General features: G+C 38.2%; 9 protein-coding genes and 2 long non-coding RNA genes across 17 annotated transcripts in view; 5 read left to right on the forward strand and 6 right to left on the reverse strand.

Annotated features, from left to right (window-relative positions):
- Positions 1 to 7,151, reverse strand: part of LOC147538667 (uncharacterized) — a 7,720-nt gene extending 569 nt beyond the window's left edge. The window contains exons 1-3 of one of the 2 annotated variants that reach the window (XR_015225768.1): positions 6,422 to 7,151; positions 4,152 to 4,260; positions 1 to 246 (exon numbers count right to left, since the gene is read on the reverse strand). The exon at positions 1 to 246 is cut by the window's left edge and continues 569 nt beyond it. This is a non-coding gene — a long non-coding RNA (uncharacterized LOC147538667). Of the gene's footprint in view, positions 247 to 4,147; positions 4,261 to 6,421 lie in introns of both variants that reach the window. The other variant, XR_015225769.1, reaches the window with a different exon arrangement.
- A 22,411-nt stretch (positions 7,152 to 29,562) lies between these two features.
- LOC147538668 (protein POLLENLESS 3-LIKE 2-like) lies at positions 29,563 to 32,051 on the forward strand. Its single transcript, XM_086644246.1, has 4 exons — positions 29,563 to 29,982; positions 30,097 to 30,309; positions 30,419 to 30,574; positions 30,988 to 32,051. The coding sequence occupies exons 1-4, from the start codon at positions 29,815 to 29,817 to the stop codon at positions 31,885 to 31,887; spliced, it is 1,437 nt and encodes a 478-aa protein (XP_086500372.1). The 5' UTR covers positions 29,563 to 29,814; the 3' UTR covers positions 31,888 to 32,051.
- Positions 32,052 to 47,840: 15,789 nt separating this feature from the next.
- Positions 47,841 to 48,663, forward strand: LOC147538669 (uncharacterized). Its single transcript, XR_015224913.1, has 2 exons — positions 47,841 to 48,027; positions 48,099 to 48,663. It is a non-coding gene; the product is annotated as an uncharacterized LOC147538669 (long non-coding RNA).
- Positions 48,664 to 51,405: 2,742 nt separating this feature from the next.
- On the reverse strand, positions 51,406 to 52,020 carry LOC147538670 (protein FAR1-RELATED SEQUENCE 5-like). Its single transcript, XM_086642989.1, has one exon. It carries the CDS (start codon positions 52,018 to 52,020, stop codon positions 51,406 to 51,408), a length of 615 nt encoding a protein of 204 aa, XP_086499115.1.
- A 3,441-nt stretch (positions 52,021 to 55,461) lies between these two features.
- Positions 55,462 to 59,175, forward strand: LOC147538671 (pyridoxal-phosphate-dependent serine hydroxymethyltransferase, putative (DUF632)). Its single transcript, XM_086643683.1, has 4 exons — positions 55,462 to 56,776; positions 56,882 to 57,072; positions 57,250 to 57,473; positions 58,104 to 59,175. Exons 1-4 carry the CDS (start codon positions 56,047 to 56,049, stop codon positions 58,906 to 58,908), a joined length of 1,950 nt encoding a protein of 649 aa, XP_086499809.1. The 5' UTR covers positions 55,462 to 56,046; the 3' UTR covers positions 58,909 to 59,175.
- A 344-nt stretch (positions 59,176 to 59,519) lies between these two features.
- On the reverse strand, positions 59,520 to 65,187 carry LOC147538672 (synaptotagmin-2-like). 2 transcript variants are annotated; one of them, XM_086643685.1, is made up of 12 exons: positions 64,789 to 65,187; positions 64,100 to 64,198; positions 63,910 to 63,960; positions 63,683 to 63,806; positions 62,937 to 63,055; positions 62,714 to 62,815; positions 62,478 to 62,552; positions 62,181 to 62,257; positions 61,849 to 62,095; positions 61,415 to 61,765; positions 60,947 to 61,078; positions 59,520 to 59,852 (listed from the first exon to the last, which is right to left on the reverse strand). In XM_086643685.1, the coding sequence occupies exons 1-12, from the start codon at positions 64,789 to 64,791 to the stop codon at positions 59,721 to 59,723; spliced, it is 1,512 nt and encodes a 503-aa protein (XP_086499811.1). In that variant the 5' UTR covers positions 64,792 to 65,187; the 3' UTR covers positions 59,520 to 59,720. The 2 variants fall into 2 exon arrangements, with proteins under 2 accessions (XP_086499811.1, XP_086499810.1); XM_086643684.1 differs by lacking the exon at positions 64,789 to 65,187 and adding an exon at positions 64,348 to 64,729.
- A 758-nt stretch (positions 65,188 to 65,945) lies between these two features.
- Positions 65,946 to 66,602, forward strand: LOC147538673 (uncharacterized). Its single transcript, XM_086640003.1, has one exon. The coding sequence runs from the start codon at positions 65,946 to 65,948 to the stop codon at positions 66,600 to 66,602; it is 657 nt and encodes a 218-aa protein (XP_086496129.1).
- Positions 66,603 to 72,689: 6,087 nt separating this feature from the next.
- On the reverse strand, positions 72,690 to 82,371 carry LOC147538674 (synaptotagmin-2-like). Of its 4 annotated transcripts, none has more exons than XM_086641453.1 (13): positions 81,487 to 82,371; positions 81,212 to 81,389; positions 80,956 to 81,054; positions 80,830 to 80,852; positions 80,620 to 80,743; positions 79,895 to 80,013; positions 79,663 to 79,764; positions 79,254 to 79,328; positions 74,749 to 74,825; positions 74,413 to 74,659; positions 73,979 to 74,329; positions 73,383 to 73,514; positions 72,690 to 73,010 (listed from the first exon to the last, which is right to left on the reverse strand). In XM_086641453.1, the coding sequence occupies exons 4-13, from the start codon at positions 80,848 to 80,850 to the stop codon at positions 72,879 to 72,881; spliced, it is 1,380 nt and encodes a 459-aa protein (XP_086497579.1). In that variant the 5' UTR covers positions 80,851 to 80,852; positions 80,956 to 81,054; positions 81,212 to 81,389; positions 81,487 to 82,371; the 3' UTR covers positions 72,690 to 72,878. The 4 variants fall into 4 exon arrangements, with proteins under 4 accessions (XP_086497579.1, XP_086497575.1, XP_086497577.1 ...); XM_086641449.1 differs by having other exon boundaries at positions 80,830 to 80,880; XM_086641451.1 differs by having other exon boundaries at positions 80,932 to 81,054.
- A 3,146-nt stretch (positions 82,372 to 85,517) lies between these two features.
- LOC147538675 (beta-galactosidase 11-like) lies at positions 85,518 to 90,563 on the reverse strand. The gene is made up of 18 exons (XM_086643682.1): positions 90,168 to 90,563; positions 89,947 to 90,042; positions 89,711 to 89,823; positions 89,551 to 89,617; positions 89,353 to 89,445; positions 89,118 to 89,261; positions 88,894 to 88,988; positions 88,651 to 88,756; positions 88,471 to 88,555; positions 88,261 to 88,382; positions 87,896 to 88,063; positions 87,602 to 87,783; positions 87,400 to 87,509; positions 87,132 to 87,241; positions 86,934 to 87,041; positions 86,741 to 86,845; positions 86,146 to 86,637; positions 85,518 to 85,787 (listed from the first exon to the last, which is right to left on the reverse strand). The coding sequence occupies exons 1-18, from the start codon at positions 90,348 to 90,350 to the stop codon at positions 85,647 to 85,649; spliced, it is 2,520 nt and encodes an 839-aa protein (XP_086499808.1). The 5' UTR covers positions 90,351 to 90,563; the 3' UTR covers positions 85,518 to 85,646.
- A 44,824-nt stretch (positions 90,564 to 135,387) lies between these two features.
- LOC147538676 (rac-like GTP-binding protein 5) lies at positions 135,388 to 138,942 on the forward strand. Its single transcript, XM_086643686.1, has 8 exons — positions 135,388 to 135,647; positions 135,910 to 136,078; positions 136,511 to 136,598; positions 136,727 to 136,836; positions 136,962 to 137,025; positions 137,960 to 138,024; positions 138,380 to 138,445; positions 138,548 to 138,942. The coding sequence occupies exons 2-8, from the start codon at positions 135,980 to 135,982 to the stop codon at positions 138,647 to 138,649; spliced, it is 594 nt and encodes a 197-aa protein (XP_086499812.1). The 5' UTR covers positions 135,388 to 135,647; positions 135,910 to 135,979; the 3' UTR covers positions 138,650 to 138,942.
- Positions 138,943 to 141,317: 2,375 nt separating this feature from the next.
- The window catches only part of LOC147538677 (vacuolar protein sorting-associated protein 35B-like), a 12,064-nt gene continuing 9,864 nt past the window's right edge, over positions 141,318 to 143,517 (reverse strand). For both annotated transcript variants that reach the window (XM_086643687.1, XM_086643688.1), the window contains exons 17-22: positions 143,446 to 143,514; positions 143,284 to 143,364; positions 143,029 to 143,136; positions 142,845 to 142,948; positions 142,073 to 142,186; positions 141,318 to 141,971 (exon numbers count right to left, since the gene is read on the reverse strand). In XM_086643687.1, coding sequence (XP_086499813.1) covers positions 141,761 to 141,971; positions 142,073 to 142,186; positions 142,845 to 142,948; positions 143,029 to 143,136; positions 143,284 to 143,364; positions 143,446 to 143,514 — 687 coding nt within the window. In that variant the 3' untranslated portion in view covers positions 141,318 to 141,760. The remainder of the gene's footprint in view (positions 141,972 to 142,072; positions 142,187 to 142,844; positions 142,949 to 143,028; positions 143,137 to 143,283; positions 143,365 to 143,445; positions 143,515 to 143,517) is intronic.

Consider the following 143,517-nt stretch of genomic DNA (forward strand, 5'->3'; position numbering starts at 1 on the left):
GCATTCACATTCTTCCAGATTTTGTCCTCTAACTGTATCTGATAATGCCATTATAAAGTTTGTTTTATCATCATGAATAATACAACTTATACTTGCTATTTCTGTTAGTAAAGTGAAAGAAGCGTCAATGTTGATCTTGAGATAGGGTGCTTCTGGAGGGGTCCATTTTGTTTGGTTCTTCTTTTTGTCTTCTATAGTAACTGCTTTCAGAGTTTTAGTTGGGGTAGCTTTGATCTTGATAATTATCTGCATAGGAGTTTTCTAAGTACGTCTTGAAGCCAGTTAATTCTTTGGGTTATTTCCCAAATGGCCCCCAACTTTGTGACCAGCTTCCTGCCTAGCCCCCTCTACTTTAACAAATATTTCCATATGACCCCTTTTTCCGTTATCCTTAACTTTCTGTTACTCTCACTCCTCCATCTCATTTCCTCTCTCTGCCAAGTCACCTAACACGCGACATCATCATCTTCTCCAGCATGGGTCGCCGGCCGGCCAAATTTTCGGCCGGCGACCTTCAAACTTGAAAAAAAAACCTCTTCTTCTTTCTCTCTCTCTCTCTCTCTCTTGATTTCTCTCTCTCTTCCCCTCTCTCTCACTCTCTCTCTATCTAAAAAAAAAATATTTGATTTCATCTCTCCTCTCTCTCTAACATCCAGTGAAGGGGGTTTCCCTTCGCCGGAGGTCGGGCTGACATTCAAGATCTGTCGGAACAGACCTTCAAGGTCTACCCGACCTCCGGCGAAGGGAAACCCCCTTCGCTAGAGTTTAGAGAGAGATGAAATCAAATTTAAAAAAAAAAAATTAGAGAGAGAGAGAAGATAGGGGAAGAGAGAGATGAAGAAGAAGAGAGAGAAGTCAGGAGAGAGAAAGGAAGAAAAATAGAAATTTTTTTTTTTAAGTTTGCAGGTCACCGACCGGAAATTTGGCTGGCCGGCGACCTATGCCGGAGAAGATGATGATGTGGCATGTTTGATGATGTGGCAGAGAGAAGAAATGAGATGGAGGAGTGAGAGTAACGAAAAGTTAAAGATAACGAAAAAAGGGGGCCATATGGGAATATTTGCTAAAGAAGGGGGCTAGGCAGGAAGCTGGTCACAAAGTTGGGGGCCATTTGAGAAATAACCCTAACTCTTTATTTAAGAGAATAAAAGATATTACTAAAATATATTTAGATACAAAATGAGAAGACCTCCACCCCAAAATACGATGATATGCAATAATATCTGTCTTAAGTCCTTCGAAAATGAGCTAGAATTAATTTCAACAGCCCAAGGGTATAAACCTCCTAAATAATCAACAATTTTAACTATTTTCATGGTTTGTTTACAAAATTATGGATACTGAAATTGGCCAACCTAACTATATCCTCTGATTTTAGGGATATCGTAACTGATTTTGGTCGATTTACACTAATACTTTTCTATTTTGATTTAATTTACATGAATAAGTTATTATACCAACCGTCGGATGTGATATATGTCAAACTCCCAAAATAATTAGACGACCAAACTTATCCCTCATGTAACCGACTGAGTTGTTTTAATATATAGGATTAGGTCATACTACTTTACACGTACCTTACACCATTACTACCTAACAATGAAATTAAACACATCTACCCAGTTGTGGAACATATCAATATGTATGTGGTGATGAGGTACGGGATCATAATTATAAAATCCAAGATTTATGGGATAATAGGAAATTAGGCCAAAACCTGAATAGTATTGTAAAAAAAAAATACTGATTTCGTAACAGTACAATTTATCCCTGAAATGAAAGTCTCGGTTAGCTCTCAATAATTTTGTAAATTTCTGAGCAAATTTATTTTTGCTAAAAAATTATTTTGCAAAAATGTTTTGCATTTCTTCTTTTTGATTTGACAAACACGTTGACTGGCACTAATTTTGGCTAAAACATTTTTTGATTTGTCTTGTGAAGAAAGAAATAGCTTCCACATTTTTTTGTTATGTTTTCTGTTTAAAGTGTCTTGAATATGGGTTGATATTGAACCCGGTTTACAACCCGCCAACCCGCTTACAAGGCAATGGTAATTGCCTAACGAGACAAAAGGTCTCGGTGCGGAATTTTAGACCTGTTAGCGAAGCTGATTACTGAGACAGGGCTGGTATGCGAAGCAGGGGTCTGAGGCAGAGCTGATCTTCGAGACAGAGCTAAAATGCGGAGCTGGACTTTTGTCAGTTATTAGTGTTAGCGTATCCATGTGTATTTTGGATTTAGAAATAGAGCCGGTGAGGCGGTGAGATTAGAGTTTACTGGCTATATAAACTAAAATCCTAGGAGATATCTGTGTCTAATTCTTACGAATTTCTTGTGTAACTTGTTTGCTTATCGTAGTGAAAATCATCGCGTCGTTGTTCTTTAATTTGTGTTTTGTGTGATTGTTCTTTATTTCCTATTGCTTTTCTTGGATTATTTGATTTCGGTCATAGCAAACCTCGTTTGTCATAACACTTTCAACATAAACATTTAGACTAATGCATTTTTTAATTTGTCTATTGAACAAAGTTAAAATGTTATGCATATTATCCTTTGTATTTGACAAACCTATAAACGGAAAAAAATATTTTGGCTAATGTATTATATATGTTGTTAAGAACATAATTATATATATGTCGTAAACATTTTATAACAAGTCCGGGCAATTATATATGTCGCCAACATTTTATAACAAATCATAACACTATTGTATATATTGTCAACAATTTATAACAACACAATTATATATGTTGTCAACAGTTTATAACAACATATTTATATATGTTATCAACATAAAAGGGTAAAAAAAGGATTATGAAAAAATAGGACTGTCTTGTTAACAATATAATTATGTATGGTGACACATCTAAAAAAATGTCAAAAAATGGTGTTTTCAACTTAATTTTCTTGGGTGGATTTTTTCCAATTTGGACGCAGATTTTGAATTTTTCATGATTCTTTCTATGACGTTATGTGTCATTCATTCTCTAAACATAGTGAAAATAGTCTCTACAATTTTAAAATAACTGGTTAGGCCACTAGGAATGGAATTACCAAAAGAACCATAACAAAACAAAAAATAAACGTTTATATCGCGAATCCAGATGCTTCCAATTTTCACTGGTTTTGTTCTTAAAGTGTTTTGTTTTATTTTTACTGTTATTTTTATTTTATCTTTTAACTCGAGTGTTGTTTAGTCATTTCCTTGTTGCTTCTGAATGTTTTTATTTAACCGAAATGTCGTTCCTATTTAGTTGTAAAGTGTTTTTTTCGTTTTTATTGTTATTTTTTTCGATTTTTGTTTTTAGAAAACTTTTATCATCATTTTGTTGTTTTTTATTCCGACTAGGTGTCCACCGCGCCTTACGGGCGCGGTACATCTCTTTTGGCTAACGCTTTAGTTTGATGCGTGTATGTCGGAGCTTATGCCTAAACGTGAATGTCACGCAATATCCAATTATAAACCATCCAACATTATACAGAGACCTGTAACATGTCTTTGTGTGATTCTAAATGCTTTATAAAGAGGGAAACAATTGGCTAAAATACTTTAAGATCCCGTTTGAGATTGTTTATTTTTCTTTGCATCGTTCTCCGAAAAGAAAATCTTTTTTTTATGAAAAAAATGTAAATGTTACACATGTGAAAAGAAAACATAATCTAACATTTTTATGTACAAAACCAAAGTTTTTCTGTTATGAGAAAAATTTAAACGTCACCCATGTGACTGAACAAAAATTTTTGGTCCAAACTATCATTTGTGGTTAGTTTAACTTAAACTGACATTTAACTATATTATTTTGGCACAAATAACTATATTATATACCCCAACAACCCTTGGTTGGAGTGGTAAGAGGTATAATCTTCCACCTAGAGGTCAAGGGTTAGAGGCACACGCTGAACAATTCAAAAAAAAATAACCATATTATATTCCAATAAATTAGGTAAAATTATTTTGGATGAAAAAACCAAACAACCACTTTTTAAAATTTATTATGGTTGGTTGTGAAGGTCACGGTTTTGAATTTAGGTCATACTATCAACAATGACCGACTTTACCTATACAAATGTATAAAACTTATTAAGTATCATGTGTTTAGGTAAAGGACAGGACTTGTGGAGTTACCCTATATCCAAAAGGCCTTACCTACCTTGTGATTGATTGCCCTCACATGTATACTTCATTAACCTTATCCTCAAATTCGGATAATGAGGGTAAAGGGGTTTGAAAGGATGGTTCCTCTAACTTCTTTTGATAACCTTCAACAAAAAAAAAAAACTTCTTTTGATATCGATATTTAAGGGAAACATTAAACAAGGACACATATGAATACCATATTTACTTAAGAAACACCACATTGTCTAGGTCAATTATGACTCGCAAATATCATCAAAAAAAAAATTATGACTCGCCAAAAAAAAAAAAGTGTAAATTGCATAAATATATATATGCCCTATAATACAATAAAACTTAGTCATTTTCTTTGGCCAAGTAATAAAATTATCTTCAACAAAACAAAAAGGTAATAAAAATTGTAATCATACTACTATTTATTTGGAAGATATTATTTAACCGCACCATACTTTTTTACTTGGCGCGCGGGAATCGCGTGGGAATGGAATGTGATTCCTGGGAATCACAATCCTAATATTGTTTGGCTCGCGGGAATGCAGTGGGAATCCTATTCCCGGGGGAATAGAATTCCCTCAAAATGGAGTAATAGCAAACCCAGGGAGGGGGGTGGGTTTGTGATTCCCATTCCCGGGAATGCTTTGTTTTAATATTTATAGACCAAATTATCCTTAATAAAATATTAGAATGACTATTATTAAAATCGTCCTCCACACAATATCACAACTAAAAAAATTAAAAACCTTAGCCACCACCATAGCAATACTTTCTCTCGCTCAAATGTAACTTTTTCTCCCTCTCTAGTTTTTTCTCTCTTCTCTTTTTCTTTTTTCATTACAATCGATTTCATAATGTTTAAAAAGAAAAAAATTTAGCAATGACCTTTATTTATTTTAAATAATTTTTTTTTAAATGGTCAGCGTCCCTCGAACCTTTGACCTCCGAAGTGGAAGATTATACCTTTTACGACTCCAACCAAAGGTTGTTGGCATTTTAGATACTATTTAATTGGTGTGTCATGTTACTATTTCATATCTGCAATTTTGAATAAATAATATTGATTAAAGTACATAATAAAATTGACGTTTTATTTATGTAGTTTAAGGATATAATAGGAATTTTACAAAAAATTATATTCCGATTCCTACACGAACCAAACACCAAGTTAGGAATCTATCAGGAATCGAATTCCTATTCCTGGCCAAACCAAACATCAAACTGAATAATCTGATTCCCGGGAATCGTGTTACGGGAATGTGATTCCCGGGAATCACATTCCATTCCCGTCCGACAAACATGGCCTAACTTTATTTGTATCAGAATGGGACAAAGAAAAATCGTTATTTTAAAGAACAATCATTATTTTAAAGGTTTGGTGCACTTTTACCATTTTTATTTTCACATAATAACATTTAGCGATTTGTTTCTAGTATGTTGTTTCCTGAGATTTTAAGAAGTTGACACGGTGCACTCAGAGTTGATGAATCAGTTACCAAACATCCACTGGAAATGGTAGGAAATTAATACCAACATTGAAAATATATCATTTGAAAGTCACGTATAGGATCTTTTGGAAGTCGCATATACGGAAAAAATTACTTTTTTGTATATTGATATCTTGAGAAGGGTAGTTTAAAAGGGCCCTCCCATTTTTGTTAAAAGACTCCTTGTGAATTCGGTACGAGCCTACCGAATTCATAAGAGACCATTCAGTACGAACCTACCGAATTGACTCCAGTAACCTATTTTTGAAATTTCGGTGAACTCGTACCTAATTGTGAATTCGGTGGACTCGCAACGAATTCACAAGATGGGCCCTTTTAACAAGAATGGAAGACCCCTGTAAAACTGTTGGGAAAAACGGGTCGAGTCGACGCAGCGGAAATATAAGTTTTCCCTCTTTGTGTTAGTTACGAGGATAATATAGAAGAATAGTAGGAGCAATAAACAAATAACTGAAAGTAAATAAGACAACGATTTTTAACGTGAAAAAATCCTTCAATACGAGAAGTAAAAACCACGGGACTCGTAGTCCAACCAAATCAACTATAATAAGCAAAGTAGTTACAGACTACGTCCACCCGAGACTCAGACTCCAAAAAGGGATCAATCTCAAACACGGAGAAACCCTCACAAGAAAGAACAAAAACAGCCCAGAAATTTGCAGTCCAAAACGACTCTCAATTCACTAGGATTCCGGCCACCAATCCACGATCAGACCGTACAAATATTAGATGAATAAGTCAAGAATATTTCTGCTAAATTTCAGTTCAATCGGAGAGAACTCACCGTCGGATTTTCCGAACAACGAAGACTGTGCGTGTTGAAAAAGTTATTCCCCGCTCTTCGGCAACCTCCTTCTCTCTCCTCTTCTCTTGTGCATTTCTAATTGTGTTCTCAAATTCTAATTAAGATTAAGGACTCGAATTTGTTTCTTAAACCAAACCCAATTAGATTTTCCCATTAGGAGCAAAACCCAACAAAAACTCCCCTCTTGAAAATGTTAACAACCAATAGAACTTTGAAAAAACAATTCTTTTACTCCTACTACATTTTTTGTTGTGGAACCCCCACTTCCATCCTCATTTTTTCTTCATTTCTTTCTCTCATTATCATAATCCCATGATGAAATATGAAACTCAACACAAACTCCAAGTTCTGGAAAGAGCTCCATTAAGCTCTAAGGGGAGCTATACTCGAGGAGCTTCAGTGAGTTCCCTACAGCTCTTGTTAGCCAAAAAAAAGGTTATTTGGAGGTTTTACACCTTAAAGTTGCTCTCCAAATACAATAATATGTTTTTCTTACAAGAAGAAACTTCCTTTTAGGTTTGTTAGAAAAGTTGATGTTTGAAAGTGATAAACAAGACTTGTTGAATGGGTCACGCCTCTACAAAAGTGGATCTACATTTTAATATCAGTGATTAGGTAGGGGGTAGGACATAGTTTGATTGATTTTTAAATTTTCTTTTATGCTTTCAAGCCATAAGTGAGTTGAGAATCATTAAAGCTATTTAGTTGTGAATTAGAACATAAGGTACAATAGTGCTATTTGGAGTATGGGACCGACCTGGAAACCAACCAAATGATGGCCATAAGTTTTTTGTTTCCTAAAATATCTGAGAAACACAAAGATACAAGCATTCATTTTTGGATATATAAATACAAGTTAAGGGATATTAGTATATTACATTTTTATATCTTTTTTTGATAGGAATATTACATTCTTATATCGGTCAAAACTTAAAAGTCCATCAATGGTCGGGACTACGAATTGCTTCGTGTGACGATTAGCTGATCAATCTTTACAATTCTAGTGATGCCTCGAAAACTAATAATAGGCCTTGCTAATGGGTCAATAGAGTTGGGCTCTCTTCATAGATGCCATTGCCAATTTGATTTTATAGATCCTACTTCTACAATTGGTAAGTCACCGGGTTATTCAAATAAGTCGTGTTTTCCGTGGTTTTCCCATGTTACAACTTCCGTACCAATTCGATCGATCCGGAATGGATCGGTAGGCTAAAAGGCCCAAATAACCAACATGGAAAGAAAATTTTAGTTTTTTTTTTTTTGAGAAATCGACTACGATCTACGTTAGTCGTTACACGACATTGATACATCATTAAGATGTGATGAGCATGATAACCACCTAAGTTAAACCAATAATTAAAGAGGCCTAACGCCCGACAACATCTACTTTATTTAGTGCCTATATTACATGAGATAAATCTTGGTGATAAACTGCTTCAACCGAAATTCGATCCCAAGACCTCATGGGCGAAACAAAATTTTAGTTGCCTTCATTATAGATGCCAAACGGTGCTCTTATGGGTTAACAGACCCAAGCCCAACTAACCAACATGGAGATAAGAATGAGAAATGTTATATACACTCACCATTTGTACCCAATACCCTCACGATTATTCACTCACATTTAAACACATTTTTATCCTAACACAGTCACTTTTCCTATACACTCACATGTTGGTTCTTGAACAACTTTCTTCGATACAATAAAATTAGTTATATACTCAAACGAACAGAAAGATGAAATTGATGTGTAGTGTAACATAAAGCATCAGTACAATCGTACAGATAAATAATATAGAGGAACTTGCAAAGAGAATTTTGATAAGTTCCCGTTTGTGAGATGAACCGTTGCTATACTCAAATTGTCGAAAAGATGAAATGGAGGTGGTGGTGGTGGTGGTGGTGAAAGGAGAAAAATAGTGGTATTGGTGGTTGCCGAAGTTGGTGGTTGGCAGGGACGGAACTAGAACTTTTCTTAGGAGGGGGTCGAATCATTCTAGTCATAAACTAGTTTGAAAATTTTATGAAGCACTTTCATTCAAAATTACATATAAAAATAACAAGTAAGTCATAAAGATTAAACATAAATAAAAAATAACATGAGACTACTACGCGTAATAGTTTTTTCCTCTTTAATGTATCAAAATGGAACCCGTCGCTCCTTAAAATCTCTAAAATCATCTATGATGGATTTTGTGCTAAACTTCTGAGAAATTTCTTTTTCTATGTACAAAATCAAAGAATCTGAGAGAAAATTATCATCCATTTTGTCGCGTAGGCTTGTTTTAATTATGCGCATAGATGAAAAGATCGTTCAACTGTTGTAGTAGAAACACGAAGAGTTAACACAAGCTCAACTAGTCGACAAAGAAAGGGATACCTTATTGCTATTCTAGTTTTTTCCAACCATAGACACGAACCTGAGATCGTCTTCAAATTTTTGAAGTCTGGACATTGAACTACATAATATTCATAATGTTGTAGTTGTATTGTCAAATGCATCTTCTCATGATCTAAGAAATCTCGTGGATAAAACTTATCTACCATATTACAAATATCATCAATCCTATAAGAATTGCAAACTTCACGAGGAACCAATGATGAGCTAAGAACAAGAAGTTCTACTGAGTTGTCACTAAATCGACTATTTAACTCGTACCAATGAAAATCTATTGCAACATAAAAAATATCTAGCCTGTAAAATTGTTCATTTGATAAATTTCCTTGTTGATAGTGAGCTTTAGCCTTCCTTCTAACATATCGAGTATTCATATCTGGAAGATCTATATTTCGCGCCTCACAAAAAGAATTTACCTTTGCAAGTAGAACATCCCATCCGACATCTCCCAAATTTTAGATAAATACTTTGGTAGAAGAAACAAGTTTCATAGCATTCACACTATCTTGAGATTGGCATTGCAAAGATTGACAAAGTAAATCAGTGATCTCCATAACTTCTTTCATTAGATGCAATATAAAGACAACTTCTAACGTCGACATACTTTCATACGCTACCTCTATTGGGTATTGGTGGTGTCTACTAATGTCGTTAGCGGAATATCAGACATCACATGTCTAACATTAGTATCCCAGGATCACATGCATAAACTAATAATCAACTAAGAGTTAGAGATTACCTTAATCGCTAATTTTCCCTCGAACCTTTCCAATCGTTTTGAGAAGACCAAGAGCTCCAATTGTCGTTCCTCTACTTGGGACACCGAATGGTCTACTTCGATCAGTGTCTAAAAGAAGACTTCGATCTCTTTTAGCATCCTTAGCAATACTGCTTCTGCTGCCTCTTGGATCTTTACTCCTTTTAGTCAAGTTTGTAATTCCCTTGAGCTCCCACTGAGCCGCTCATCTGGTCTTACATACCTAATAAAGGAATTCTATAATACTTGTTTAACTTTGTTTACAAGGATACTAGAACCGGAATTCATAATTCCGCTCCTTTTGTCTTCTAGGTGATAAGGGTAGTTTCCTCTTAAATGGTCTAGCCATTATTTGGAAACATTCACAGTAATGAGGTACATTCTTGATCATGAACTCGGCAACTACTTGCCTTTTCATTGATCAAATGTTTGTCTCACTTGACTGACCCTTTGCCCCTTTTGAATCTCAAGGACTCTTTCTTAGATTCCTTTTACCAAATCTAAAGAACCTTTCTTAGATTTGATATTCCAGTGTGTTCTGCTCAGTTGTTCGTAACAATCTGAGTGACTCATCTAAGGTATTATCTATCTTTGTTCAATCGACATCGAACTGGGTGATAGATGAATTCTGTTATCTTCTCTTAGGATGACTTTCAGATTGCCTTGGAGGTTTCGTACCTCTCCATTTATGACTTTTGTAGGAACTTCTTCCTCAGTTTGTCTTAATGGTCGTGCTAGCATCCATTACTCTTCCAAAGAGAATGTTCTACGATTGCTTGCAAAAGGCTTTTGACCTTCTTCGGTATGAGTCAACATTGCGTATTCTAGTATGCTTTCCTTTTGAATCTGAGAACTAATCTCGGATTCCTTCTTCCATTTCTAAGAAGTTGATCAACCTCTCCCTTAGGTGTGATTCAATGTTGAACTCATTTCCTTGTGTCATCTTCATTCTACGTGAAAGAATTGCAAAGTTTTAAAGTTATCGTTTTTGGAAAAATTCAGTTTTTCCCACATTATTCAATATAAAATTGTCCCCGATTGAATAACGTGATTCCAAGATCCCAGTTTTTCGGAGTAAAGCGGACTAGGGCCTTGCCCTTGACTCCGTCGTTCCAGGTTGGGAACTACTTCACTAATCATACCCTTATGACTCTCAGTTGATAAATTTCAATAATGAATGACTAATCTATCCTTTTGCCTCGAGTATCCAAAACTCTTTTTTGTTGATCTCGTTGAGTGGAACCATTTAGACGTGTAGACCTCTGCCATAGGCCTACCCGCATTGTCCCGAGGTAGAGATGGCACTCTGCGGCGGCAGGCCCACCATCACGAACAAGGGCGCAACGAGTGTCTTAATCTGGATAGTCACTTTACTCAAAATTACTTTTAGGGACTTTTACGTTAGTCTGGCATGTGTTATAGTGAACTACTTAGCCTAACTAACAATCACGACATAAAGCGTAAATAAGTAAGTAAATACGCGCGAAAAAGTAAATCAAGCAGACATGGATCCTAGTATGGCCTTCTTGTTTCATCTTTGGCTCGCCTCAGATCGCCATCTTTGAACCTCCATTGATTTCTCCCACTCGCCTTTAGATCTCATCCTCGAGCTTCTTCAATGGACTCATAAACCCTAAACTCTAAGACTCTAACGATTCGTAGATCGTATAAACGTGAAATTAAAATTAATTACAAATTTGCACCCATCCGTGCTTAAACCAGAATAAAAGAAACAATTTCTATGGTCATACTAGTTTCCCGCATTCACATCACACGCATTCATATAATATTTAAAGGTTAAGAATTATATATGCATGATACTCCGGTAGATATTCTTGTTGACATCACATGTCACATTACGGACCTTAAGTCTAAATTCAAAAAATTCGACTAATGGTGCGTTCCGGTTTCAACTTTTATGATTTCTAAAATCAATTTTAAGAAAAACTCCGTTTTGGGCTTTTGAAGCCCGGGTCAATTTCGGAAAAAATTGGTTTGATTCTTAATGATTTCCAAAATCAATTTTTTTAAAAAACCTGTTTCAGGTATTGGGTGGGTCCGGAACTATTCCGGTAAAATTTGGGTGGAATCAGGAGAGAATTTTGATTTTCGTCTGAAAAGCTCCTACTCGGGTCAAGACCCGTAAAATTTCGGTCTGTGGACCTAGGTCAAACTCAGAAAGGCCCGGGACATTCCTTGGTCAAGGCCCAAGACTCTAAGGTCAAGGCCCAACAAGGTGGTCCAGGCCAAAGAGCCCTAGGAAGTGCATAGGTCCGACCCATGCACGTTCCGCCCCTATGGTCAAGTGCTCGGGCCGTGCCTAGCACGGTCTGGCCGAGACTAGGTGCGTCTTGGCCTGGGCCAGACGCTTTCTTGCTCTCGGTCTGGGCCAGACGCTTCCTTGCTCTCGGCCTAGGCATAGGACACCTCCTAGCACTAGGCCAGGACGTCAGCCTAGGCCCAGACGCGTCCTAGACATGTCTGGCCTAAGGCCACGCCTTAGGGTGTGTTTCGGACCAAGTCCGAGACCCCTAGGCCGTCCCAGACGCATTCAGATGCATCTGGCCAGAGCACCCCAGACGCATCCTCATGGGTCTGGAGGAAGCTTCTGGACGAAGTCCGAGACACCATCGGATTGCCTGGGGCGCGTCCCAGACGCGCCCCTAGCAGTCGCGGACGCTACCGACTCGGATATGCAAATCCGAGTCGGTCTAGGTCAACAGACCGAGACGCGTCTGTGTTTGCTCTGGCCGAGACGCGTCTGCGATTGCTCTGGCCGAGACGCGTTTGCTCTGGCAGAGACGCGTCTGCCTTTGCTCTGGCGGAGACGCGTCTCCAGAACGCGTCCGACCAGCATCACCCGTGCAGCCCACTTTTAGAAACTTCCAATTTTTTTCTTTTTTTTTTTTTGCTTCCCAAGCAATTTTCCAACTTTTAAAAACTACCAAAATCCCAAGCTTTTGAATATCATCCAATTGATCAAAGTCAATGAAATCAAAGTTTTGAAAATACTTTTCAATACCAAAATTGAATCTTTTGAAACACTTTCAATCATCAATCTTTGATAATCAATTTGAAAACTATTAAATCACATTCACAACAATCAAATTGAATGTCTAAAACACTTTTAGACAAAACTATCAAGCTAATCAATCATGAATTAGTCCGAAACTTAGCAAAAATTGGTTAATTGCAAGAGTCTCTGACGCCACTGTTGGGTATTAGTGGTGTCTGCTAATGTCGTTAGCGGAATCTCAGACATCACATGTCTAACATTAGTATCCCAGGATCACATGCATAAATTAATAATCAACTAAGAGTTAGAGATTACCTTAATCGCTAGTTTTCCCTCGAATCTTTCCAATCGCTTTGAGAAGACCAAGAGCTCCAATTGTAGCTATTCTACTTGGGACACCGAATGGTCTACTTAATCTCCCACCTTGTAAGATAGCTATAACTCCAATGGTGGTTTGATAATAAAAAGAACTTCTTTATTTGACTAGTTGATAGCTTTTGTGAATTAACTCACTTTCTCCTCTCTACTTGATGTTGTAGAGTAAGAAAGCTCTTAGAGAAATTTCACACCTTATTCACTGCCCTAAGGGTCATTATATAGAACCCTAATAAGAGTCCCACTCAAATTTGGTTTCCTAAAAGACCCTTTTGAATAAGATTAAGGAAGTAGTCGAAAATAGAAACTAGTTTCTATTTTCTCAATTGCTTGATGAGGGGAGGTCCAAACCAGGCCAAAATTGGCAGATCTAACCTTCCCTTTTAGGGGAACCGACATTCCAATTTTCAGCCCAATCCGAGCCCAAAATGTCTCTTTTTGGCTCTAGGCCCAAAACCCCTCTTTTGGGCCTTTTGTGCTATCTTTGCCCAAACTTGTTTTAGGCTTATGAGACATATTTATGGGACTCTCCCATGATTATATATCTCACTCCCACTAGCCATATCATACGATTAAATAGCCATTGTGTAACCCGTTGTAGGATCCGGTCGAAGTTAGCCGCGAATTACTTCGTAATTCGACGATCGTAGTTGGTTTCTAGCTAAACACTACGACCCCTAAATCAACCGGACTTGATGATCTTCTTCATCAATTGTCCTATCCGAAAAATTGCTCGCATTGCATCTTTGGTCGAAGGACATCTCCTTCAACCTCCGCTTTAGATTTTTCAGAAAAAGTATTTCCATCCTCTATAATACACAATAGAACCAGACATGTTGCATTAAACATTTTTATCAAGCTAGAAATTGACTTCAAATGTGAACCCCACCTAGTATCTCCACTCTGTTGCACTAAACATTTTTATCTAGCTAGAAACGGACTTCAAATGTGAACTCCACTTGTATTTCCACTCTGTTGTAAAGTACAAATTTGGTTTAATCCTGTTCCCGTCTCAAGCTCATTAATAGAGATCAAATGTTCAATTTCAGTAACTTGAGCATTTTTCAGTTCATCACTACGTTTGCAAGAAGCACTAACAATATTAACAATAGAAGATAATTTTGTAAAAAATTGTTCAACTGGTATAGCTTATTTCGAAGATGTAACTAATGTTAATTGCAAGCGATGCGCTAACAATGAACATAATAAGCAATGGGAAATCTTTCAAAATTAAACTTGTAACCCATTCCACTCACCTCACATATTACTTGGACCAGTCATAGGCTTGGCCTCGAATGTTTTGGATATCAAGATTATGATGTGATAATACCGAATATATTTCTTTTTTCAATGGCAATGCCTCAATATTAGATACATGAACAAGCCCAAAAAAAAAGTCTCTACTACAAAACCATCTTTATTTCACAAATCTTAAAACTATAGCAAGTTGCCATTTTTTTGACTCACCACGGGACTCATCAACCATAATACAAAATTTTGCTTCTCCAATTTCATCTTGAACAGCTCGCTTAACTTTAGTTGCGAAAACGTGTAAAGTCTCTTTTTGGATCAATGGTGAGATGCAATAAGCATTTTTCTAAGCTTTATCTAACATAACTTCTGAGACTTTATCATTATATTCAGCTAATAACTCTACCATTTGAAGAAAATTTCCCCGATTTAGTAATCCTTGACTTTCATCGTCGCCTCTAAAAGCAAGACTTTGAAACGCTAGCCGTCGGACTGCATCAATTGATGTTTTGAGCCTTAACCGATTTTCTACAATTTGTTGAGAAATATAATTATAAGTCACTTATTGTATGTGGTGAGATTGATTCATTATGTCCTCCAAACATCGCATAGAAACTTTATCATAAGAGTGTGAATCTTTTCCGACGTGATTAAAAAATGCAGAGTTTTCTCCGTCTGTTATTTTTTTCCAGTTTTCAAAGCCATCATTAGTGAAAGCTTTTTGTCCGAAACTCCAGATGGCTTGTTAAATTGATAACATGGTAGACAAAAAGCTGCATCTTTTGAAGGAGAATATTTTAACCACAAGGGAAAAGATTTGAACCCCTAATTTTGAAAGCTACGTCGATGAGTGGCATGACCAGATATTGGGTATATTAAGAGTAGGGGTTGGTATGGACCGGTTTTAATATAGGCTCTCTAACTTCATCTTGTTGGTTAACATTTTATTCCCATATTTGGGGACGTAGCCCTAGATCACGCTTTAAAGAACCAATTTCAACCTCATTAATTTTAAGTCTTAGAGATTTCGTAGGGGTTGCATCTATAGTTGGATCTTTAGTATTAGAAGATGAAACTCCTTCTGCTCCCTCAATATTTTTTCTTTTAAAAAATTGATCGATTGTAGGAGATTTTATAGACTGTAAATTAACAAAATATCATAGGAATGCTACACATAATAGTAAAAAGTAAGAACAGTAAGTAGACTAACAAAATAAGGCTAATCTTTTTTTATGACACTTTTGGATCGTCATTAGTAATTCGATTGCTCCCGCTAGCCATTTAAAACATTATACCTACTTAAAACAATTTTTTTGACAATAGATTAATGTCTATTTACAAAAACATATACAATTATTCAGTAATTTGAAACTTACAAGAGAGAGAGAGAAAACATACAAAGAGAGGGAGATAGATAGTGAGATCCAACCAATTAGTCGTTAAAGTATTAAACTAATAATTATATAAATTGATTTGGAATTTAAGGCCGCGGAAGATTTAAAAATAGCTTTTTCTTTTGGTAAGAAGTTAGATGGAATATTTAGAAGTAATATTTTTTTGCAAAAATTTAGAAATAGATTGGAAAGTTCAATTGTGGCAGGTGAAAAATTCACGTTAATTTAGGCATGAGGTGTTTATAACATTGGGTGGTATGTTGGGTTTAGACTGGGCTGGTTAGTGGGGAGGCCCACTTAGCTTTAATGCAAGAAAATCAAAAATTTTATAAAGCAATAGGTGAAAACTATCAAGGGTCAGGGGCCCATGGTCCCCCCTGGCCCTCATATAGAAACATCCCTGGTGGTAGGAGAAGAAGAAGATGTTTTGGTTCCTTTACAATTTTGCTCCCAGAAATTTTGTCAAAATTCACAATTCCCTCTAAAAGTTTGTACTCCAGAAAAATTAGTTATTTGTCCAAAGCGCATGCAATTAGAAATTGTTATAAAATTTAGGGTTATTTCGCAAATGTCCCCATACTTTGTGACCAGCTTCCCGCGTAGCCCCCTAATTTATCAAAAGTAGGTAGATAGCCCCCTTTTGCCATCACCGTTTATGGACCGTGAAAGTCAGACTTTCATATTCCAAATTTACCCTTCTGTGTTATCACCCTATTTCAACGTGTCACTTCAAATTGGTTCGACTCATTTTCCAAAATAAACTTATTGACCTTACCAAACTTAAAACTTTCCCTCTCTAAATTTTTCTGTTTTATCTCTAAAAATTCTCTCTCTTCATCTTTATCTTTCTCTCTCTGCAAAGATATACTCAGTGTTGCAAATCAGAGCTCATGCATCTGTTGTTCTCAATCCATCTATGATCTATGTAATAAGAGGAACCAGAAGAACTAAGAAGGTAATTCCGACAATCCAAGCTGCTTTTCCGGTACTTTTTGTCAGTCTGTTGCCAACGTAAACTGCATCAGAGGCGACCCTTTTCCCTTGATAAACGATTGTTGATTCATTCAATTCTATGCTAGACTATGGTCTAGTAACAAATCTATTTTTATTTCCTCTTTGAAAATTTCATGTATAATGGCCAATAAGATTTGAGTTGTAGATTGTATAAGATTCGTAGTATGATAAAACAACCAGGTTGTACCCTATGGGCACGGGCTATACCTAGGGCTGGGAAAAAAGTCTGTAAATCCGAAACCCATCACGGCTATACTCAATCTTTTCATCTAAGGATGGGAAAATGGTCCGGAAACCCGAAACCCGACCCTAACTGCCCGGACCATTAAGGCCCACCGACCGAGAAGAGTCTGGCTCGGGTGTACCCGACCCGTTATATCGGGTGGAAGCAGTCGGGACTCGGGTACTACCCGAGTCCTGGCCCATTATACCCGCCCATTACCTATCAGCTACCCGATCGCCCGATAGGACCCGCTACCCGACCGCCCGACAAGACACGCTACCCGATCGCCTATCTCATTTACCCGATACCCATTGTTAGATTATATGATTCAACGGCTGAGATATCTTGTTTCTTCATTGGATATGCTCAGTCGTTGGATGATGAGCCATAGAAATGTCTCATCTGAATCTCTAAATTCGGATTAGTTAGTCCATTTCGAGCAGTTACTCTGATGAATGGTGTGTTTCTTTTGTCTAGGTGTCTTCTACGGAATTGAGCTCGAAAAATAGCTAAAATTGGAATAAAGACATGTTAGGGGGCATTATGGTCATTTGCTGGTCCTGGAAATCTTAACCATTGTTGGTGCTCGGATGATAAGTGGGGTCCAAAAACTTGATGGGCCTAAAAAGTTTCCTAAATAGGTCTACACCCGCAAGTGCACGGGTGTCAAGTTGTAATATTTCCGGAAAGACCGGTTCGTTCCTCAGAGACTAAGTGAAACCTATTCTAAGACTTGGAAGTAAGACGATTTTGAAAATGGTTTGGATTTTGGTGATAAAATAATAAAGAACAAAATAATAAAACAAATAATGATACAAGGAACTCAAATGGGGGGAGATGACCTAGGGTTTTTGAAATCCACCGAATAACTCACTTTTAAACACACGAAATCAACTGACTAACTCTCTCGTTTATAACTCAGAATTTCGGATAATGAACTATCCTAATTCCGGGAGATGTTTTCGATAAAATCGGTTTTTAACTCATGAAATTGTAATTGTCTTATTTAAAAGATGAATTTCTAAACTACTATCTATCAATCAATAAGTATGTATCGTCAAAGGATTTAACCTAAGCACGATACATCAAACCTAAAAGCATAGATAGTGAAAAGATAATCTACTTGATAAATTAAAACAATTTAAACATTAAATCACATTAAAAGAATTAACCAAATAACTTATGTTCTAAAGATCGAATATTTGGTTTCATCATCAACCCTAGATAGAGAATTAGTTAATCATAATACGATATTGAAATAGACATAAAGAATAAAAGAGAATGGAAGAAAACTAAACTTTTTCTCGCTGATTTTCCACTGGAAGCCAAACGCACCCTTAAGGAAATTGAATTTCTCGTCTTCTCGGAAATAATTTCCCTGTGGGAAAATTATTTCCCTACTGTTTTTCTCTCTTGCTTTCTACTGTTTTCTCCTTCATTATTTCCCTACTGTTTTTCTCTCTTGCTTTCTACTGTTTTCTCCTTCTTTCTCACTCTAAAGCTTCTCTTTCTCTCTCTATAGACCAGAAATATACTCTCTCTTTCTCTCTATAACCGAACAGTAAAGAAAGGAGACAAAGAAGATATGAAATTTTTAATTGAATTTGATAAACTTGATTCAATCTCTCTCTCTACAGTATCTCTCTCTTTCTTAACTCTTTCTATCTAATCTTCTCTCTCTCACAAAGAGAAGAATTAGAAGATGAAGAAGAATCAAATACAGAAAAGATTCAAACTCCCCCTCTCTCTCTAGCTCTCGGTTATGTCTTTAATGGCCGAGCTGGTCTTCTTCTCTCTTTCTAAACCTCTTTTTCTTTCTTAGCCGAGAGGACCCCAAAGATGAGATGATTCTGGTTATGTTTTTTTCACTGTTTTATAATACAAAGGAAGAAGAAAAACTGAACCCGAAACCCTGCTGCCATATCTCCTATGAATATCTCTTTGATCTCTGTAGAAATTTCTATATAGAGAGAGAAGAAATCAGAGAGATATTGCTTTCCCAGTCGATTCATTCTTCAATTACTCTCTTTCCTTCTTCAATTTTCTCTCACTAGAAATATGTTCATCTTTCCTTCTATTGACAAATCTCCTGATTCTTCAGTCACATAAAATCTCTTAATCTTCTCTCTGAAAAATTCTCTCCCTCCATCTCTTTAAAAACCACAGCCATATGAGTAACAAATAGAGATGATATTTTCATAATCCCAAAATCACTTCTTCCCTTAATCACTCTCAAGAATCTTCAATTTTTCTAATCTCTTTACTGTCAAATCTTTCAATGATTCAATCTCTCCTATCTTCTTTGTAGATTTTTTTGAATCTTGTATTTCCATCTCTGCTCCTGATTTTATTTTCATTTCTCTCTCTGGATATCTATTCATTGTAATCCTTCCATTCCATATTCAGCCAAATCTCATCTTCATCCTTCTAAAAATATTCAACACTCTTTCCTTTTCATGCTTTCTCTCTCTATTCTACTTAATAGAGACGTGAAAAAGGGAAAGATTAAAATAATTGGTCCCCATAAATCTTGGCAACAACCAGTCAACGATTTTTGGCTATCATAAGGGATAATAGGGTGCATCTAGGTGTATCATAACAAAGTGCAACATGCCTCCTGGATGATGCCATATGCTTCTTCAATAACCAGCATCGTTGGATCTAGTGTTGTCCACTAAATATAGGCCCGAAACAACGTGCGCTTGACACAAGACATCACGTTCAAATTAATGCCCAAACGCCGTCCCGCTATCCCACCAATATACCGAAAGGTACATCCCACGTTGGATTAATACCACATGTCTTCCATCTAATATTTCGCCAACTGTCTTTGACCCGATATTTGACCTGCTCTAGTTTTATCCTCCGGACTCCGATTCGACTCCCGTTTTCTCCTACGAACTCGTCATGGACCCCACTTATCATCCGAGCACCAACAATGGTTAAGATTTCCAGGACCAGCAAATGACCATAATGCCCCCTAACATGTCTTTATTCCAATTTTAGCTATTTTTCGAGCTCAATTCCGTAGAAGACACCTAGACAAAAGAAACACACCATTCATCAGAGTAACTGCTCGAAATGGACTAACTAATCCGAATTTAGAGATTCAGATGAGACATTTCTATGGCTCATCAAACATCCCCAAACTTAGATTTTGCTAGTCCTCGAGCAAAAGAGAAAATTAAACTAAACCCATTTCACCACTTTCGTAGGGAACCACGATTGCACTTAGCCCGTGCAACAAGCCGTTAAACCTCTAGGTTACCCTAGAGGACGAGTTTTGTCTCGTGAGGGTTTGCAGTGAATATACCCACAAAATTCAAAAATTTCAAAAATGCAGAAGGGTCTAAATATGATATGGACTAAAAATGTTTATCCGGTAAGTTTTCGAAAGTTAATAGAAATGAAATCCAAGTCAACCATACCATACCAAAGCCAAAAATCCCTTCACTAGTAATCTAAATCCGAAGTGCACGTGACCAGCCAATATGAATATCATTTCGGTTTAGAACAGACAAGACTTTGATTACCCTCTCAATACATTTCGCCTCGACTACTGCCTCATGGTCATACACTCAAAAATTTAAGTCACTCAGAAATGGTTCACTCAATGTGCGAGTATGAGTATGAAGGAAAACTCAACACATTACAAAAGACAGACTAAATTTTTCGTAAACGACTGATCTCATAGGAAGGAAACAACCACTAATACGGAATGGGGAAGCTAACCAACTCTTCTCACCTGATCAACTATCTAACAATGCTTCCTAGAGGTCGATAGACACTAATGATGATGTGAATAAAACTCCTGAGAACTCGACGTCTTCAAATCTTCAAGAACTACTTCAAGGGATAAACAAAAACAACTAAACAAACACTTTCTCTTTTTTTTTCTCCTTTTCTATTTCTCTTCTTTTCTTTTTTTTTTCTTTTTTTTTTTTTTTTTTTTTTTTTTTTAGAGACTCTGGTAATCATAATACAAATAGGACTTTCTTCACATTATTCTATCCTTGGGTAAAATTCTCTTCATTTTGCTTCATGCCTTATTCTCAGGGTTCTAACAAATGGATTTCTATCTTCCTCTAGTTGACACTGTTTTCAAGTTTCCAGACTACAAGAGAAAGGTTTACTTCCTGATGACATCCCTAGTGGTTGTAAAATTTGAACTCAAGGGATCAACTGAGCTCTAATGAATGTTGCGAGGTTGAGTAGCTCTTCACTCTACTCGGAGTTAACGCAGAAGAGGTCACTCAAAACAAAAAGAAAGGCTCAGAATCTCACATAGGTTAAGTCTCCACTAATGATTGATTAAGTTCTCTCAGAAAAGTCAACTCTTCACCTATCTAACACTCACATGGCTAGTGCACATACAACTCCAAGACTCGAAATTCGTGGAAAAACCTTTAGCAAAAGCATAGTACAACCAACTAGACTCTATAACCATTAACAAACAAAAACAACTAGACTCACTTTTTCAATCTAAAAATTTGAAATTTTGAACCCTTTTGAATTTTTGAAATAAGGACTAAAAATTCAATCCCCTATCCCCAAACTTAAACCGAACATTGTCCTCAATGTTCTGAAGACAATGCAAAAATAACAGGATGAAGGGAGAGATATTACCCGATTCAGCGTCCTCTGCATGGGTTGCCTCCCAGAAAGCGCTAAGTTTAACGTCTTCAGCCAGACGAAACAGATGATTCGAAAAATGGAAAAGATTATACCTACTGGATTACAGAAGCGTAGCTAACTGTAAACCAATAATCGATACATCTGTGGGTCGACCCAAAACACAAAGTTTTCAGTGAACGATAGTCTCACATTTTTGTAAATTACTGATAGTGCATGTGAGACTATCAAAAAAGAAAGGCAATTCCCAAACTTAGACGACATTAAGGTCGTTAAGTTTGTTACTACACCCGAAATAGTATAGACCTGGTAAAAAGGGTCTATGTAGAAATGAAAAAGTGGGTGAGGAACTGCAAAAACGTCTAGACTTACTCTCGAGGGACCATATGCATTAACATCTAGAGGACTCTCAGGGTCAGATGAACTTATACTCTTTTGGTCTGTCATAGACCACCCTATTGGTTTCCCCATAAATGGAGACGACTCTAGGTTAGACTGACTGGAACCCTCTTCCGAGGATGGTTGAGGTGCCTCTAAAGGTGACAGTATAATTGGCTCTGAGATTATGAGGAGTTCCGCTTTAGCTTCCCACTTTGCAGTATCTAGTAATGGGGTTGAATCCAATAAAGCATTCACCTCGTTGATACTGCTCTCCTCGTCAAAATCTAAGCTAAAATGGGCCAACAATGCTTCCAACGGGTCAACTGCTAGAGTTTTTGGTAACAAGGGAACCATTTTTTTTTTTAATTTTTTTTTTTTTTTTTTTCAAAACCGAGGAATCACTACGAAGATCATATAGGAAAACAAGCATAAAAGTACCCACTTACAATGGATTCGTGGGTGATCAAGAAATTACCTCCCGTTCAAGACGGGCGATGACCTTTGAGGACGACCTGAGCCACTCTTCCCTCGAGTGTCCGAACCCGAGGCTTCGTTTGATTTTTCGGTTACAATTTAAAAGCCCTCTAATTTAGGGTCAAAACTTTAATCCAAAAAATAAAATTAAGAAAGTCTAAAGTCTCTCCCTCACAAAAAAAAAATAATAAAAAAAATAAAACTGTAAATTTCTTCTTTTTGACTCCTCCTCCTTGTTTGCGCCTTCTCTTTTGCTCCTTAATGCCCTACACACCAAAAATAGAGAAGCAAGTCAAAGTGGCCAAAAATAAAAACTTACCAAAAATAAAAACTTTCAAAGATTAGAACAAATTTAGAACATAGTCCCCGGCAGCGGCGCCAAAAACTTGATGGGCCTAAAAAGTTTCCTAAATAGGTCTACACCCGCAAGTGCACGGGTGTCAAGTTGTAATATTTCCGGAAAGACCGGTTCGTTCCTCAGAGACTAAGTGAAACCTATTCTAAGACTTGGAAGTAAGACGATTTTGAAAATGGTTTGGATTTTGGTGATAAAATAATAAAGAACAAAATAATAAAACAAATAATGATACAAGGAACTCAAATGGGGGGAGATGACCTAGGGTTTTTGAAATCCACCGAATAACTCACTTTTAAACACACGAAATCAACTGACTAACTCTCTCGTTTATAACTCAGAATTTCGGATAATGAACTATCCTAATTCCGGGAGATGTTTTCGATAAAATCGGTTTTTAACTCATGAAATTGTAATTGTCTTATTTAAAAGATGAATTTCTAAACTACTATCTATCAATCAATAAGTATGTATCGTCAAAGGATTTAACCTAAGCACGATACATCAAACCTAAAAGCATAGATAGTGAAAAGATAATCTACTTGATAAATTAAAACAATTTAAACATTAAATCACATTAAAAGAATTAACCAAATAACTTATGTTCTAAAGATCGAATATTTGGTTTCATCATCAACCCTAGATAGAGAATTAGTTAATCATAATACGATATTGAAATAGACATAAAGAATAAAAGAGAATGGAAGAAAACTAAACTTTTTCTCGCTGATTTTCCACTGGAAGCCAAACGCACCCTTAAGGAAATTGAATTTCTCGTCTTCTCGGAAATAATTTCCCTGTGGGAAAATTATTTCCCTACTGTTTTTCTCTCTTGCTTTCTACTGTTTTCTCCTTCATTATTTCCCTACTGTTTTTCTCTCTTGCTTTCTACTGTTTTCTCCTTCTTTCTCACTCTAAAGCTTCTCTTTCTCTCTCTATAGACCAGAAATATACTCTCTCTTTCTCTCTATAACCGAACAGTAAAGAAAGGAGACAAAGAAGATATGAAATTTTTAATTGAATTTGATAAACTTGATTCAATCTCTCTCTCTACAGTATCTCTCTCTTTCTTAACTCTTTCTATCTAATCTTCTCTCTCTCACAAAGAGAAGAATTAGAAGATGAAGAAGAATCAAATACAGAAAAGATTCAAACTCCCCCTCTCTCTCTAGCTCTCGGTTATGTCTTTAATGGCCGAGCTGGTCTTCTTCTCTCTTTCTAAACCTCTTTTTCTTTCTTAGCCGAGAGGACCCCAAAGATGAGATGATTCTGGTTATGTTTTTTTCACTGTTTTATAATACAAAGGAAGAAGAAAAACTGAACCCGAAACCCTGCTGCCATATCTCCTATGAATATCTCTTTGATCTCTGTAGAAATTTCTATATAGAGAGAGAAGAAATCAGAGAGATATTGCTTTCCCAGTCGATTCATTCTTCAATTACTCTCTTTCCTTCTTCAATTTTCTCTCACTAGAAATATGTTCATCTTTCCTTCTATTGACAAATCTCCTGATTCTTCAGTCACATAAAATCTCTTAATCTTCTCTCTGAAAAATTCTCTCCCTCCATCTCTTTAAAAACCACAGCCATATGAGTAACAAATAGAGATGATATTTTCATAATCCCAAAATCACTTCTTCCCTTAATCACTCTCAAGAATCTTCAATTTTTCTAATCTCTTTACTGTCAAATCTTTCAATGATTCAATCTCTCCTATCTTCTTTGTAGATTTTTTTGAATCTTGTATTTCCATCTCTGCTCCTGATTTTATTTTCATTTCTCTCTCTGGATATCTATTCATTGTAATCCTTCCATTCCATATTCAGCCAAATCTCATCTTCATCCTTCTAAAAATATTCAACACTCTTTCCTTTTCATGCTTTCTCTCTCTATTCTACTTAATAGAGACGTGAAAAAGGGAAAGATTAAAATAATTGGTCCCCATAAATCTTGGCAACAACCAGTCAACGATTTTTGGCTATCATAAGGGATAATAGGGTGCATCTAGGTGTATCATAACAAAGTGCAACATGCCTCCTGGATGATGCCATATGCTTCTTCAATAACCAGCATCGTTGGATCTAGTGTTGTCCACTAAATATAGGCCCGAAACAACGTGCGCTTGACACAAGACATCACGTTCAAATTAATGCCCAAACGCCGTCCCGCTATCCCACCAATATACCGAAAGGTACATCCCACGTTGGATTAATACCACATGTCTTCCATCTAATATTTCGCCAACTGTCTTTGACCCGATATTTGACCTGCTCTAGTTTTATCCTCCGGACTCCGATTCGACTCCCGTTTTCTCCTACGAACTCGTCATGGACCCCACTTATCATCCGAGCACCAACAATGGTTAAGATTTCCAGGACCAGCAAATGACCATAATGCCCCCTAACATGTCTTTATTCCAATTTTAGCTATTTTTCGAGCTCAATTCCGTAGAAGACACCTAGACAAAAGAAACACACCATTCATCAGAGTAACTGCTCGAAATGGACTAACTAATCCGAATTTAGAGATTCAGATGAGACATTTCTATGGCTCATCATTGGATTAGAAGGGGCGTTAGATTAAAACCCTAGGACGCCCCTTCTTCACCCATAAATGTCCCCCCAAACCCAACTATCTCTCTTTACAAACCCTAGGCTCCACGGCTCCACCTCCATCTTCCACCTTAGTTCCACCACACCACCACCGCACCTTCTCTAATCTCTACTCTTAGTTCTCTGAATCTCTCTCTCTCTCTCTCTTATTACTGGACCAGTCTCGTAATCTCCATCTCTCTTATTACCTAAAGAGTTGACCGTCCACCGTGCCTTCTCTGAAGTTCGAAATGGTTAGTAACCCTAACCGAAACTTTACATCTCCCTGTGACCCTCTTATACTCTTATATTATCTATGAATCTCTTATCTCTGAAATGGTTAAAGATCCTAAAGATGAATGTTCGGCCGATACGCCGATGATCTACAGATCACATGGGGCGTTTTGAAGCTTTAGAACTTCACCTTAGGATCTAATTTTTATTTTTTATGTTAAATGATGTAAATAAAGGACGTATCATGTATGGAATCTCTGAAACAGATTCTATCTTAAGGATATGTTTGATCAAACAGATCTCAACTGTTGTGTCTGTACCGTTGGATCTGTTTGATCAAACAGATCATGTCTGTTTCAGAGATGGAATCATATTCGATGCAATATTTTTCTTTTTTGATGTTGTTATATGATGTTGATAAAAATCAGAGTTGTAAAACATCCCTGAAACATATCCTATTTGAAGGATCTGTTTGATCAAACAGATCTCAACCGTTGAATCTGTTTGATCAAATAGATCATGTGTGTTTCTGAGATGTTATCGAATGTGATGTATTTTTTTCTTGTTTGATGATGTTATATGATGATGTAAATGAGAGATGTAAAACATCTATGAAACATATCCTATTTGAAGGATCTGTTTGGTCAAACATATCTCAACTGTTTGTTCTGTTTGATCAAACAGATCATGTCTGTTTCAGAGATGTTATATCATATGTGAAGTTTGTTTCTTTTTTGATGATGTTATATGATGATGAAAATCAGAGATGTAAAACATCTCTGAAGCAGATCCTATTTGAAAGATCTGTTTGATCAAGCGGATCTCAACCGTTAGATTATTTGTCCTTGAGGGTTGAATTATTTCATGTTCGATGTTGTTGCCATATCTTAAATCTTGTGGTTCAAGATGATTTGAAAGTCCCTCAGTTAAAGGAAATGCTTAATCGGTTGAAGTAAAACTTGGAATACATTGCTTCTTCTGAGACTCGAAATGCACAATTAATTTTGAACCCATTGCGAGTCGAAAGGATTTGCGTCAAAGAAATTGCAGTTAGATGTGAAACATCGGTGAAATTCGACATATTTTATGTTTAAAAATGCATTGCCATATCAAAGTGTGATAGCTTGTTTTTTATCTGGTCGATCTCCCCCTTTTGTGATATCCGATTGGCTACATGCTGATATGCTGTGTAAATTTTTGAAGCCTTTCTATGACGCAACTACTTTCTTTTCCGTGGTTGAATATGTCACTTCGAATTTTGTTCTTGAATATTTGGTTGATATTGGAATGATTTTTCATAATAACCGAAGTAATCCATTAATGTTTTTTTAAATTGTTTTGTCAATGGAAATTTATTAAGTATTGGGGAGTGACACGATTTTATTTGGTGTTCCATGTATTCTTGATCCTCGGATTAAGATGAAAGTTGATATGGTTTTTTCTTAGCATGAGAATTATTTTGAAAGTTCGGCTTATGCTATTAAATGTTTTTCATCTCAGTCTGCCACTATGGTTAGTAAACTTCGCAGATTGTTTGCGGAGTATACAGTCACTTTGAATGTTTCACGACCACAAACTTCTTCTACGGTTGGTTCCTCCGAGCCTTCGGAATCTTCGAATCAGGGTGCATTTTGGAGAAGTATTTAGAGGGTTCGAAAAGGTTTTCGATATGATTCCGAGCCCGGTCCTTTTGTAGATGATCTTGAAAAGTTCGACGTTTTGGGTTGGTGGAGTCAAAACGATAAAAAATACCCTGTTTTATCTCGAATTGCCCGTGATGTTCTTATTGTCCCGATTTCTGCTGTTGCTTCTGAGTTTGCCTTCTCTTTGAGAAACAGAATTTTGGGTGATTATAGAAGCAGTCTTACTCTGAAAATATCAGAGCGTTGTGTTTATCTGAAAGATTAGTGGCAACACCATTAATCTTAGTATGATGCAATATGACCCTTTGAACGACGATTTCCAGGGCCGACGCTCTCGGCAATCAATCGACTTAAGTTCGATTTCTGTAAATTTCTGTCCGGCCCGAAAGCCCGATTTCCTTACTAGACAGAGTTCCATCGAGCCTGAACCATCCGAGTTCCCACCCCTATTATCTTCTAGCTAGTGTTAAATATAACCAAAAACTGAATTAACAAGAACATAAACAAATTTTACTCAGTTTTTGGCTAACCTGCACTATTGCATTTGCTCCACGTACTCACTTGTACTATTATGTACTATCCTTTTTAAGTCCCCCCTTGCTTTAGTTTCTCTCTTACCTAAACTGATACAATCATAACCATATTTCACGGTAATTTTTCAAATCTCTTGTGTTTTGACATTGATTTCATTTGAGCCTAGTTTCAGAACGAGAGACCGAGATAAAGAGGCAGTGATAAAGAGAGGCAATGGGAGAGAGAGAGGGGGAAAAGAGGGAAGAGAGAAGGGAGAGAAGAAAGATAAACGGTGGTGGTGGAAGGAAATGAGGAAGAAAAAAAATGAGAAAAAGAAGCAAATGTTTTGTTTGATTGCCAATATGTGGACAATCAGATTTCTTATGTGGACACAACTTTTTAGGGTGTAAAAATGATCTATTAGTTTTCGCCTTCTCGGGCAATTCTCTGTTACTTTCTCTGAAATTCCCAACTTCACCGCCATCACCATGAAGATCCTGAGATTTCCATCCTCTGCACCTACACCTACTCCATCACCATCAATCATGTCTACTAAAACAACCACTTTCTTGTTTCTTTTATTTATTTATATGAAAAATTATCATATTTTGCTTATGAGTTTATTTAGGTTTGGACATTTGGATTTGTTTTCTTCCTTTTTTACTTGATTTCTAGGGTTTTAAAAGATAAAATAATCACACACATTATATACTATTGCTCAAATAATAGATTAATTTTTTAAGTGTGAGTAGTTTCTCTATCTAGAGATTATATCATAGTTTGCTCCTCCAATGATTATATTAAGTATGAAACCAAAGAAGAAGTAGAGAACAATGAATTATAAGTTACTATTCTTTCAATATTTTTTGATTCACCAAATTATAAGAATAAATAATAAAGATAATTAGGTTTTTGTGGTTGGCATGTTGATCATTCATCAAAAAATAACATTGATCGGAGAAGATGATGGTAGACTCTCGGAGAAGGTGTTGGTGTCTTATTTATGCTGGAGAGATTTATAGAAAATAAATTGTCCCCTATGAAAATTAATTAATTATATATAGGGTTTTTTTGAGCTTACCCCCTCAACACTAATTAGGGGTTGAGTCTACCCATTCAGTAATTAGTAATTGAGCTTACCCCCTTGAGTTTAGAGTTTTTGGTAAAACTACTAAGGACATGTTTGGCATGTGATAATAAATTATAATCGAATAATATACAAACAAAATCAATCTTTGCTAATCATATTACCGACTAAATTAAACAATAAAGTAAGGCGGAATAACTACTAGGAATCATATTGAAGGATAATTGCTCTTGATATTCACATTTATTTCACTTACGCCAAACACAACCTTTATTTTTTTGTCAAAAATAGTAAATCTAAGGGGGTAAGTTCAAAAAACCCTTATATTTACACAACAATTTTATCCATATAGTGAGAAATTTTGGATGTCTATATACTGCCCGGGTGTGCCACATGTACAAAGTCCTTGACAAAATTCTTGACTTAATGACTCATTTTCACTAAAAGACAAAAGTTGATCAAGGTTTGACTTTGATCGGGACCGTTCATTTAACATTTTGTCAAGATTCCTGTCAAAGATCTTTTGTACATTTAGCATTTCCCTATACTGCCACCTTTGTCTTCTTTTAAAATTTTGCACCCTAAAATTTTCTTGTTTACACGTATCTAGTGAAATGTGTTATGTGTGGAGTTGAACCCAAGACCGTGAGAGAAAGAAGGGCCAAAAGGGCTGAAAACCCATGGGCTCGTTTACCATATATAACTACAAGGTCATCGAAAATGATGTTCTCACTTAATAACAAAAACTTCATCATAAGAGTCCTAGACTCCCACGTTTCTAGAGAGATTCAACGGCTAGTTTTTCAATCGATTGACTCTCTAACGGTCTAGTAATTCAAATACGGTTTTAAGATCACCAAGTTTGTGAGAAAAACTAGTTCTCTCTCTCTCTCTGACTCTGTCTTTTCGCTCTTACTTCATCACAGATAGTTTAGATTCAGATCTCTCCATTAATCTTCTTTCTTAGATCTGTCCTATCTGTCGATTTTCAAAAACCCACAAAAGAAAAAACAGGGAGAGAGAGAAAAATTGAAGATGATGCAAGATCAATATAACATTGCATCTGTATTCAGACCTTCAAAATCTGCTCCTTGTTCACCATTAAAACCTACTGGAATATCTAGAACACTCTCAGAATCATTTCATGTTACCCACAAAGTACCACTAGGTGATTCTCCTTATGTAAGAGCCAAAAATGTTCAGGCAAGTTATTTTCAACTTTTCTAGTCATTAAATTAAATTAGAAATCCAATCTTCTTGATTGAATTTTAGGTTTATCTGATGGGTTGTGTCTTCTTTTGTGTTTGGTTGTAACAGTTGGTTGATAAGGATCCAGAAAGAGCAATTCCTTTGTTTTGGGCTGCCATTAATGCTGGAGATAGAGTTGATAGTGCTTTAAAAGATATGGCAATTGTTATGAAACAACAGAATAGATCAGAAGAAGCAATTGAAGCAATTAAATCGCTTCGAAATCGGTGTTCTGATCAAGCCCAAGAGTCTCTAGACAATATTCTTCTTGATCTTTACAAGGTTTCACCCAAATATGATTCCTTTTTGTGTTTATGATTATGGGTAGTTTGATTTCATGATCGAAAGTTTTCGGCTTAATTGAGTATTTATTTTGGTTCTATGGCTACAGAGATGTGGGAGATTAAATGATCAGATTGCACTTTTGAAACACAAATTATTCTTGATTCAACAAGGGGTGGCTTTTAATGGAAAGCGAACAAAAACCGCCCGATCACAAGGGAAAAAATTCCAGCTCTCTGTGGAACAAGAAGCGACACGATTACTGGTAATCTACTCAACTTTCTCATGATTTTCTACTACTGTGGTGTTTTTTTTTTAGTCTGACTCATGAGTCTGACATGTTTTAGTTAGGAACACAATAGTCATTTCAAATGGCCCAAAATTAGCCTGAGTCAGACACGCGAGTCAGATAAAACATATCTGAAACTAACTTGAGTTTTGACCATCAACATTATGGAAGATGCTAGAGAGTCTAAATTTTTTGGGCATTTTAATGCCCAGCTGATGTGGAATCACTAAAAGACAAGGTTTTTTCAAAGTTTGACTACGGTGGGGACCGCTTTTATTTCTAAATGAGGAAATATGTCACCCTCTAAGTACCAATTTCTAAGTCACTCTATCATTTCCCCAACATTATTTGCAAGTAAAATTCTAGAACCTGTGTTTCAATTGGTTTAGGGAAACCTAGGGTGGGCATTTATGCAACAGAACAACTACATGGAAGCAGAAGACGCGTATCGACGAGCTCTTCTAATAGCGTCTGATAATAACAAAATGTGCAATTTGGGTATTTGTTTGATGAAACAAGGGAGGATTTCCGAAGCCAAAGAAACTTTAAGAAGAGTAAGACCAGCTATGGTGGATGGGCCAAGAGGAACAGATTCTCACCTCAAAGCTTTTGAAAGGGCCCAACAAATGCTTAAAGATCTTGAATCTGAAATTATGAATAAAGGAGGAGAAGATAGAGTTAAACAGACTCGGCTTTTCGATGCTTTCTTAGGTTCTTCCTCTATTTGGCAACCTCAACCTTGCAGAGAACCTACATTTTCATCCACCATTAACAAGATTAATCATACCCAAGAAGATTTTCCTGATGAAAATAGAGATTTGAACAGAATAAACAATCACATTCCACCGATTACATTTCAGAAGAGTATGATGAAGCCATTACCTGTTTCATCACTGAATTCCTTAAACATTGATGCCCCGCCGTTCTATTCGGTGAAGTTGATGAAAAGCAACCCAATTGGAGCCCAATTCAGTGATAGTTTAGCATCTCCTGGGATTAAGAGGACCAGGTCAGTCAATGCCGATTACTCAATAAGAGAAGAATTCCGTAAGCCTGACAAGGCAGACATTTCGTGGCAACCTGATAATAAAAGCAGAAAATGTTCACCGGAGAAAGAAGAGAACAGCGACTGGAGTGAGTTGCTGCCGGATACTACAGCATTTGAGGAAGCTATCATTGCTGCAGTTATTGGGCCTATAAGCAAGAGCACGAAAACACCGGATAATTGCAATGATAAGAGGCTCAGGGTCTTCGAAGATATAACTCTATCCTTGAACCCAAGAGCCTGAATAATACTTTATTCTTTTTTCGTTATGATCTTATTATGTAACTTGTTATTTCTACTTTCTAGGATGGAGATGATCTTGTTCTCCTTGGATTCATCCCTATAGAGGGAACTGAGAGTTGTAGTTTGATTCACAGGATTAATAAAAACTAATTTTTGCCTTTAAAATTTTACATGCAAAGAATATATCCATCAATACCTTGACTTTTCGGTGAACTCCGAAAAAGTAACTGAAGACAACAACAGCTGCAGCTAAAGCAAGTATCCCAATGCTCTCCGTGTAACTGAATATATGGTGTTTTTCTTTGCTTCCAACTTGGGGCCTGAATCCAATCCATTGTTCTTCTTTTCCATCTCCTGGCGATTCAGAGGGACCAAAATAATGTTATTTGCATTTGTATTAGGAGCTGAATCTAATACAGTATTCTTAGTTGCCTCGACGATGGAATCCAATTATGTATTCTCATACTGAATTCTCCTTTGAGTCGTTGACCTTGCAATCGGAGTCCAATACAGTACTTCTCTGGTTCAACCTTGCTATCTGAGTCCAATACATGGTTCGTTTTTGTCCTAGCCTTAGCATGGGAGTAAGATAAGTATATTATCCTTTCTTTGCATCTGCGTGGGGATCTGAATTCAATATATTGTTTTGTCATCTCCTCTTTTGAAAATGTGTCCACTACAATTTCCTCTTTGTATTCTTTTCTGTCTCGACTTTGGGATCTGAATCCTCTATGGCTACCTTGGCCCGGACTTCTGTCTCGAGCCCATGACAGTATTCTTTTCTATTTCACACTTGGCATCCGATCCAATACATTATTTTTCTATGCTTTGACATTGGAGTTTGACATCAATACGTGTACGGTATAGTCACTATAGTGTTCTTCTTTACCAAACCCTCACTATATGAGTATATGAGTTATAGCCCAATTCAGAGAGTTTCTTGTGTGATATTGCATAGTCTATGAAAGGAGTTGGTTGATCCTGCCGTAGACCAGCACACAACCATTCTCTAATTAAGCATAAACGACTTTTGCATGAAGTTGTAGAAGACGAACAATTAAAACTTGAATCAATTTTCACATTCAAATATGATCAATAAGTGAAAAGTTGTAGAAGACGAACAATTGCATGATGCTAAACAATCTTAATTTCTTAATAAATAAAGCCCGGAAAAACAAATAGAAGAAGGAAAGATAGTCACAACATGAAGTTCTATATAGCTAGTTTTAAGCCCTCATTTGCACTATGTTTCAGTTCTTCGTCGTTCTTGATTGAGCCATTAGGACCATGTAGTGCCCCTAGTAATATCTTGGGCTGCCTGTAGTAGGATCTCTTGATATAAAAAAAAAAAAAACCTAGACAGCATCCCCTACTTTCATTCCTCTTGCTGCCGTGACTTTGTGGATGCCCACTAGGGTGAGAAAATGGGAAGATGAGTTTCCTCCCTCCCATATTGCCTCAAACCCCATATTAATCCTTTTAACCCTACCACTACTACTTTACTTCCCTTCATTCCTCTTCTTTTTTTTAACAACAAGTGTTAGAGATAGAGATTTTGATTCTAGAGAGAGAAAACTAGGGCAAAGTGAAGGAGAAGAAGAAGGGCTTGGAGCTTGGTGATTATCTTCTTTGTTGTTCTTGGTGTGTGGCTTACATTTCTTTGGTTAAGGTAGATTTCTACTCCTCTAGGGCTTGAATAGCCATTTTTATAGAAAACTTAGACAAATTAGATAACACCACAAACCCTAGATTTTAGTATTACTTGAACATAGATTAGGGTTCTTGACATGAATATATATGCTAGAAGTAGTAGATCTATATTTGTACAAACTCATTTCTTGCTCACTTTGAATCTCATCTATGTGTTAGATTTTGAGGATATTTGCTATAATGACATACTTGATGAACCATACAACCTTCATTTACATTTTCATGCTAGATTCATGTATTACAATGATATTTAGGGCTAAACCTCTCTATTTGCCATGATTTTAGTATATAGCTCCTATAATTATATGTCTCTCACTATTGGACAACACTCTTTATATAGATACATGAACATGCCCTAGAACTCAACATGATATGAGAATTTTAGGCTATTATCATCATTGATTCATTACTTGCAAAATTACAAATATAGAACTCGTATGTCGTAATATGCTATCGAATATGATTTTGATTTATGTATGTGGTGGTGTGATGCTATTATATGTGTGTGATATGATGGAGTTGGTGGAGAGTTGTGAGAGTTTTGTGGTTGGTTCGACCCTCTCTACCGGATGTGATATTGGTATGGAGCGTATGGGGTCGGCGCTAACACAATGGATGACCTTGTGGGCCACACTCTCATACAACGTGGATACCAACTTGTCATATTGCTTTTGGTTGTTTATTATAAATGGTGTGATATTATGTATGTGTGACGTGATGGAGTTGGTGAAGGGTTGTAAGAGTATTGTGGTTGGTTCGACCCTCTCTACCGGATGTGATATAGGTATGGAGCGTATGGGGTCGGCGCTAACACAATGGATAACCTTGTGGGCCACACTCTTACATAAGGTGGACACCAACTCGTCATGTCGCTCTTGTTGTTTGTTACATATGTGGTACATTTTATTTCTAATGGTCACAACTCGGATACTATGCGTGGACATCTTTACATCATAAGTGGTTGTCTATTTGTTTTGGTAGCTCTTGAAACTGTCTATTGAGGCTTTAGAGGTTTCGAAATCTACTTGTTGGGGTCTGACCCAACCTTTTATTTTTCAGGACAAGGAAATCGGGAAGTGCCACCTGCTTGAGTCATAGTTAGCCTTGGAGGAGTTTCTTTAGTGGTTTTCGGTCTTTCTTTAGGTAGTTATTTGGAGTTGTATCTCCTAAACACTTGGTGTTATTTATGTTTTATCTTGTCCGACATTTGTGTCGATGATTTAGAGACATCCTATGAGTTTTGAGAAACTTGGTAAAATTTTATTAGATGATTTATCGTTACTTTTTGAGCTTCATGTTCGATACTATTTGTCTCCTTGATGAGTATATCGTATATGTTTACTGTTCTGCGGAGAAATGCTTTAAGTTTAGGTTTTCATGGCGGCCGACGTGGAAATCTGGATTTGGGGTGTTACAGACCACCTATTTGTTTTAGCATCATAAGTTCCTGCGCCATGCCATCTATAAAAAACGTATAAATATGATCATGTTACATGAGTACATGACGAAACGTTTACATGAGCGACCCGGGTTCAAACCCTCATGCCCACTATGCCTTTTTCAAACCTACCTAACTACATTATGAAAAAATAAAGATAAAGTGAAAAAGTGTATAAAAGGAGAGATTCAGCCAAGCGGAGCATGATGGGTTTACGGTTCTTACGTTTAAAAGAGAAATTGCGAATTACGGTTTCCAGAGTTACCAGAGAAGAAGTTTGTACAGTTATACAGATGAATTGAGGGGAGAAAAACAATTGTATAAATTGTATTGAAGTAAAGATGCTACAGAGAAAACCCTAGTTTCAGTCACGAATTTAACAAGGCAATTATGATTACACGTAAAAAGTAAATGGATATGGGTTTTGCATCTCTAAGAGATTAGACTTGTGATGGACACAACAAACCCTAATGGAAGCTTTTAAAGTGGCTTCGGAGTGAGAGATACATACTAAGAGCATCTCCAATGGGACACTCTAACAAACACTCTAAAAGTCCTAGTTGTCAAGGGCCAATAGAGATTCTCTTTCCAAAATGTCAATATAGAGACACTTTAATTTTTGTTGGTCTCCAATGGAGATCTCTAAAGTGTCTATACTTAATACACATGTCCTTCTTCAATTCAATTGATAAAAAGTAGTTGAAAAGCAAGAATTTTTATTGGTTGAAATTTAAAAGTAACACTTAGAGTGTCTCAAGTAGACACTCTCATTTTAGAGTTTCTCTCTCTAGACACTCTACAATAAATGTGTCCACCTCATATTAGAGTGTCTAATAAAGTGTTCCATTGGAGATGATTTTTTAACAAAAACTCCAAAAAGTCTATGTGGCACTCTAAGTGTTAGAGATTGAGTGTCCCATTGGAGATGCTCTAACCAACCAGTCCTAGTATAAGATAAACTTTTGTCATTTTCAACAACACATTTACCCAGAAAACTGCGGGAGTTCTTCCCAAAATCTGGGGATTTCCCGCTAGAAAAGACGAACTTCTTGTTCCTCGGAATGGGATTGAGTATTGGTGCGTTTATAAGCACACCCAAAACTTGGTCGATGCCATTTTTTCTAGGCACTCAATACTTTCTTCTCTTTTTTCCATTGGCACTCCTTCAATTTTCCTTCCTTTTCTTCTTCTTTCATTTTCATTTTGATTTTCTTTTCAAATTCTTCATCGACACTATTAGATTTCTTCGTGTTCATTTGACTGGTATCATCTATAGTTCCTTAATTGAATAAAGAGACGAAAGATAACCTTTCAAGGATCTCCATTTCTTATTAGAAACCGATTTCAAAAATCCTATCTTTTTTCTAATAATTTATATTTTGATCTAGTTTTTGAAGTGACAAATCAATAAAAAGTGTTTATCATCGATTTAAGGTTGATTTTTAGTGATTTGTAAATAGGAATTGATTCCTTCAAGTCCGAAAAATTCGAGTGGTCTCACACCCGAACTAGCCTTAGACGCTCAGACTGGAGAGTTCGCAACTTAGACAGTCTGAACTCTGACACCCTCGGACTGAACAGTTTGATACCCTCGGGTCGAACACTCTCAACCTTGCTCGAGGCCTTAGACTGCCCAGTTAGAGAGCCAAAGCCAGACCTCAGATTTGTCTGAGGCCGAGAATATATACTTTCTCGGACTCACCAAGTCCAAGAAAAGTGTGTCGATAGATGTGTTTAGTCAAACTGGTTTGACTGGAGTCAATTTCTTATGAGGTGCGCTAAGATCATTTCTCAGGGCGCGTATAGAAGCACCCTTGAATCAAGGTATCAAATTTAGCAAGTTTGTGTGTGTCAGTCGGTAAATCGAAGTCCTTTCAAATATTTGGAAATTAGAAAGAAAAAGGAACATTGACCACATTTATTTATCAATATGAGGACTACACTTGTACAACGATAATCATTTGGGTGTTGCCCCCAATGGCTTATTTACCATCCAATGCTCGTACACGAGGAGTGTGTCAATTACCTGATTCCAAAACGAAATACCTTCTCTCAATTTGACTGAGAAGATATCATCAAAAATGACCTATTCACTTTCAAATTTGAAACCTGTCCCACCAACTTCTTACCAAGTCTGAAGAGCAAGGCGGGAACTTCATAACTTTCATCTCTCCTTCGATTTCATATAAGTTTACCGACGAAACCCTAGAATTTGTTCTCCTCTTGAAGCTTCCATGAGGGCAAATTCGATGGGCCTTTTAGGTAGCTTTGTTCATAGTTCATGTCCATCCTTATTTCTCTCTCTAGGTCATTCGGTTAAGCTTGTTTTTCCTTCCATTCATATTATTGGTCGGTCCTTCAACACCCTAAGTTCGACGACGACTGATGACATTTGTGTGATATGTAAGTAACCTTAAACCTGCTGATGTCGAAAACTGGTTTTCTGTTAATCAGTCAAGAAATAGGGACTTGATGCATGACATCGTCCGTTATAATAGAATATTATGTTACATAGATCGAGATTCCTTCCTCCTGCTCCTTGCTCCCCGCTCCTCTGTCCTAGATCCTCGCTCCTAGCTCATTGCTCTTGAGATTTCTGAGGGGAAAACCTGCAAAGGGTTCGAAAACCGGTGCGACGCTCAAGACAGTCAGATTGCTCTTTACAGTAAAAGGTTGAATACTGATTGAAGCTTTTGGGGGCGAGTTGTGATAACCTAGTGGAGGTGATTGTAAGTCATCTTGTCTTGTGGAAGACGATTGGGGGCTCTTTTTACAGGTTGAATTAGACCGACTGTGATTAGACGGTTTAGATGAGGCGGTTGTGATTCACCTTTTGGGAAAATTTCTCACTGTTCGTGGTTAGGGTTTTCCTTATAGTTTATCTCGTATCTTGGATAAATAGAAGTTCCTCAGTTCAAGGATACTTCGTGGATATCCTGCCGAGATGATAGATCTTCTAGGAGATGTTTCCTCATTTCAGACTCTTGGAGTCCAAGCTTGCTTAAACAGTTCAGACTTTAACCGACTGAGATCTTTTGGGGAGATTTCGGGATTGGGTCGGTAAGCTTGCGGCACTCTTCTGCCTCCCCAGTTTAGGTCGTGAGGCATCGGTCTAGCTTATGTGGACTCCCCTCATTCCTTTGGAGATTCCGAGGCTGATTTGATCGTGTTGTAGGCGAAATAGGGCTGATACCTCCTAGTTTTGGGCGTAGGTAGCGGAGCGCTGCACGTTCAACAGTCCTGCTGCCTTAAGTCGGGTTGACCCGTTGGACTTCTGGTCTATTCTTCACTTCTTGACGTTAGTCAACGTCTGGATATTTTGTGCATCATCAAAACCGAACTCAATAATTTGTTTACTTACTCTATTTGAATGAGATTGACACACGAAATTAAGTACTTTAAGTCTATAGATTAAGGGTTATGTTCATATTGATCTGTGAACATAATACTAGCATGTTCCTCTCTGAGTCTATAGATTAAGTGTTTCACTCATTTTATGTAAAAAATGTCTGACTTTGGTTCCGCCAAACGTCGCGTCGTAAAAGGAGGTTATAAAAGCGTATACTGGGAAAGACATGATAGACATGAAGCTGAGTGGGAGCACAAGAATGGAATGTGTCATCCTAATTACATTAGGAAAAAGTGTCTCAAGGTCGCTTGATGAGTAGCAACTAAAAATGCGTGGACGTGTTCAAATGGATTAAAAGTTAATCATTTGTCTTTGACAGTTGTACTCGGTATCAAGAAAATCTGAAAGATGTGACGTATCAGATGGGATACAAATTGACACGGGAATCAATCATTGCATTTGTTTTAAGTACAAGTGGGAGGTTGAAAGAGATGTCCTTCGATCAAAGATGTAACGCGAGCAATTTGTCAGATGGGATAATTGATGAAGAAGATCATCAAGTCCGGACGATTTAGGGGTCGTAATGTTTAGCGATAAACCAACTACGACCGTCGAATTACGAAGTAATTCGCGGCTAACTTCGACCGGATCCTACATCGGATTACACAAAAGAATGTCTATTTGATCGGATGATATGACTAGTGGGATGAGACATAATCATGGCAGAGCCCCATAAACATGTCTCATAGGCCTAAAAGAAGTTTAGGCAAAGATAGCACAAAAGACCCGAAAGAAGGGATTATGGGTCGGGGATTAAAAGTGAAGATTTAGGGTCCGGATTGGGGCAGACCTCGGCTAGCCGGTTCCCCTAATGGGGCCGGTCAGATCCACCCAGTTGGGCTTGATTTGGACGGCTACAACTAAGGAAACACGGAAAAGGGAAACTAGTTTCTATTTTCGACTATTTCCTTAATCTTATTCAAAAGGGACTTTTAGGAAACCTTATTAGGGTTGGAATCTAACTAGGATTCGATATAATGTCTCTTAGGGTCTTGAATAAGGTGTGGAATTTCTCAAGAAGCTTTTTTACTTTACAACATCAAGTAGAGAAAGAAAGAGATATAGTTTCCAAGCTATCTAACTAGTCATAAAGAAGGAGTTCTTCTAATCAAACCACCGTTGGAGTTCTAGCTAGCTACAAGGTGGGAGATCAAATTGATCATTCAGGTGTCTTGAGTAGAGGAGCAACACTTGGATCTTTTGGTCTGCACATTCGATTGGAAAGGTTCGAGGGAAATTTAGCGATTAAGGTAATCCTCAATTTTTAGTTAATTATTAGCTTATGCATGATGATCTTGGGACCTACTAGACATGAGATATCTGAGATTCCGCTTAGAACACTAGAAGACACCACAACCCAATAGTGGCATCAGAGCCTTTTGGACATAGCTAATTTTTGCTAAGTTTCGGACTAATCCATGATTGATTAGATGGATAGTTATGTATAAAAGTGCTTTAGTCTTCAATTTGATGATTTTGATGTGATTTAAAAGTTTTCAAATTGATTTTCAAAGTTGATGATTGAAAACAGTTTCAAAAATATTCGATTTATTTCGGTATTGAAAAGTGTTTTCAAAAGAATTGTTCTTCATTGATTTTTAGAAATCGTTTGAACCAAGTTTTTGGTTTTTTTTAGAAGTTTTAAAATTAGTGGGACAGCAGCTTTGAAGCAAAAGAAAAAAATAAATTACAAGTTGCAAGGACATGCAACTTTAGAAGTTGCTAAAAACTGGCTGGGACGCGTCTAGGACGCGTCCGGGCCAGTCGCGTTCCTAGTCTGGAACGTGCAAACGCGGTTCCAGGCCGCATCTGGGACAAGACCAGGTCAACTGAGACCGTCTCGGACCAAGTCCGAGACGGCAGGTTCGCGTCCAGAAACAACCAACAGACGCGTCTAGGATGCGTTTGGGTGCTTCTGGTAATCCGAGACGCGCCGGGGATGCTATAGGCATCTCGGTCTAGTGCGGAGATGGCCTAACAGCTTCGGCCAAGGGCCAGACGCATCTAAGATGCGCATGAGACGACCTAGGGACTCTCGGACTTGGTCCAAGACATCCCAAAGGCTCGGCCTTAGGTCAGACGCGACTGGGCCAGATGCTAATGTCTTGTCCTAGGACCAGAACGCACCCTATGCCTAGGCCGAGATCGAGATGCGTCTAGACGCGTCTAGTCTCGGCCAGACCGTGCTGGGCACGACCCAAAGCTCTCGCCCTTCAGTCGAATCGAGCACGGGCCAGACCTATGCACCACCTAAGCCTTATTTGGGTCGGACCACCTTGTTGGCCTTGACCTTAGGGTCTTGGGCCTTGACCTACGGTTGTCCCGGGTTATTCCAAATATGACTTAGGTTTGTGGCCCGAAGTTTTACGGGTCTTGACCCGAGTGGGAGTTTTTCTGACGAAAGTCTAACTTTTCTCCCGATCCCACACAAATATTACCGAAACTGTTTTGGGCCACCCGAAGGCCCGAAACTGTTTTGGGCCACTCGAAGGCCCGAAACGGGTTTTTCTTAAAATTGATTTTGGAAATCATTAAGAGTCAAACCGTATTTTTCCGAAATTGACCCGGGCTTTTCAAAAGCCCAAACGGAGTTTTTTCTTGAACTTGATTATAGAAATCATAAAAGATAAAACCGAACGCACCATTAGTCGAATTCTTTGAATGTAGACTTAAGGTCCGTAATGTGGCATAGAGATGTCGACAAAAGTATCTCCCGAATAATCATGCATATATAATTGTTAGCCTTAAATATTATATGAATGCATGTAATGTGAATGCGAAAACTAGTATGGTCATAGAAAGTTATTTCTTTCATTCTTGTTTTAAGCACGGGTGGGTGCAATTTGTAGTCATTTTAATTTCAAGTTTATACGATCTACGTATCGTTTCCCTTCTTGTAATTAGAGTTTAGGGGCTATGAGTCCATTAAAGAAGCTCAAGGATGGGATCCTAATTCGAGTGAGAGAAATCAATGGAGGTTCAAAGATAGCGATCTTGGTGAACCAAAAAACAAAACAAGAAGAAGTCCTAAGAAGATTAGATCTTCAAGCTCCTGATCCCCAAGCTTCTGATCTCTAAGCTCTTGTTCGTCGGTTCCCAAGGGGGGAAAACCTGCAAAGGGTTCGAAAACAGCTCCGACGTGGGGGGCAAGTTATGAGAACTCAGAGTTAACTGTGATCTTCTAGGGTTTAAAGATCGTGTCTGTTAAGGACGATGTGGGGGCCCTTTTATAGGCTTAAGAAGTGGCGGTGATTGCCGTAGAGGAAAGTTTTCCCTTTATGTTCATCTCGGATCTAGGATTGATGAAAGTTCCTAAGTTCAAGGATCTTTCATATATATCCTGCCGATGTGATAGATCTTCTAGGAGAATTTTCCTTCCTTAGACGCGTAAAGTCCAAACTTGCTTGAACACTTCGAGATCCGTAACCGACTGAAATCTCTGTAGATATTTCGGGATTAAGTCGGTAGGTTGCTAGTGCACTTCTGCCTTCCTAGTTCTGGTCGTAAGGCATCGACCGAACGTACGTGGATCCCCCTCATTCCTTTAGAGACCCTAGGGCTGATCCGTACATGTCGAGGGCGTCATAGGGCTGGTTTCCTCTAGCCGACCTCACAGTTAGGGGAATATGTGACTGATCGTCGAGGATTCAGCTGTCTTGTACCTTAAGCCAAATTGACCTAGTGGACTTTAGGTCTGATCTTGATTCTTCAAATGTTAGTCAACGTATAGACATTTTATGCATCATCCACTTTTACTCCTTAGTTACTCTACTTTCAACTAAGGAGTGGCGAAACTCGTGATGATGCACAAACTGCCCAGACATTGACTGACGTCAATACGTCAAGAATATACCCGAAATCCAACAGGTCAACCCGGCTTAAGGCAGCAGGACTGTTGGGCCTTCAAGGCTCCGCCACCTACGTCCAGAATTGGAGGTCGGTCAGGATCAACTAAGGAGGTTCCAGGCCTGTTTCGTCTACAACACAGTCAGATCAGCAAGGTCGATGTGTTACGCCCTAAACAGGGAAGGCAGAAGCGCGTCGCGCTTACCAACTTAATCTCGATATCTTTCTAAAGATCTCAGACGGTTAAAGATCTTAAGTGTTAAAGTAAGCTTGGACTTCAAGAGTCTTGTTATTCCAATTGGGGTTTAATGTGGTCAATAACGAGTAATCCAAAAAAAGTAGTAAGAAATAAGGAACAATCAAGAACAGAACACAGAGATTTACGTGGTTCGGTTGGTGAGACCGACTCCACGGCGACAACGGCGCGATGATTTCCACTATGATAAGCAAACAAGTTACACAAGAGATTCGTGAGTTTAAGACTACTGATATCTCCTTAGGATTTTAGTTTATATAGCCACTAAAACCCTAATCCCACCGCCTCACTGACTTTTTCTCTAAATCCGAATTACACATGGATACGCTAACACTAATAACTGACATAAGCCTAGCTTCGCATTCCAGCTCTGTCTCGGAGATCAACTTTGCCTCAGAGCCCTGCTTCGCATACCAGCATTATCTCAGCAATAAGCTCCGCTAACGGGTCCAAAATTCGAAGCCGAGGTAAGCGGGTTGGCGAGTAAAAAACCGTGTTTGATACCAATCCATATTCAAGACACTTTCAACAATTCTCCACCTTGACTTGAATATGCTCCTCTTGACTTAAATCTGCCACCATCATAGCTCAGCGCCTCTGAGCCGTCGTCGTTCCTGGTCTGCTAGGGCTCAACATCTGGAAATCCCAATCAAGTCCTAGCAATGCTTAAACTTGAAAGTTGTACTTGCCTTGGTCATCATATCCGCTGGATTATCTGCCGTAGAAACCTTCTTCATCGTGATCATCCCTTCTTCAATCACGTCCTTGATAAAGTGATACCTGACATCAATATGTTTAGTTCTCCCGTGATACATTTGATTTTTGGTCAAATGAATAGCACTCATCTTTGTGTTTAATTCTCTCTATATTTGTCAAATCCAAGAATACTCGGTGGATTTCATCCAAATGGTCTTTCAACGATTCCCCTTCTAACATCTGTAAACTAAATAATTTTTTCTTTAGATACAAATGATTAGTTAGAGATTTCATCATATACCTTGTCTCCGGCTTACTCCATAGCCCATCGACTGTAGTTTCCGTCGCTCCTTCCCGCAAGACCTCATTGCTCAAACAAAGTAGAATTTGACCATGAGCTCTTTTCATGAGTTCTTCCTTCTCTGTTTCTGATAATGATTCCGCGAGTGCAACCTTCCCATTCAACGTCTTCAGCAGACCTTGTTGAACTAATACTGCTCGCGTTTTAATCTTCCAAAAAGTTAAAATCGTTATTTCCATCGAACTCTCTATCTCGTATTTTGCCATCACAGAAACCTCAAAACCTTAGCTCTGATACCAGTTTGTTATGCCAATTGGGATTTAATGTCATCAATAACGAGTAATCTAAGAAAAGCAGTAAGAAATCAACCCATATTCAAGAACTTTCAACAAGTCACCTTTCATGAGATTTCGTCATATACCTTGTAAGCGGGTTGGCGGGGCGTAAACCGGGTTTGATATCAACCCATATTCAAGACACTTTCAACAAGTCTAGAAGGAGGAAACATCTCTTAGAAGATATATCACCTCGGCAGGATATCTACGAAGTATCTTGACATAGGAACTTCTATTTATCTTAGATACGAGATAAACCAAAATGGAAACCCTAACTACGGACAGTAGGAAACTTCCCTACACGGTGGATCACAACCGCCTTACCTACACCGTCTATCACAGTCGGTTTGATTCAACCTATAAAATGGCCCCCATCGTCTTCCACAAGACACGATCACTTTCACCGAGTAATCACAACTTGCCCCCAAAAGGTTCAATCAATAATCAATCTTTTACTGCAAAGAGCAATCTGACTGTCTTGAGTGTCAGAGCTGTTTCCGAATCCTTTGCAAGTTTTCCTCCAGGTTTCTAAGGAGCAGGAGCGGGAAGAAGGAATCTTAATCAACCTGACGGAATATCCTTTTCATAACGGGCGTTGTCATGCATCAAGTCCCTATTTCTTGACTAATTAACGGAAAACCATTTTTGACATCAGTAGAAGCGAACGAGGGATGAATATGTCGGAAGAAACTGTAGATGCCATAAGAAAATGATGAAGATTCCTGCTTTGGAAAATTAGTCGACTCTGACGAGTTTTCCAACAAGGGATGAGAGAAATATGGGACAAAAAACATGACAAGTATTATTTTAGTCCTTATTGATTGTCAAGTTCATACACGTAACAAAAACATCCCTTAGAAGAATTTTCAGTACAAGATTGAAAAAGTCCAAATGCTATAGCTAGGATTTTTTGAGTTTCTTTTACAAGAAACTCTCCAATGCCTACTAAATATGAGTATTAAGATGTCTTAGAAGAAACTCAATATTTGAGATTTCTCTTGAGGATCTCAATTGCCCACTCAATATTAAAGCAAAACTATCCATGTAGAAATGATACTTAAGTAGGGTTATTCGTCCAGAATAGATCTTCAAAGTTCATAAGAACTTTGAAGTTTTTGTTATTTGTTAAGACCTTATTTTTGGAACTTCGAAATTCTGTGTTAATCGTTAAGAACTTTATTTACAAAATTTAAAGTTTAGTATTGGTTCGATCATTTTTGTAAGAACTTCGAAGTTCACTGTTATTGGTTTACACTGTGTGTTTAGAAGTTTGAAATTCTGTGTTGTTCGCTTTTTTATGAAAAATTAAGAACTTTTAACTCAAAAGACGACCCCAAAACTTTTGAAGACAAATTTATTCACAAATTGGTCAATTTCAAAGTTCCATCTAATTAGGTGGATCTTGGAATTTCTAAATACCAATAGCGTTAGTAAAAAGTATGGTTAATTCTGTTTTGACCCCCAATTTGTGACAATTCGCTGCATTGGCCGCTCTAAGTGGCCGGCAGTTTGTTTTGGCCCACAGTGACAAAAAAATATTTCAATTTTTTGATAAAATATTGTTATTGGGCCAAAATAAAATTAATTCCCAAACAAATACACAAAATTTTGAGTTTTCGATTTCAAAACCTGCTAGAATTATACTTCAAATTTGCTAAACTTAATATTATCTCACAAACCATTAAGTCTACATGTACGTGATTAATTCGACATAGTTTATCAACATTCGAGGAAGATAAAAAAATGATAAACGATTGAATCCCATCGTCCATCATGCCCTATCATATACTTTTACGTATATAATATATAAAAAGTAATAATAAATGGTTTGGTTGGGTTGTTCGCCAAAAAAATATATGGATCAAACTAAACCCTCGGTTTTGATCTTTTAGTATCCGAAACAATCCGGATAACCATTGGATAGGTCCCCAAATCGCACAAATCTGTTTGGATCGGATTGATTTGGTCGGTTCAGATACTAAATGTAAACCCCTATTTTGGGTGCTTGCAACTAGTTTGCAGTGCTTTGCAATGAGTTTGCACTGCTTTGGAGTAACTGTACCGACTAACATTTTGTTCAGCTACCACAAAATAGTTAGAAGTTCAAATTACTTTTGTATGTATAGAATTGTTAAAATAATGAAAATAAGTAACTCAAAAAGTAAAATCATACCTTAAAACAATAGAAGATTTTGCTTCCATTATTATTTATCAGTAAAAATTTAAACTTTCTCTCTCTGGAATTTTATTAAAAGTTAGTTGAAAGCTTAAATATTCAACTTCAAACAACTAATAAAGATATTCAAACACCTAAACCTAAAATAAATGGATGGTTTGATAGCAAAAAATCGACGCAGTCTTGAATCTTCCTTCATTATCTGAACTATAGTTGGAAGGAGAACTCAAAACTCAAAGTTTCAACCTTAGTTTTTCTGAAATTTTGGATTCAAGAAGGGATATTTTTAGTATTGGAAAAATGAGTGCTTTTAAAATTGTGTTTCAAGTGCATTTCTAAATTTTTTATCGTGCCTATAAGCACAAAATGTTAACAACAATGATACAACTCCCGGCTGATTTTCTGGCCGAAACCCGGCTGATTTTCTGGCCGAAACCCGGCCGGGTGAGTTGGCAAGCCAACCGGGCGTTGTACCATGAGCTGGACGTTGATTTTCTTAAGTTATTGGATGAATTTAAAAGTAGTCCCTAATATTAGATATAATTACAGTTGAGGACGCTTATTAAAGTGAAAGAAAATCAGATTTTCTAGAAAGCAAGAAGCTACCTTTACCCATCTTCACGAAGAAAAACAACCCCAAACCGAGTTAGGGTTTCCTGGCCTGACCAAAACAAATCTGAAGCTTTGAATCAACCGAAAATCACCATCATAGGTAAGTTTATTTGATTTCTTTATTTTTATTTTTATCTCTACTCTACCTCTCTCTCTCTGTCTAACTCTCATCCTCTCTCCCTCTCTACAAGTTTGAAGGGGACTTCCATTTTCTCCAAGTAAGTTCTTCAATCTTTCTAGGTTTCTCTTGAGTTTTTTCAGTTTTGTTTGAGTCATATAGTGCATTTTGGTCTTACTCGAGTTATCAAGACTTCAGTCATAGAGTTTTAGGTTTTTGTTTTGATTCTTTGTGAATTTTTGTGTGATTTTTATTTGTGGTATTTTCTTGTTCTATTGGTTTATTTTCTTTAGATTGTTCTTATATCTTCTAGCAATATTTTGGGTTCGATTTTTAAGATTTCTGGGTATCTTTTAATTCGTGGATTCATATTAGGGGTTTCTTAAGATATTAGGGTTTCATGATTGTATCCAGATCTCCTTAGTTGTATTTCTTGATATACATATTATTTGATCATTTGATGATTTTGGATTTAGGGTTTTGGTAGTTGGGAATGAGTTTGATTCTAGTCACTTCAAAATGAAATTCATGGACTGTAATTGTCTTTGTGCTTAGTCACGTATTGGGGAAGTGCAAGATTGATTGATTTAGAGATATATGCTATTGAGTTCATAAATTTTGGAGCTTTGAATGGTACACATGATTTTGAAGGGTAAAAGTTATTAGGGTTAATTATATGATAATTGATAAATGAATGCGATTTTGCATTTGTATAGATTAATGTTTACTATCAAGTTTGTAGTTTGAAATCCAAAGAGAGTTCTTAGGGCATTTGTATATGGTTTATGAATTGCTTAAAGGTTTTTACTCAACCTTCCCATCATTTGTTGAATACAAAACGTTGAAATTGTTAGCTAGTTAACGAAATTGATATGAAGGTTATTAGCATATGTAGATATTTTATGATACTGTGTTGAAATTGTATTTAAATAGTTCAGTTTTGGTCAAATTTGTCTAAAATAATGGACTGTAATTTTCTTATGTGATAAAATTAGTCGAATTTTCCCTAATTACTTTGAAATAGGTTTCATATATGTTCTAAATCATGCCTAAAAAGTTCTGTTTTGGTCAAATTTGTCTAAAATGAAGGTTATCTATTTTTGACAAATAAAAAATCAATGATAATGGATTCCGTACAAGAAAGAAAACATATATTGTGTGCTTGCTCGAGTGGTTTTCTTAAAGTGTTGCTTTCCAGAACTGAGCGCAATCCTAATCGATGGTTTACAAAGTGTCCACAAGCGGTATAGTTTTTTTTTTACTATATTTTATATACACTATTTGAAGTATATAGTTACAATAATTCTTTGTGTAGAGAGGATTTCATGACAAGGGATGTGGATTTTGGTGTTGGTTGGATGAACTTCGCTTATGTCCATGTGGGGATGGTCCTGCCAAGCTCATCACGTCAAAATCTGAAGGTCGAAGGTTCTATGTTGCCCAAAGTCATTTTATAATGGAAAGCGTCGATGTGGATTTCACATTTTTGAAGAAGACATCCATGATTGTGATGACATACCGGAGGCGTCTACCAAAGAAGACATCGAAATAAGTCGTATTGCTGAAAAGTTTATGTCTCTGGAGTTGGAATCTCGTATAGCTATGGAGCGCTACCAACAATGTGAAGAGTTAAATAAAGAACTTATAAAAAGCGCAGAGTTGAAGTTGAAAGCCATCAAAAAGATGTAATCATCGTCATATACTATGTATGTAATTTATTTTGGGTCATTGTTGTTGTGTGGTTTATTTTGATCTTATGGCACAACTTGTAATCATGTATTGTGTATGGTTTATTTTCATGTAATGCCAGATAATTATGTACTCTATCATTGTAATTTAAGCATAAAACAATGTCTTAACTTGTAACAGTGTCTTAACTTTATTTTCATGTGGTTTATTTTGATCTTAGAGCACAACTTGTAACAGTGTCTTAACTTTATCTTCAGTATCAATGAATTAACACCAAGAAAGCATAAAACAGATGCGAACTTCATTATAATTTAAGTAGAAGACTACATTTTCTAGTTTAATCAACATAACTCAGTTGACATAAAAGAGGAAAAGAAAATATATGTTTCTCCAAGATTTGGTATAAAACATAGTAGAAAAAGTGAAGTTCAAAAGGTTCAGAACTCTGGTCAAAATCAAGATTCACTCCATAAACAAATGAAGTCTGAAGGTGAATGCTGAATACATCCAAGCATTACAAAATTAGAAGTTACTGCTAGCACTTCAAATTCAAAATTAGAAGTTACTGCTGCATTACAAGCATTACAAAATCAAATTCCTCGGCTGAAAAATCAAATTAGGTTTAAACGCATTCTTCTTAGTCCTTCCATCGAAAACGCAATCTTCTTATTCGTCAACTGAAAAATCAAATTCATCGTCGGGCTCGTCGATCAATTGAAAATGTGTCATTCCATAACCAGATTGTCGAACTCCCACATTTGCTGAAAACAGGCCATTTGAACCACTTGCAAATTGAGGACGATACACTCCCAGCAATAAATCCATGTGAGACTGCACCAAGCGAACATATTAAGATTTCTAAACTAAAGTAAACTTAAACAAACTTGGATTTTTTTAACTAAATAAGAAGAAAAGAGGTAAGTTAAACAAATTACCTTCCTAGGTTCCGGTGTAGAAAATATAGTTTGACTACGACGAGTCAAACTCTCTTGTGTACTCAACCCGGACTCACATGAAGGCATCTTAAAAGTTGGAATCTATAAAATAAACACAAACATGCTAAGAATTTTAACTAAATAAGATGAAAAGAGGTAAGTTAACAAATTATCATCATAGGTTCCGGCGTTGAATATACTTGGGGAAAACTCTCTTGTGTCTTCACCTCGGGCTCACATGAAGTAACCTTAGAAGATGAAACCTATAAATTAAACTCAAACATGCTAAGAATTTTAACTAAATAAGATGAAAAGATGTAAGTTAACAAATTACCATCATAGGTTCCGGCGTTGAATATACTTGGGGCAAACTCTCTTGTGTCTTCACCTCAGGCTCACATGAAGTCGTCTTAGAACTTGAAACCTATAAAATAAACACAAACATAATAGGATTTAATATAATAGACAATGTAAGAAAAATATGAAACATTAATAGAGGTAAGTTAGACAAACACGACTTACTTTTCTCTTTTTGTATGGTTTCTTTTCAAATCTAGTCTCTCTTGGACGACCCTTCGACTTAACTAACACAGGATCATGGATATCTTCACGTGCATTATCCTCACAGTCGACTGTATAACCCGTTTGTCGACTTGTCCCTGAACTAATTCTCTTGACTTCTTTTGAGTTCATCTTCAACTTATATTTCGACATCCATTCTTTTAAATGATTAATGCTTCTCTCGTCCAAAGATGACTCATCTGCTATTTCGGTAAATAACAAACATAACTCATCATAACGTTTCTGCTCTGGTGTTGTATCCCACCCGCCATAGTTTACATTAACCCATGTATGAGATCTTTTCACATCCTTCCTCCATCTCCTTAGAATGTATTTCTCTGGTATGACCCTCACATCATTTCTACACAACACCATCAGTGAATGTCGGCATAAAATGCCCTTAGACTCAAACAAAAGACAATTACATTTAATCTCACACTCAGTAGGCTGAAACAACACCATATATCTAGCCTTACTAAATTCCTCTTTCTCTGAAATTAAATACTCATACTATGCGCCATATTCTCTAACATCCACATAGTCACAAGCAAGTTTTCCAGACAGTTCGGAGTGAAAATCTTGAAACTTAGCTAGTGGGTAAATGTCCCTCATCTGTTTTTCTATTTTGAAAGGAGTCACACAAGGCAAGACAAAATTATAAGACCTAAAGTCTTCTCTTGCCTCTTTCTCAACTTTATCCTTTATAGCGACGTTGTATTGTTCAACAAAAACCTTTAATGAGGTTTTCGCGTTAGCATATCCATCAAAAAACGCATTCATACTCTCACTTCGTTGGGTACTAGACATTCCCGCCCAGAAGTAAGGTTTCACAAATATTGGAAACCATCGTTTTCTCTCTCTATACATATCATCCAACCATCAATTATCCCATAAACTATAATGACCTATCATATATTTCCACTTAGACTCGAACTCTTCGATGCTAACTGTATCATAAATAATATCATGTAGCGTAGTATTTATCTTCTTGTATTCTTTGTAGCTACTTAGTTTCTGAGGTATCTTCTTCATTATATGTCAAAGACACCATCGGTGTCTTGTGTTAGGAAAAACTTCCTCAATAGCACACAACATAGCTTGATCTTGATCTGTAATAATATCATCAGGCGCCTTACCATCCATACAATCAAGCCAAGTCTTAAACAACCAACTAAATGTCTCTGTATCTTCATTAGACAAAAAACCACAACCCAAAAGAATAGATTGCCCATGATGGTTAATCCCAACAAAAGGAGCAAACAGAAGACCATATCTATTTGTTAGGTAGGTTGTATTGAATGTTACAACATCGCCAAATTCTTTGTATGCCTCTCTACTCCTCCTATCTGCCCAAAAGACATTACGTAAGCAACCCTCATCGTCTAAATCCATATTAAAAACAAAACCATTGCTCTTCTTTTGCATAGTCAAAAAGTATCATTGAATAACTGCAGCATCTCCTTCCCCAAGACGAATTGCTCTTTTCTTTTGTATATAGTTTCTGCAATCTCTTTCATTAAATGGGACATTCTCATGTCCACCAGCTGCTACAACATGTTGCTTATAGTTTCGGATCACTTTAATTCCTGCCATATCACTAATTTCATGTTGTCTTGCCACACGTGCATTAATCTTTCGATAACATCTGCAGTGGCGAGCTTTTCCGGGGCTAAGAATATGATTGTGCTCTAAAAGAACACTAGTAATTTCGTACTTCCCACTTTCATTCAACTTCCCACAAATTTTGGCTTGACACCCAGTTTTACTAGTAGGTTGTGGTTGAATAGGATTGCTACTTGCTGATTTAGCTCGCCCATTTTTCCCACAAGTCAGTGTAATGTATCGGACTACTCCTCTCCCTTTTTTTGATGAACGTTTGCTTATTGAGAACCCTTCTTTTCTAGCATAAGAAAGACATACTTCATACATTTCATCAATGGTTTGGAACTCCAAACCAACACTTGGTACAATTACTTCTTTATGTTTGTCACTTTCTTTCTCGAACATTAGCTCAAAATCATCCATATGTTCACTTTCTGAAGATTGCGACATCTGTGCAAAAGATATTCTACTAATTTGGATCACATAAAAGACATTTAGGGTTCAATTACGGCAAAATCAATCATATTTGTTCTTAATAGACATAAGTATTTCTACACAAAAGAAACTAATTTTATAGGGAATCTCTTTGTCTCACCAAGTTCACCTCGGATAAGGATTCCAAAACAAAACAAACAAAACCTAGCTCTCTAATTGACATACCAAACACAATAATCAGGTCAATAAATTAACTAAAATTACACATACGAAAATGAATATCCTCACTGTCTAACAAGTTGTCCACCACATTTGTTCCCTATAAAAAAAAAAAAAAAAACAGAACTAAAGGTCCATGAGAACTCAAACAGAGATAGAAACAAGACACCGTATGATTATGTACAAGGAAACTACATAAGTTTGAAACTTGCTAGTTAAGATTTGGTGATCCTAACTCCTACATATTGATTCGTTTGAACTAAAAATTTAAGTGGACATTATGTATGATAATTTGATTTTTCTATTATTCACCACAAACAAAAATCACACAAAAATTCACAAAAAATCAAAACAAAAACCTAAAACTCCATGACTGAAGTCTTGATAATTCGATTAGAACCTAGAGAGATTGAAGAACTTACTTGGAGACATGGGTGGAGCTAGGATTTAAAATTATCCCGGACTAGCCAAAAAATAATTAGAAAGACAAAATTTCATTTCTAATGTAAATAAAGTGACAAGTAGTAGTTTGAGAAGCATTTTTTGTCGAATATGTAAAATTTCGTAATAATTCAAACATAAAGAACATAAGAAAAATTAAACTTAACAATTTAAAGTTCATGTGATCATTGCTAGTTTTGGGACAAAGAAATAACTAAAATACAATTTTGATGGGACCTGACAAATGGAGGAAAATTTGTATTAGCACAAAACAAGGGTTAAAAAAGTATTAGATCCATAAGTAGGGGGTATAATTTGGGACTAAAAGTACAAATTTATATGATATGAAGGTAAATGTGGATTTAATTTAACAAATGGAAATAAAAAGTTGGAATGTGGGACAGTGGATTCAAACTCAGGTCGAGTGCGTGGGAGGAAGGGCACATAACCACCCAGGCTATTTCATCTATTGTGCATAGATTTCTCTTGGGATCAAAATATTACTCCCTGACTGCAGCCAGGGGTAGCCTCCCCTGGCTCCGCCCTTGCTTGGAGAAAATGGAAGAACTTACTTGGAGAAAATGAAAGTCCCCTTCAAACTTGTAGAGAGGGAGAGAGGATGAGAGTTAGACAGAGAGAGAGAAAGAGAGGTAGAGTAAAGATAAAAAAAAAAGAAATCAAACAAACTTACATATGATGGTGATTTTCAGTTGATTCAAAGCTTCATATTTGTTTTGGTGAGGCCAGGAAACCCTAACTGGGTTTGGGGGTTGATTTTCTTCGTGAAGACGGGTAAAGGTCGGAGCTTCTTGCTTTCTAGAAAATCTGATTGTAATAATCGTCCGGTTGGCTTGCCAACTCACCCGCCCGGGTTTTGACCCGGAAATCAGCCGGGAGTTGTATCATTGTTGAAATGTTAATTTGTCTTTTTATCAAATATATAAAAAAAAATGGGTGCTTCTAAAGGCACCGGGCCAAAAGGCTGTTAGCATCCAGAAATTTTATTGACTCGGGTCAATAGCCATTGACCCGAGTTCTCTATAAGCACCGGTTTTTAATGTGGGTGACATTCACCTTCATTTGCTTCTTCCATCTTCTTCTTCCAAAATAAAAAGAATACCAATTCATTTTTTTTTCCAAAACAAAAATCATGTGTGCTCATCTAGATAGTGTAAGTAAAAAAAAAAAAATCATTTTTTACTTATTTACTTTCTATTCCTGTTAGTAAATACACAAAATTGAAAAGAATGGGTCCACTCTTTTCTTCCTTCTTCACCAAATTTCATCCACAAAATAAACTCATTTTCTCTCCTCTTCCTTCTCATGTTCATCTTCATCCCTTCTATATCCCCTTTGTAAATGTAGAAGAAAGATAGCAAGATTCAGAAAGGTAGAGAGAGATGAGAATAAGGGTTTTTAGAGAGAGAAAGATGAAGAAAGCCTTGTGAGAAGTAGCAGAAGAGCTGGTCATGGTCGAGTTCACGAGAAAGAGTGAGGATTGGGATGTTTTTCAAGCCCTGGATCAGCTGATTCGTTTGGCCCTCTTAGGTCCTGGATCAGCTGATCCGTTTGGTCCTCCTAAGTCCCGGATCAGCTGGTCCGTTTGGTCCTCTTAAGTCCCGGATCAACTGATCCGTTTGGTCCTCTTAAGTTCCGGATTAACTGATCCGTTTGGTCCTCTCAAGGTTCGGACTGGTTCAGTCCGTCCGATAGATTTTGTTTGATTTTGTGATAAACGGATGGAGGTGTTAGGGGTGAAGTTGGCTTTGACTGGTGCCTACATAGTTGAACGGTGCTAACAGAGAAATGAGCAGTTGAGCCTGGTGCTAATAGAGCTGGATGTTAACAGCCTTTTGGCTTGGTGCCTTTAGAAGCACCCAAAAAAAATCCTACATCTATGTCATTCCGACGGTAAAAACGGTTGTTCAGGGCGCCTTTAAATTTCCGTTCGCCAAGATAATGTACACCGTTGTTCCACTAACACAGTTCCCCAGAGAAGCCAATCCCTTCCCCGTACAAATTCATTTCCCCAAAGTACCCATCTGTACTACCCAAAATAACCAAACTATCTACTGTCATAAATTCACAATTACTTCATTACCATATTAAGCTTTTACGTGGCCGTTTAACTTTTCATTTTGACCATAATACCCTACTCTTTTACCAAAACTTGATATTATCTCTTCACATTTTCATTTCCACTTTGGTTCATTAACTACTACATTTGGTTTCATTATTAACAAAATTTGTGTTAATTCTATTTTGGTCACCTAAAAATGATCAACTCACCAAAACGTCTCTCTAAAGATGAACAGTTTTTATTTGACCTCCATTTTGATCTTTTTCTAAAATCAAACTTAATTGCTGAGTGATCTTTTTCGTCGTTCAACGGTTGAAGAGAGAGACCAGAAAGAGAAAAAAAAGAAATGGAGAAGAAGATGGGCGGCTGGAGGAAGTGGTAGTAGCGGGATGAAGAAGTAAAGGAGAAAAAAGAAGGATTTTTTTTTTCATGATTATCGGCGCCCGGTGACTGTCTGACCTCCGAAGATCAGCTACCGACAAGAAGATAGTGACAAAGGATAGAGAGCGAAAGAGTTACGAAAAAAGGGGTAAAAATCGAAAAGGCAAGTCAGCAGTTAAAGTTGATTGACGGAAACTTTAAAAATGGTCATATTTACTATTTAGGGGCCATCTTGGTGAGGTGGGCATCTTTAGAGGCTAAAGTGGAATTAACCAAGATTCGTAAATAATTAATCTGTCAGGGGTATAATTGTGAGATAAATATTCAAATAAAGCAATATACCTCGCACTAAACCCAACGCTTATTGTCTACTGTAGTGCTGTACATTTCTCAAGAAATTTTTTTGTTTGTGTTCTTGTTGAAGATTATCATCTCTCTACCCTACTACCCCAAGCCCAAGTGAGAGAAGAAGAGACTAGAGAGAGAAAGAAACCCAGAGAAGATAAGCTTGAGATACAAAGAAGGCAAAGTTTCTTTTCAGTGAGGATGGAAGTACTGTTTGAATTTGAACCATTGAGTGACAAAAATGGTAACGTATAAGTAATTTAAGAGAGAGAGAGAGAGAGAGAGAAGAAAAACCCATTGGAGTTGCTCTTACCCACTGTTCTCAAAATCCAAGAGATGAAAACAAAGAAAGACAAACCTAGCATTTGATGAAGTTTTTCAGTAACAAAAGTTGCAGTTTTTGGTATCAAAGTAAGAGAGAGAAAGAGAGTTGATGGAGCTTTAAAAAAGAAGAAAGAGAAAACCCACAGTGTGAAGAAGAGGGTTATTAGATTGGGGAAGATCTTACTAAAACCACCACCACCACTTAAAAGAACAACCCAAGAATCATTTTTTGGAGGAGAGAGAAAGAAGAAATGGGTTGTTGTTATTCAAGAGTAGAGAAAGAAGAAATGGTTTCAAGATGTAAAGCTAGAAAGAGATATATGAAACAATTAGTAAAAGCAAGACAAGCCTTCTCTTCTTATCATGTTCTTTATCTTAGATCTCTTAGAGGAACTGGTTCAGCTCTTATTCAGTTTGCTACTGGTGAGACCAATCTTCATCTTCATCCCCACCATCAACACCATTACCACCACCATCACAACCACAACCACCATCTTCCTCCTCTTCCTCCTTCTCCACCACATCTACCACCTACTCCTCCTCCACCACCACCACCTCCACCTATGAGTACAAGCTCTGATAACTGGACATCAGTAACAGCTTCCCCTGCTCTTCCACCACCACCACCACCTCCACCACCACCACCACCACAAACTTCAGGTTGGGATTTCTGGGACCCATTTGTTCCTTCATCAAGGTCTGTCACTGAAGAAGAATGGGAAGCCACTACTACTACTGCTTCTGAAGTTAATACAACAACCATAGCTGCAGCTAGTGTTGCTGCTCCTCCATCTGTTATTACTAGTATTTCAAAAGATACTACAAGTGAAATGGCATTAGTTGTCTCAAGAAATACTAAAGATCTTGATGAGATTATTAAAGAGCTTGATGAGTATTTCCTAAAAGCTGCTGATACTGGTGGTCATCTTTCATCAATCTTAGGAGTATCAAGTTCTGTTTTCACTAATCCAAGATCAACAGGTTATTTATCAAACAATTTGTTTTGTGGGTTTTGATTTTCCTTCAAGTTTAGATTTGTTTCTCTATCTTGTTTGAAGAACAAATTTGGGTTCTTTTTTTTTTCAGGTAAGGTTTATAGCTATGGGAGGAATTTCAGTCCATTATTATGGACATGGGGATCAAATTCAAAATCAAGTAGTTTTGGGAGAATGGATGAAGAGATTATTGGAGGTAATATTGGTACTAATGGACTTAGCCATTCTTCCACTGTTGAAAGACTTTATGCTTGGGAGAAAAAACTATTCCAGGAAGTCAAGGTAATCATAATCTAGATTTCATCTATTATTTTACCGAACAATAAACAATCCATATCTGAAAACAAGAACCAAGGCTCTGGTCTTTTCTTACTTGATTTTGATTGTTGATTTTCGAGTTTGGGGTTTTTGTTATTTTGATCATCTGATTTATCTTGGAGATTGTTATTTGTGTCATAGGAAGCTCAGAGTATTAAGATTGAGCATGAGAAGATGGTGAACCAACTCAGGAAGCTAGAAATGAAAGGAGGCGATTATATTAAAATTGAGAAGAGTAAGAAAGAGATTGAGAAATTGGAATCAAGGATGATGGTGGCTTCTCAGGCAATGGAGACAACTTCTTCAGAGATCATTAGATTGAGGGAGTTTGAGCTATACCCTCAGCTACTTGAACTTGTCAAAGGGTTAGTTATCTTACTTCAAATCCTGTCCTTTTTTTTGCTCATACATTTGATTTCAATTTTGATTGATTATAAGTTCATACATATACTGATAATCTCTCATTGTGGATCTTGATTTGACTAGTTCACCGAATCTTCTGGTTTTCTATCTAGGTCTGTAACGATGTCTCGGCATTTTGTTTGTTCTGCTTCTTTGTTTGTCTATCGAACTAGATTACAATCTCCATAAGCACAAATCGCATATTTTATTGGCATGCATAGTTTCAAGTTTTTTCTATGTCAATTATACTTTTTCAAATCCTGCTTTCCAGTCTTGGAAACCTTACTGTACTCTCAAACTTTATCCTGTGTAATTTATAGGTATTAAGTAGAGAACGATAGTTGGTCCGTTTAGGGTTCTTCCTCTCGAACTTTAGGGCGTGTGAATTTTGCAACCACAGTAAGAATTGCCAAATGATATTCATATGTATAGTCTCTTATCATTGGCCATTTTCAAATTTGTGTATTCCTCGTCCAAAGAATGTGCAGTTCTAATATTATTATCCTTTGTGCTTTAGTAATTTCTTCTGTTTCTAAGATGGATAATTTGTACAATCCAATGGGCTCATGAAGAAACCATCTTTCCATGTGCAGTTTAATGAGCATGTGGAGAAGCATGTACGAGTGCCACCAGGTCCAAACCCACATAGTCCAGCAGCTAAAGTTCCTTAATACAATACCGTCAACTGAGCCAACATCCGAAATCCACAGACAAGCAACGCTTCAACTCGAGCTCGAAGTCCAGCAATGGCATTTAGCATTCTGTAACCTAATCAAGAGTCAGAAAGACTACATTCACTCTCTTACAGGCTGGCTCCGTCTCAGTCTCTTTCACTTTAGCAATCACCCACTATCGACAACCAAGCAGAATGCAGCTATCTACTCTCTTTGTGACCAATGGCAGCTTGAACTTGATAGAATTCCTGACAAAGTGGCGTCTGATGGGATTAACGGGCTTTTGACAGTAATCCACGCCATTGTAGTTCAACAAGCCGAAGAACAAAAACAGAAGAAGAAATCAGAAACCGTATCCAAAGTTCTCGAGAAGAACCTATCTCAGCTTCGATCGTTGGAGTGCAAATATGAGCCTTATTCTACAGTGGGAATACCCGGTTCTAGAGGAAAGGGAGACCGAGTTGCAGAGAAACGAGCAAAGGTGGAAATTTTAAGAGCAAAAGCAGACGAAGAAAAATCAAAACATGAGAAGTTGGTAAATGTGACAAGAGCAATGACACTTAACAACTTGCAAATGGGTTTCCCTAATGCTTTCGAGGCGATCACAGGTTTCTCGAGGGTTTTTATGAGTGCACTTGAATCTGTTTATAACCAAGCTAAAACTACAGACGAAGGTCATGACTTGAAGAGGATACTTGATCGAGAAGAGGTGACTCATATCTAAATCGTCTCTATTTTAATATACAACTAACAGGACTCGGTGTATAGATGTCTCCTGTTTCGTTTTTAACAGATAATCGACCAATAGAGACAAGGTGATTCCGGCTAGAACTTGACGAGTTTTATTGTGCTTTAGACTCGGTTACGAATTTGAGATGTATGGAGTATGGGAGTTTTAATTTAAAACTTGAAAAACTTGCTCTAAATATCATAGATGTGAATAATCTCTGTTTCATGTTGTTTAATGAAGTTTTGTTGAGGTTGTTTGCAAGTTATTAATGTTTGAGAGTTCATTTTCACTTATTTTTGTAGTTTCAAAACTTGTTAAAAAAAATACAGACCATAAAAATTGGAATATGTTGTATATATGTTATATCAATTACTCATATCATGTATATATAACCTTCTACTTCTTTCTTAAAGAAGCTCCGCAACTCCATTTAACCGAGCTCTACGGAGCTCTTGCTAGAAGTAGGAGAATAACTTGGGATACGTCTAAATAAGTGCTTTCAACGACCAAACCGGTACGCTTTCTGTTCAATAGTATAAAGAAATAATGATTGTGATTAGGTTCCTGTTTCACCTTTCAACAAATCAAGGAACAATAACATCGTAAAAAAATCGAATGATAATATTCATTTATGATAAAATCAAAGAACTTGAAAACACTTTCTCTAAAATGTCAAGATACATAAGATACAGAATTTTATTCAGAAAGTTCGACAAATGAGTGAAAGGACTGGTGTAGTGTTTTTTTGCTCATGTACTATTCACTTGAAATGCAAAGTGAGAAAGAGCTAGAGAGAAGTACTTTCCTCAAGAAGCCGTTCTCCATTGCAGTTCAATTTGAATCTTTCCGTTCTTGGAGTCAATGAGATGATACTTCTCGTTGGTTCGATTGTTGCTGATAACATCTGCAAGGTTGATATCAGCATAACCCAGAATTTCCTGTTTCAAATGAACAAATATAAGCTCAAGTCACTAGTAGCAGCAAGGCAACATTAAAATGTACATCTCAATTATGGTTGTCTTTTTCTCTAAGTCAGATATGAAATCCGGCTCGAGGTCTGAATCTATTTGAGTCAGATTTCAGACTGTTATTTTGTCTTGATCGTGATGCCTCGCTTATCTGAACGGTTGATTTGGGCTCATTTGAGTCAGAGGTTTCAGATGGAGACGATGGGAAAAAAGGAACACCACCCAAGTCTAAATGGAATATGACGATCACCATCATAAGGAAAAAAACTTGTTGCTTGAACTTACAGACAGATGCATGAGTGCTCTTCAGTCAATATAAGGAGCGAATTATTGAGTATTCACAATGGTCATACGAAAAAAAATGAAGTAATGATTTACTTTTGAATCACCCTAAACTGCATTACAAGTCTCCATGTGCTGTCACATAAATTTGCTTCATTTAGAATTCCATTGAAGTGTCTATTAGAAAATGCTACTATAGGTAATTTATCAGCTCCAGATGATAAACTTGGTGGTGGTTGTTCCTATGATCCAGCCAAAGTTGTCAGGAGCGAAAAGCAAGTTCCTTGCTGAGGAGTTTAAATATAGGGGACGGTCATGCCAAGGTCAGGTGGAGACGTGGGGCTGCAGATATATGGTTAGAAACCGTCTCCATATAACGTGGCTACCTGACATTGCATCATACGTATTACATATATATCGGGTGTATCAAATACACTAATAACTGACATATTTTATATATTATACTCCTTGACAAGGCATTTTTAAGAGAAATTTAATTAAATTTCGGTGTCGATGGAAATTTCGATAGACATGGAAATGGAAATATTTCGGTCATTTCGACCAAAATTTAGTTAAATTTCGGTGTCGATGGAAATTTTGATAGACATGGAAATGAAAATATTTCAGTCATTTCGACCGAAATATTTCGAAATTTAATTCCTTGGGTACAACTATACACCTTCATATGGTAACAATTAACTGCTGATCTTCCAGATACATAAAAAAGAAAAGGTAAAAGAACTATCCTCAAGAACAACTGAAAAATAATAGGAAAAGTGTACCTTGGGGTTCAGTAGCCCTAGCCCTGACGGGAGACTGACTATTTCCACATGTATTTTATCATGCGTGGGAGGTTCGTCCAACATAAAAGTGAACTCCTCTTCCCATCTCGGGTCTCTGTTTTTCCTTACATGCTGTAACAATACAATACATCATAAATTTTCAATATTACTCCGGCTTACGCAAAGAAGATAGATAAATCTTCCACACACTGGAGGTTTATGAAATAATTTTAACATCATAACATGGATTTGCTTCCTTAATATTTTGTTTCGCTGTCGGAAATTCGGGTACTAATATCAGGGACTTGAATACCGATATCCAGTATCAATGTTTGATATTGATACCTTTAACGATGTCCATGTTCCATAGATTTTAATAGTTTTAACTGTCAAATCGTTTTTTCCCTTGCAAATCTTATTATGATACCGAAGATCTCTTCGTTCCAATTTATTTTTTAGGAATCATACCTTAGTTTTTCTCTCTTCTCCTCTGAAAAGAATTCGCACATATGGGTTTGTATGGTATTTTCCTTCAACATCTTCAGCTGCATGAATTATGATAACAAGCAAACCCCCAGTGGAGGGTGTTCCTTCTGGAGCCTTTTCGACGGTGTTCGAGTCTTCTAAATCTTTTGGTATGTCTTCTTCCTTAAAAGGCTTGTACGTTACTTCAAGAACTATCTGCCCACGAGACTTCTCATTTTGAACATCGTTAAGATCCATGGTTTTTAGTATCTCGAGAATCATGACTTTCGGCTCATTAGGAGCAAGATCTTTCACGGGAATGACATTCATACCCATCTTTTCATGTTTTCCGACCTATGAACAAAGAAATAAATATCTTATAAAATATCCACTTGAAAGCGGGAAAAGAATACTGAAGTATAGATATTGAACCATACCTGTTCCCAGTCGAAAACATTAATCTCTAAAGCCTGAGTTTCTGGATCTTTAACAACCAGATTGAATTCCTCGTTCCATTCAGGGTTCAAGTTCTTGTACTTGACGGTTGTTTTCTTCGATGGAACTTTATCTTCGGTGAGCTTCAGTTTCACATAAGGATCTGATAATCCTAAAAAGTCCTTCTTTTTGAGCTTCATTGCCCGCACAACATTCACATGAAGAATTCCAACTGGCCTTCTCCGAGCTCTAAAAATTTCATGTAAAACTTCGTTAATCGTAAAACAAAAATTGGAAAGACAACGAAATTTAGAAACAAAGCAATGAAACCAACTTTGCTGCGTCCAGGATTTCCACTTGCAATGTTCTAGGCCACAGGTACAAATTTGCAACCTGAGTTTTGATAAGCTCCTGTTTACAGAAAATGACCAATGGATTAAAAATTAACCGAAATCGGCACAAACAGAATCTTAAAAAGAAGAAACAGATTTTGCCCTCCAGAGTTCACATGAACCCTATATATAGTCACATGCAAGTTAGTCTGGACCAACTTCGACAAGTTAAAAGAGAAAATTAACATTTTCTAAACAGGGTAACGATCGTAATTAGCTAAAAAGTGAATGCTGTGTACCTGAACAAATCTGTACAGACCAGGTATTGCCATAACATCCGCTCCTAGAAGCTTCAAGCCGAAGTCAATATGTGGCTGAAGTATACATAAGTTCATTTAAAAAAAATGATAGAAATACTCATAGCCACCACTCCCCATGAAGACGCACAAACTCACTTGTTCTACTTTCAAATGCAAACTAGAAAATTTCTTACTACTAAACTAAATGTATATACATATGAATGCATAGATCTCACCTTGTCCATGAGAGATACAAGAATTTTAGCGAAACACGGGAATGTTGGAACCAACGGCTTTAAAGTAATTCTTGGTGAAGCAAATATTTGCAAATCCACCACCTGGAAATCTCCATCGAACGCAGTTTCTATTATTAAACAGCATTTCAAAGTCCAGAACTATTTTCGAGAGAACCAGCAAGCGTTGGAAATAGATTACTAAAAAGCTAAGAAGATCAATAACCTGAACTGTTGCTTTCAACCCAAATGACTTAACCACAACAGCTATATTAGGATTCCCTGCCCACTTCAAGTATGGTTCCATAATCAACTCCTTCTCATCAGTTACATAGACTTTCATGCCTGACATTTGTTAACAGTATCAAAAGTCTAAGGTGCGGATTCAAAAAGTAATTAACTAATAATCTAGTATTCCTAGAACAAAATGACTAAAAGAAAACATAAGGAGGTCTATTGATGAGTATGACATAGCAGAACCAGAAAGTATAGATTCTAAGAAAAACTCTTCGATCCACAAAATATGAACAATGAGATGACACAAGGTGGACCTCCTTGTTTAAAATATGAAAAGTATAGAAATGTCTCAGACAAAATTTGAAAACTAATCTGATCTAGCCCATGATACGTCACTATGTGATCCCCGAAGAAAAACAGTCCATGGTGGATTTGACCAAATTTTGCATGTAGAAACCAATTCAAGCAAAAAACCAATATCCCTCTACATGACTCATTAATTTTTGCTAATCAGTGAAAACTTTCATTTGAACTCTTTCCGGACTTTAACCCAGACATCTAGTAAAAAGCTTGCAGGCGTAATATAGTCAAGAATTGCTCAGGACAATAAGAGCCCGTATTTGTACTATAACAATAACAAATACGAGAATAAGATCAAGCAGTTAAGAAAGGGTAGTCAGAATTAATAGTGTATGAAGAAGAATATCAGCGTGGACAATCTATAAGCCTACTAACCTTGAAAAGTAGGTGGTAAAGAGCCTAAGGTAAGTGTTTCAAATTCAACCGACTTGATTTTATATTTAGAAATTTGCTCGGCTATAATGGGCTTCGTGATGGTTTTCACCGTCTTGCAAATTGCCTAGATAAGAAGAATAAAACATTAATATACATCATAATAAAGGATAAACAAAATTTCGAGCATAATATATTTGAACATGTTATACATATTCGAATAGCAATACCTTATCCAAATAAGGCCACAAAGCTGCAATAAAAGTGTTTAGCCAATCAACCTTCAAGATTAACAATGACTGTCAGAAAGTAAAAGAAACCACCCCAAACCGTGACCTAAAATTGTAATTACATTTTCTTTTCGTATACGTAAAATATTATTTTAAGTAGAAACTATTACTGAAAAATAATAAAACATACACGATCATAATCCGGATTTTTCACCCAAAGAGGTATCTCAGGTAGTAATCGTTGCAAGGTTTTCGAGTCTTGCTCGACCAGTGGACGAATTATAGGATCCTGAAGAATCAAAATAAAAATGCATGACATGAGATAATAAAAGATGGAAAACTACAAGGACTATATAAAATCATAATCCACCCAATTATTTTGAACCAGATCAATTCAAGAACTCATTTAGATTCAGAACAAGGGAAAGAGAAACAAACCTTAACATCTGTGGGTTTGAAATAGAAAAATAGATAATACCCAATTACTAACCCAATTGAAGTCCCAAACCCAAATCCACAAAAACCCATTATAAAACTCATAATCCCCATTTCAAAACCCTAGAGAAATACAAAAATCTCTATGTGAAATCCTCAGGTTGCTCAAGCATCAAAAACCAGAAAAAACAAAAAAAAAATGAAGTAAAGCCTAAAATTTATCATCCACTTATCCTTTATCATTATTATGAAAGAGCATTTAATTATGTGACTAAAGTTCAACTCAACTTCCATTCAATAATTCAAATGTGATGATCTCAAAAAGGTTTAAAGCGTGTCTGAAACGCGTGACTTTAGAGATCTGTCGTTAGCTACTGTAATTGTTGAAGGGTTTAAACGATGATGATCAATGAATAGTGGATGTAAAGTGAACTGAATTATTACCATTAATAGACAAATCAAAACCCCACCATTGACCCATCTGTGCTTTATTTATTATCTTCTTCTCTCTCTCTCTCTTAAGGTTTTCTTATTTGATAGAAATTTGGAACTCATCATCTATGAACAAAACCTAATTCAGTTCATAAAACACAGATGGGTCAATCCATCAAATAGAAATGGGTCTTGATGAACAGCTCCTGATGATTCAAATATATCCACTGCCATGATCGGTGTTAATTCTTTCTGTTCTTTTTCTTCATTCATACTGAATCCGTGATGATGGTCCGGCAAAATCAGCATTTGATTTTGAAGGTATTAGGATCCACCAGATCCATGGCCCGGCCAAATGATAACTCGGCCACCCGAGTAGCCCGGTCACCTGGGTATATGATCCATTAGTTAGGGGTGGGAAAACGGTCCGGGAACCCGAGATCCGGCCCAATCCGCCCGGACCGTTTGCATCCGAAACTGATTGCTACCCGAGTCGGGCTTACCCGGCCCGATGGCTCGGGCTATATGGGGCGGGCCTCGGACAAGCACTCGTATCCGAGTCCCGGCCCGAAATACCCGCCCGGTACCCGTCCGCGAGGATCCGCCCGCTAGCTGCCCGACTAATACTACCAGAGCAAACACCCCTTTCATCCCCGTATCACCTAATGAAATTTATATGATTCAAAGGTGTGGGACTAAAGAATTGGAGCTACTAAAAATTTTGGCTTTTGTCAAGCCTTGTTTTGTAAAGCAAAGGAAGAGGTTGATAAAACCTCTCTTCTTGCTTCTTTACCTTTATCCCAACAATGTGGGTTTAATAGATGGAGCTTACTTAAAGTTTGTGCCTAAACAAAGCATATCTTCAAATCCAAAGGAAGAGGTTACATATAACCTTTCCCTTTGCTTCTTTTATCTCTAACTCAAAGGTGTGGGATTAAAATTTGAAGCTTCCTTGAAGTTTGTTGTGTGATTTTGGCCTTCTTGTGACCTTCACTAACTATGAGACATGGTCAATGGTGATTGACTATATCAAATGGTCTCTATGACCATGTGTTTTTTTTCTCTTAATTTTGATGTGTTTTATTTTTCAAACATAAAAAATATTTGGATAGATTTTTCTAAACAAAGTTTTGTAAGACATTATAAATACTTAATACATTTTAATAGGCATGATCAACGTGCCTACTCCGTATAAGATTAGTACTGCTTCAAGTATGAGTATTTTACCTAAGTTAAATAAGAGCTTTTCAAGTACTAGTACATATGCTTCAAGCACTGATAACATTTCAAGACTCTTACAAGAATGGATTAAATCTTCTCCAAAAGCTAGTAGTACTAATCATGAGATTAGGTCAGAGCAAAAGGCGCATGACGTCGGTGAAGATGACGGTGATGATGAGAAAATGAACCACAATGAGAATAGTTGTAGCAACAGCATTAGTAGTAACATTAGCTTTGATGAGAAAAAAGATGAAGATTTCTTAAACACAACTCCAAGCAAGAGATATCATCAAGTTCTTAACAAAGTTGAAGATGCAGAAGAGAGTTGTGATCATTTCATGTCACAAGAAGAGCTTGAATCACTCTTAACACTTGAGAACAACACAAGTAACATAGCTTGGGAGAAGACTTCCTCAGATTCAAATGGGTCTGAATTTAATCAAACTACTAATATTACTACCTCATTCAACGAAGAGACCGATTCGATCTTGGATGGGCTTGATCATGATCACCAAGAATTAATGGAATTAGTCCAGCAACCAACAACCTTTTCTTTTCTTGAGAAATGGCTCTTTGATGAAATAACAGGAGAACCATTGTTCTGAGGATCTCACTTCTTCTTGTAACTCTTCATCTCTGTTTCTCTCTTTCTATCTTAAAGAAGTACTTTAATATATGGGATCCTCTTCACAAAGTGAATGCTAGAAATCTAGGGCTTCTTCATGGATGTGTCTCAAATTAATAAAAAGATTCCTTATGTAATGGGCAAGGGTACTAACCTACCCATTTCAGTATATGATGGGTTCCTTTTTATGTTAATTAAATAATCGAAGTGACACAGAAAATGGGTATTGAATGCATACTAATATTTCGTCAAAAATAATCGAAGTGACACAGAAAATTCATTTGGTCTATCTTATAATGTTGTGGAATATGCATTCAGGAACTTAAAAGGTGATTGGAGACTTATATTTAAAGGAAGGGAAGGATGCAAAGTAATCTAAAATTTAAAAAGTATTAGTCCCACATTGTGTATTTATAATTACAAAGTGTTTGGAGTCTTTTACTTAAAGAAAGGAAAGAAAGGTTTGTTAACTAAAATTGTTAGCCCCACATCTGTTAGTTAGAATTAGAGAGGGTTGATAGTTTTTATATAAGGATGGGAGTAGGGGTGGGAATTTTGCCCATGAGCCCGAACCCGCCCACGGGCACCCGAGCCCAACAATGACCATGGACGCCCGCGCCCGTCTCGGGCACAACCCGCCCAGTCTGCCAAATTTTAGTGGGCGGGCATGGGTTAAAACCTCTACCCGCGCACCCGCCCATGCCCGCACCCACTTAACCTCACCCAATGATAACCAACCAAATTACATCAACTTTATGGGTTGATGAAGCCCCAGCTGTCTATGTTGCTAGGCTTAGTTAAGATGGTAAACAATATGCTTAAGGGAAATCACACGAACCCAATATATTGCTTTGCAATGGCCCACGAGAATTCTTAGTAGAATACTGAAGTAGTCTTTGGCTTTGAGGGGACAAAGAGTGGGGTAAGTTTATATTATATCTCATGAGAATTCTTCATTAGTTTTCAATGTGAGATTAAATTCCTAAAAGGAACAACACAAATAACGTCTAGTTTTAATCTCACATTGTCTCTTTAGAATCAGGAAAGGTGTTTCCAGATTCTATAAGAAAAAGAGGAAAAAGTGATTTTTTTTTTCAAGTCATGAGATTACCCGCTACCCGCCCGCCCATACCCGAATTACCCGAACTTCTTAATGAGCTTGGGCGGGTAATGAGCAAGGCGAATTTCAAAATTGCCCGCCCAATTAACCCGCTTACCCTAATAGCCATTGAAATTTTGTGCCCAATCCTCCCAGCCCGATGCTTCAAGTGTCCGTGGACGTCCATACCCGCCCAATTCCCACCCCTAGATGGGAGGCTTCTTAAAGATATAAGTTAAATATTTTTTCCTATAAAACACCCGAGCCCGTCCGGCCCGAGCCCGATGGAGCCCGCTCGGGCAGGCGGGCTCGGGCAGGTTACGGGCCTTCAATTTGTTGTTTTTGTCCGGCCCGATCCGCCCGCCAATTAGTCGCGGGCTAGACAATGTAGTGCCCGATCCGCCCGAGCCCGGTTATATTATGTCCGAGCCCGTCCAAACCCGCCCGATTCCCACCCCTACCATTAGTTATATAAGTTTGGTTTAGATATTGTGTATTTTTCATAGACAAACCCTGATTCACTTTTTTTTTTTTTTTTGAATAGGGTGATTGAATTATAACTAAAAGTGGGACAAAATATGTACAAGCCAAAGCGGCAAAAGCGACAAAAAAAAAAGAAGGAAAAAACAAAGAAACAACAAGCGAAAAACAAAAACAAAGAGAATTTGTTTACTCATCACCTCCATCTCTTACTCGTCTCTCTCGGTTTCTCTCTCTATTTCTCTACCTATCGGTTTCTATATCTCTCTATTCATAAGAGGTTAACACCTCTTCACATGGTATCAGAGCCATTTTTCTTAATCATGACATATCTTGATGTTTTTTTTGAAACTAATGCAACTGTTATTCCTAATCCTGCTGGCTCCTTTGGTGTACATCACTCGGTTTCTCCCACCACCGCCATTTTAATCATGCCTCTTCTCAATGGTCTTGAACAATGACAAGCTTTTCGAGCTAAGCACAAACTCGGCTTCGTTGATGGGACAATCTCTAAACCACCATCCCCAATGAGTTACACTTATGGGAGCAATGTAATGACTTAGTTTCGAGTTATCTTATCAATTCCATTGACCCGTCTCCACGATCCTCATCCTGATCGAAGCCCCCTCGATGCACTTGAAAGCTTTTCTTTGTTACGCAGCTTCCAAAATCGAATACCCTCTTGAAAATTATTTCTCGAATCAATTCTTTTTCCACCTCTCATCAGGGCTTTCTCTCTTCTGTTCTCACTACAGAAAAACCTACATCATTCACTCAAGCAATGAAATCTCCCTATTGGCGCGAAGCCATGGGCAAAGATATTTCTTCTTTGGAATCAAACAACACGTGGTCCATTGCTCCACTTCCTCCCGACAAACGCCCAATTAACTGCAAATGGGTATATAAAATCAAGTTTAAATCAGATGGACCCATTGAACAATATAAATCTCGTCTTGTTGCGAAAGGCTATATCCAAATTGAAGGTTTAGACTATAATGACATATACGTTCTAATCGCCAAGTTAGTAACTGTTCGAGTCTTACTATCCATTACAGCTATCAAAGGTTGGTCCCTCTATCAACTTGATGTAAATAACGTCTTCCTTCAAGGGGTTCATGAAGAAGTCTTTATGAAACTTCCACCCGGGTTCTCGTCTAAGGGGGAGTCCAAATCTGTTGCCTTCAAAAATCTCTACACGACCCGAAACAAGCATCCCATCAATGATTTTCCAAATTTTCTGCAGTTCTTCTAGCCAAAGGCTTCTCTCAATCTAAACCTGATTATTCACTTTCTACCTTCCACCCAGATTTTACTTACATCTCTGTTCTCGTCTATGTGGATGATATCATTATTACAGATAATAATGACTTATCAATTTCAAAACTCAAGTCTTTCCTTAATCACACTTTCTCTCTTAACGACTTAAGTCGACTTCAATGTTTTCTTGGGATTGAAGTCTCCCAATCATCTCAAGGCATTTTCCTTTGTCAACGTAAATACGTTGTGGATATAATCAAACACTTCGGTCTGACTGCATCTCGTCGGCAAATTTTCTTATGGAACAGAAGCTTCATCTCAACCCCTCTGATGTAGACCATTTACCTGACCCATCAATCTACCGTTGTTTCATCGGTCGTCTTCTTTATCTCACTGTCACCTTCTAACATCACTTATGCAATCAATAATTTGAGTAATTTATGCAAAATCCAAGTCAGACTCACTCAGATGCAGCTCATCGTGTGGTTCACTATCTGAAAGGTTTTCTTGACAAATGTATCTTTTATCTGCTAACAATTCACTCCACATCACAGGTTACTGTGACTCTGACTGGGTCGGTTTCCCGTTCACATTTCGGTCTACAACCGCTTACTTTATATTAATTGGTTTCAGCCCTTTATCTTGGAAATCTAAGAAGTAACTAAAGGTTGCCAAATCTTCTGTCGAGGCAGAATACTGTGCACTTGCCACTCTCACTTGCGAGCTCCAATGGCTTAAATATCTTCTTCTAGACTTTGATATCAATCACTGTTCCCTGATGACTGTTTATTGTGACATTCGAGCATCCCTCCACATTACCGACAACCCCGTCTTCCATGAACATACCAAACACATGGAGACTAACGACCACACCGTTCGTGAGAAGATTAAAGCCAATGTCATTGCCACACGATCCATACCAACGAAAAACCAATTAATTAACTGACATTTTCACAAAGCCTGCGGGAGCGAATCCATTTCAGAAGATATTTGGCAAGTTGGGCGTTACTTCTATTCCCGCTCCAACTTGAGGGGGAGTGTTATGATCCACCAGATCCATGGCCCGACCAAATGATACTCGCCCACCCGAGTAGCCCGGTCACCTTGGATTTATGATCCATTAGTTAAATAAGTTTGGTTTAGATACTGTATGTGATAGTCATAACATTGTTCATTTCTGTAATACCTATATATATATATATATATATCCTTGTATTTACATTTAGAAATATATAACAGAGAATTTATTTACTCATCACCTCAATCTCTTACTCGTGTCTCTCGGTTTCTATATCTCTCCATTAATAAGAAGTTAACACCTCTTCACAGATATTAACTAGTTATTGGATGGTGGGAATCTGGCTCAGGTACCATATATCAATTACCAATGGACTTAAAAATAACAATTTTCTACTAACCTTAAATATTATACTGCTAAAATAACTAGATTTGAAGATATCTAGTACTCTTGAATTATCTTCCGAAAATCTCTCTGCATCAATATTCCCCACTTCAAAGAAATTTGCGTAGAGTTTACCAACCAATTTGAATGTTGTTTTGATTGGTACTCCTTTGATATAACTTTTGTGTGAATTATGCATAGAAATCATCAAACTTTCAAATTTGATTGAACATTGAATTATGTTATAATTATTTTTCGTGTATACTTGTGACGTGGTTTCATCTTTCTTTTCACCTGAAAAATAAATGTGCAAGGATTATGAAGATGGTGATTGAAAATTACAAGCTTTAATGCAGACCGACTGATGAAATTACTAACAAATCCTAGAAAAACAATTTTAGATTCACAAAATATTTAAAATGGATTTTCATATGAAGGAAAATTAGTTAGACCGATATTAGACTCACAAAGTTTCTCATCTTGATTCGAATTAACTTTCTTAACAACTTCTTCAAGAATTACAAACCTCCCATCTTATGAACGGATAATACTAGACTCTTCCATAATCATAGTAATGCTAGTTTTTTTCTTGAATAATTGGATTAACATCACATTCCTTACAAATTTCTTTGCCTGGAATGATATCGCTAATTTCATCCACAACTAAAGACGCATCACAATTAGATATTACCTCAAAATTTGTTGCAATACTACTTGTGTTTTTTGTACCTGTTAACAAGCTGGTTGTCGGCGAACCCCTCAACACGTTCCATGTTACCGTATCCATTAACGGTTTAGTTATAGGCAAATCCCCAAACATGTTACATGTTAATGGTTGCTGCCTAAGGTTTGAATTGACATTCAGATGGTTGTTTAACATCTCACGAATCTCCTCCACGAGGTGATTCATCTGATGATTCATATGATGCTCCATTCTGTCTAGTGCTCCCATACAACATCGATACCTCGGTCTTCGTCGATTGTTGTGTTCTTAGTCCCGCCTTGTGCTATTGATCTAGGAGAAACCTTCCTCTTGATACTAATTGACATAACGAAAAACTCATAAAAGCGTTTAGATCTCTGTTGTAAGACTTACGGAATCCGAAACTCACAAGAGTGCAAAAAAAATACTTAATTTTATTGATAAAGCTGAATTCAAACTGAATGACTTAAACTATTACTGCATTCCCTTTATATAGCAATAGGGTTTCCTTAACTTAATCCGGCTCTAATTACTTCTAAATAAATAAAATATTAGAATCTTTTAAAAAGTTTCCTAAAAATATAAAAATATTAAGAAAGATAATTTTCTACTAATCATAAAAATCCTTGACTCGATGAGTCACACGTGTAAAAAAAATACTAAGATAATGTATTTTTTTTTTGTTGAAATAAAGATAATGTTGTTAACAGTTGGGATAATATTTAGTTTAACCACATCTTTATAGTTTATAAACTATAATTTTCGGATTGTGAGTGTGAAGTAGTTCTACGAAGGTATGAGTTTCTTTCTATGTCATAGGAGTGTGAAGTAGTTCGATGAACGTGTAAATTTCTTTCTATGTCGTAAACATCATCTGTAAATCTAAACAGTACAATCTTCACAAACTACCAACTTTTCTTTAGTTCTCAATATGTATAGTTTCCCAAGATCCAATTTTCTCCCCTTTTAAGTCTCCACATTTTTCTCCGGACTCCAAAATTACATCGCTATTTCTAGTCTTTGTACTTGTATCCAGCATTCTGTTTTGTACACCAAAAACAAGCATGCCTCGCATGAAAGAACTAGTGAAAGAATTAGGTTTCTGTTTCTGAAGAATTAAGAAATCGAGATGTAATCATCATTTACTTTTAAATGAAAGAATTTGAATACACTGTCTGTAAAATGTTAAACATGCAAGATAGGACTCTTTACATGGTTCCTGAATGCTATTCAGGAAGCCCTGAATATAAATTTAAGAACAAACGCAGTGTTTCGTTTTGCTCTCAATGGTGTAAAATAGAGAGGAGGAATGTCCTCAAGAGAATATTCTCCACTGCAGTTCAAGTTGAATCTTTCCATTTTTCGAGCCAATGAGATGATACTTCTGATTGATTCGTTTGTTGTTCATAACATCTATAAGGTTGATATTAACATAACCCAGAATTTCCTGATTCAAAAAAAAGTTTTATCACTAGCTGAAGGAGGCGAAAAACAAAAAAAAAACAGGTACAAATTTATCATAAATTTAAATGGAAGGACGATGATTATAACAAGGACAAAACTCAATGAATGAATAAGCGAGCACCATCTGAACCTGATATATAGAGCCGGGTATTATAGATTAACAGTGGAAATAGCAAACAAAGTGAAGTAATGATATTAATGATATATAATATATATGTATATATGTAAATTTGTCTAAAGGTCCAAACATCTAAATTTCGGTTTCACCACCCAGAAAGTTGGTAAGTCAGAAAAACAGAGCTGCAAAATATAAATTAGAGCCTTTTATCGAGTAGGGGCGTCAAAGGTGGTGTACCTTTGGGTGCAGTAGCCCTAGCCCTGATGGCAAGCTGACTACTTTCAGTTGCATGCTATCATTCTTGGGAGATTCGTCTAGCAAAAAAATGAATTTCTCTTCCCATCTCGGATTTCTGTTTCTCCTTACATGCTGTGACAATGCAATACATGACATAATAAAAACTTTGTAGTTATCCATCTTAAGCAAAGAAGATCAAGACATTTTACACATACTACATTGTCAAGGTTTTTGGTAGTAATTTTGACCTTGTAACATGGATGCTACTTTTTGGTATTTTTGTCGTGTCAAAATCTAACAAATACTAGTGTTGGATACTCAGACACCAATTTCCTGTATCATTTTGGGTTTATGAACAACTTTACTCTCTTTTTACTGAAACAACAAGATTTGAACTCTACTCTTTGCAGTGTAGTGACACACATTTTATCATCCAACTAAAGTGTGCTCACGTCTCGACAGCTTTACTTGTGTCCATGTTAGATAGGATTTAAGATATGAGTTTTTGAGGAAATCTTTTGTTTTTTCTCCGAGGAATGAATTCATTGTCATGATACACAATTTCCCCAAGTTTGAGTTTTTTTAGGAAATCATACCTTTGTTTTTCTCTCCTTGCCTCTAAAAAGAATTATCACATATGGGTTCGTGTGATGTTTTCCTTCAACATCTTCAGCTGCATGAACTATAACTACAAGCAAACCCCCAGAAGAGGGTGGTCCTTCTGTAACCTTTTCAACCTTGTTCGAGTCTTTTAAATCTTTTGGTATATCTTCTTCCTTAAACGGCTTGTATGTTACTTCAATAACTATCTGTCCACGAAATTTCTCATTTTGAACATCGTTAACATCCATGCTGTTTAGTAAATCCAGAATCATAACTTCTGGCTCATCAGGGGTGAAATGTTTCACTGGAATGACACTCATTCCGATCTTCTCATGTTTCCAGACCTGCAAAAAGTAAAAAGTCATATCCTACAACACCCATTTGAAAGCGAAAACAGAATATTAAAGAACAGATATGGAAACCATGCCTGTTTCCAGTTAAAAATGTTAATATTCAGATTCTGAGACTCGGGATCTTTAACAATCAGATAAAATTTCTCATTCCATTCAGGGTTCAAGTTCTTGTACTTGACAGTTGTTTTTTTTGATATAACTTTATCTCCAGTAAACATTAGTTTCACATAGGGATTTGGTAATCCCAAAAAATCCTTCTTTTTTAGCTTAATTGCACGGACAACCGTTACATGAAGAATTCCAACTGGACTCCTCTGGGCCCTAAATTTTTCATGTCAAACTTCGTCAATCGTAAAATAACAACTTGAAAACAAAATAATGAAATTCAGAAACAAAGCAACGAAACCAACATTGCTGGGTTGAGGATTTCCACTTCCAATGTTTTAGGCCAGATGTACATATTTGCAACCTGATTTTGGAAAAGCTCCTGTTTACAGAAATTAACCAAGAGATTAAAAATTGAGAAAAATAAATTAACAAAAATTCTTAAAAGGGAGATGTTTTGCCCTCTAGAGTCCAGATACACACTAGACATAGTCATCTCCAAGTTAATGTGGACCGAGCTCTGAACCAGTTCATATAGAATAATGTTTTTTTCTTACAATGACAGGATTATGTTAAATGGACCAAATGCAAAGAATGGTTACTGGAATGATAGCTTATTCGTCACATGAAGAACACACCCAAAACACATGATAATTTTAACTCTTATGTCACATTTGGCGCGTGAATGGAACGCAATTACCAGGAATCACGTTAGCAAATAGTGTGCCTTCCAAGCGGAATAAGATTCCCCTAAAAGGGCGAACTCCAAATCAAGGGGGGTTGGCAGGTTTGCGATTCCCTGGAACTGTTGGTTAAACAACCTACAGATGAAAGCAATATCTACCAATCATATTGCTGATTAATCCAAACAGTACCGTAAGATATTGAGATACCTATGAACCACACCACAGGATTGTTTTTCCTTATCTCGCATTTCTTCACCACTAGCCAAACATGAACTTAAGATCTTTGTATCTATGACCTAGTGACCTACACATAAATATTAGAAAATGATGGCTTCTATTGTATACATGTGCTCCTAAAAGATTCTTAAGTTTCTCTTTTCCAAATATACTAACCAGCAGCGAATAAAATTAATTCCCATATGACCTTCTCCATTGGGGATCCTCCCATGCATTTCCAGTTGAGGAAGTTATCTGTTATTTGTTCTGCAGGTACCTAGTAATAGTTTGGTAGAGTCCGAAAGTAACGCCAAGTAGCGAAAGAAAACTCGTACATTAAGAGAACAGGCCCCGCTGTTTCACTTGCTTGTCTGCAGATCGGGCATCTGTTAATTGAAGTGAAATCCATCCTTTGAAATCTATAATGCGTATGGTACTATGGTGTTTCCCTCGACAAGACTCCCAAACAAAGAAAATGATTTTAACAGCAATATTTGCCTTCCATAGATCTTTGATATCAAATGTCTCCACCTATTCTTCTCTGATACCACTGTAAAATGAGTTGACTATGAAATCCACTTCCTCCTCTAGCAACCATGTTCTTCTACCAGTTTAGTTTCCCCTTCTTGCATGTTCGTTTATCTTCGATAATTGAGCTAAAAGCCTATGTGCTTCCCAATCAAACAGAACCAGTGTACTTCCATAGTCCCATGAAAACCCCTTGTGTTCCTACTGCGTGCATCTCTCCAATTAATGCATCTTTCTTTATAAAAACCGTGCGTGATGCCTGGAAAGATGACATTACTGGTCCTACCTCGCACCATTTGTCCTCTCGGAATCTAATAGTGTCTAGTGGTGTGAGTTGTGAAGGATATATTCCCTCGGTCTGAAGGAATGGTATCCTTCCGAAGGAATGTCCTTCGACCAAGATGTCAATGCGTACGATTTGGCGAATAGGATCTTGATGACCTTACTCGGAAGATCATTTAGTCCGGTCGAATTAGGGGTCGTAATGCTTAGCTAGAAGCCGCTTACGATCGTCGGATCACTTCGGTAATCCGCTCCTAACATAGACCGGATCCTACAAGGGTTACACATAAGAGTGATGGTTTGAACGGAGAGAATTGACTAGTGGGAGATTGGAAAATAGGTGGATTGGATCCATTATCGGTAAGTCCAATTAGTTCGGAGGAGTCTGAACACAGACACACACACATCCGGGCCCGAGAGGGAGGCCCGGGAAGGCTTTAAGGGGGCCGGCCCTGTGATGGCCGACCTAAGCAAGGGGCCAACCATCTCATGGCCGATTGGAGCTTATGTGGGCCGGCCAAGGAAGCCCATAAAGGGGCTATGTTGGCCGGCCACACTAAGGTTAACCCCGAGGTTACCTGGAACGCGGTACGTTCCGGTACGTGGTACGGGTACGCGGTACGTTAGGTTGAAAGTATTCGGTACGCTGGGGTATACTTTTTCGGTACGCTTTTTCGCTACACAATTCGTTAGGGTACGTTATTTCGGTACGCTATGTCCTCGATAATTTGGAAAGTTTCCCATGAAGTTACTTTTCTTTTTGGGGAAACTTCCCAATGTTTTACAACTTCCAATAAGAGATAGAGAGAGAAAGATCTTTTATCTTTTATTCTAATTTATTGCCTAGACTTTTCTGATTGAAAGATTTTTAAACTTTTCTAGTTAGAAGATTTTTAAACATCTAATGGTAAAAAAAATCTAATCTCTTTAATCTGACTGTGAGAAAAACCTTTTACTCCATATTATAAAACTAAACCCTAAAAACTTTTCTTAAAACCTAAAGTCAGAGAAAGCATCTTCCTTCCTCGAGTGAAATTTTTTTCTTAAAAACCCTATAACCAAAGCCTAATCTCAGAGACGGCTATGAAGTCTGAAAATCGCCATCTAACTGAGAACATACAGACAATGAATCATGGCGAGACTAAAAGAAGATCTAAAACGAAAAAAAAACAGTTTTTTCTATTTTTTTTTTTAAACTACTATATTTTTTATCTTTTCCATCATCTTCTTCAATGAATCGGTTCGTTGATACCAGCGATCTGGTACGCGAACGCACCTTAAAAGGGTACGCGCGAACCAGATCGCGGTACGTCACTCATCCTAGCGAATCTGGTAACCTTGGTTAACCCTAAAAGGGTATTTTGGTAAATACCTCCTAATTAGGTCTTTATGAATCCAATTTTGGGTCAGACTCTTATAATTGGGATTTCCATATAAGGACCAAATTAGACAAACTAAAAGCGGAGCAAGACAATTCAATTGAAGGGAATTGAAATCACTTTTTCTCAGAGAGAGAGAAACAGAGTTTCTCTTAATTATCTAGTCAAGAAGAAGGAGTTCTTCATCTCAACCTTCAAGAAGGTCCTAGCTGACTCGGAGGAGGGAGTTCAAGTCATACACTCGGTGTCTCAAGGACAGGAGCTACTCTTGGAGCTCTTATCTTCCGAATACTGGTCGGGATTTAGTTCGTGGGAAAGCGATTAAGGCAATCGTCTTTACTTTCTAGTTCATTGATATGTTCGTGTATAGATCCTGGAAAAACCTAGTGTTTAGACATTAGAATGCGGACTAATGTCTGAGATCCCGCTTACAACACTATGAGACATGTTAGGTAGTAACATTATTGTAGTCTTAGAGACACATAGATAAGTATAAAACCCAACAAGTTGGGTTGTCCCGGCTTGCTCCAGCAAAGAAACGGCACGACACGGACTGTGACGTGCAGTTCCTAGAAATTCCAGGAACTAGGCCTGGCTGCACCAAACCCGGGAGAAGGTACGGGACTGGAACGGCATGCTTCTCTCCCGTCAGACGGGGCCCAACAGGTCTGACTGGCCCGTCAAAAAGAAAAGGTCGGAACCTGCTACAGTGTTGTCCTTGGTGTGGGCATGTTGTGTTTGGCACACAATGTCCACAAAGCATGCTGATGGCCCGTCACATTTTCACACCACTATGTCCTCTCTACCTGGTTTGTGTATGGCATAGTAAAGCAAGTCTTATTTCACATATACTACTCCAAAGTCCAAACTGCACTATGTCTTGGAACCCATTCTAACTCTCTTTCCCTATATTTGCCTACACTTTCCTCCACAAACTGTCTCTCGTCTTACCAAATCTCCACAACCGCTTCTCGGCCACCACTTCTCGATTAGGACTTTGTTCATCGTCCTTACTTTACGGATCCCCAGGCCTCCTTCATCCTTTGGACCGCAGATTGTGCCCCGCTTTACATTGTGCATCTTCTCTTTCTTGATGTCAATCCCCGAAGAATATCTATGATAAGCTTTTTTTATCTCCTCTACCACAACGGAATAGAGAAAAGCAAGCGATAAATGATTAAAACATGTCCGCGAGACACATTGGCACCAGTGTCCATCTTCCTGGTTCAAATAAGAAACAACTTTCCATTTGTTCCGTCTCTTTTTAATACTCTCCACAACGACTTCCTATGTGGATGGTAGACTACCCCCCCTTGCATCCAAAGATGTAGCAGAACTTCTGTCTCGATTCCATTCCCCATCCGAGAGAGGCAAGGACTATGCTCTCAGGGAAGTTTAATTTCAGCTCTATACTATCTTCAAAGGTTCACAATAATCCTCATCAGTGGGCTAATAGAACAACTTCCTGAGATCATCCATACAACGTAATTTTTCTTTCAAAGAAACTGACACCTCAAAATTTCTTAACCTTGAAGTACATAAACGACAATCAAGAAAGTAACTCTTTACCTAAGTTCACCCATATTCTCCTGCATGAACTGAAGATGTTTTCATAGAGGAAACATCAACCGACCCATTCTTCTTCATAACCAAGACAAAATAGCGCGATCGTCGTAAATAGCGAAAAGGAAAAAAAAAAAAAAAAAGAGAGATGTTTACCTGGACAAGTCTATATAGACTAGGTATTGCCATAATATCTGCCCCTAGCAGCTTCAGTCCGAAGTCAACATGTGGCTGCAAGATTAAGTTCATATATAAACAATAGAATACTCTGACCCAATACTTGCCCCATCAAGACACAAACTCAGATGTACTACTTCTTAAAAGGCCAAAACAACACTTGAACATACATTTAATACATATATATATAGGGAAATGATAGAGTGACTTAGAAATTGGTACTCAGAGGGTGACATATTTCCTCATTTAGAAACATAAGCGGTCCCCACCGTAGTCAAACTTTGAGAAAATCTTGTCTTTTAGTGATTCCACATCAGCTGGGCATTAAAATGCCCAAAAAATTGGGCACTCTAGCATCTCCCATATATATATATGCATAGTTTCTCACCTTGTCCATGAGAGATACAAAAATTTTAGGGAAGCATGGAAAAGTTGGAACCAGTGGCTTTAATGTAATTCTTAATGGAGCAAAGAACTGCAAATCCACCACCTGAAATTTCCTAGCAAAACAAGTAACCATTATTAAACAGAAAACCGAATTCAAGGAATAGAACTATTTTGGAGACATAAGTAAATCAGATTTATTCATTAGATTTCCAAACGACTCTTATTGCAAATACCTGCACAGTTCCTTTCAACCCAAATGACTTAACCACAACGGTTACATTAGGATTCCCCGCCCATTTCAAGTATGGTTCCATAATAAACTCGTTTTCATCAGTAATGTAGACTTTCATGCCTGACATTTGTTAACAGTATCAAAAGTCAAAGGAGCATTTCCACTAGTAATTAAATTATTACACGTACAAATTATAAAAAAAATAACGAAAGTTTAATTCTTCACTAGTAAAAGAGCACTAGCAATGTCCATACAAACTAAAATACCCTGTAAATGTTTGTCTATTGGAGCCGGAGTCAAGGACTAGGATTAGGCTACGAAACATAATCAATCTTCATGTATTAGTCTCTTCTTATCCAAATTGATAGTGTAAGGCTATTTCAAGTATTTATAGGTTGGATCCCACGAGGTGGGCTTCTTAGTTTAAACTTTAACATATGACCATGTTTCAGTTTGACTCATTCCTCTCTTTCTGCCCATACTTCCGACCCTCTCATAAGCAGAGATAGCGATAACTATTCCTATTAGAGGCATAGAGTAATCTTGTGGCGAAAGCTATAACTTTTTATGATACTATAGAAATAACTTCGACACCCAATGAACTAGTTGCAGACTGCTGGCCTGATATAGTTGAGAACTGTTCACCAACTTAGTGGCTCATGTTTGCATGGACATGGTAAGGAGAAACATAAAAATATAAATACAAAAAATTACAACACTACTAACCTTGAAAAATTGGTGGTAGAGAACCTAAGGTAAGTGTTTCGAATTGAACTGACTTGATTTTATATTTACGAATTTGCTCAGCTATGATGGGCTCTACAATGGTCTTTGCCGTTTTGCAAACTGCCTAGATAAGAAAAATCGAATATTAAAACACAAACAAAATTACAAGCATAATACAAGATATGATCATGGTTTTACACAAGAATATACCTTCTCCAAATAAGGCCACATAGCTGCAATAGAACTGTTTAGCCAATCAACCTTCAAAATAACAGACTATCAGAAATTGAAAGAAATAACTCTAACCCATACCCAAGAAAGATAATAAGAACATACACGATCGTAATCTGGATTTTTCACCCAAAGAGGTAACTCATGTAGTAATCTCTGCAAGGATTTCAAGTCTTGCTCGACCAGTGGACGAATTATAGGATCCTGAAGAGTCAACATAGAAAGGCAAAGAGTAAGATAGTAAATGATGGGAATTCAAACCCTTAATCCTCATAAAAGAAAATTCATAAATTATTGTTGTGCAAAACTACATCAATAATTCTAATTCTTTCAGATACAGAGAAGGGATAGAGAAACCAACCTTAACATCAGTGGGTTGAAAATAGAAAAATAAGTAATACCCAATTACTAATCCAATTAAAACCCCAATCCCAAATCCACAAAACCCCATTATAAAACTCAATATCCCCATTCCATATCCCATGAAAAATACCCAAGTCTCCATATGAAATTATCAGCTTGCTCAAGCATCAAAAACCCTAAAAACCAGAAAAAAAAAAAACAATGAAGTTAAGTCAAAACTTTATCATTCACTACCCTTAATCACTACTAGGAAAGAACATTTGCTTATATTACCTGAGCTAATCTTTTCATTCAATGATTCAAATATGATGATCTCATACGCTTGATTTTGGAAATTTTGTTGTAATTGTTGGGGGTTTAGAAGGATGATGATCAACCAACAATGGAAGTAAAGAGGATTGAACTTCATCATTAAGAAAGAAGTAATCATAAAAAAAAACCACCGTTGACCCATCACAAAATCAACAATATATCAATCTTAATAAACTAATCCAGGAAGAATGATCAACAACATGTGGGTAGTTCATGCATTAGTTTAATTCATCAAATGGAAATGGGTATCCAGGATTAGCTCCTGGTAATTTAGATTTACCCAATGCCATGACCGGTGCTAATTCCCTCTGATGGGGGTGAACACCGGCAAACTAAATACCGTATTTTGTTTTGAAACTAACAAGTTGGAGGGGTTCATCGAATATCCACCGGGAGGGAAGTGTTCACAACTCACCAAGTCTTCACGACTCTGTGAATGGATAAACGAACACAACCTAAACTACAACCACGCCAACGGCCAATTACATCAGGGAGGATTAGGAAGTGTTGTAGGAACGGGTGGCTAGAGTGGAGACAATGTCAGTAAGTTGGAGTTTTTTTTGTTGTTGTTGAAGAGAGCCACTACAAAACCCTGCTAAACTGATTGGAGGAAAGCCTGTTTGGTGTGCTAAATTCGTTTTTTTTTTCCGGTGACGTATCGCCTATTTTGCTAAGGAGTCCGCCTGCCCGTTCACCATTTGTGGGATGTAGGAAAAGATAGTGTTGGTGAATTGCAAGGCTAGTCGTTGAATTTCTTCCGTATGACTGATGGATTGCCGATTATGTTTCTGTTAGGGTATTGAAGGTGATTAACAATGTTGAGGTTATCACTTTCAATGTGAAGATAAATGATTTGTTGCTCTACAGCCCATCTAATAGCACACAAGATAGCCTGACATTCACATTCTTCTGGATTCCGCCGTTCTAGTTTATTAGAGCTACTATGAAGTTCGCTTGAGCGTCGTGGAGTATGCAACCTATGCCTGGTATTTCCGTCAAACCCTTCAATGAAGCATCCATATTTATTTTTAGATATGGTGGTGTTGGGGGGAGGGGGTTCCATCTTTGTTGTTGTTTGTTGTCTTTCTTTTTGTTTCTTGTCTGTTGTCTGGTAGGAGTGGCTTTGATTCGGTTTATGTGTTGGGGATTGTATCTGCGCATTAAAGCATTTCTTGCATTGTGCCTTCCATATGAACCATAAAATTTTAGCATACAAGTCACCAATGTTAGTATTCGTATCTTTCCATTGTAGAATCCAATCGATAACAGAGTTTATATTTTCCGTTCTGACATTAAAATAAAATCATATAGACCTAGAGTAATAGCAATGTAAGAGAACATAGTCAAGCATTTCGGTGTTATTACAATATGTGCAATTACAATCATTACCAATGTATTTGCCAATTTGTTTTTGACAGGTAAGCTGTTGGTACAACATTTCTATTTAAATAGTTTAATCCTTGGGATAGTATTTATGTTCCAGATGAAATACCAGTCTATCTGATTGTTTTGTTTGGGGTTTGTGTTTCTCTGAGATGACGGTACATAAAGCTAATAGTGTAGTTACCTGATTGAGTAAGCGGCCATCTGACAGTGTCTTCTCCATGACCCTGCAAGTTAATACTTAAGATAGCTTCCTAATATTAGTGGGAAAAGAAGCATCAATAAGGGTCGTATCCCACTCGTTATTATGGATGGGTTGAGCAACCCAGACAAGGTTCGCGTTCATAGGATTAGGAAGCGGTGGTGGGTGCTCTGGGACCCAATAATCCTGCCAGATATTGCCATGGGTGCCTTTGTGAACTTCCCAGAAGATTAAACCGTGAACTTGATTGGTCAATGTGTTTGTGGATAGATTTCCAAAGCCAGAAGTGGGCTTGCTTAGATGGGCTAGGATTGGTGATGTTTGGGAAGTATTTTGCTTTGAGCAATTTGACCTAAAGAGCTTGTGGGTTTTTGCTCATACGCCAGGCCAGTTTGCTAAGGAAGGCTTGGTTATCGAGGTGATGACGGAAGCCAAGGTCTCCGAGTTTGCGGGGGAGGCATATAGAGGACCATTTGACGGTGTGGATGGTTTTGGATTTTCCCCACCAAAAGGACCTCTGACGGGTCTTAATGCGTGTACTTATGCCTTTTGGAAGGGCAAAGCATCGCATCTGGTATCGGAGAACGGACTCTAATATTGTGGAGATGACAACAGAGCGACAACTTGGGATAGGAGGGTGGAGTGCCATTTGGACAACTTGGTTCAGGATGGTGGAGAAGGCTTGTGTCTTCCTGGCGCTTATGAAAAGGTTGGTGCCCAGGTACTTATCGCGAGTTGAAGATTGACGGACTTTGAGGTTACAAATGATCATACGTTTAAGTTTGGTCACCATTGTCACTCAAGCTCTACGTCATTTTTATGTTGAAAACACTTTCATATTGTGCCTTGTAAATTAAAATCTAAAAATCATGGTGATCAGCGGAAAATCTTTCGTATAGATATGTTTTTTTATTTGAAATGGTCAGCGGGTTAGGGCCCGACCCTTACAAAGAATTTAACAAATAAAAAAAAACATTAACGAAGTAGTCTAATAAATTGAAAGCAAATAGACTAGACATTAAGAACTCTCCTAAGTATACCGAACTCTAATTACACCTCGTTTGTCTTCCCTCACAATTTTGATTAGGTCCTCTGGGAAATCTACCGGTAGCATTTCAGATGTACCCATATGTTGCTGCATCTTTGAAAGGTAGTCTGCGGGTTGATTCAATAATGTTGCAATTTTCGAATTGTGCCCATAACTCTTTAATTTCACGAACCAATCGTAAAGCTTGCTATGGGGGCTGATTAGATATAGTAGTCAAAATACCGACTGTAAGAGAGGAATCGGTTGCTACCATTACTCGACGTCGTTCATACGTAATTGCTAGTTGGAGGCCGAATTTTACTCCTTGTAGCTCATGGGTAAGGATTGAGACCCGATCTACCATGGCTGCTGCAGCGACAATTGGCTCTCCAGATGAGTCTCGAAGAATCGCTCCAATGCCCCCTTTAGTAGCATCAAATGCCCCGTCAGTGTTAATAAGTACTTGGTCTCTATAGCTGAGCTTTGCCACTTGCAGGTTTTGGGTACCCTTAAAATGAGCTGGCTATCCAAGTTCCATCTAGCTAAGACCTGTCAAGCCTCTCCTGACGAGGTGGGTTTTTTGTTTCAATGCTGTAACTTTAATCTTGATTTCACTAACCACCTGCCGTAAAACTACCTGTGTAGAGCGTTGTTCTCCTTGAAAAACCCGTCAATTTCTTTCGGCCCCGACATGATAGATGTATGCTGAGAATACCAACACACCCGTTTGGCCCAGCAGTGTAGATCCATGGAAATTTTGAACACACCATTCAATCTCTTCATGCCAGACTCCGCTGTGATTTCGCTAATTTCCGAGCATGTCAAGCAGGTCTGTCCAGACCTTTAAAGAGTAATTACATTGAAATAGCAGGTGCTCATCAGTTTCAGGGGCCGTTTGACAGAGAGGACAGACCTCATCGACCTCGAGACCCCACATTCGTAGTTTGACTTTGGTTTTCAGCCCTCTTGAGTGAAATCCAGGCTATGAAGGAGTGCTTTGGGATGGCTTCTATACCCCTACAATCTTCACATTAGTATTTTGGTTTTCAGCCCTCTTTCATATAGATATGTTGTTAGTAGTTATGAGAATTATTAGTTTAAACACACCTCTACAATCTTCACATTAGATTTATTTTGTAGTTTGATCTTCAAGAAAGCAAAAGAAAAGGAAGCTTATGTTCTTGACCGTTTAAAGAACAACTAGAGAACACTTCACAACTTTCATCAAATCAAGAACTTCTTAATTCTTATTCTATAATATAATCAAACATCTAGAAGTAGTTGTAAGTTAGGAAGGTATAATTCTTAAAAGTATAAAGATAAATACAATCCCAAACTTGTTTCTTGATTCTAAACAAGAATCATATAATCTCTTAATAGTTTATGATGAATTATATAAAAACTTTGTATTGAATAAAAAAACAATAACTTGAAATGAATATTGTTACATCTCTTTTGAGTACATTTTAAATCTAGTTCATGATAATAATTTGTTAATAATTATTCATTTCACTGGTTATTCTTGGTACTAACGGAACATGTAACTTGAACAGCTAGTGTCTTTGAGAATTCAGGACATGGCTCTTTCTCTCCCTTGTTGAATACTTCATTGTCTACTGGAATCCAACATTCTGTCTTCCCCAAGCAGTTCTGCTCAAATTCAATGACAAAAATAGATCAAAATACAATATATTTGTCTAACACTCTAACTGCAGATATATATTTGGAAATTTTATAGGCTCCTCCAACTTTGCTACAGGCACTCTTCTGAGCACCTTTGACTTGAGGTCATAGGCACCATCAAGCACTTTTTACTTCGGGTTAAAGAGGCACCCCCTAATCGCTTTTGAGATGGGGCACTAGTGAGGCGTCTAGGCCCACTTTACCAGACGAAGTGGAGGCTCTGTCCAAGTTAACAAATTACGGAGCCTGGAGTTTGAAGTTAAAAGCATTACAGGTGTCTATAGCAAAATAAGGGTTGTTTATATATATATTTGATGTTTCTTACCCGTTCGACGACCTTCTGGGATGAAGGTGATGTGCAATTACCCATAGTAAGCATACCACAAACACCAGTAGGGTTGCCAAAGCTTGCAAAATCTACACTAGTTATAACTTTGTAGTTAGGACAATGAAGATGGGCTTTCGGTTTCATATCGTCTACTACTGCCCGAAGGGTAGTATCTTTTCTTTCCCATGATTTCACATGTGGGGGATGATATTCAGTGACCATACTACAGATAGTATCTCTTCGAACACCTAAGATTGAAATACCATCTGGATTTCCTCCTTCTTCTTCAAATAGAACTAAGAGGTTGTCAGTTGGTTTTATATAAGCTCTTGGAATATGATATTCTGCTTGAGTGGGCCTTCCTAGAGGAGAAACATAGGAAACCCAATATCGTCCGATACAACGTCCATTTACCCATGCCATTCCTTTCGACATGGTCGATAGATCCACAACAACTGGACCGTCTCCTTCAGGCTCATCGAAGTATGTCTGAGACAAGATCGGAAAAACACATTAGTTTTCGCCGGGTTAAGGAATTCTGGATATAATCTTTAGGTTAGTAAGTCATCTGGTTTTGGGTTTCAGGCAATACCTTGTACCAAGTAAGACTTGGGCCTTGACCCTTAGCACTAGTCCATTCGACTCTGTGAGATCCACCCTGTGTATAGTATCGGATCTTTTCGCCTTCTAAACCAGCCTGTTCATGTTTTATAAGTTAGAAAGATCAAAATCTTTATTGGGTCCAGAAATCGAGCAGATATTCTGCACAAGAATGTTAACTATACCTTGTGAGACCAGCCATTTGATGATAGGTCAAGTGTTCCAGTGTTCAAACCTTGGATAGACACATCATGAACACCTAACATACGTCGTTCAAGATATGAACCACTATCCTACATAAGAAAAGAGAGATTTATATATGAGTTTCTGAACTATTGACGAACGCAAAGAGATGAGAAGGTTTGAAAATTTTGGTTTTTTACCGGAAGCCCAACTGACATGCATAGTATGCTTATTTCGTTGACTCCTGCCTTCAAGCTTATGGCTTTTCGGAAACTAAATGACTTATCTATCTTGTTTCCATGCCCCGCTCCTGAAATACATAACTCACACTTAGTGAAACCATACACACACAAACGCACACACACACACACACACACACACACACACACACACACACACAATGTATATATATATATATATATATATATATAGAAAAGAAAACGATAGTATAGCTTATAAGAGCATAACCTATATATTCTCCATTGACAAACGTGAGCATAGCATGACCCAAATTTGCAACTTGGATGACAGGGAGAATATCTTTTCGCTTAGGTAAATCGCCTTCACTTATTTCGATCCTGCAAAAAAAGATTATCTCAATATTTCAGAGTTAAGAACAAGTTAAGAAGGTCAAATTTTTAGTAAGAAAAATAGGTTATGGGTTACATACTTTGTGGTATACCAAAGGTAGTCAGTCTTGTCCTTAGTCTGTGACAAGAGTTCTAAGGGTTCTTCCCATTTAATCGGGCATTCTTCGACAGTTGGGATCTTTTCCGCGGCCATTTCCCATTTTGATTTCCTGGTAGCTTTTTCTGATTTGTGGAATGTTCTTGCATTGTGTTGTGAAACTACCTGTTTTACGCCAAACAAAAAAAGAACGAAAGCTTGGTCATCTGACAGTGTTTGAATCGTTGAAAAACTCATATAACGAAGAATATAAGTCTTGAATGATTAAGAAGCCAACCGTTTGAGTGTTAAAGACGGCAGTTTTGCAGTCGGGGAGGATGCTAATGGAATGTGCAGGGAGATAATAATCAACACCCCTAAAAGTCGCAGTGGCAGGTTCTCTAGTACGATTGTTGCATAGAAAAGCCGCGCACATATCAGTTCCTGGAGTCTCGTAAACTCTTGCCTAGAATGTAGAGCACAAAATGTTATTGGATTTTGATTATCATTATCATAACAGTTGTACATGTATTTTATGCGAATTTTAAGTGTACAATACACTGTGGGTGGCAGGTTGTGGCGGCCTGCTCCTACCCAACCCTCTAGCCCATGTATAAATGGGCCAGCCGTTTGTACATGTAGTATCCTTATGTATTTTACTACCTCAAGTTGATCGCCCAAACTTTCAACAGAAATCTTGGTTCCGAAAAGCAAAGCCTTCTTAGCTAATCTCAAAGCAGAATGCAAGTCCCTAAGGTGACCCCATTTTGGTTCTTTCTGAAGGCCTGAACAAAACAGAACAAGTTTAACCAAATTCAGTGAGGTTTACAAACCTCTTATGTGAAAGAAGTTATCACTTTATCTATGACTTACCATATTCATCAAGAGGAGCTTCGTCATAATAACGGGTTGTAACAAACGAGGACGCTGTTCTACCATAGTTAGTTCCTCCATGATACTATAGACATAAACACGAAAGAATATCTTATTAGCACTTCAAATTTTTATCTTCCTCTTAACTGGTGTATCAAGTTGTGTGAGAGAAGTTTATACCATATAGTAATTCACAAGAGTTCCATTCTTGGAGAAGAAACGAGCAACCGAAAATGCAAGATCTTCTGCTGATCTTTGAGATGGTGGATCACCGAACACTCTATACCTGCATTATGCAACAACATAAAAGCCCATTAAGATGCATCTAGGTGATCTATTATCATGGGGAGAAAAAAAAGTTTTCTAGCTTGATTCCTTCATGTTTTTGTCGAATTTGAGTTTCCTTCGATGTAAATGACTTACTGGGCTGTCCAATTCTCTGTCCATAATGCAGGCTTGTTGGGCTTGTTTGGGCCAACAAAAGTGTCTCCACAATTCCTCCCATTACATGTATTGATCTGTTCATGACATAAAAGAGTAAGTCAACTATTTGCTTAAGTTTTTCTGATTTACACACACACACACACATATATATATATATATGCATATCATAAAATTGGAGTCAGGACGAACGGGTATTCATTTACCACTGGATCAGGAGCGTCCGTTTGCTTGCACATAACCCATGGGACTCCGGTTTTAAGCCCGACAGCCATGTTTGCAGCCCATTGAACGTATCGAGTTCCTAGTTCCTTGAATTGGGCTTCAATCATGTTATATTCATTCTCAATCTGAACCACCCGAAAACAAAATCGAAGTATAAGGAGAAAAACAAAACCAAAAACAAACCAAATATAGTCACTTAAGATGAAAAAACTAGACCTGAGTTAAAATGATTGGGCCTCCTTGAGAAGCAAATAACTTCTCATCCTTCATCTTCTGAACGATCATTTCAGCATATCTCTTCATGTATTTCTGCATATAACAAGATCTAATTTAAATGATCGATCCTAACATCTTAAATTTCATTAACATACGAAGTTTATTTTTGTTAAAATATAACCGAAGTCTTGGCTAAACCTTGAAATTTACTTCATCGGCACGGAAGGTAATGTTCTTGACTTCTCTTAGCCAATATGGAAATCCTCTGTTCATAATTATACCAAAATGAGGATAAAACCACTTTATTTGGAATCAAACATATCGAAAACAATAAGAGAATGAAGCCCGCATAGTATACCCGAAGTTCCATTCAGCCTCGATGAAGGGTCCAATCCTAAGGATTACATACATACCCTTCTCTTGAATTAGCTTGATGAACTTAACTATGTCATACTTCCCTTCAAAATCAAACTGCAATGACGATATGACCCATCGTTATATACATTATAAATCTCGGTTACTTCTTAAAATACTAGATCAAATTCTCAAAAACAAAAAACAACCATCTTTCGCAAACAATAATCTTTCCATTACCCGGCCTTCTTCGGGTTCATGGATGTTCCAAAACACATAAGTTTCAATCACATTGAGTCCTCCATGCTTCGCTTTATCGATGATTTCTGACCACATCTATATATATATATATCCAAATTGAAACAAAAGTTATTGAATTTGCGAACGAAAAATGGAACACCAACAACATAATATACATGTATCTAAAGATTAGACTAGTCTAAAATGTTTTTTTTTTTTACCTCAGGAGGACTTCTTGGGTAATGAATAGAACCAGAGAAAAAAATCTCTCTTTTTCCATGAAGTAACAATGATCTTCCATCATATGTTACAGCGTTTAAATCGAGCTTTTCATCGCTTGAAAGAACCGAAATAGTCCATAAAGAGAGAAGACTTATAAAAAGTAATCGTTTTGATATCACCATTGCTATGAAAAAAAGTAAGTTTTTGTTGATCAAACAATGGAGAGAAAAAAAAAATTGAATCTTGTTTACTATTGATTCCTTGTGTTTTACTAGGATGATCAAATAAATAAAAAAGAAACAATTTTTTAGAGAGAGATGATGGTTTTCCAATGTGGGATGTTGATATTGTTCTTCATAATAATGGCCAAGAGAAAGTTATGATAAGTTTCATGGCACCAAGCTTTAAATGAAAAGGTATGTTTATATATAAATGATTATGATTCAATATGGGAAAAACTAATTTCTTCTTGTTTTTCGTTTTGCTGTTTTTAGTTCTTGGTCCTCATTTGTTCTTCATCATTTTCTTGTATATATTTCTCTCTCCTCTTATTTCTATTTCTCTCTCTTCTCCCTCCATATATGGAGAGAAAAAAGAACCAATCGAGTTGGATGTTGTTTTCAGTTTGACTCGGAGAAAAAGAATAACTATTAACATTTCATAGAAGTCCTAAAACCCTAATAATTAAACTAAGATATTCACCTCTCTTGACATATCAATATATAGCCAAATTAACTTTCATTCTCACGCTTTATTTATCAATTGCCATAGAATAAATGTGACAAAAAAAAAAAAAAATAGAATAAATGTGACAAAGATTAAGGAGATGTATTCTGTTTTGTTTTTATTTTATTTTCTTCTTGATTTTTTCAAATTTTTCGGAATTTGTGTATGGCTCCGTTAAGACTTCTCAACTAAGACCTGCCTTTACAAGTTTGTTAAGTCGGATATAAACTTATCTAGTTCTTGCCAATTCAACTCTCAATTTCAGAAACAGAGATGAAAATCTGAATCCCATCAACGGAATCATCATTATGAACGGAAATCACAAAGAGGGTATTTCATATAAGATCAAATCATGAGCAAGAAATCAACAACAGCGAGTTCACTCAGTGATCCTTATTTCATGAGTTTGGTCTATTAATGGATGCGGTTGATTTAATATAGTTTCATCTAATTCCTTGCATTTTTAGTTTCTCTCTAATTTTTTCATGGGTGTTGAATACACATTGCTTATGATACCTTCTTCATCTCAAGTCGTGGCTGAGAATTTGGGGGCCCTGTGCGAAATTTTTTTGTGGGCCTCTCTTACAATAAAAAATTAGAAGCGGACTGAACAAAATGCAAGATAATCTGCTAGTAATAGTATAGATGAGTCCAAATGTATTTTGAAAAAAAAAAATAGTCGTATGAAAAATTTTCCGCTTTAAAATTTAATTTTATAAGAAAATCTAGTCTTAGTATCCACAATAACTTGAACAAATTTTTGCTTTATTCTAATGAAATATTAAACTTTCATGAAACGTTTGAATCTTAATATAATATCGTATAGATGGTTCAATTTGCTACTTATCAAACATGACCAGGAGCAGAACGGAGACTTTTAGCGAGCATGACTAGCTTAAAATGATTGAAAGAAAATCATTCTTTTACAACGTATAGTTAAAATCTAAGCAATTTTTGTTGAATACGATGTCTTTTGTATAATGATTTTTGCATATATATTTACATATTGTTTAGATTTCTATTTTCAAAACACTTCAAAAGTTGAAAGAATGCATCCAACGTAACAAAATAGCTAGGAATAAGTGTTATTGAGCAGAAAGAAAGTTTTGCTTACAATTGTACTCTATTTACAAAACCAAAAAAAAAAATAATGAGACATGAAGATAGTGTGATACGAACCTCTGGCACTTGCATGGACGCATACAAAGCCTATCATCCGATCTGGTAGAGTTATTATGTTTATTTAACACTTGCTATCTATATATACGTGCACTTCAGTCTGTTTTATATGAAATGGGCCCCTCGTGGTGGGAGGCCCAGTGCGGGCGCCCTGCCCGCACTGTCCTCTTTATATGTTTTATGAAATTCTAGATAAAACTAGTCTCTAAGCCATTTAATCGTTCTTTCATGTGATTAACAATTCTATACCTTTCATGGAATAAATTGAAAGAGCCTACAAAAAAATTAGGAGATAGGAAATCTACCTCTTTTCGCCTTAGATGACTTTAAGACCACAACTATGGCTTGTTCCCTCACTAGAGAACTCTATTTCCATCACTTTTCTTCTTTATTCCTCCTCCCTTCACTAAGGAGCGGCTGCACCCTCTTTCTTTTCTATAGGGTTTCCTCAAAAGTGAAGAGAAATAGGGTTTTTAAACCCACCAGTATTTCATCTACACAAAACTGACCTAGACTTTTATTATTTCCACCCAATTTGGTATATCAAGAAAATAGGGGTGTTACAGTTCCATAGGACATTTCTTACCAACTACAGTGGATGATGTGACTAAATGGACTGTTTTTGGTCGTGTCCATATTGAATACAACATCTTAAAGCCTTTACCACAAAGGGTGTATCTCCGTTTTCCCCAATAATGCTTGCATTTTGGGACTTTCTAAAACAACAAACTTCTGATGATAAAAAATTACTTGTCCTCAAAGCCATGGAACCAAAGTAGAAAGATTCATTTAAGGTCCCTTTGATGAATCGTGGACGACATTACAAAGAAATAGGTTCGTTGGGTCTGGACTGTCTTGCCATTAGTACCCCTGATTCTGATCTTAATAATATAGATGAGCAAAATGATTCACACCCCACTGATATATCTTTTACTAATAATTTTGGAGATCTTTTGTCTCACCTTTCTCAGGCTAAGCGAATCAGGACTGCAACTTTCCTCGAGAGATAAATCACCCAATCCTAGGAAGTAACTCTTTGGCTACTTATAATATTCAGTGATGAAGCCCAAACTAGGAGGAAAATTCTCAGGAAGGACGAGTTACAAGGCATTACAAACGGTCAGCAAGTCAAACTTCTTCTGAACTCAATGAAGACAGGGTGTCGGCAATCCCAATGCCGTTGGACAAATGAATCATCTCTCCTGGAATTGTCGGGGACTTGGGAACGATACGACAAAAGAAACGCTTAAACAGTTCATTTCCTTTATTAAACTAGATTTAATATTTCTTTCTGAAACTCGTCTTACTAATATGTCTTCTTTACCTTGTTTTAATAAATGTAATCTATTTATTATCGTCAGGTGCCAAAAAGGGGCCATAATTGTGGCTTATTACTCTTATGGTCCAATTCTATTGATATTTCTGTTAATTTTTCAACTACTAACTTCATACATACATTTTGTCCCGAGTTTGGCCTCACGGACATAAACTCCAAATATGAAATCACTCAAGAATGGTTCGCTTGTATGTGTCAGTGTGATCACTAACATGGACTCAACCCATAGAAAGGGGTGAGGACAACATTTTTGAACGAATGATCTCCTAAAGGAACTAGCCACTAAATGGAGTAGGTAAGATCACTCGCCTTTCTCACCCATTCAATCCTATTAGGATGCGTTCTAAAAGTTAGCAGATACTAGAGATGGATGATGAAGGTGAATTCCCGAGAGTGTCGACCTCTTCATGATTGAACCTCTCAAGCATTTCTACATTTATTTCTTGCTTTCAAATACTTATTCATGAACATATACGCAAACACACACATATATATATGTATATATATATATATATAATCACATTATTACGCACACAAAATAGCTAACACGTGCTCAAACATACTCATAAACCAATTTATTCTTTTCTTTCTTTCTTTCTTTCTTGCTTTTTTCTATTTTTCTTTCATATCACTTTCAACTCACACAATACTATATTCTTGCAATCAACTTATTTTTTCGTACTTGCTTTTGACATTCTTCATTCTTTCTTCTCATGTCCTCATTCACGGGATATAAGATGATAAATGGTGATAGTATATCCACCTTCCTCTAGTTGGCATTCTCATCGGGTTTCACGGATTACAAGGGCAAGCACTACAAAAACACGTCACATTTATAACGGCCAAAGCCGTTACGATAGACCGAAAAACCGTCACAAAAAGCTTTTTATAAAAAGTCTCGTTGCAAATACTGTTGCAACGGCTCCATAGCCGTTACAATAAGGCTTTTATAACGACTCGGTGTGGGTAAGCCGTTATAAAAGGGCTCATCAAACTGTCGCGAAATTGGTTGGCGCCAAATGTGCATGACATTTTGTAACGGCCCTTTTGTGATTGACCGTTATAAATGCCTCCTTTAGTAACAGTTTTTGTGGGTAAAGCCGTTATAAATGCCTGTTTTCGTAACGGCTTTTTTTTGAAAGTTCGTTATAAACGTTTGATTTGAAAAAAAATATCCAAAAAGCTCTGGAATCCAGCTGCAAAATATTGCAGCTTTTACTGATGCCCCTGTTTATAATTCAGAAAACTAAAACAAAAGATATCTCACACAATAAATAAAACGAAACAAGTCATACTGATCGATAGTAACACAAGTTTCGAGTACATGCATCGACAACCCAAACATATTATCATTATATAAAATCAAAATCTCACACACGTACATTCAGATCATGGGCAGGAGTTGGACCACTACTACCTCGACCTTGTATAGCTCCACATTTCAATATCTTTAACTCCTATAGCTGTTAAACAAGAGTTACAACACAAACCACATTTAGAATCAGAATTTCATACAACAGATGCTCAAGCAAGTATCGATAAGTTAGAAACTTTCACATTAACTCAACAGTTAATACATATAATGTCGAAAATCAATAGAACCCAAGAAAAATACTTAAGCAAAATACCCAATTCAAATTTCTTCAATGAGCTAAAAAAATACCAAACTACTGTTGATTGGTCCCTAATAGTCCCAAACGAACTAAAACTTACTGTCCAAGACATGTAATAACAATTTTGAATCCATTTTGACATAAAAACGACCTAACTAACAAGTTATGACAACCTTTAATGTTTTGGTCAAACACCTATTGGTAAAATTACTTACAAACATATAGGAACTAAACAAAGCTAACGTAGATACTTAGGATCATAAGGGTAGAAAAATGTAATTGAACATCACCTCCTATCAATAGCCGAGTCCTAAGAGTGGAAGAGTGGCAAGTCCGGGAACTACTACTTCAAGATTCGAAAATAAAACAAACTCACCATCAATCCAATGGACAAAATACGGATCTGATCTACTGATCATCAAATTTACACGTGTTTGTGATTGCATTAACTATACAAGTATACAAGTATACAATAGGAAACCTATGTGTAAATAGGTCCGTACAAAATTGGTGTGAGCACAAACTAGTCAAAGAAAACCCAACTTCCGGCAGCAACCCAGACATCGTTCATGGATCTTACCAACTAAAGAGATCAAAAAGATGTGTTCAACCACTAAACAAACAATTTTATGGTATGATATATGTACATTAAGATACTCTGAAGAATCTTATTTCACTTTAATAGAAGACAAACCATCATTATCTCTCAATCATGTTCATGGATCTTACCAACTAAAGAAAACCCAACTTCCGGCAGCAACCCAGACATCGTTCATGGATCTTACCAACTAAAGAGATCAAAAAGATGTGTTCAACCACTAAACAAACAATTTTATGGTATGATATATGTACATTAAGATACTCTGAAGAATCTTATTTCACTTTAATAGAAGACAAACCATCATTATCTCTCAATCATGTTCATGATGTAAGCAACCCAGATCAGTTTAATAAGGTATTAGCTGGTTTAATGGCTGATCTAGCTGAAATAGCTATTACTAAGGGTTCTTATAACTATGCTTGTGGAGAAAGAAATTTTGATTCGTTTCTAATTAACCTAAAAATTATTAAGTATTTAATAGATACAATACACAATAGATACATCAAATTAAGAATGTACTCGGTGTTGTGAAGATAAAGCAACTCACTTGTCTTTCTAATTAACCTAAAAATTATTAAGTATTTAATAGACGGAAACAAGCTTACCTAGGTTGTGAAGATTCTGAAGTAGTTGGTTGCCGTTGTTGCTGGAAGAGTGCCATCCATGCAGCAAAATCTCTATCTCGTCTCTTTGCTATTTCAGCTTGTCTCTCTGCCATTTCAGCTTGTTTATCTATCATCTCACGCATTGCAGTTTGGCCTTCCTTAAGTTGATCAACTTCCTTTCGGAGCTGGTTTTTTTCGTTTTGAAGATTTGAAATGACACCCGAGTTTGGCTTTTTAAAACCTGCTTCCTTTGGTGGAATAAAGGGCATGAGTCGGACTCTCCCATGTGTCTCGGGTGGTATCTGGCTCCGGAAAACATCATATGGACCAGGGGTGTCGACAAACTCGCATCCTGAGGTGTTCTCGCTTCGTCGTTGTTCCAGGACTCCCTCACACCGTTCTTGTTAATATTATACACACTCGATAAAATTGACAAAAACCACATGATATAAAATAAAAACAGTAATTAAGTTTTATTTAAAACTTTACGACAAAATTTTTTGTGTTCTCGTTAACCCAAGTTCCATCATTTCTTAATCTAGTCTTCTTGAAATCGACTAGCATCAGTGTCATATTTCTTTTTAAGCTGCAATATACAAAGTAAATGAAAATTATAATTTTAGTACAAAAGTAATTGAATAGACACAAAAAAACGTAAATGAAATTGAAAATATTACATTATCGTATTGTTGAGCCATAGATACACGCCCTCCACAGTACGGGTATATGGTTTTAGCCTTATTTTTCCTGTTGGTCTCTGCTACCTTCTATATTTCGAAAAAAAATATTTTGTTAGTAAATAAAAGTGTAACTCAATATAGATATGGATCGAGAAAGAATATTACCTGTACTGTATCCTTGCTCCAATAGTCGACTGCTCCAAACCATTGAGTAACGGTAACACCTGGAGGGACACATGATTAGTACTGCTCTATATTTGGAAAGTAAGGTGTAAAATATTTACGCTTCACTTTTGCTTTCCAGGTTCTCCGTCTCTCACTAAGTTGCTTCTTAATCCATTTCATGACAAATTCATGTTCGGCGAAATCAAAGTACACCTTCAATAAAAAAAAGTTAGTAAAATAATTATATGAAGTAATAAATAAGAAAAAAATACTATTCATAAAAAAATTGAATGAAATATTTACCTGTAAGTCGTTAATTGTTGCATGGATAGAAGCAGACTCTATTCCCCCCCAATCTGGTACAGTTAATGGGAAACGAACAGTATCTCTCGCAAATGATGATTTATAACTCGCTAAGTACGCGGCATTCACCCCTATAGGTATAAAATTACTGTTCCATTCGACTGTGTACCTTTCGCCTTGATTAAGTGTTTTTAAGAAACTTAATTTATCTTCTCATCTCCCTTTTTTAGAATGTCGGCTTGTGGTTCTTCTGTCAGACATCTGCAAAATTTAAAGGAAACAAAACATAAACCCACATATTCAGCTCAATAGATCGAAAGTTATGGTCTAAAACCATAAACTAATACATACTCAATGTAATTGAAAGCAAAATTTAAAGGAAATATAACAAGAAATAAAGAATAAATTTATTGATTGATGCACCAAAAATGTGTACAATATCTAATGAAATTCTTCACAAAAGACAATTCCTAAAAACCTTAAATAAAAACTCCTCATCTTCTCCTTCTTCGTTCTCGCATTTCCCAACAAGCCTTTGGATCTTTTAACTGTCTTCATCACATGTTACGCCATCCACATCTGTGTTAACATATTCAATTTCAACATTACTAGCATTGTGACTTGCAGGGTTAAGCTCGAAATCTAATGAAGTGATACCCATGTCTTAAATATCTCTAGGTCTTTTGTTCATAACAACATGCCAATCAGGTTCAGTTGGGTCTTGAACATAAAAAACTTGTCTCGCTTGAGATGCCAACACATAACGCTCATCTGTTTGAGTTGGCATAATATGTGTGAAATTAACAAGTGTAAAACCTAAGTCATCAATCTTTAAGCCTCTTCCTCTCTTTGACCCCTTGAGAACATCAACCCATTCACACTTGAACATTACAAATTCACAACATGGTCCATATGTAACCTCGAGTATATCGGTGACACGTCCATAATATGTCAATACTGCATCAGCAGGATTTGAATCTCTTGCACTTGAGCAAAAAGGTTGATTTGCATCGACCGCAACACCACTATTTTGCGTTTTAGCGCCCATCTCTCTTGCTACAATCTTGAAATTGTATCCATTAATTGTATATCCACTCAATTTTACAGCACGTGGGAGTATACCATTGACAAAGTTGTCAAGTCTTTCGGGATACGGTTGGTTATATTGTTTACGCTCTTCTAAATGCTTCTTAAATCAAGTACCGTACTCTTCTATGTGTTTTCTTTGAATTGAAAGAGGATTCATTTTACGATAATGAAGCTTCAACTCCCTTTTGTGATCGCTGCGAAGAAATCGAATAGTTCATCATCTCTAGCACTATACTTAGAAAGACTATCATAAATGAAGTCATGTATAGATAATTAAAATCATACTTACTCGACATAAGCAGAGGTATCATTGTCGTTTGAGAGTATATAATGATGTATCTTATTACGTTCAGCAACATCCAGGTTCTCAATAGTCCGAATAGCTTCAATCGGATCGTTGTCTGTATAACGAGGCGGTACGTTAGAGCGTGTGTCAACGTCATTCATATATCTCGTCATAAAAGTGACGGACTCATCACCAATATATCCCTCGGCAATAGAACCCTCTGGTTGCACTTTATTACTAACTTATTTCTTTAAAGTTTTCAAAAACCTAATCGTGCAAGTATCTCATTAGACAAGTAAACGTACGTGTAACAATAAAATAAATGACTGAAATAAGAGATAAAATACCTTTCAATGGGATACATCCATAGACATTGAACTGGTCCGCCTACTTTTGCCTCTGATGCTAGATGGATGGCTAAGTGAACCATTATGTCAAAGAAACAAGGTGGAAATATCCTTTCTAAGTTTCACATAATAAGTGGAATGTTATCTTCCAATTGCTTGTAATCTTCAACACTACCTACCTTTGAACACAACTCGCGAAAGAGTGCTAAACTCTATTAATATAGAGCACACATTTGTTGACAAAATCTTTCGAATTGGCAAAGGCAACAATTGTTGCATGATGACATGAAAATTGTGACTCTTCAAGCCTATTATCTTTCGTTGTTTGAGATCAATACGACTAGAAATATTGGATGAATAACTGTCCAGACTCTTGAGGTTCTTCAAAACATTGAGAAACAACTCTTTACGTTCTTTGTCCGTAGAATAACATCTGGCTGGAAGGACGCATATACAAGATCCCTCCTCTTGTTGTGGCCAAAGTTCTTCTCTAACACCAATATCTTTCAGATCCAGTCTTGCCTTTTTATTATCTTTCGATTTTCCCTCAAAATCCATAATGGTATCGAGAATACTATTGCATATATTCTTTTCAATATGCATAACATCCAAATTGTGTTTAAGCAAATTATATTCCCAATACGGCAATTCATAAAAAATCCTCAGTTTTCTCCAGTTACCGGGCATTTTTATGGGCTCACCATGTAGTGCCCCTACAAGTAACTAGTGGGTGTCTTTAGCAGCACCACTAATAACCCCACTAGAAACCCTACTGCCCCTCACCTCTTTCTCTTCATTTTCTTTTGTAGACATTAGTGTTGGTTCTAGAGAGGGAAACTAGGGTAAGTGAAGGAGAAGAAGGAGGCATCAAGCTTGGTGATTTTTTCTTTGTTGTTCTTGGTGTGGGGCTTGGTTTGCTTTGGATCTAAGGTAGATTTCTATCTCTCTAGGGCTTGAATAGCCATTTTTATAGAAAACCTAGACAAATTAGATAACACTACTAACCCTAGATTTTAGTATTACTTGAACATAGATTAGGGTTCTTGACACAAATATAAATACACTATAAGTATTTATATTCCTACAAACTTATTTCTAGGTCACTTTGAATCTCATCTATGTGTTAGATTTTGAGGATATTTGCTATAATGACCTACTTGATGAACCACACAATCTTCATTTACATTTTCATGCTAGATTCATGTATTACAATGATATTTAGGGCTAAACCTCTTTATTTGCCATGATTTTAGTATATAACTCTTATAATTAGATGCCTCTCACTATTGGACAATACTATTTATATAGCTGCATGAACATGTGCTAAAAGTCAACATGATATGCGAATTTTAGGCTATTATCATCATTGATTCATTACTTGCAAACATTATAAATATGAAACTCGTATGTCGTAATATGCTAACGAATATGATATTGATTTATGTATCTTGTGGTGTGATGCTATTATATGTGTGTGATGTGATGGAGTTGGTGGAGAGTTGTGAGAGTTTTGTGGTTGGTTCGACCCTCTCTATCGGATGTGATATGAGTATGGAGCGTATGGGGTCGGCGCTAACACAATGGATGACCTTGTGGACCACACTCTCATACAACGTGGATACCAACTTGTCATATTGCTTTTGGTTGTTTATTACAAATGGTGTGATATTATGTATGTGTGACGTGATGGAGTTGGTGAAGGGTTGTAAGAGTTTTGTGGTTGGTTCGATCCTCTCTACCGGATGTGATATAGGTATGAAGCGTATGGGATCGGCGCTAACACAATGGATGACCTTGTGGACCACACTCTTACATAAGGTGGACACCAACTCGTCATGTCGCTTTTTGTTGTTTGTTACATATGTGGTACACTTTATTTCTAATGGTCACAACTCGAAATACTATACTTGGACATCTTTACATGATATGTGGTTGTCTATTTGTTTTGGTAGCTCTTGAAACTGTCTATTGAGGCTTTAGAGGTTTCGAAATCTACTTGTTGGGGTCTAACTCAACCTTTTATTTTTCAGGACAAGGAAATCGGGAAGTGCCACCTGCTTGAGTCATAGTTAGCCTTGGAGGAGTTTCTTTAATGGTTTTTCTTTCTTTCTTTAGGTAGTTATTTGGAGTTGTATCTCCTAAACACTTGGTGTTATTTATGTTTTATCTTGTCCTACATTTGTGTCGATGATTTAGAGACAACCTGTGAGTTTTGAGAAACTTGGTAAAGTTTCATTAGTTGATTTATTGTTACTTTTTGAGCTTCATGTTCGATACTATTTGTCTCCTTGATGAGTATATCGTATATGTTTACTGTTCTGCGGAGAAATGCTTTAAGTTTAGGTTTTCATGGCGGCCGACGTGGAAATCTGGATTTGGGGTGTTACAAAGTGGTATCAGAGCTCTAGGTTCATAAATCCTAGGGATTGTGTCTAGGGCTATTAGACAGTTAGAAGCAGTAGTGGCACTTTAATCTTTTCTTGGTTGTTGTGCGTGACATTAATTTAGTTTATCTCCTTATTCTTCTCTTCATTAGATTCATGGACGGTGATGGAGTTATTGGTAGGGGACGTCGTAGTGCTCGCATCCGAGGCCGAGGTACAAGCCGAGGTGTAGGCAGGGGGACAGGCCGAGGTGCAGGCAAGGCGATAGGTCGAGGAGTCCTTGCCGAGGAAAGAGGATCAACAGGAACTGTGGGTACAACGGCGCAGGCTGAGAGCAGTGCAACTCCAGTTCAAAATCCGAATGGAGGGGCAACGGTGACCATTGACGCAACTGCATTGCAAGACTTGATTAACATTGCAGCGGAGGCTAAAATGCGGGAGCGAGATCGGGTTCAGGTTCCAACACGAGAAACAGGAGGTCTTGTGGTACCTGTGGTGAATCAGAGACCACCGACTAAGATGACTTGGGTGCAACATTATCACCATTTCACGAAGATGGGGCCACCTGTATTTGATGGAACTGCGGGACCTTTAGGAGCACATGCATGGTGCCAGAAGATGGATAAGATTTTGCAGAATTTCGAATGCTCAGATGTGTATAAGCAGAGAATGGCAGTGTTTCAGTTGGAAGGAAATGCCGCTTCTTTGTGGGATACAGAGGCTCGGTTAGTAGATCCTATGGCTATGACATGGACACAGTTTAAGGATTTATTCAAGGCAAATTACTTTCCATACTCAACACAACAGAAAGTATCAAGAGAATTTCAGAATTTGAAGCAGGGAGAGAATCAGTCAGTCTTAGAGTATGAACAGGAGTTTTATCGACTCTCATTGTTTGCAACTCACTTGATCCCTACTGAACAGGATAAGATTGAGAGGTTTGTGAATGGGTTGCTCCCTAACATTGCGAGACAAATCATTGGGCAACCTAGTTTTGACACTTATCAGAAAGTGGTGACATGTACTAAGGCACAAGATGACTACATTCAAGAGATGAGGAAGCAGAGGAGTGTCAAGGGAGAGATGGGACATAACCAGAAATGAGGTGGTAATAACAACAAAAACAGTGGTAAGAATCGAAGTGACCGCTATCACGGGCAGCGTGATGGCAAGAGGCCTCGTACAGATCGGGATGATAGAGCAGTGGTAGCAACCGGTGGACAACAAGAACCACTGAATGACAACTGGGAAGACAGAGAGCTTTCCAGGGAACTTGCTACACTTGTCATGGGCAGGGTCATAGAGCAATTGATTGTCCTTAGAAGAATGAGACTCGAACTGGTAATCAAGGGCGACAACATGATCATAATCAACAAGGGAGGTTGCAGGGACGGGGTCAGCAGCTGCAGCTGAATGTCGTAGTTCCTAGAGATGTTGGAGCACCTACTGAGGTGGTTGAAGGTACATTTCTTATTCATAGTAATCTGGGAAGATATTATTTGATCCTGGTGCCATGGGTACATTTATTTCTACTTCTTTTGTACGCACTTTGCCTATTGTGTTAGATCGATGTGTGAGCCCTTTTATTGTGTCGTCACCATAGGGTGGGTCTATAGTGATAGACCACATTTTTCGGGGGTGCGTTATTAAGTTAGGTGAACGAGAGTTTGCTTTAGACCTCTTTGTACTTCAGTTAGTTTACTACGATGTCATCCTAGGCATGGATTGGCTGCTTCATATCATGCACTTGTGGACTGTTGATGTGACACGAAAATGTCACATTTGGAGAGTCTAACTTAGACTAATTAGTCCTTTTCGAGTGTTATCAATAATAATTTTATGTGTTTTTCATGTTAGGTACCTATTTTGGAGTTAAACATGTAATTTGGAATAAAGAGAGCGAATCATCACTATCATTTCATGTGCCGAAAATGAGATAAAAAGACTTCAAACAAATCAAATGACAAGTGTAGTCAATGACGAGTCTGACGGTGAAAACGGTATTCAATTCGGAGTTCGGACGGGGAAGATAGGAAATAAAGAAGTCCGAGGGTATTCTAGTCCTTTGTGAGAATTTGAAGATGTAGAGACAAGGATGGAGGCACTCTCATGGTTTCTAAACTAAACCCAAAGCCCACACAAGCCCAAAGAAGAATGAGAAGGAGAAATTATATGAGCACCCTCTCTTTATGAATGAGAGTCAACAAAGTCCAAATGGATTGACTAAGTCAATGGACTCTAGGGTTTTAGTAGTTTAGGCTACTATTCATCATCTTCATCAAGAAAAACAACCAAGAAAGGAGAGAGAAAGGGTGCTAGGGTTGGTGTTCTTCATCAACTTCTAGGGTTCTTAGGGTTTGAAAGAGAGGGTTTAAGGAGAAAGACAAGAGAAAAGGTGAAGGGGGACTGGCCAAGCTAGGCCGGCCAACACTAAGGCCGGCAAAAGCTTGGCTGGAACAGCAGCTCGGGAAAGCATGGCAGCCGGCACGGGACTGCAAGCACGGCAGGAGCAGCCCTCAAGTTCGGGACCCTGCTGCAGGCGCGACCTGCAGCAGCTGTTGTGCGCGAACAGCAGCTACCGGAGCATGAGGAAGCTTCCACAGCAGCTACCGGAGCATGAGGAAGCTTCCACAGTAGCTACCGGAGCATGAGGAAGCTTCCACAGCAGCAAGGACGCGTCCACGGGAAGCTTCACATGCTCCGGGACGCATCTGCAGGCGCGCACAAGGCTGGACAACACCTCATTTACCTGGATCTCACCATTTGGCCGGATTTCTTCTTGTCTTTGGCCGGAGTTTTCTAGGGTTTCCAGCCACCTTCTTGGCCGGAAACCTTAGGGCTTTTGCTCCCCATCATCTTGGCTAGCTTCCCATGTAGTTTGATTTGATTTTGGACAAGAAATTTGTAGAGAGAGAAAGCTAGGGTTTAGCTTTAATGGAGGTTGAGTTCTAAATGGAGAAGATGATGGTGGTCTCTATGGAGAACCCAGAAAATTGCTAGGGGGAGATCGGCTGCAACTAAAAACTCATATTTTTCGACGATCTTAGCCTCGAACCATCATCGAAAAAGGGGGATTCTCTCACCATTTCCTTTCCATTTCTTATTCAATCACCATGTTTAGCTAACTTTAGTTTGTCGATTATATGAGATGAAATGTGATGAATTCGTGACTATGATTAATATGATTTGATGTTTTGATTATAAATTGATGTTCATTTATTTCGATTATCGTTTTGATCGTATTTTCATGTGTCCTGTCAAGCACTTCGCATAGTTAATAGACTAAACGAAGTATTCGACATCGATAGTAGTCTAAGTCATAATTTCATGTGTCTTGTCATGCACTTCACATAGTTAGGCGACTAGACAACACTTTCGTTGACTCGGGATTAACCGATTATGACGTTTGTTTGACTAAGTATGATCTCCGGATATACATAGTGCTTATAGACAGCACCTTAGGAGTCGAACATCGATTGTACTTCGACACATTAAATTGGACTACACATAGTCGTAGGTTTATCATTATGGATTCCCGGACTTCGACACCTCTCTCACTTATTTGTTGCCCGAATCGAGTCTTACCGTCTCCCGATTCTTGTTCCTCCGACTCTTCTCTCGAATCTCTCTCGCTTGTTTTATTTATATTGTTTAGTTTAGTTTATTTTACTTGTTTGCTTTATTCTCTTATCACCTTATTTGATCAAACCCCCATTTATCTTTGTTTCCTTTCCTTTTTAATCTAGGTTAGCTAGTGATACCTAGACCGGCGAACGAGACTCCTTCGTTATCCGAATCACCTTCCTATCTTTGGATCGACTCCGGTTTTACCGGTTACTACTTGATACCTCCGCTTGGGTGTGCAACCTTTTCGGGTGCATCAAGTTTTTTGGCGCCGCTGCCGGGGATAGGTTTAGTAGTTAGGATATCGTTTGTTGTTTTGTTCATTAGTTTAGTGTTGTTTGCTTACTTAGACGTTTTTTTTTCTTTATTTGTTTTTGTAGTTTCTTATCTTTTTAGGTACCAATTTTAAGAAAAGAGCCAAAAGTGACATAAAGGCAAAGGAAAAGGAAGGAATCGAGAAGCTTAAGAAGAAAGGCGAACGAAACGAGAGGAGCACTCGATAGTATCGCATTCTATCTCATCCTTTTTACTTGTGTGTGATTGTCTAGTATATAAGTGTTAGTTCCCATTTTGTGATTGTGTGTGTATCCTTGAACATTGTGAGATCATGGCACGTTGGTCATTTGATGAGAATGACCTTATGCTAACTCTTTCCAACACTAGTCGACCATCTACAAGTCATCAGGACTACTCAAACTTATATAGGAATGGTCCGACTAGTGATAGGAATAGGCGAGTTGAACCTGACCGACCTAGGATGACCATGGGTGAATATCGACGAATGTATGGAGTCGGTCAGACTCGTGATGAATATGGTCTTAGGGATTATGAGCATGGGGGTAACCAACCCCGTAAGAGTCTTCGAGACTATCGACAAGAATTTGGGATGACCACACCTTCATGTATGGATTTGTCATTGGATGATAACCGTAGTTCCATTAGTATTGATCGACCACGTCGAAGTCTTCGTGACTATCGACAAGCATATATGAACGGTTCATTTAGTGATGACAATTCCCGACTCGATGATTCCACTCAAAGAGTCGAGTCTAGGTATCTACATGAAGGTAGTGGAGAAAGGACCATAGAGACCATTAGCCCGGTTTGTGTTATTTGTGCGAGCTTAGACTATTTGACCGAGTATTGTCCCATGATTCGTGTTCTGCGAGAGTCTTCGTCTAGTTATACTCATGTGCCTTATTACAAGGAGATGTCTGAAGACACTCTTCAAGCAATTTTAGAGTACCAAACTAGATTTAATCGAGATATAACGGAGATCACGGAACGGCTTCTCAAAATTGTTGATAGACTTGAGTCAGAGCCTATCATCGACGAGGAAGGGGTTCGCGCACCCCAAACTCAAGAAGAGACTATGAATGATGGTGAGGGTAATACACCTAACTCTAGTCTTAAGTTAAATGTCGAAGAAGCTCCTGATAGACCCTTTGAACATGAATTGACCGATGACCCTCATTGCTCACTCCCTCGACCATTGTTATCTCACCATGATTCGACTACATTAGATTTTGATGTTGAGGATGATAACTCTACGAGCAAACATGGGAATCACACAATGTTGAACCTTCCAATCTTTAGCACTTGTGATTATTTGGATGGGTTATGTAGAGTGGAAGGTGTTATGCCTGACTTTGAGGCTCCAGATGCCTTCAAGGGTGTCGATAACATAGTAGTTGAAGAGATAGCGGATAGCTTGTTGGATTATTTACCTAAGGAACTTATGGACCTTGACTTGGTCCCCGAGCCTATTGCCTTACCCTTAGAGTCTAGTTCGACCTTCCACGTGATCTCAGACTCGGTTGTTGACCCCTTCTGGGACACTTCGGACGTCTTCCCTAGCATGTCTAGGGACTTAGTGGATATTCTATCCACTAAGCTTGAGGATGACTTCTTGCCTTCGACTGACCTCCTCCCACTTCACTTATATGTCGATCCTTTTGACGACTGTTTAGTCGTCGCTCCTAGCATTTATGCGCACTTAGTGGACCGTGCATCCACTAATTTTGGGGATGGCCTCTTTTCGCTTTTAGTCTCACTTGCACTTCTTTCGTTTAATATTATTGTGAGACTTTTAGCTTTTGTGTATAGCTTTCTTTGGGTTGACCCCCAAATCTTCCGGCTTTTACTATATGACCGTTAGCCGATTAAGATGGATCCTTGATGTTTGTGGGTAACATCTCTGGAAACCCTCCGCGAGACATAACTCGTGCTCTTGTGTGAAAACAAAAGAATCAAAGGCTAATTGCATAGCTCAATGCAATCGAGTGATCCCGTGTGAGTGGTCATTTTATATGGTCATGTTTTTATGTGCTTCACTCTTATGATATTTCGTGATATTTTAGGAGCATCTCTTATATGTTTTACTTCTAAGGCGTGGTTTGTTCCAAGTTTGGGGATGGCGGGAGCTTAACATCAACTTGGATCCTCTTTATACATGAGCCTTGGTAGTATCATCTTTATCTCCTTCGGTTATGGTAATATCTCTTCACTCTTCTCTTTAAATTGATGTGCCTCTTTATCTTTTGGTGAGTGTATGCTTAGAACATTGAGGACAATGTTAGTTTTAAGTTTGGGGATGTAGGATATGACCATAACCAATGCATGACCATGGGTTTTAAAGACAAAAGGGTTCAAATTAGCCAAAATTTGAAAATTTTGAACATTTTGAGTAGATTTGCATGTGATTGTAGTGATGGCTTTAAGAATGTTGATGCATATGTGTCGAGTTGATGAGTTTTGTGATTGCTAATGGTCTTTGCATGAAAGTCGAGTCCTTGAATGTTTGTGTTATGCTATAGGAGTAACATCTTAGTGAAGAAGAAACATCTCTAAGAGACCTAGAGTAGTCATTAGTGGAGACTTAACCCATGTGAGAGCTCAAAGCCTAAATTGTCCTTCGAGTGTACTCTTCCGCGCTAACTCCGATTAGAATGAAGAGGCTACTCAACCTCGTAACTATTAAAAGAGCTCATTTGATCTCGTGTGCTCAACTTTCTTAGCCATTAGAAGTGACATTAGGATAGTGAATTAACCTTGCCCTTGTAGTTCATGAAACCCAATAAGAGTGTCAACTAGAGGGAGGCGGATACTCCATTACCATCATCATCTTATATCCCGAGAATGAAGACATGAGAAGAAAAGAATGAAGAATGTCAAAAGCAAGTATGAAAGAAAAAAAAAAGTTGATTGCACGAATATAGTTTTGTGTGAGTTATGTTTGTTTTATGTGATGTTGTGTTATGAAAAAAAAAAGTGAAAAAGTGAAAAAAAAGAAAGAAAGAAAGACAAAAAGAAAAAAAAATGAATGATGAATAAAGTTGTTTATGTTATGTTTGAGCATGTTAGCTCTTTTGTGTGAGTGATGTGATTGTATATATTTGTGTTTGTGTTCATGTTCATGAATAACTATTCGAAGCAAGAAACAAATGTGGAAGTGCTTGAGAAGTTCTATAATGAAGTAGTCGACATTCTCGGGAATCCACCATCATCATCCATTTCTAGTATCCGCTAACCTTTAGAAGGCATTCTTAGAGGGTAGAATGGGTGAGAAGGGTGAGTGAGCTTCCCCACTCCGTTTAGTGGCTAATTCCTTTTCGAAGATCATTCGTTCCAAAATGTTGTCCTCACCCCTTTTTATGTGTTGAGTCCATGTTAGTGATCACACTCACACATACGAGCGAACCATTCTTGAGTGATTTCATATTTGGAGTGTATGCCCGTGAGGCCGAAGTCGAGGCGAAATGTACTAACTTAGGAATCAAGGTTTTGTGACTTCGGAACATAGATGTTGCTCATTATGGTATGACACTAGCACTTTAGGATAAGATCATTAGTGAAGGAGCCTTTAGCTTTTACAAGAACTTATTTACTTGATTCATTATGTGTTGACATGCTTAAACCCTTTACTATGTGAACTATGCTTATCTATGATTTGGATGTTGGACCCTTGTGTCTCATGAGACTCGATGTTTGTGGGTATCATCTATGGAAACACTCACGAGACAAAACTCGTCCTCTAGGGGTAACCTAGAGGTTTAAAGGCTTGTTGCATACGCTAAATGCAACCGGGATGCCTCCAAAAGTGTGTTAGGCTTTTATTTTGTTTTATTTGCTCGAGGACTAGCAAAGTTTAAGTTTGGGGATCTTGATGTAACACGAAAATGTCACATTTGGAGAGCCTAACTAAGACTAATTAGTCCTTTTCGAGTGTTATCAATAATAATTTTATGTGTTTTTCATGTTAGGTACCTATTTTGGAGTTAAACATGTAATTTGGAATAAAGAGAGCGAATCATCACTATCATTTCATGTGCCAAACATGAGATAAAAAGACTTCAAGCAAATCAAATGACAAGTATAGTCAATGACGAGTCCGACGGTGAAAACGGTATTCAATTCGGAGTTCGGACGGGGAAGATAGGAAAGAAAGAAGTCCGAGGGTATTCTAGTCCTTTGTGAGAATTTGAAGATGTAGAGACAAGGATGGAGGCACTCTCTTGGTTTCTAAACCAAACCCAAAGCCCACACAAGCCCAAAGAAGAATGACAAGGAGAAATTATATGAGCACCCTCTCTTTATGGATGAGAGTCAACAAAGTCTAAATGGATTGACTAAGTCAATGGACTCTAGGGTTTTAGTAGTTTAGGCTACTATTCATCATCTTCATCAAGAAAAACAACCAAGAAAGGAGAGAGAAAGGGTGTTAGGGTTGGTGTTCTTCATCAACTTCTAGGATTCTTAGGGTTTGAAAGAGAGGGTTTAAGGAGAAAGACAAGAGAGAAGGTGAAGGGGGACCGGTCCGGAATAGCAGCTAGGGAAAGCATGGCAGCCGGCACGGGACTGCAAGCACGGCAGGAGCAGCCCTCAAGCTCGGGGCGCTGCTGCAGGCGCGACCTGCAGCAGCTATTGTGCGCGAACAACAGCTACCGGAGCATGAGGAAGCTTCCACAGCAGCTACCGGAGCATGAGGAAGCTTCCACAGCAGCAAGGACGCGTCCACGGGAAGCTTCACATGCTCCGGGACACATCTGCAGGCGCGCACATGGCCGGACAACACCTCATTTGCCCGGATCTCACCATTTGGCCGGATTTCTTCTTGTCTTTGGCCGGAGTTTTCTAGGGTTTCCGGCCCCCTTCTTGGCCGGAAACCTTAGGGCTTTTGCTCCCCATCATCTTGGCTAGCTTCCCATGTAGTTTGATTTGATTTTGGACAAGAAATTTGTAGAGAGAGAAAGCTAGGGTTTAGCTTTAATGGAGGTTGAGTTCTAAATGGAGAAGATGATGGTGGTCTCTATGGGGAACCCAGAAAATTGCTAAGGGGAGATCGGCTGCAACTAAAAACTCATATTTTCCGACGATCTTAGCCTCGAACCATCATCGAAAAAGAGGGATTCTCTCACCATTTCCTTTCCATTTCTTATTCAATCACCATGTTTAGCTAACTTTAGTTTGTCGATTATATGAGATGAAATGTGATGAATTCGTGACTATGTTTAATATGAGTTGATGTTTTGATTATAAATTGATGTTCATTTATTTTGATTATCGTTTTGATCGTATTTTCATGTGTCTTGTCAAGCACTTCGCATAGTTAATAGACTAAACGAAGTATTCGATATCGATCGTAGTCTAAGTCATAATTTCATGTGTCTTGTCATGCACTTCACATAGTTAGGCGACTAGACAATACTTTCGTTGACTCGGGATTAACCGATTATGACGTTTGTTTGACTAAGTATGATCTCCGGATATACATAGTGCTTATAGACATCACATTAGGAGTTGAACATCGTACTTCGACACATTAAATAGGACTACACATAGTCGTAGGTTTATCATTATGGATTCCCGGACTTCGACACCTCTCTCACTTATTTGTTGCCTGAATCGAGTCTTACCGTCTCCCGACTCTTGTTCCTCCGACTCTTCTCTCGAATCTCTCTCGCCCGTTTTATTTATATTGTTTAGTTTAGTTTATTTTACTTGTTTGCTTTATTCTCTTATCACCTTATTCGATCAAACCCCCATTTATCTTTGTTTCCTTTCCTTTTTAGTCTAAGTTAGCTAGTGATACCTAGACCGGCGAACGAGACTCCTTCGTTATCCGAATCACCTTCCTATCCTTGGATCGACTCCGGTTTTACCGGTTACTACTTGATATCTCCGCTTGGGTGTGCAACCTTTTCGGGTGCATCAACTGTTTTGCCAAGACGGTCACATTTTCTCTTCCGAGTGAAGAGGTGTTAGTTGTGTCTGGACTTACGAGACAGATGAGGGAGATGCACTTGGGTAACGTGGAACTGATAGAGCATGCGGTGATGGGTAAGACGCTAGAGATGATTAATGTGGTATGTGAGTACCATGGGGTGTACAGCGATATACCAGGGTTGCCACCACGCAGAGAGGTTGACTTCTGCATAAAGTTGGAATCGGGTACTGCACCGATAGCTAGAACTCATTACTGAATGGCTCTAGTTGAACTACGTGAGCTCAAAGGACCAGATTCAACAGTTACTTGACTTGGGTTTCATACGCCAGAGTAGCTCCCCGTAGGGTGTGCCTGTTCTTTTTGTTAAAAAGAAAGACGGGTCGATGAGGTTGTGTATTGATTATAGGGAGTTGAATAAGGTTACTGTGAGGAATAAGTACCCTTTACCAAGGATCGATGACTTATTCGATCAACTAAGAGGATCCAAGTGGTTTTCGAAGATTGACTTGAGATCAGGGTATCATCAGTTACGGGTTAGAGAGGAAGACATCTCTAAGACTGCATTTGTGACACGTTATGGTTCTTATGAGTTTTTGTTTATGCCTTTCGGTTTGACTAATGCTCCAGCAGTCTTCATGGATTTGATGAATCGGGTATTTCGAGATTTCTTGGATAAGTTTGTCATCGTATTTATCGATGATATCCTTATCTACTCCAAAACTAAGGAAGATCACGAGGATCACTTACGACAGGTATTAAAGAGACTGATTAAACATCAACTGTATGCTAAGTTCGAGAAGTGTGAATTTTGGCAAGAAGAAGTGAAGTTCTTGGGTCATGTTATATCTAGCATTGGAGTATCAGTCGACCCTTCTAAGGTCGAGGCACTGCTTAACTGGAAGCAACCTACTTCAGTGATGGAGGTTCGCAGTTTTCTAGGTTTGGCTGGATATTACAGGCAGTTTATCAAGGGGTTCTCGAGTATTACGGGTCCTTTGACGAACCTAACTAAGAAGGAAGCTCCGTTTCGATGGTCTACAGAGTGTGACTTGGCATTTCAAGAACTAAAGACGAGATTGACTACTGCACCAGTTTTGACCATTCCTGAGGATGGTGTTCGGTTAGTGATTTACACTGGTGCTTCAATTCAGGGTTTGGGTTGTGTTCTTATGCAGAGTGATAAGGTGGTTGCCTATGCTTCGAGGCAGTTGAGACCGCATGAGCGGAATTATCCAACTCATGACTTAGAGTTGGCAGCTATAGTGTTTGCTTTGAAGATTTGGAGACATTATTTGTACGGTGAAAAGTTTGATCTCTTTACCGACCATAAGAGCCTCAAGTATCTATTCTCGCAAAAGGAGTTGAACATGCGCCAACGCCGATGGTTAGAGTTGATGAAAGACTATGACTTCTCGCTACAATACCACCCGAGTAAGGTTAATGTAGTAGCTGATGCATTAAGTCGACAACCGACGGGTATCATAGCCGCATTGATGATGAATCAGTGGAAGATGTTGGAGGATGTGGCAACATATGACATTGACATGGTTGGGTCAGGAGTTGACTCGTTATTTCTGGGTAGTATGGTTGTTAGGCCATCCTTGCTGAACCGTATCGTGGATGCACAAGTTAACGATGAGTGGTGCCAGAAAAAAGTTTCGTTAATGCAAGGAACTGAAACTGAGTTCAGTACAGGACAGGACGGAGGATTGAGATTCTGAGGGAGGTTATTTGTACCGGCAGATCCGATCTTGAGACGGGATATATTAGACGAGGCACATCGGAGTAAGTACATTGTTCATCCTGGTGGTAACAAGATGTACAAAGACTTGAAGAGGCAATATTGGTGGTTCGGAATGAAGAAAGATGTTGCTGAACATGTAAGGAAGTGTGAGGTGTGTCAGATGGTGAAAGCAGAAAATCGACATCCATTGGGACTTCTAGAACCGTTGCCTATTCCAGAGTGGAAATGGGAGAACATATCGATGGACTTCATCACAGGTTTACCGCGTTCGAGTCGAGGCTTTGATGCCATTTGGGTGATAGTTGATAGGCTGACTAAGTCGGCTCACTTCTTACCAGTGAAGACGACAAATAGTGGAGATCGACTGACACAATTTTACATTAAGGAGATTGTCAGGCTGCACGGAGTTCCAGTGTCTATTGTGTCAGATAGAGATTCATCCTTTACTTCTCGGGTCTGGAAGAGTTTTCAAGCGTCTATGGGAACATCATTACACTTTAGTACAACCTTTCACCCTCAGACCGATGGGCAAACAGAGAGAGTCAACAAAGTACTCGAGGATATGTTACGGTGCTCGATACTAGATCTTGGTGGTAGTTGGCAAGATCACTTGCCCTTGGTAGAGTTCGCATATAATAATAGTTACCAATCTAGCATTGGCGTGGCTCCTTTCGAGGCACTATATGGGAGGCCTTGTCGATCACCATTATGTTGGACAGAGGCAAGAGATGCTAAACTAGAAGGACCAGAGGTAATTCAGATACTTCTGAAAAGATTGCGTTAATTCGGAGTAAGCTCAAAGCAGCTCAGAGCCGTCAGAAGAGTTATGCCGACAAACGACGTAGGGATTTGAAGTTTATCGTTGGAGAGGAGGTGTTATTGAAGGTGTCACCTATGAAGGGTGTTTTACGGTTTGGTAAGAAAGGAAAATTGGCTCCGAGGTACATTGGACCTTTCAGAATAGTGGAGAAGGTAGGCAAAGTAGCTTATCGTCTTGACTTGCCTGCAAGCTTGGCAGGAGTGCACAACGTATTCTATATATCGATGCTTCGGAAGCATGTGAGAGATGAAGAGCAACATCCAGTTATTGGCTACGATGACTTAGAACTCCAACCAGATGCAACATATGAGGAGGGACCCGCTCGCATCGTTGACTATAGAGAGCATGTGCTTCGCCGGAAGACTATTTCCATGGTCAAGGTTCAGTGGAATCATCACAATGATAAAGAAGTTACTTGGGAGCGCGAGGATGATATGCAACTTCGTTATCCCCATCTTTTCCTCTCATCAGGTACGTTCAATTTCGAGAGCGAAATTTCTTTTAGGAGGGGAGATTGTAGTGCCCCTACAAGTAACTAGCGGGTGCCTTTAGCAGCACCACTAATAACCCCACTAGAAACCCTACTGCCCCTCACCTCTTCCTCTTCATTTTCTTTTATAGACATTAGTGTTGGTTCTAGAGAGGGAAACTAGGGCAAGTGAAGGAGAAGAAGGAGGCATCAAGCTTGGTGATTTTTTCTTTGTTGTTCTTGGTGTGGGGCTTGGTTTGCTTTGGATCTAAGGTAGATTTCTATCTCTCTAGGGCTTGAATAGCCATTTTTATAGAAAACCTAGACAAATTAGATAACACTACTAACCCTAGATTTTAGTATTACTTGAACATAGATTAGGATTCTTGACACAAATATAAATACACTATAAGTAGTAGATTTATATTCCTACAAACTTATTTCTAGGTCACTTTGAATCTCATCTATGTGTTAGATTTTGAGGATATTTGCTATAATGACCTACTTGATGAACCACACAATCTTCATTTACATTTTCATGCTAGATTCATGTATTACAATGATATTTAGGGCTAAAGCTCTTTATTTGCCATGATTTTAGTATATAACTCTTATAATTAGATGCCTCTCACTATTGGACAATACTATTTATATAGATACATGAACATGTGCTAGAAGTCAACATGATATGCAAATTTTAGGCTATTATCATCATTGATTCATTACTTGCAAACATTATAAATATGAAACTCGTATGTCGTAATATGCTAACGAATATGATTTTGATTTATGTATCTTGTGGTGTGATGCTATTATATGTGTGTGATGTGATGGAGTTGGTGGAGAGTTGTGAGAGTTTTGTGGTTGGTTCGACCCTCTCTACCGGATGTGATATTGGTATGGAGCGTATGGGGTCGGCGCTAACACAATGGATGACCTTGTGGACCACACTCTTACATAAGGTGGATACCAACTCGTCATGTCGCTTTTTGTTGTTTGTTACATATGTGGTACACTTTATTTCTAATGGTCACAACTCGGAATACTATACTTGGACATATTTACATGATATGTGGTTGTCTATTTGTTTTGGTAGCTCCTGAAACTGTCTATTGAGGCTTTAGAGGTTTCGAAATCTACTTGTTGGGGTCTGACCCAACCTTTTATTTTTCAGGACAAGGACATCGAGAAGCGCAGCCTGCTTGAGTCATAGTTAGCCTTGGAGGAGTTTCTTTAGTGGTTTTTCTTTCTTTCTTTAGGTAGTTATTTGGAGTTGTATCTCCTAAACACTTGGTGTTATTTATGTTATATCTTGTCCGACATTTGTGTTGATGATCTAGAGACATCCTGTGAGTTTTGAGAAACTTGGTAAAGTTTCATTAGTTGATTTATAGTTACTTTTTGAGCTTCATGTTCGATACTATTTGTCTCCTTGATGAGTATATCGTATATGTTTACTGTTCTGCGGAGAAATGCTTTAAGTTTAGGTTTTCATGGCGGCCGACGTGGAAATCTGGATTTAGGGTGTTACACACCATCTCTTCCTCTGTTTTTTAGGAGCACATGAAGTCTTCTCCAGTTCCTTACCAAATTCATGTGGTATGTCTTTCAACTTTTGCAAGATATCTGGGCCCAAAGGAGGATTCAAAGTTAATCCGTCTTCAGTTTTTCTATTAAACTCTCTCTTATTTTTACGGAATCTATGTGTTACAGGTAAGAAACGCCTGTACCCCATATAAACCTCCTTCTTCCAATTACGCAACCTAAGATGATCTGTCTCCTCGCCACATGTTGAACATGCCAATTTACCTTTCGTGGACCACCCGGATAGCATAGCAAGACCAGGATAATCACTAATGGTCCATAATAAACTTGCATGCATTCTAAATGTTTCTTTTCTAGACGCATTGTATGTGTCTATCCCTTCTTCCCATAATTCTTTCAATTCATCAACCAAAGGCCTCAAGTACACGTCAATATTATTTCCAGGACTTTTAGGTCTAGGAATAAGTATAGACAGTATCATGTGAGGTTGTTTCATGCACAACCACGGTGGTAAATTATAAGGAATAAGTACCACTGGCCACGTGTTGTGTGAAATATTCATTGTTCCTAAGGGATTAAAACCATCACTTGCCAAACCCAATCTTACATTTCTCGAGTCTGCAGCGAATGTAGGATATCTGACATCGAAATCATTCCAAGCTTTAGAATCTGTTGGATGTCTTAATATCCCATCTTCGCTACGTTTCGCATCGTGCCATCTCATTTCTGTTGCAGTTTCTGATACCATGTACAATCGTTGTAATCTCGCCTTCAAAGGAAAGTAACGAAGAATCTTTGCAGGTGTTTTTTATTCTTATACCTAGACTCGCCACACCTAGGACATTGTTATAGCTCCGAATTTTCTTTGTAATATAAAATGCAGTTGTTCGGCCATGCGTGAATGTTGATGTAGTCTAATCCCAAATCTGAGATGATTTTCTTGCACCGAGTAAGATTCTTGGGAAGATCACAACCGTCAGGAAGAGTTTCACAAAGTAAGTTAAGCATTGATTCAAAAGGTGCGTTACTCCAACCACCTATTATTTTGATATTCCAGAATTTTATGACGAAAGACACCACACTCATCTTATCGCAACCCGAGTATAAAGGGTTCTTCAACTGTTGTAGCAACCTTTCAAGGTCTTTGTTTTCAACCTCATTTGTCCCCCCTCTACATCTACTCCAGAGTCGTCATGAAGCCCATAAACGTCTCGCACCAACCTTTCAAGGTCGTCTAAAGACTTCTTCATTTGCCACCTCTACTGGTGCAGGCGCAGGATTCGGTATTGTCGGTCTAGCTTCTCCATGCAAAAACCAGGTTCCGTAGTGTTTCGCCATCCCGTAGTAATACAAATGCTCTATAACATTTTTTCTAACTCCTTACCTAGAGTTATTACAATTACAACACGGACACTTTATTTGATATCCTCCCAAAATAGGTCTGTGGACATATGTAAAATCCAAAAACGCCTCTACACCATCCGCAAACTTCTTTAAACGTCGATCATCGTCGATTTGCCAAGATTTGCCCATGAATTCAAACTATCATCCGCAAAATCCAGAATATTAAAATGCTTCCAGGTGTATATGGACATCAAACCAATAACTTTAATGATTTCCCAAATCAAATATCAATCACAGCTAAAGATACAACATGATTCTATATACATTTTGAAGTTTAAAAAGAACAGAATCAATAAGTCTTTTACTTACCAGAAGAACATATTGTTAGACAAGTAAGCAAGAAGAAGAAGAATAAATGGAACTTAACAAGTCCCATATTAGCCATTGAAGTAAGTGTTTCAGCAACAAATATCCTAACTGTTATATGCTAATATCCTAACTGTTATATGCTAATATTAAGGGAAGGATCAAATCGAAAACCGTAATATCCTAACTGTTATATGCTAATAATCGGGGCAGGGCATATTCAATATCAATCTGAATTATATCACAAAAAAAAATACTAATAGCAGTGTAACTATTACTAATTATTCAAAAAAACTATTACTTCTACACTTAATTCCTAGTGCATTGGTATTTTGACAATTGGTATCGTGATTCAGCAGTAAATAGGTTCCTTTCGCTAACACAGTTATCATTTGCCCTAATTTTTCATCCCTATCCCGAACTTCATATGTATCAAAATACACAGCAAAAATAAAAAACAAGTAATTTGGTAAGAGATAAAACTCAAGTAAGGGATAACATACCTTAGCGAAAACTCGAAGTAATGAAGGACAAGTCTGCATATAATGAAAAAAACAAAATTTTCATCATTATAAATCACATATGAAAAGAAATATATGATTTTAACATTCTGCAACTACTACCACTCTATCGGGATTCTAACTTAAATCAAGATGTTTTCAGGTCAACTTGAAATTTAGACCTGTAATACTAATCAACCTTCCAAGTGAGAATCTGCACATAGTTTCAAGTGAGTTTATAAATATAGATTAATATGCTCTCTCTCCCTCTGTATATATATAAATATATATATATATATATACCTTCCTCTAGGAATCTAAATCAAGGGTCGACTACAGCGAGGCCGGGCAATAAATCTTCGATTTGGTTCTAGCAAGAAAGGGTATGCGCTAACACCTATATTATATGTGTAAGGGGCTTTTCCGCCTTTGAGAGTAAGGGGTGCTCAGGAGTTCCTATTCTCCATTAGTGTCACAAGTAATTTAACCTTCAATTATGGTTTGCTGCATAAAATTTGAGTTCTAAATTGCTAAACCCTAGGCCCTCAATTTTCATAGTGGAAGTCAACCAAATCGACTTAGATATGAAGAAAATCATCAAGTAAACATACAAGGAAATCATAAACTCTACTAGATACCAAATAATCAAAATTAATTCTCTCTGATAATCATTAAGATAACAAATTTGAGTCATCTTTCCCCAAAACCTATCTAGAGAGAGAATTTTGAGTACCTGTTTTACTTTAAACGCTCCTGTTGTTGTTGATGTTGCTTTGGGAACTAATAATCTTCCGTTTTAAAGAAATCTGAAACAACATAATTGATTTAGTATGGAACCCTAGTTGCTTGCCCGAAGATGAAATTAAAAACTCACCAGAAATCGGTTCCTACTTCCAATCAAAACACAAACCCTTGTTGTTGTCGAATTTGAGAACCCAAATCCTTATTGTTCCTCGATTTGAACTCTCTCTCTCTCCCTCTCTCCCTCTATCTGAAATCCTTTGATAACTCGACTAGAAAGAAAACCAAAAAGTAGAGAGAGAGAGGAGTGATCGTGTTAAACACATTTCTAGGGCTCACTATTGTAACTGCTACAATAAAAAAGGCCGTTACAACTAGGGCCACTTGTAACAGAGGAAAGGTCGTTATAATAAATCCGACTTTTTTATAACGACTATCTCACATGAAGCAATTATAACAAGACTCTATTATAACGGGTTGTAACCGTTGTAATAAAACGAAAAATTGCAACCGCAATGTTGGGCTAAAAGACCCGCCAACTTAAATACCTTATTTGTAATGGCTATCCAAATTTCAACCGTTATAAAAGAGCGAAGACTTATAACGGGTACATTTAGGTCGTTACAATTGTGTCTTTTATAACGGCTTAAGAGAAAGCTATTATAAGAAGACGTTACAAATATGACGTGTTTTTGTAGTGAAGGTTAATTCATTATCCTAATGTCACTCCTAGTGGCTAAGAAAGTTGAGCACACGAGATCAAATGAACTCTTTTAATAGCTGCGAGGTTGAGTAGCCCTTCATTCTAATGGTTATGGTCATATCTCGTAACCCCAAACTTAAAATTAACATTGTCTTCAATGTTCTAAGCATACCACTCACCAAAAGATTAAGATGCACATCAATTTAAAAAGAAGACTGGAAATATAATACCATAACCGATGGAGATGAAGGATGCGTATCTGGTAAATATTTCACCTTGTACATCTATAGAGTGTAAAACTCCTAATGAGGTATGGTCTGGTTATCCTGGTAATTATGAGAACTTGAGGATCTTTGGTTGTCCGGCTTATGCACGTGTTAAGGAAGGTAAACTTGATCCGAGGGCTAAGAAATGTGTATTTCTTGGGTATGAGCCTGGAGTTAAGGGTTATCGGTTATGGAATCCGGATGGAAAATCGAAGAAGTTTCCCATAAGTAGAGATATTACTTTTGATGAGTTAGCCATGGTAACTCAGAAGGTAACGCCTGTAGATGCTCGGGAGGGTGTTGGTAAACATGTGGAGCAGGAAGATCATAGGGAGCAGGTGGAGTTTGAGATAGACACTCCGGAAGAGGTTCGGCCTCAGGTAGATGAGCAAGCTGAGGAAGATAAACCAGAGCTGGTTCATTACAGTGCTGCGAGGAACAGGGGAAGGAGAGACATTCGGATACCCGAAAGGTATGGGATGGCATATATGGTTGCATTTGCACTTAGTGTGGGAGAAAGCATAGATGGAGGTGAGCCATGCATCTACGAAGAAGCAATAAGGAGTGATGAGTCTAGCAGTGGTCTCTTGCCATGAATGAGGAGATTGAGTCTCTTCGGAAGAACCGAACCTGGGAATTAGCCGAGCAGGCTAAGGGTCAGACGATTGTTGGTAGCAAATGAATTTTCAAGAAGAAGGAAGGAATTCCAGGGGTGGAAGATGCACGATACAAAGCACGGTTACTAGCTAAGGGGTTTACATAGCGAGAAGGGATAAACTTCAATGAGGTATTTTCTCCTGTTTTTAAACATAGCTCTATTAGGGTGATACTTGCTATGGTTGCTTTGTATGATATGGAATTGGAGCAACTTGATGTTAAGACTGCGTTCTTACATGGAGAGTTGAAGGAACAAATTTATATGCGTCAGCCAGAGGGGTTTGAGATTTTCGGGAAAGAAGACCAGGTCTGTTTGCTGAAGAAGTCTTTGTATAGACTGAAACAGTCTCCTAGGCAGTGGTATAAGCGTTTTGACACGTTTATGGTTAAAAACGGCTATGACAAAAGAAGGTATGATATCTGTGTGTACCAAAGGAAACTATCGGATGGTTCTTATGTGTATCTACTCCTATATGTGGATGACATGCTGATAGCTTGCAAGGATATGTCGGAAATCCACATGTTAAAGGATCAATTAAAGGGTGAGTTTGAGATGAAAGACTTGGGTGCCTCAAGGAAGATATTGGATATGGAGATACGGAGAGACAGATCTGCTGGGAAACTATTATTGTCTCAGAAAACGTACATCGAGAAGGTGTTGGAACGTTTTGGTATGACTGAGGCAAAACTTGTCGGTACTCCATTGGCAGCACACTTCAAGCTTTCGGGTGAACTCTCACCGACAATTGATGACGAGACGGTATACATGTCTCGGGTGCCTTATGCAAATGCAGTAAGTAGCATTATGTATGCCATGGTGTGCACAAGGCCTGATATTTCACATGTCGTTAGTGTAGTAAGCAGATACATGGGTAGACCTGGGAGAGGTCATTGGCAGGCTGTGAAATGGATATTGCGATATTTGGGAGGAACTGCGGAGCTTAGTTTGGTTTACGACAGAAGGGCTGACACTTCTAGTTCGGTAGTTAGATTTGTAGATTCCGCTTTTTCGGGGGATCTTGATAGGAAGAGGTCACTGACGGGTTATACGTTCACACTCTGCGGGAGTGCCATTAATTGGAGAGAAGTGCTGCAGTCGGTGGTAGCGTTGTCTACAACGGAAGTTGAGTACATGGCAGCAACAGAGGCGATGAAGGAGGCAATATGGCTGAGTGGTTTAGTTTAGGATTTGGGCCTGAAGCAGGAGGTGACAGAGGTCTACTGCGACAACCAGAGTGCTATTCATTTGACCAAAAATCAAATGTATCACGAGAGAACTAAACACATTGACGTCAGGTATCACTTTATCAAGGATGTGATTGAACAAGAGAAGATCACGATGAAGAAGGTTTCTACGGCAGAGAATCCAGCGGATATGCTGACCAAGGCAGTTACAACTTTCAAGTTTAAGCATTGCTTAGACTTGATTGGGATTTCCAGATGTTAGTCCTACCAGGGTCGGAGCGACGATGGCTCAGAAGCGCTGAGCTACGATGGTGGCAGATCTAAGTCAAGAGGAGCATATTCAAGTCAAGGTGGAGAATTGTGTAACTTGTTCGCTTATCATAGTGGAAATCCTCGCGCCGTTGTCGCCGTGGAGTAGGTCTCACCAACCGAACCACGTAAATCTCCGTGTTCTATTCTTGATTGTTCTTTACTATTCATATTGCTTATCTTGGATTACTCATATTGTTTACATTAACCCCGATTGGCATAACACAATATCTCTCGGCAAAGAGGGGGTTGGTGGATTACTACTTTCCCCCACAGTCTCCCTTTCCCTCTTTCTCGAGTTAGCTCTGCTACCTAATGTATGAGCACATCGCAGACGGTTGGATCGTCTGTGCACCCTTCGCCAACCCCCTTCTTTTTAGGGATGCACGGTCGATTGGGGTCTAATGCTCTGTATTCCTCCAAGATATTCTCCAGATGCATCTGGTCGCCAGGTTGTAAAGTCAGAGCTCCGGAAGAGAATGCATTGTTGGGTGAGAAGAGCCTCCGCGCGTGCCTCCTGATTGCTTCTTCTCTCTCTTTGGGTGTTGCGGCTTTCCTAGCCGTCTCAGCTTTGCGGAGGCTTTCCTCCCGTCGTTTTGCCTCCTCGTACTTTCGGCGGTAGTCGGTCTTGACTTGTTCTAACTCGGCCATGAGATCGATTAGGTTGGAGAGTCTGTGGTGATCCCCGTGGGGTTTTCTCGCCTGAAGACATGTCTTCCTGAGGGACTCCGGGAAGTAGTTAGTCTGAAAAGTTTAATAAATAGGATTCGAGTTACCGAATTGATGATTTTGCTAGAGATGCCCTCCTTCTAGCGCCAAATACTGATGTCATAAATTGGCCTTCCGTTAGATCAGCATGAAAAAAGGAGTTGATGCATGACAGTCTCCGTTATGTATGATTATTCCGTTATGTTGGGTGTTAACCAGCCTAGTGTTCCTGCTTCTAGCTCTGCTTCCTACTATGCTTCTCTTTATTCCAGCTCCTCGCTCCTGCTCCTTGCTCCTTGCTCTAGCTCCTTGTTCTTGTTCGTCTGTCCCAGATGGGGGAAAACCTGCAAAGGGTTCGAAAACCGCTCCGACGCTCAAGCCAGTTAGGGTGCTCTTTGCAGTAAAAGAATGAATATTGATTGATCCTTTTGGGGGGGCGAGTTATGAGAACTCTGAGTTTCCTGTGATCTTTTTTTGGGTAAAGAGCTCGTGTCTTCTGAAGGATGATGTGGGGGCCTTTTATAGGCGATATTAGGCCGACGGTGGTTGCCGTCAAACTGAATGAGAAGTTTCCTCTCTTGAGTATCTAGGGTTTCTCTCAGAGTCTATCCCGGATCTTTGATAAGTGGAAGTTCCTAGGTTCAAGGATTCTCCGTAGATATCTTACTTATGTGATAAACTCTAAAGGAGATGTTTCCAAACTGGCTTAAACACTTCGAGATGTGTACCCGACTGAGATCTTTCTGGAAGTTTCGGGATTAAGTCGGTAGGTCGCTTGGCGTTGCTGCCTCCTCAATTCTGGGCGTAAGACACTGGCCGAACCTGTGCGGACCCCCTTACTTCTTTGAAGACCCCAGGACTGATCTGTCCATGCAAGGGGCGTTTTTCAGGGTTGGTTTCTTTTGGCTGACCTCCCATATAGGGGAATATTCGGTGGACCATCAGAGGCTCAGTTGTTCTGTTACCTTAAGTCGGGTTGACCGAGTAGACTTCAGGTCTGATCTTGACTCTTCAGACGTTAGTCAACGTCTGGACATTTTGTGCATCATCATAGAGGACTCACCCCAAGTTTTTCGAAGCTTGTTCTGCTCATAACTGAAGGATATATCTGTTTGGTCTGAAGGAGATGTCCTTCCGAAGGAGTGTCCTTCGACCAAGATGGCAATGCGATCAATTTGTCAGTTAGGATAAAGATGAAGTTCATCCAGTCCGGTCCAATTAGGGGTCGTAGTGCTTTTCCAGAAGCCAACTACGATCGTCTAATCAATTCGGTGATTCGCAGCTAACATAGACCGGATCCTACAACGGGTTACACATAAGAGTGGTAACTTGATCGGAGAAAGTTGACTAGATAAAGAGTGGCAAATAAGTTGACTAGAAAAAGGGAGCCTGGGGGTGCCCATAAAGGGGCAGGCCATGTGATGGCTGCCCTTAGGGAGGGGCCGGCCAGCACACCGGTTGGAACCCCTAAGTGGGCAGGCCATAAAGCCCATAAAGGATTTATGTGGCCGGCCACACATAGACCCCTTTTAGGGTTTCATATGGGACACTATTAGATATATCTTGAAGGAGATTTTTTTGGAATCCTAGTTTGGGTCAAATACCTTCTCTATGATCCCGATAAATAGACCTCCTTAGACATAATTCAAGAAACAAAACTCATAAGTTTGTGAGAGCTTTTTAAGAGAGAAAAAGCAAGAAAGAGAAAAGTGAGTTTCTCTAGAATCTAGTCAAGAAGAAAGGTTCTTCTCAACCTTCCATTGAAGTCCTAGCAGACATTAATGAAGGGAGATCAAGTTAACCATCTCGGTGTCTCAAGTAGAGGAGCGACAGTTGGAGCTCTCGATCTTCACACTGGAATTGGAATGGTTCGAGGGAAAAACGCGAAAAGGTATTTATCACTATTTTAGTTCATTGTTTAGTTCATGTATACAACGATCCTGGAAACTAGTGTTAACATATTAGATGTTGAGATTCCGCTTAGAACACTAGATAGTGTATTAGATACACCCATAACCCTACAGTTGCATCACGAGTCGGTTACACGAAACTAACTTTGACTAGTCGAATTAGATTCGAACTTGATTGATTAGAAAATTTTATGTTTAACATAAAATTGATTAGTTTAGACCTAATCGGATAGAAAGAAATCGAATTTAGAAAAACGTTTTCGAAAAGACGATTGAAAATTGGGTTGGATTTTTGAATTTTTTTTCAAAAGGTGCTGTTTTTTATGGTTTTCCATCAAAAACAGCAGCTGAACCATGAAGGAACAGCAGAAAAATCGAAAATCAGCAAGAAAATAGGAGGAAGATGAAGTCTGTCCTGGGTCGGACTGGCTTGGACGCGTCCCCGGATGGGTCTGGCCAGTCACATGCGTCGGGACGCGTCCCAGTCTGTCTCGGACTGAGACTCCGAGATTGTCTCGGACGTATCCCAGTCCGATATCCGAGTATATCTCGGAAAGGTCGCGTCCTCCAGACGCGACCTGCGATATCTTCGGACGCATCTCGGATTAGCCCGAGACGCGATTTTCTTGGCCGACTCGAGACGCGTCTAGAAGACGCGTCTGGAGCAGACCTAGGCCGTCTCGGACTAGGAGTCCGAGACGACCAGGACGCGTCTGACACATCCCTAGCATCTCGGATGCGATCCGAGATGCTACAAACCCGGACAGACGCGTCTGGCCTAGGGCCAGGATGCGTCCACCCGAAGGAGACAACACGGCTCGGGACATGCCGAGCCGGGTCCGGCCAAGGTCCGGACCTTGACTTTGACCTACCTTGGTTCGTCCTTGACTGGTCAAAGGTCCCTTGATCGAATTTGACCCGGAGTTTCAGAGTTTGACTCGGGCACTTTTGGGCCTTGATCCGAGTGGGAGTTTTAGTCTGTTTTTCATCCGATCCCAACCCTAATTTTTCCGAAATTGACCCGGATTATGCGATAATCCAAACGGAGCTTTTCCTTAAAGCGATTTTAGAAATCATTAAGGAAGAAACGTGACATAAATTAAGTCCGAATTCACGAAATTAGACTTAGAATCCATGTTAGACATAGGAATGTCACAATTTCCCACAAATAGCTATACGAGACATAGCAAACCTAGAAACGAATCTTGGAGACATACTTTTATATATGATTGTCATATTTATGTATGTATGTGATTGCGTAGAATAATGTACCTTTAGATAGGTAAACTTTTCTTGATTCTAAGCACAAGCGTGATGTGCCCGAATAATACTTATAGTATAGGGTCTAGAAAAACCATTGACGAATCGAATGATGAGATCATGATTCGAGTGGGAGTACTCAATGGTGGTTCACGGATATGAATCCAAACGAACCTTAGGCGAACAAGAAAGAACATTACGCAAAATCACATAAATCTTTACGTAATAAATCACAGTTAGTTATGCTAGATTCACAGTAACGTAACTTGATAAATTACGTAAAAGTCCCCAAAAAGAATTTTGAGTAACGCCTACCCAAATTAAGACACCTGTTGTCCCTTGTTCATCGATGGTGAGTCGGCCTTCGCAGAGTCCCATCTTTTACCTCGGGACGATACGGGTAGACCTATAGCAGAGGTCTACATGTCTAAATTGTTATTCTCAACGAGTCAGCAAAAGGGTTTTGGATTTCGAGGCAAAAGGATGAATTTAACACATAAGTGTTATTCATCAACCAAGAGTCATAGAAGTATGATCAGCAAAGAGTTTGCTCACCCAGGAGGACGGAGTTAAGGGCAGTGCCCTAGTACGCTTAGCTCTGTAGGAATGGGATCTTGGAATCATATTTTTCAAAAGGGGGACGACTTTATTGAAAAATATGGCAAAACAGTTGTTTTTGCACAACAATTGAATGTAGTACTTAGCAAATTTCCTTTTTCTGTCCATGTAGAGTAGAAATAGCCCACACGATTAGTTTAGATAACTTTCTAGATTGGGAGAAGGATCAGAGAAGAGGTCTCGATACTTCGAAGAAAGAAAACGTAACAGAGAAACCAAGAAAAAAAGAGGAAATTAGCGTATGTTATAGAGGTTAATTTGGCAGACATGGTTGATTCTCCTACATGGGTATTTGATACCGGATGTAGAGCCCATATAATCTCAGATTTGAATGGGCTAGAAGGAATCAGAAGTCTGACAAAGAGCGAAATGGTTCTACGAGTCGCAAACAAAGCAAGAGTTGCTGCTGCGGCTGTAGGGACCTATAAGCTCAGTCTAGACACTAGATTGATATTAGTGTTACATAATTGCTATTATGTACCTACTATCTCAAGAAACATTATCTCTGTGTCCGTTCTGGACAAGGAGGGATATCATACTGTTATAAAGAATAGAAAATGTTCTCTATACAGAGATGATGTGTTCTACACCAGTGCTAGCCTATGTAATGGTCTTTATGTTTTGAACATGGAAGACGAAATCCTGAACATAGACGCTAAACGGCTTAAAACTCATGATTCAAACCAAGGCTATCTCTGGCATTGTCGACTAGGCCACATAAACATGAAATGCATGCAGAAGCTTCATACTGATGGACTTCTGGGTTCGTGTGATTTAGAATCATACGATACATGTGAACCATGCTTAGTGGGTAAGTTGACACGATCGTCTTTCAAAGGGAAAGGTGATCGAGTAAGTGAACCCTTAGGACTCATACATACAAATGTATGTGGACCTATGAGTACACCTGCAAGAGGTAACTATGGCTACTTCATAACATTCACTGACGACTTCACAAGATATGGTTACATATATCTTATGAGGCAGAAGTCAGAATCGTTTGAAATGTTCAAACAGTTGCAGAATGAAGTAGAGAATCAACTTGACAAGAAAATAAAAGCCATTCGATCGGATCGAGGTGGTACCCTATGCTTCGGCGATAGGATCCAGCATATGCTTACGGCACAGTGCTAAGCAAGACCCAAAGTCCTAGTGACCCACGTGAGCTAGCAAACATGCAGAAGGTACCCTATGCTTCGACGATAGGATCCATCATATGTATGCCATGACCTGCACTCCCCCAGATGTCTCATATGCTTTGAGCATGTGTAGGCGTTACCAATCTAACCCAGGTGAAGGTCACTGGGCCGCAGCCAAAAATATCCTGAAGTACTTGAGAAGGACAAAGGATCATTTGTTGGTGTATGGCGGGAAAGAAGAACTAATCTTGGAAGACTATGTGGACGCGAGCTTCCAAACAAATAGAGATGATTACCGATCACAATCGGGACATGTTTTCTGTCTGAATGGAGGAGCAGTATGCTGGAAAAGCTCAAAACAGACTACTGTAGCGGATTCTACCACAGAAGCAGAATACTTGGCTGCTTCGGAAGCAGCGAAGGAAGGAGTTTGGATGAAGAAGTTTATCTCCGGACTTGTTGTTGTTCTTAGCATCGAGAAGGGAATTACTCTGTACTGTGACAACAATAGAGCAATCGCCCAAGCTAAGGAACCAAGAGCACACCAAAAATCCAAACATATCCAAAGGAAATACCACTTGATAAGAGAGATCATTGAATATTGGTTTAGTATTTAATTGACAGTCCAGAAATAATGAAATATTTACCAAGTAGGTTTATGAGATGCGTGATCTGATAAATGAAACCCTACTAAGTGAACTTGGAAAAGATTCATTATTGAATCCCTAGTCCAGGTGATTGTATGGACAACAATGACTCAAGACGACTAGCATGTGAGATTGACTGATGGCGCTGTTTCATGGGCCATGGGAATATAGTATTCAAGTCAATTACATTGGTGTATGATTTGGGAATATACACTGGATTAACCCAAACATGAGAGTTCTTCAAGGAGTTGAAAAACGTCATGAACACTCATAGGCAAGATTGGAGAGATTCCTTAAACATGAGTACTCCACTCATCTTCTATAAGGAATGTCGAACTTTGGCACCGTCAAACGCTGCGCCGTAAAAGGAGGTTATAAAGGCGGATTGCTGGGGGAGACAGGATAGATATGAAGTTAAGTGGGAGTACAAGAGTGGATTATGTCCTCCTAACTAGGTTAGGAAAAAGTATCTCCGGGCCACTTGAGGAGAAGCAACTGAAAATGTACGGTCGTACTCTAATGGATTAAAAGTTAATCATTAGCTTGGCAGTTGTTCTCTAGATCAAGAAAGTCTGAAAAAGGATATGACGTATTGAAGGAGTTGAAGGAGATGTCCTTCGACCAAGGTGACAATGCGAACAATTTGTCGGATTAGACAATTGATGAGGAAGATCATCAAGTCCGATTGATTTAGGGATCGTAGAGTTGTAGCTAGAGACCAACTACGATCGTCGAATTACGAAGTAATTCGCGGCTAACTTCGATCGGATCCTACAACAGGTTACACATAAGAGTGACAAATTGATCTAGGATATGACTAGTGGGAGTGAGATATAATCATGGGAGTGTCCCATAAACATATCTCATAGGCCTAAAAAGGAATTAGGCAAAGATAGTACAAAAGGCCGAAAAACGGGGTTTTGGGCCTAGGCCGATTCGGGCACTTTTAGGGCTCGGATTGGGCTGATTTTTGGAGGGACGTTTCCTTATGTTATGAACATTAAATCTGCCAATTTTGGCTGGGTTTGGACGTCATATCCTTAGGGAATTGAGAAAATATCAACTAGTTGCTATTTTCGATAATTTCCCTAAATCTTATTCTAAAGGGTGTTTTAGGAAACCTAAAAAGAGGTGGATTCTTATTAGGGTTCTATATAAACACTCTTAGGGCAGAGAATAAGGTGTGGAATTTCTCTCTAAGCTTTCTTACTCTACCACATCAAGTAGAGAGGAGAAAGTGAGCTAATTCCCATTAACTATCTATCTAGTCAAGAAGAAAGGAGTTCTTCTTCCAACCACCATTGGTGTGCTAGCTATACAACAAGGTGGGAGATCAAATTGATTGCTCGTGTCCCAAGTAGAGGAGCTACGCTTGAAGCTCTTGGTCTTCTCATAAGCAATTGGAAAGGTTCGAGGGAAAACTAGCGAATAAGGTATTTATCTTTCTAGTATTAATTAATGATTATCATAGGCTTATGCATGTGATCCTGGGAATACTAGTGTAGACATTAGATGTCTTATTTCCGCTATAAACACTAGTAGAAGGGTGTAAATCCCAACACGTATCAGATGAGATACAAAGTGACATGGGAATCGAGCATTGCACTTGTTCTAAGAACAAGTGGGAGACTGAAGGATATATCCGTTCGGTCTGAAGGAGATGTCGTTCGACCAAGATGGCAATGCGATCAATTTGTCAGTTAGGATAAAGATGAAGATCATCCAGTCCGGTCCAATTAGGGGTCGTAGTGCTTTGCTAAAAGCCAACTACGATCGTCGAATCAATTCGGTGATTCGCAGCTAACATAGACCAGATCCTACAACGGGTTACACATAAGAGTTGTAACTTGATCGGAGAAAGTTGACTAGATAAAGAGTGGCAAATAAGTGGATTGGATCCATTATTTGAGGCCAAATAGAGTTCGGAGGAGTCCGGAGGAGTCCGGACAAGTGTACATAACCCCGGGCTAAAAAGGGAGCCCGGGGGTGCCTATAAAGGGGCCAGCCATGTGATGGCTGCCCTTAGGGAGCGGCTGGCCAGCACATGGCCGGTTGGAACTCCTAAGTGGGCCGGCCATAAAGCCCATAAAGGCTTTATGTGGTCGGCCACACATAAACCCCTTTTAGGGTTTCACATGGGACACTATTAGATGTGTCTTGAAGGAGATATTTTAGGAATCCTAGTTTGGGTCAAATACCTTCTCTATGAAAACTATAAATAGACCTCCTTAAACATAATTCAAGAGACAAAACTCATAAGTTTGTGAGATCTTTTTAAGAAAGAAAGAGAAAAGTGAGTTTTCTCTAGAATCTAGTCAAGAAGAAAGGTTCTTCTCAACCTTCCATTGATGTCATAGCAGACATTAATGAAGGGAGATCAAGTTAACCATCTTGGTTTCTCAAGTAGAGGAGCGACAATTGGAGTTCTCGATCTTCACACGCGAATTGGAATGGTTCGAGGGAAAAACGCGAAAAGGTATTTATCCTTATTCTAGTTCATTGTTTAGTTCATGTATACAACGATCCTGGAAACTAGTGTTAACATTTGAGATTCCGCTTAGAACACTAGATAGTGTATTAGATACACCCATAACCCTACAATAACTTCGATTGAGCTCCCTGTGTCGAGTAAGATGCACCCCATGTTCTGGTTCGCCACTACAGTTGTTATTACTAGTGGATCAGTATGGGGGTGATTACCCCTACCAGATCATTGTCTGTGAAGGCTATGGGTGGTGCTTCCAAGCTGGGCTTAGTAAACAGGGTTGGTGATATTTTAGCGGCGTTAGCATATCGTCGTTGCTCTCCCTTGGTACCTCCGCTAAGAGTTGGTCCTCCGACAATGGTGCTAATATTGCCTATTATTCCCTAGGGTTCCACTGATTCCCTAGCTGCCTTTCTAGCGGACGTGGAATGGGTATTTGTGTCCAATCTTGACCCGCTTCCTCCTTTATTGGCGGGCTTCTTGTTTTTCTGCTCAATGAAGGGTTGTTCCTTCTTGTAATCATAGGTTTGGCGTTGCTTCATGGCGTAGTTATCCAGTTCTCCCTTTCTTACTAGCTCTTCTATCAAATTTCTAAGGTGTCGGCAACCGTCGATTCTGTGGTCGTATCCTCGGTGAACGGCACACCAGGCAGTCATGTCTCTTGGGCCGAACTCTTCTTTGTCATTGTTAGGTTTGGGTAGCTGCACCTTTTCCTTTGAGCCGAGGATTTGCAAGATCTCCTCTCTGCCTTTTGTCAGAGGAGTGAAGGTGGAGAAATCAAGTCTAACTCGCCTGCCCCAGTAAGGTTCTCTAGGTGGTCTTGATTCCTCGCGTTTCCGTCTTTTAGGTGGTTTTCCTTCGTATGGGGTGTTTGCTACTTCATCCTTCGATAGTTTTCTTCCTTTCTATTGAATTGTTGAACTCTCTCCACCAATTCTCCGAGTGTGTCGGACTCTTTGCTTGATATGTCTCGTATGATATCATCCTGTCTAAGGCCTCTTTTTAGGGCAGGAAACACGACCTTCTGTTTGAGACCTGGGATTTGCACCATGAGGTTTCAGAATCTCTGCCAATAACAGCGAGAGCTTCGCCTTTCCTCTGGACGACATTAAACAGGTCGTCAGTCTTGCTTTTGATTGTTGTGCTGCCTCGGAAAGCTTCGCAGAAGGTTTGCGCCAATTCTTCAAATGATTTTATGTATCTGGGGGCTAGTGCTTAGTATCATGCTTGCGCTGGCCCTTTCAAAATCGTAGCACAGATCACACACCATACGTTTCGATCAGTCGTGTGGAGGTTCATTATCGAGGCATAGTTGTTAACGAACATGGCTGGGTCTTCCAGACCATAATAGTACTCTAATGTGGGACATTTAAAATTCTTAGGCCTCTCGACCTCTAGTATTTCCCTACTGAGGGGCGGCTGGTGAAGTATCGCCTTTGCTGTTAACTTCTCTCTTTCTCTTGCTCGAGTCAACTCTGCCACTTGGTGTATAAGCACTTTGCAGAGAGTCGAGTCGTCCGAACGTCCTTCGCCGACTCCCTCAGGTTTGGGGACGTATGTTCGGTTTGGATTAAGTACTCCGGCCTCGTCCAGGATACTCTCCATATGCATCAGATCGTGTGGCATTACTTCCATGACTCCAATTGAAAACACATTGCCTGGAAAGGAGAAGAGCCTCCGGGCCTGCATTCTGATTGCTTCATTTCTTTCTTCCAGCGCTGGCTCCTTCCTGGTTGTTTCAGCCTTGCGGAGGCTTTCTTGCAATCGTTTCATCTCTTCCTCCCTCCGCGAATGATCGGCTCTAAACTGCTCGAGTTCAACCACATTGGGGAGTACGTTCTGGGACCCGCGGGAGGTGTGTTCATCTGAAGTCATGTTTGCCTGAAGGGTTGAGGAAAACGGTTAGTCTTGAGAGAGTGAGAGAGAGATAATTCAGGTTACCGAATTGTTGATTTGCTAGAGAGATGCCCTCCTTCTAGCGCCAAATGCTGATGTCAAAAAATGGTATTTCCGTTATCAACATGAAAATAAGGGACTTGAATGCCTGACAGCGCCCGTTAAGGTTATAGTTCCGTTAAGTGGGTTATGCTTCTGGATTCCTACTCTGGCTCCTTTGCTCCAGCTTTGGTTTCTTGCTCCTGCACCTGCTCACGCTCCTGATTCTTGGGAGGAAAACCTGCAAAGTGTTCGAAAACTGCTCCGACGCTCAAAACAGTCAGATTGCTCTTTGCACTAAAAGAATGAATGTATATTAATCCTTTTGGGGGCGAGTTGTGAGAACTCTATATTGATGGGGGGATTTCTTTGTTTGAGAGATCGAGAGTTGAGTAAAGTGTATTCAGTGAGAAGAAAGCTCGTGTCCTGTAGAGGACGATGGGGGGCCCTTTTATAGGCTTAGCCTGACCGACTGTGATTTAGATGGTCGAGATTAGGCGGTGATATGAGCATCCACCGTTTGGTGAAGTTTCCACTATTCGTGGTTAGGATTTCCCTTGTAGTTATCTCGTATTTAGGATAAATAGAAGTTCTTAAGTTTAAGGATCCTTCGTAGATATCCTGCCGAGGTGATAGATCTTCTGGGAGATGTTTCCTCCTGAAGGACTCTTGAAGCCCAAACTTGCTTAAACACTTAAGATCTGTAACCGACTGAGATATTTTACGGAGATTCCGGGATTGAGTCAGTATGAGTTAGACGCGCTTCTGCCTCTCAGTTTAGGGCGTGAGGCATTGGTCTAACTCACGCGGACCCCCTCATTCGTTTTAGAGACCCCAGGGTTGATATGTTCGTACCAAGGATGAAATTGGGATGTTACCTTAGGCTGATCTCCCAGTTTGGGGCGTAGGTAGCGAGGTGTAACCATTCTGTTTATCTTAAGCAGGGGTGACCCGTTGGACTTCAGGTCCGTTCTTGACTTCTTGACGTCAGTCAACGTCTGGACAAATTAATCATCATCAAAACCATTTGATTTAAAAATAATGTAGTTATCTTCAAAAGATGTGACACTATGCGAGGACTCCAAAAGTCTGCTTAGTCCCTTCATGGTTAAAAGTGAAAAAGAAAGGAGATAGATGGTTTCTTTTTCGAATACCTCGATTAGGCTTAAAAGTTGGTCGAGGACGACCATTAATTAGAACAAGCATCGATGAGGTAGAAATGCAAGCTATGATCATATTAATCCAAGGAACAGTGATCTGAATTTATTCATGATGTCGAACAAAAATGACTATTCAATTCGATTGAAAACTTTGAACGTATCAATTTTAAGACCAATATAGCGTTCAACCCCCTTAATCTTTTTATAAGAGTGGACCAATTCCTAGAGGATAATGATGTTATCCATGATCTCCTGACCATGGACATAAGCAGCTTGATAATATCACTAAAAATAGGTTTAAGCTTGTCAACTCGAATTTTAGTATTGAGAAGACTGATAGGTCGGCAATTTGCAGGAGTTTGTAGGGTGTTATTTTAATTGAAAGGCATATATGAGTATGGTTAGTATAAACTGGCAGAATAGTAGTTTGAAAGATAGATTGAACCATAACGTCTCCATTCATTATATCTCAGTTTGATTGATAGAAGAAGGTAGAAAAGTCATCCAAACTCGGAGTTGCCTCAGCTTGGAGGTTGTTAGTTGTCATATCAACTCTTCTCTATAAGGAATAACTATGAAGGTGCTATTTTGTGATTCAGATATCGACTTATTAAACAAAGGTAGATATATATGATGATGGTGATCAGTGAAAATATTGGCAATGTTAGCCTCTTTCGAAATCCAATCACCATTATTGTTCTTAATAGGATGGATTTTATTTTTTCAACGGGAGTGGAGTGAAAATATTTGGTGTTTTTGTCGCCTAAAGATGTGAAAGAATTTCTTGACTTTTTCTTCCAAAGCATTTCTTCTTGCATATATAATCCCTCCACTTGATTATTGAGGGCTACATACTGATCTTTTTTCAGTTGTTTCTGTAAAAGCTTCGAAGTCATCAAAATTTGAGACTCAATGTTACCAAACACCAATTTGTTCTAATGAGAGAGGTTTTTGCCCAAGCTATTCGGCTTTAGTTAAATATGTCCGCTATTTAGGGGTGGGAATTATTCCCGTGGGCCCGAACCCGCCCACGGGCACCCTAGCCTAACGAGGATCATGGACGCTCGCGCCTGTCTCGGGCACTACCCGTTAAGATTTGGTGGGAGGCCATGGGTTAAAAACTTCTAGTTTCAGTCCCACATTGTCTTTTTAGAATTAAAAAAGATGTTTGAAGACTTTATAAATGGAGAGGAAGAATTGAGCCTTTTAAAGTTATGGGCTTACCCGCTACCCGTCCTCCCGTATCTGAATTACCCGAACTTCTCAATGGGCTTGGACGGGCGTGGACTTGGACGGGCAATAGACAAAGCGAATTTCAAAATTGTCCGTCCAATTAACCCGTTTACCCTAAAAGTCATTGAAATTCAGTGTCCGACCTGATGCTTCAGGTGTCCGTGGACACCTATGCCCACCCAATTTCCATCTCTAGTACTACTACAATGGGTGGCACTGTCAAACCAGTAATTGGCCATAAAAGTATGACAGTCAGGATGTGTCATCCATGTGGGCAGGAATTTTGGAACAATCGGGTTTTGCCATTTGGGTTTGTCATTTGGGTTTCAAACTAATAAGAAAAAAACAAACACCCTGGTCTAGAAGGTAGTGGAGAGAGGTAGTAGAGGTGGGTGAAATAGTAGCCTTGTTAATATAGAGAGAGAGAGAGAGAGAGAGAGAGAGAGAGAGAGAGAGTTGGGAGAGCTGTCGTTGTATTTCTGTGGTGTTATTTGTTCATCCGACGGAGGTTTGTTCGGGTCAGCCAACTCTTCAACCGCCTCCTTTCCCGGCTTCCTCTCCCCCCCCAAAGGTCTCCCCCCCTCTCTCTCTCTCTAGAGATTGCAATTAGGTCTTCTCTTTTCATCCGCAAATATTTTTTTCACCCACCCTGTTTTCTTTCTCTTTCTCTCTCTCTAGGGTTTGAGATTATGTGGTTCTGTAAAGAAATCACAGTCTCCACCTAATATTCTTTCTCTGTTTTTCTTTTGTTTTGTTTATTACCAAAGATTCTTGAAATTGGTAACTTGATCAATTGAAAATGTGGTTTTATTCGTGGGTTTCTTCTTCAACAGATGTTTAGTTGAAGATAGGAGAAGGAAAAGAAGAAGATTAATATCAAAAGGCTTTAACTTTTTCATCAGGATGAGTGCATCTAGGTTTATAAAGTGTGTTACTGTTGGAGATGGTGCTGTTGGTAAAACTTGCATGTTGATTTCTTATACCAGTAATACATTTCCTACGGTGAGTTCTTATTTCGATCTGTAGGTTTTGTTTTTTGGTTCATTTTGTTGTAATTAGGGTTTTAATTTTGTCAACATCACACCAACTGGTATTCATTTTGGGGGAAAAAGTTACCTTTTTGGGTTTATGCTTTTTTAGAAATCGATTTGGGTAAAGCAAAATTGCCTTTTGAGATGTAACACTAACAAAATTCTTGGGGGGGATTGATCTTTATTTAGAAAGCTGATTATCTGAATGTTTAAGGATCTGATACTTAAGTCAAAAGAACCTTTATGGTTGAATGTTACCTTGATGAATATTTCGATAATCGATTTTCTTTTATAAGCAAGGAAAATAATCTATGCAAAATCAGTTTTTGATGTGAGGGTATTGTCTTTAATGCTTGATAATGGTTTGATTATGAAAATGACATTTTCGTTTGATGGTAAACAGGATTATGTGCCAACAGTTTTCGATAATTTTAGTGCAAATGTTGTTGTGGATGGAAGCACGGTTAACTTAGGATTGTGGGATACTGCTGGTAATTTTTCTAAGAAGCTAGTTCACTCTTTTCAATTTCCGTTTTACTTTCTGTTTACGTTTTTCTCGTTTCATCTTTCACCCCGAGTCCTTTACTTATTGATTAAATTTTGGTATTATATGGAACAGGACAGGAGGACTACAATAGATTAAGACCTCTGAGTTATCGTGGGGCTGATGTTTTCTTGCTAGCTTTCTCTCTCATTAGCAAAGCCAGCTATGAAAATGTTGCTAAAAAGGTTATTTCTGATCTGTATTGGCAGCAAGAGATACCCTTTACACAAAAAGTTCTTATAAGAGGGCTTCAGTATTCAACTACTGCTGACGTTTTTCTGTATTTATACTTTGCTTTTTTTGTTTTCAGTGGATTCCTGAGCTGAGGCATTATGCACCTGGTGTTCCAATAATTCTTGTTGGGACAAAGCTTGGTTAGATTTTTCTCTTGCTCCATTTGGTTCCTGAAAATGTTTGTCTATTTTCACTCTTTTACATGTCTCAGTATGTGTGTGTATCCCTCAAATTAGCCATTTCTAATTCTCTAAATTTACTAGTGTTGGAGAGTGCTACTTCTAGGCTTCTAGCAACATAATGAGTACCAGCAAACAGTAATATTTTATATAGCAACATCAAGTACCTAATATGGTTTGCTTGTATAAGGGCGACTGACTTGTTGTATTGTGTTACTCTTTGCCTGTAATGTTTGATGCTTGTGGTAAAATATGTTGTTAATACAAGTAGCGATCTATCAATGCAACTCAATATGACCTCGGTTGGGGCCTAATCCTGGTGTTTATGAGGAGTTTGGGTTGGTCTTTAAGATTTTCAATGTTAAACATTGAATTCTGTATTTGTTGATGACTAACCTGTGTTTCTTTTTCTTGGATGAGCATAGCCGAACAGAAAAAGTGTATTTCATAATTTGGTATTTAAATCACTTAATGTATCAAATAATATATAGGCTAGCTCTGACACTGGCCAATAACTGCTTCTATTTTGGTTTCTGTACCATGTATATTGGTATATATACACTTGGAGTCTTGGGCACTTCTGGCATTGGTAGTCTTATCTTTGTATTTGTGCGCATTGTGCAAACCCAATCAGCACTATCTTTACTATTAACTATTAAGTAGTTTAATCCATGGTCACGACCTTCTTCGGCTTATAAAAGGTCTTCAGAATGGTGGTTAACCAACCAGACAATCTGTACTTCTGCCTTCCTGTCACTCCTTGTTGCTTTTTAGCAAATAAAGATCAGCAAATTATTCTCATTATTCAGAAGTCATGTGGTCCTCAGAGCTCAGATTTTTTTTTATACCTTGTTATGTGTTTATATTGATAATGGCGAATTTTTTCTGCTTTCAGATCTCCGGGATGATAAGCAGTTTTTTGTAGATCACCCTGGTGCAGTACCCATCACTACAGCTCAGGTAATCGCTCCAACCTCCTTGGGTCACCATAAGCAACCTTTCTATTAGTTGTATCAGTAAGTTTTTCTTAAAAGCTTCAAAAATGAATTGGTTTCCTGGAAATGAACAACTTTTTCTTCATTATAGTAGTCGACTTAGTTGTCTCATCCTGATAATAAGAGCTCCTTAAAAGTAAACCATCCATCCCTTCATCGGAGAAAACATTATTTTCTGTGATAGATTCTCAGCTCTCATGGCTTAACTAATTAGGGTATCATATAGATTGTTTCCTCTTTCAACAAAAAAAAATATAGATTGTTTCCTGATGTTATTTAACTAGATTTCTTATTAGTCTTTTTTATTATTGTTATTGAAGGGCGAAGAACTGAAAAAGATGATTGGAGCTCCTGCATACATCGAGTGTAGCTCAAAAACACAGCAGGTATATATATTAATATAATCATTCAATACATTTTGTAATTATTCCCCCAACGAGGCATTCGCTGATTACATGATGGCTTTTTTTTATTATACGTGTTTGTAGAATGTGAAAGCAGTCTTCGATGCCGCCATTAAAGTGGTTCTACAACCACCCAAACAAAAGAAGAAGAAGAAAAAGGCTCAAAAGGGCTGCTCCATTTTGTGATCATGGAAAAAGTATCCTTTATTGTGATCATCTCCCACTTTTCCATTCACATATCTTCCGAGGAAGAATCCAGCTTTGGTGTATAATAGTGTCTCAACTGACAGTGTTTGCTGAGGAGATTCCTCTGTAAGGCATTGGGTCCTTCATTTCTCGTTTTCTTTTTCAGCTTGTGATGATCTGTAACGATTAACTCGTAGAATTACATGGTAATATGCACGATTTTTTTTTCTTCTTTCGGATTTATCTATGTTTTTCATATATTTACCAGATAGGAAGAAGTTTCCCTTTTAAAACTGTATTGCTTGGGCAGGATACAATGTGATGATTATTTCTCATTGAAGACTTCCATAGAGAAAAAAAAAAAAAAAAAGTCTTGCAGAGTGACTGTTACTTACTCCCAGACACCAAGGGTTATCAAAAGCTGATTTTGTGAATTTCTCTCCACCTCACCGTCATCAACTTAATATATCTATGCTCAGCCTATGCCCTAGGTTACCTTAAATCATGGCAGAGAACCATTTACGGTCCTTTTCTGAAAGGGGGGTAAAAATAGGCCACCACTTTGGGGAAAGCTAAAAAGTTTCTCGGGAAGATGGTGAAAAATAAATAAAAACTCAATCCAAACGCACTTTATCTCTTTTCTCTCTCTTCTCCCGCCAACTCTTCCACTCCGACCGCTGGCCGGCTCTCCCTCTCTCTATCTCTCTTCTCTCTCCTCTCCTCTCTGTCTTCTCTCTCTCTCTCTTCTCCCTCTTCTCTCTCTCTTCTATGTATCTTTCTCTTCTCACTTTAAGTTCCGGTGAAGGGAATGGTTCGCGGGAACGTTGAAAAAAAAAAAGAGAGAAGATAGAGGAAAGGGAGGGATGAAGAGAGAGAGGGAGATGGATGACCGGAGTTGTTATCGCCGGAAATAATGACCGCCGGAGTTGATGCGGAGAAGGAAGATGGTGGAAGAAGAAATGGATAGTGTTTGGAAGAAACAAAAAAAAATTTGTTTCCACCCAAAACTTATTGCTCCAGAAAATTTACTTATTTCCCCAAAACACTGGCCTAAAAATAATGGTCTATCTGATACGGGGTAAAAGTAATTGATGTCCGATGGAAAAGAAAGCCAAGTTTTTCGTAAAGGTCTATTTGATACATGTAATCGGAAAGAAAATTAATATTTTTCACAGAATTTTTTGTTTTGTGTGTTTGACATGCCATGAGAAAATACGGGTGGACAACTAAATGCACCTAATAATATTACTGTCTTTCGACTTCCTCGTCCATATGAGGACCGGTTTTTATTGTTCCCGCTTGTAGCTTGATAAAGGGCGGATGGAATGATAGCTGGGAATTCCACTTATAAAGACAAAGTCTCAGTATCTAATGAACCGAACGCTTCAACCGTGGAACAAAGTCACTGCTGGACCAATGTGTTTGTGCCAATTCAAAAGGCAATGACAATTATGTCAGTGGCATGAAAGTATGGAAGCTGGATTAGGAGAAATCGAAACAATATTTCGAGAGGGACCTTGATTCGGAAGCTGCTACCCGAACCTGGTGCTCTACGTACAGCTGCCGGAGGAGATATCTTTCTCAATAACAAGATATCCTCGTTCTTGCTCATTGACTTCACTTATATATTATATGGTTTCGGTTCGATACACTATCTTTTTGAAGCAGATAGTTCACAGTGCCCATTCTATCGAAAGCTGAAAAAGCAACAAGATCATGTTTCTCCGGATCATCTAAATGCAATTTTCCACCCTCTTTTACACTTAAAAGGGCACTAAATACAACAAGGTTCGACGCCTCTACAAGTTTTTTTTGAACTGTTCAGCGTGTGCCTTGAACCCTTGACCTCTATACGCCTCTAGAAGTTCCCAAAACTTATCTACCCCAATGTCGACCAGATCGACATCGACTCCCACCTCCGTACTCCAATTAGGGCTCTGGGATGCAAACCAATTTTAGCTTAAATGTAATCCATGTCCTTCAACCTAGAATTTCCTGCCGCCTCCTTCGCATGCTTCAACCTAGAATTTCTCGTCATCTTCTTCGCATGTGCGAGTTATTTGATATTCTACTTCTTACTTCAACCTAGAAATTTAATAAAGAAAACAGTTTCAACTTTCCTCCTTCCTGAGTTGGGTATTCTACTGCTTCAACTTTTGAGTTTGGACTTTTCCCCTTTCTAGTCAAGAACAAATCAAAGTAAAAGAACATTTGTCCATAAATATCTTGGTTCTGTTTTCACCCAAATCTATATTTGATGAAATCTATTGAAACCAGCTTACTGAATCTAAAGAGATCTGGAGAAACAGAGTTGGTTTACAGAAAAGGCAAGCCTGAAAGTGAGAGAGGGATAGAGATACAAGAGGAAAGAGCGCATTAATATGCGAGAGGTGGGAACCAGTTTTCACATATGGAGTTGGAAAATATTTCAGCTGATTTTCCTACACCTTCCTATGAGAAGGTGGTTTTCACACTTTCTATCTAGACAAACAGCAGGAAAGGGGTTTTCTCGTGACAACGACTTCTCACTTCTATTTTTTCACGTGGCAAACCCGTCCTTAAAAGGAAATAGATCCACCCACAACTGTATCGAGATCGCTTACACAAAGAGATCGTAAGTTCAATTCGTAGAAAAATTACTCGTCAATGGTTTGGTAGTTCACACTTCTTGAAGAATTTATCACCCTAGCAACATCAACTTTCCTCTTTTGAGTCAGAATCCACCATCAATACTATCTACAAAGATGAATGTGATCTAACATGATAGCCAAAGAACTTCACCCGAGAGAACATATAGATCTGGTAAGTTTTATATGAACATCATATATTTTCCTAAGATCTGCATTTTAGGAATTTCATGGAAGCAGGGGTACACACAATACCATAACTACACATAATACAGAAAGAGTGAAGGATGAAGCTAATCAGATGCACAAGCTACTCAAACTTCTTCGGCTTTAAAAGGAGGTAATATGGCGGAGGATGGAACCAAACACAGACACGAAAGGAATCCTTTTTATACCTCTTTCCTCAACAACCACATGATCTTTTTCTCTTCTTCTCCTGCTGTTTCTTTTTCTCACTCAATACAGCCGATTCAGACTTTAGTAATTAAACCTTGATGGGCTCGTATTTTTCACCCATGTTTCCGCCTTTCTGTTTTTGGAATTGAATGTAACGTAGTGTACTTGCAAGGAAAGCATCCGTTGATGAATCTGACGTGGTAGAATCGCTTTGGATCTCAGTATTGATTAATTCAATTAGTCCTTGGATTGCAGCACTTGTGATCTGAGGGTTACCCTTCTCGAAGAAATATAAATACCTGAAAAGATTGAGGTAAAGTAATGGTATTACAGATGTAAACAAATAAGAAATGAAAACATATGAGAAAATTGGATTTTGGTTGGGTTTCTTCTTATTTACTTGTTCAGTATCTCCACAAAAAGTGTGACTGGTCCGCTGCTACCTCGTGTGGCACTGGCCATTTGTTGAGCCGCATTTGCAATTCTTAGAGCACGTTTCAGACAAAGAAGTACCCTGATACAAGAGGTCAATGAATCAATGAAAGAGAAATTGTTCCTCGTGAAGAATTTTCTTGGCTTAAAGTTTTAAACTATAAGCAAAACTAAAATCTGGTTGTGTACTCGTTAAAATGAGCATTAATAAATTGTGGTTTGAGGAGAGTTTAACGACGCAAGCCTAGCAGTGTTCGATGCTTTTCCCACCGACGATGAAGCCCCATGTACAGGGTTTTGTTCTTGGCGAAGGTTCACAGGTCCACTTGGAAGGCTTCGTAACTTATAGGCTTGTGCTGACACCTACACCCCCCTCTTTGGTTGCTACGCCAAAGAATGTGTACATAAGATTCCCGACCCTTGGAAATGGAGTCATGCCCGGCTCTTGTACCATTTAAAGGTCACAACTCCGTGGTCTTAAGGTGGTGGTAAGCAGGATTTGGGTGTAACAAGTTTTGAGGAAAAACCCATGCATTGTACATCAATACATGAGCATAAACCTGTCCGTTAGAACTAATGGGACAACGGAAAACAAAGAAATGCAGATGCATGCTCATCTCAATGAATGGAACGGACAACGGCAAACAAAGACATGAGATGCATGCTCATCTCAATAAATGGTCTTGAATGCATAAATGTATTTTTCTTTGGTACAATTGATAACTAAATGGTATTTGCACCTTTCCCCGTCCTTGACACCGTCCTGATCGTCGACCCAAAAGAGATGAGAACACGCGTAGACAGCTTTGCACTGGTCAGGCTTCTTTAAAAGCTTTGCAGAATACTGACACAAGAAAAAAGGAATCATTGCGATATTTGTACAAGCGAAAAGAAAAAGACAACCCTGAGCAAATAATTATATACCCCAGTGGCTTTATGTGTCAGTGTATCCCTGTTCTCCACGCCAAATACATTCATCCTCTGAAGGGTCCCTATTATGAGGTGTATTGCAGTCACTTGTGCTTTTGAATCCTAATGGAAAGACATAAATATAATAAATTTCAAAATGATTCATCTCTAAAGTCTAAATGAAAGTAACCTTGTAAGGTCAGGATTGAAATACTCAAATTGCAAATTAAAGAACTGGATCATTTAATATGATGGTATCGAGTTGATTACCGCAACTTCTTCTTCATAAAGTATAAATGCTTGGGTGAAAAACTCATAAGCAACAGGTTCAAGATCACAGTCATTGGCAGCCTGAAAATTGTGAAATAGAGGAAACTACAGATGAGCCCAGCCCACTTAAAACAAGAATGATGTTTCATAAGTAGAACATACCTCGGCACATTGCAAGTACAATCTTAATGCCAGTTCAGGTGCAGGAACAGACAAGAGGGCCTCAATTGTCTG

The sequence above is a fragment of the Eschscholzia californica genome, unplaced genomic scaffold, assembly GCF_041429995.1.
Source record: "Eschscholzia californica isolate CP2 unplaced genomic scaffold, dmEscCali1.0.p SCAF_5, whole genome shotgun sequence".
In the NCBI taxonomy this organism is placed as follows: Eukaryota; Viridiplantae; Streptophyta; class Magnoliopsida; order Ranunculales; family Papaveraceae; genus Eschscholzia; species Eschscholzia californica.

Bases quoted from the DNA above. Each gene is read 5' to 3' on its own strand.
- LOC147538668 (XM_086644246.1), top strand. From the start codon at position 29,815: ATGATGCAAGATCAATATAACATTGCATCTGTATTCAGACCTTCAAAA. The intron at 29,983-30,096 runs GCAAGTTATTTT...TGGTTGTAACAG, and splicing joins TAAGAGCCAAAAATGTTCAG to TTGGTTGATAAGGATCCAGA. The intron at 30,310-30,418 runs GTTTCACCCAAA...CTATGGCTACAG, and splicing joins TTCTTCTTGATCTTTACAAG to AGATGTGGGAGATTAAATGA.
- LOC147538670 (XM_086642989.1), bottom strand. From the start codon at position 52,020: ATGTCGCAATCTTCAGAAAGTGAACATATGGATGATTTTGAGCTAATG.
- LOC147538671 (XM_086643683.1), top strand. From the start codon at position 56,047: ATGGGTTGTTGTTATTCAAGAGTAGAGAAAGAAGAAATGGTTTCAAGA. The intron at 56,777-56,881 runs GTTATTTATCAA...TTTTTTTTTCAG, and splicing joins CACTAATCCAAGATCAACAG to GTAAGGTTTATAGCTATGGG. The intron at 57,474-58,103 runs GTTAGTTATCTT...TTCCATGTGCAG, and splicing joins CTACTTGAACTTGTCAAAGG to TTTAATGAGCATGTGGAGAA.
- LOC147538672 (XM_086643684.1), bottom strand. From the start codon at position 64,458: ATGGGGATTATGAGTTTTATAATGGGTTTTTGTGGATTTGGGTTTGGG. The intron at 63,056-63,682 runs GTTAGTAGGCTT...AACAAATGTCAG, and splicing joins TTTACCACCTACTTTTCAAG to GCATGAAAGTCTATGTAACT. The intron at 59,853-60,946 runs GTACACTTTTCC...CATTTGAAACAG, and splicing joins TAGGGCTACTGAACCCCAAG to GAAATTCTGGGTTATGCTGA.
- LOC147538673 (XM_086640003.1), top strand. From the start codon at position 65,946: ATGATCAACGTGCCTACTCCGTATAAGATTAGTACTGCTTCAAGTATG.
- LOC147538674 (XM_086641449.1), bottom strand. From the start codon at position 81,355: ATGGAGACTTGGGTATTTTTCATGGGATATGGAATGGGGATATTGAGT. The intron at 79,329-79,662 runs GTGAGAAACTAT...TTAATCTTGCAG, and splicing joins TTGTATCTCTCATGGACAAG to CCACATGTTGACTTCGGACT. The intron at 73,011-73,382 runs GTACACCACCTT...TTTTTGAATCAG, and splicing joins TAGGGCTACTGCACCCAAAG to GAAATTCTGGGTTATGTTAA.
- LOC147538675 (XM_086643682.1), bottom strand. From the start codon at position 90,350: ATGGTGATATCAAAACGATTACTTTTTATAAGTCTTCTCTCTTTATGG. The intron at 89,824-89,946 runs GTAATGGAAAGA...TCGTCATTGCAG, and splicing joins ATGAACCCGAAGAAGGCCGG to TTTGATTTTGAAGGGAAGTA. The intron at 89,262-89,352 runs GTCTAGTTTTTT...CGGGTGGTTCAG, and splicing joins GCCCAATCATTTTAACTCAG to ATTGAGAATGAATATAACAT.
- LOC147538676 (XM_086643686.1), top strand. From the start codon at position 135,980: ATGAGTGCATCTAGGTTTATAAAGTGTGTTACTGTTGGAGATGGTGCT. The intron at 136,079-136,510 runs GTGAGTTCTTAT...GATGGTAAACAG, and splicing joins CCAGTAATACATTTCCTACG to GATTATGTGCCAACAGTTTT. The intron at 137,026-137,959 runs GTTAGATTTTTC...TTCTGCTTTCAG, and splicing joins TCTTGTTGGGACAAAGCTTG to ATCTCCGGGATGATAAGCAG.